Below are 119,813 nucleotides of genomic sequence, written 5' to 3'. Positions count from 1 at the left end.
TTTTTATTGACATGGCGTCAAATTTTTGTTAGGCAAAACAGGCAAAGGGTTCGAGCCCATACAGCCAGTACTATAAGTAAAACCACAGAGTAGGGAAGGATATTTACGTATTAAGTTAAACACATAAAACAAAAAAAAAATGGAACCGTTGTACATTTCCAACACAATTTAAAATTATTCAAAATTTATAATTTCCATAAAAAAACAAAAGTGGACAACAGAGAAACGCTGAAAGGGTAAAACACTAGTTAAAAAACAATCCCTTGAGGTAACGTTAAGGCAGAATAGAAAAATGGCAAAATCTGACAGAAAATTTATGAAAAAACAATTTCGACACTCGTTATCATATTAATAATTGTGTTATACCAATAAATAAATCCTGTTGCTTAACACCACAGATAACCTAGACCTCTATTTTATTTTTATGGAAAAGGAGGACAAACGAGCGCACAGGTCACCTGGTGTTAAGTGATCACCACCGCCCAGGAATCACAGGAGCGTTGCCGGCCTTTAAGGAAAGTGTACGCACATTTTTTGGAGGTACCGATGTCATATCTTCCCGGAAATACCGTAAAAGTAAGCTCATTCCACAGCTTTGTAGTACGTGGAAGAAAGTTCCTTCAAAACCGCAGTCTGTGGTTGTGTCGACGACAGAGTGCGGTGCAACCAAGAGAAAAAACTGATAAATATGTGGACAGCGATCATTTGTGGTAGTTTGTGCTTAGTATATTAATGGTATTTTCAATTAAGTCTGTTATTTTAACAAATAATATATAGCCATGACAATTATTCTCCAAGCCTTGCTCTCAAATATAGATCATAATATGTACCTGTATATTATTTAAGATAACTACGACGAACTAAAATTAAACTCATATTTTTATCTTCGAGCAACATTAGCGATAGCAAGCAAATGTTCTTGACACAAATTTTCCAAATTTTATTCTGACATTAATCGAGGCTGCATCGATGCAGCAATACAATTTGAATTCGGATATTTTTATTCAAAAAAAAGGGTTTAAAAGCACTTATTGACCGTCAGAAACTACTACCCCACTATTTGTAATAGTATATCTCAGATGTAACGGGCGCAATAAACTCAGCGGGCTTTTTTAAAATATAATTTCGTTATAATATAAATTCGTACGATGAAATTTAGTATTAATTTGCCTGTGGGCGGTCGCTACATTCCCAATCTGTGGTATCATTTAAAGAGGTTGTAAATACTACGTAATAAGAGGTGGGACTGCCTGAGTTTAAATTTAGTTTGGTATGAAACGTGCAGTGATTTGACATAAGTTTGAAATAGTAGTAGTAATTATTATTACAGTATGGCGACTGGCGACGAAGTATTATCCGGCTAAGTTTGGAAGCGAAAAAATGCTTAAAACATAGTGGATTTCATCTGTCAATCTATCAATGACTGGCCGTTTCATACAATCGAGTGAATCGCTTTTTTCTTAGAGAGTTTCGCTAGGCTGATATCATTAAAAAAGTCATTTAAGTTATAGTATCCTTCAGTGCTGGATAACGCAAGCGCGGGGCCCGTAGCCAATTAATTCAAAGAGCCCTCAGCTTCGGAGTGTCCGAAGTGGATTGTCTTGGTCGGAAAAGTTCTAACGTTTTTGTGACATCAAGTAAATTCAATGTAGCACATCTTCATAAGACCCACTGAAAAAATTACGCTCAGTCTGAGATTAGTGAGTTTACCCTTTACCTACCTTTCGCTCAGGGATTAAAGGAACATATTGCCGCATTTAGGAATAATCATCCCGAAAAATCACACTTCGCGAAACATTTAATTGATACAGGTCACTCACTCGGAAACAATAATAATTTTAATATTTTACATACATGTGAAAAAGGATTTCGCTTAAATGTGTTAGAGCAATTAGAAATAATAAAACACAAAAATAACATGTTTACATTGTTGAATGAACAAACAAATTTAGTCCCATCACCTTTGTTACGTGTCTCTTCCGGGGGTAATACGTCACAACAGCCGACCAATCACAGCGCGTCATGTCATGGGACGAGGGTATAAAAGAGCGGCTTCCGGCTCATTTGATCACCACCGTCATTCTCGTCTCGGCCCCCGCGCCGAGCAGACAACTACACGCGCCTGTGCTCACGCTCCGCTACGCCACCACGCTACGCCCAGTGCTACGCTACGCAGCTCCGCTGCGTGTGGTATTCGTTCCGGCCCGCAGCTTGCTTACAGCAATTTTTGTTGTAGTAAGTGAGTTGCGTGCGATCGCGGTTGAGCTGAAGGATACCTAACGGTGACAACTAACTCGGCTAACGTTGACCCGGTGCGTTTCTCAGGCCTCCTGACCTGAGAGAAACCGGACGACCCGATCCCATTGCACTTGGGCTTTCCCAAGGGTGACGGTTCGCGGCTATAACCATTAGGGATAGCCGCGCCACTTCTTACCCCCATTGCTCCCTGCCCTCGGCGGGGAGGCTTCTCCATCAGTATGGCTCCATCAGCGGACCCTCGCAACGCCCTTTTAATCCAGATTGCGGCTTTACTTAAAGCTGCAAATATCCACGTCGACCAGACGTTTCTCGATATCTTCATCTCCACCGCGATTAACTCTCAAAGTCAGCCCCTTGCTGACTCTCCCGTGTCCCCCGATGAGCCCTCCGCTCACAAACCCGCGTCCGAGGACATGGAGTTCTCCGACTCCGCCTCCTGCGGCCGCAAGCGGCCAGTCCATTCCTCCTCGGAGGAATCAGATAACGGAACTCTCACTGGTTCCGTACGCGACACCTCTCTCCGTCCCTATCGTCCCTCAGACGATTCATTCCAACTGGTTCAGTCCAGAAAGAAGCGTCAGGCCAAGCGCGTCGCGTCTGACAAGGTTTCAACCTCCTCTTCCCACCCAGTTCCATTAATGTCCCTCGACATTAGTTTACCACCGGACTCGGTCCCCTCCTCTTGCCAACCGGCGACACGCTCGCCCGTCCACCCTAGCAACAAGCCTCCACCGCCTATCTTTCTCCGTGATAAGGCAAAGTGGACTTATGTAGCCCAACTTTGCACCGATCACAAGGTGCGATACACCCGTGCCTCAAACACAGGTGAGGCAATACGCATAGTCGTACCGACCACGGACGACTTCCGCAACCTCACCCTCCTCCTCTCGCGTAACAACGTGCCTTACCACACCTATGCGCTCCCGGAAGAGCGCAAGGTCAAGGCTGTCCTCCGAGGCCTCCCGTACGAGCTCTCTAATGAGCTCATACAGGAGGACCTTGTCAAGAAAGGCTTTCCGGTCGAGGCTGCACATAAAATGTACAGCCGTACCGGAAAGAAATATCCGTTAGCGTTAGTCATTCAAACTAACGTCCCTGAAGCCAGGGAACTTTTCAAAGGAGAGTTCACCATATGTGGGCTCTCCAACATACGTGTGGAAGCCCCACACAAGCGGGGGTTCCCCGGCCAATGTCACCGCTGCCAGATGTATGGCCACGCAGCGGCAAACTGCTCTGCTCCTCCCAGGTGCGTAAAGTGCCTCGAACCCCACAGCACCAAAGAGTGCAAACGCACTCGCGACGAGGTAACACCTCCCGCATGCGTGCTCTGCGGGCAGGAGGGCCATACCGCGAATTATCGCGGATGCCCTTGTGCCCCTCGTTCCGCCCCGAAGGCTGCTAATAAGCAAACTTCCAGGCCGCCAAAACAAAGGCCACCTCTGGCCTCTAACCTCACCCAATCCCACTTTCCTCATATGAGGAATATAACTGTCGGGCCCCAACTCTCCACCTCATGGAGACAACCAGCCCCTCCCTCTCAGGCATTCAATGTCTACTCCCGCCCCGCCCCGGCCACCTTCAGTGGCCCCAGGCGGGCAGTACCTCCCCAGGCTCAATCACAGGTGCAAAGCACCCTGAAAGACCTGGAAGAGATTTACGCCTCACTAGGCGAAGTCGACATTAAAGAAATATCCGTCCTGGCACGGAAACTCAGGACGGCTAAGTCCTCCAAGGAGCGCCTCTTTGCGCTGGCGGAGCACCACCATTTGGTGGCCTCCTTGTAATTCCTAAAGCGCTTAACGCTTACCACATAGTGCGGTACGAGTGAAGCCTAGGAGCGTATCACTCGATCTAACCAAATCACTATTTTTAAATTTCTCCTCTCTCAATCTTTCGTCTGACCTGGATTGACAGGTACCAGATACATGTAGACTCACCTCCCGTTTGTGATCATCCTTCTGATGTCGCCAAGTCTCTATTAGACAGCACCTTCTGTGCATTCCCAGCGAACACTCCCTAGGGAGTGCCGCTTGCGCCTCTCTTCCCCGAGAGATGGTCGCCTACGATGAAGGCTTAGAGGGCACACTGCCCAAAGCCAACCTCAGGTGGTGTTTAGTGGGTAGGCACTTAGGTTCTTACGTGAGTCCCACATAACCAACGCAGCCTTAGGCTGCGTTGGTATGCATGAGCATTCACCACCTCCCTCCCTTCGTAATCCCGGAGGGTAGCCCTTTCCCTTTGTCTGGGCGCAAAAAAAAAAAAAAAAAACTCATTTGATTCAGTCTCGTGCCAGATTTTGGCGAGACAACACGTCCTGAGGATGCCTCGTGTAGAGGCGAAACACGTGTCGAATTGTTTTAAAAACAAATATTGGCGGAATTAACACTAAAGAAAACTTAAATCATTTGTACGGCTTGTTATAGTTAATAAATCATTGTATATCTTGTTGGATGCAATATCTAATTGTTACAGTAATCACGACCATCATGTTGACGAAGCGTCCTTACACAAACAAGAATTCAAGCTCTATAGGGGATGCATCCAATATACGATAATTTTTATTTATACGGAGTATTCTTTACAACTTTTTCTGAAATAATTTATTTAAACACGATTCATATGTTGGAAGCAGCACCTTACAAAGTAATTTGTTTTGTATATATTGGACAATTGCTGTCCAGAATGTGCATCATTCTGATAAATGATTTGGCAGCGAATTCTCGACGTTACGTTACAGAAAACACGTGTTTACTGCACTTAAATTTTTATTCATTTTAATATGAATACATGGGGAACACGTAAAGTTTTGCAATTCTAGCTAATCGGAACAATTTGAATTTCGAATATTATATTTTTTGAAACGTTGCAACCTTCTTAGTATTAAAAAAACAATTGGCGGAAAATCATTTGTCAATTGTTTCTTATCACACATCAAAGTTCTACGTACGCAAAAAAAATTGAATTAAGTTATTAAGATTTTAGGGCGATGATTTTTTTATGATTTTATAAGCTCTCTCTCTCCGCAAGACTGTGCCGCTCGTCTTCAAAATACTTTTGGGAGAGAAACACCTTGCTTGAGCATCGTGTGGCGATGGTTTGCTGAATTTGAGAGAGGTCGGGTTTCTTTACATGAGGAATTTCGTGAAGGGCGGCCTTCAACTGGCGTCAAAGAAAATTATGTGGCTACTGTTAAGCGGCTAATTGAAGAAAACACGCGGATTACCTATGAGACAATTCGAGGGCTATTGGCTATTGGTATGAGACAAATTCAGATAATTTTACACGAAGAATTGAATGTACGGAAACTTTGTTGTCGTTGGATCCCCCATGAACTGACAGCGGAGCAGTGGGCTCGCGTGGAATGGTGCTCACATATTTTAATGAAGTACGACCACAGACGTTCCAATGCTGTTTAAGACATTGTCACAGGAGTCGAAACGTGGAAAGTGGATTATTTTGAACTCAAAAAAAAACAGCAACCTTGTAAAACCTATTCACGTTTGAAAATGAGAACAGGCCAACAAAAGTGAGGCAGGCGAGAAACGTTGATAAAAAATGATCGCATTTATTGTCTCAGCTACGGGTCCCATCTGCACAATTCCACTTGATGATCAAAAGAGCGTTAAAAAAGGCGAAAGACGACCAATAAGCTGCGATCTCCTACATCATGACAACGCTTCTTCACACACGGCCAACAAAACTAAGTCATTTTTAGCTTCCGAAAAAGTACAACTCATCACCCATCCTATACATAGCCCCGACTTAACCTGTGATGTATTTCCCCAAAATTAAAGATTTGATGAGAGGTTTCACTTTTACCAATTCCGAAGAGGCAGTGACGTTCAATCAGCACGTAGAAAACATGCCTTCAGATCTGTGGTCCTCCTGTTTTAAAAAAATATTTCGATCGCATGAAAAAAAAAAAAATTAAAATGTAAAGGAGAGTATTTTGAAAAGCAATAAACATAATATTTATTTATTTATTTATTTATTATATACAGACACTTTATCACATAATATTACATTATATTTGGTCCCTACACTAGGCGTATAGCCTGTCCTGTAGGCAACCAATTTACATTCAAGGTTAAGAAATATGAACCGAAAGGTCAAAAAGTGCACTCTGTGTATCTCTGTGTGTGTATGTGCGCGTGTGTGTGTGTGAGGGTGAGTGTGAGTGAGTATCTGATTAGTCATGTTACAAAGTATTAACATTATATGAATGCTAAGATATCACTTTAAGAATAGCTTCCATGTCTGCATAAGTGAGTGTGTGTAACCATCTCTGTATTTTAAATTTGACCTGATGGACCGAGCAATTTTAAATAGAACATTTTAAATTTTATCTTGTTGTATATACATATATGTATGTAAGAATGGGCTAAATCTACTTGCAAATGTTGTATTTATTATTGGTGTTGGAATCTTGTACGAACGGCTATCTTGTAGGTTTTTATAATTAGGCAAATTCAAGACCTCCTTATGCATGCTTGTCATAACACGCAAGATAAATATACCTCGGACAGAAAGAAGTTCTAAGTCTTTGTATAGTTTATGTGTTGGGTATCTAATAGGTTTTTAAAAATCACTTTAAGGACAGCTCTCTGTGCTCTTTCTAAGAGTATCATGTGTGAAGTAGCCGCCCCTCCCCATACGGTCATACAATAAGATAATACAGATTAACCGATTGCAAAATAAATGGTTTTTAGCAGATTTAAAGATGCCGAAGCGCGTAAGTTCTTAAAAATATAGATCAGCTTGCGGACTCATTTCGCTGTTGTATTAAGATGTGGCTTAAAGTTTAAGTTTTCGTCCATGACGACTCCTAAGTATTTTATATGAGTAGTTCTACTTATACTATTGCAAGAGCAAGGGCCAGATAGAGCAACAGGACATGTGTGGACTATAATGTCAAAAATGTGGCAAGGGGATGAAGTTTTCGTTTTATGGAAACAGATTTACTGTGTTTTGGTGAGATTTAAGGTGAGAAGATTATTTTGTAGCCAAGTTGAAATATTCCTCATTCCTTGTTCCGCTGTGTGTAGTGCAGTATCCCAGTTTTTCCCGTAAAATAAAAGAGCTGTATCATCGGCATAACAGATGACGTCAGAGCTGGATACTTTAGTTTTGATGTCATTTATATACAAAAGGAATAACGTGGGGCCTAATATACTTCCTTGGGGGACGCCAAAATCTATTGTACTTGGATTGCTTTTCTTATGATCATGATAACACACTGAGTTCGGCATATTAAATAGCTTTTGAACCAGTTCAGGCAATTACCTCGAATACCTAGGAGCTCAAGTTTTCGTAAAAGTAAAGGAATACAGACTGTATCAAAAGCCTTCGCGAGGTCTAAAAATACACCGATACATGCTTGCTGCTTATCTAGTTTGGAAGAAATAATTTTTGTTACTAAGTCTACAGCGTTTTCCATTGATTTTTTAGTGCGAAACCCGAATTGTCTGTCAGATATTATTTTATGTGCGTCAAGAAAACTTGTGAATCGCTTGTGTACTAGTTTTTCCAAAATTTTTGAGAATGATCCTAATAAAAAAATCGATCTATAGTTCGTAGGATTCAATTTGTTATCCGACTTATGAATAGGAACAATTGCAGCCATTTTCCAGGCAGTAGGAAAAATGCCTTGAGATAAACTTAGATTACATATGCTCGTCAGGGGGGAGTAATATATTTTTTGCTAATATTCAAAAGGCTATTTTGGTTATAAAATGTTGTTTTTTTAAGTTACGCAAAATTTTTGACCTACGTATTACATCCATTGTAAAATACTCTATTTTATTGAAAAGAGTGGCTAAAGTTAAATGAAGTTAATTCTCACGAGCTCATATTTTTACGAAGATATTATGGAAAATTCAGTAATTTAAAAGAAATATTTGTGGTGACGATTCAAAAGCGCTAAGCTTAAGCCTAATTGAATAAAGAGAAAATATTTGACTTTGACTGTGACTTCCTGGTGTTAACATTATGATTATCACAGATTTTAGCAAATTTAAAGTAAGGTAACACTGAAAATGTTTAGAAAATCAAAAACGGCTTAATGTAGAAAGTTTAGAATTTAGAACTCTTTGGTAACCTACTATAGTGTATTGCAATCATTTGTCATATTTTGTTTTTGTGAATTGGCGGCAAATCTAAAACTCTTGTTACACGTGAAAATGAACCTATCGCGAGAAAATTTTCGGTCAATGATTTATTATGACTTTTGTTGTGGGCTTACTCAACAACAAAGCTATGATAGGCTGCGATAAGTATTTCTTTATGAAGCCCCATCTCGTGCCACTAATTACAATTGGTTTAACGAGTTTAAGCGTGGACGTACCAATCGCAATGATGATCCGCGTGAGGGACATCCTTTAACAGCGACTACTGAAGATAACATCAGTGCTGTGCGACGCAGGATAGAGAAAGATAAGAGAGTGACCTATCAGAAGATACGGGCATGCCTAGGCATTGGTATGAGTCAAGTTTAAAAAATATTACACGAGAATTTAGGCGTCAGGAAGCTTTGTACCTAGGTAACACTGAAAATGTTTAGAAAATGGAAAACGGCTTAATCTAGAAAGTTGCCAATACTTTTATTGTTTTTTGAAGTAATCTCCGTTCCCCTCTACACATCGTCGCATTCGATGGAACCATTGAGAAAAGTAGTGGGCCCAAAAGTCACAAATCATATCATCATATTTCCAAACGTTCTGCATCGGAAGTGGATGCACCCTCGCTTTCCAGCGATTTCTCCGCCCATACGGTCGCTTCGCCTAAGCGCAATCTAAGGCAGCATCCAAAAATATGAAACTCTAAGATGAAACCTTCCTCCACTTGGAAGGGTGACAGTGGGGAATTGTCAGGGACCTACTGCTCTGTGAACGGCTGGATCACTTGGCGCTGCGTAGAGACATCGCTTCATTGTATGTCCTCTACCGCATTTATCATGGGGAATGTTCCGAAGAGCTGCTTCACCTGATTCCTGCCGCCGAATTCCACCTTCGCACGACATGCCACAAGCTTGGATATCATCCCCACCATTTGGATGTACACACATCACATTACATGTATCACACATCGCGCCCATGGCAATGCTCCATGCCTTTTCGGTATCTGCTGCACATTATGCCAGACAAAGCGGCAAATGCAGGTGACACTTTGTAACACCACTAGTCAGTGTCACGCAGTTGGATCCATTGAACAATGAAAATAACAAAAAAATCATTAAAGATATTTCATAAAATTCTAAACTCCTTACGGTTCAATACTCGTATAATTTATTAAAATATTTATAGTCTTGATTATTCCATTAATTCACTATCTTTTTACAAATTTTACGGGCTTATCATCAACAGACTAAACTAATCGCTCGTTCGGTCAATCCTGACCGAAATAAGGAACCCCACTGGACAATGATCACTTAATGCCTCATCCCTGTCCATTTCTCAAATATGAATAAAATTTTCAATAGGTTGATATGAAAAGATTTCAACTACATCACTAACACATAGTCTAACTGCTCAGGGGCAGTCTACCATTGCATAAGCCTCATTGTCACACGGGCTCCTATGCTAATAAAATTATTTAAAACTATTAATTATTAGAACTGTAACATCAACTTAAAGCTTCCCACATGCTCAGTAGGTATAACGAGACTCATTACGTTTGAGATAGGAATAAATCTCACCTTAACGTAACTATAGTCCTGTCGTAATATTTTATAGAATCTATCAAATTAAGATCAAAAAATAAAAATAAGAAAAGATAATATAAGCCTGTTACGATCTTAATTCGTAATATCGTTTCGTTAATTATTCGTTAGAACCGAAATATTTACAACACCTTAATTCTACTTTGGTAATGTAGATGTTGCTATAAGTAATTGTTCAACACTTGCAGCAAAGCAAACCATACAGATTTAACTTAGCTATATTTTACACGGTATCTGTATTAAATTTACAAAGGTTAACTCTTTTTAATATTGACGGTAGTATTAAATTATTTTCACACATTAAAATTTGAATTCTAACCACGAACAATTACGTAAACTTAAATTTATACGCTATTGAGGGTGGCGAGAAATAATGTTACTCACTGTTGAAACATAAAAGTTAATATCTCAAAACTCCTCAAAATACTACTAGATACTTAACACGATTTTTATGAGCGTTACTCTTCTTATGAGCAGTATATTTTCACTAAACCTTTAAGCACGGTTATTACCGTGCTACGTGAAATTGAACACAAAAATCCATTAAGGTTAACTATAATTAGGGTACTGTTAGCGGATTACTTTATTCCAATATTAGGTATAATTTTAATTTCTTCTTTAGGTTTTCTAAAAAACAGCTCACCTACTCACAGAAAACCAATGAAAGAGAACAAATACCACACAAGAAATCTATATTAGGATTTACATTGAAAATTATTTTTGATTTATTTAACTGATCTCTTGTTCGTCATCATCAAAAGCTGTACACAGCGTAGCAACATTTTATATCACGAAACTGACCTTCAAAATCATTCAAGGAATTAAATCACGGAAATAACAGGGTGTGGAATGCTGCGCATGTTTTTCACTTCAATCCGGATAAAAACAAATGAGGCTTTTAATGGTCACGAAGGTCGTGAGACGATATCACACAGCTTGGTTAACCAAGCCGTGTGATATACTGTTAACAGTAGCAATGAATCTATTTAATTTAAAAAGATTAAATCTTCACTTAAATTCGTTGTAGTTTCAATTTAAATCGGCTCGAATCTTAAGCTTTGCCTAATCTATCACTTTGGTATGTTATAAGGGGTGAAGGATAAATTGTCTCTAACGGTGTTTGAATTAAACTTTCGGAAATCAACGCAAAGTCGGTCCGTGCCATCATTATTCTTATCTAGTAAAGTAACGGGGAAGAGCTATCTCTTATTATGCCATCTTCTTTTGAGTCTAAAATTATATCCCGGATTATCTCACGTTCCACAGGGAACAAACGATATGGTCAGCGTTGCACGATCTCATTGGGATTTTTAATCTAATTTTTAGCTCACCTGATGGACGCGATTTTTCAGATGAAAAAATATCTTGAACTCATTGATAATACGATAGATATCTGTTATTTGTGTTGGGTTGACCCATTTCTTTCTATTATTCATATTGATACGGTCGGTATCTCATTCAAAAGCGGAGGTCACATTCAAACATTCATTGAGAAAAACTCGCGATTAATTAATTGTACTCGCGATGTTCCCATCGCCAGTACGCTAAGGTGGGGTATTTTTAATAGTTATTTATGCAACTGTTGTGTAATAAGGGGCATTAAAACACGAATGTAGGTTTATCATACGAGGCGAAGCCGAGTGTGATAATAGTATCACATGAGTGTTTTAATACCTAATTATCAACAGTTGCATACAAGACTTTATCTACACCCAGAATATGAATCTTCTAAAAGATTCTGAAACAGCTTACTGCTAACATTAAAGCAGCCAGTCCTAGTAGTAACCTAATATCATTCATTGCTGATTATATACAAATAAACTAAGTATTAATGAAAAAAATATTTATTTTAGTAGTAATTTACATTTTGTATAGTGCAATAATTAAAATTCACTTGAATATTATGTTCTTTTGGAAATTAATCGCTCATTTTTTGTAAACAAAACAATGAAAATATCGAAGAAAAATGGCGGGGATAAGCTAATAATATACTTTTTTTTACGGCGCGCGACGTTCTGGTGGTGTGGAACGGGCGTAAACCAAAATTTTCTTTTTTTGAAATTCATACAGATGCCACGCATCGAGCAATACGAATGTGGCTGTCTGTTAAAACTCTTTGAGCATGAAGGGAATGAAAAAAAAATAGGAGTGTTGTTATGAAATTCAGTACAACATTACAGCACTCTTTTGGATGATGTATTGGTTATTAGAACATTGGTTGTTTTAATGTTGGCAATAAGCTAACTGTTTCAGAATCTTTAATAGAGGATTTAAAGCATGGGTGTAGATAAAAGATATGACTTGATCCTTAGGGTTATTCTCAACAACTCAGAACAAATAAAAACAGAATAAATACCTGTTAACAGTGCCACTACCATCCACTACCTCGGCATCGGCAGATTCTAGTCGAATCCTCCAGAAGAAAGCCCAAGCCTTTGACCGGAACTCGTTGCCAAACGTGTCTGATCTTCCTACAATTATTCCCACGTGACCAGCTGTCGGCTAACGTCATTGCTTGTCTTCTCAACTGCTTCTCAACGTCCTTGCAAATCGCTTTCATTCGAACTTCATATAGCTAAATATTCAATTTCTTAATGGTTTCGTCCTAATAGAACAGCAGTCCCTAATGGCATATGACTTCACATCGGGGTTGAACAGCGGTAGGTTAAAGTCATGGTGCCTCTGTAAGGGTGTAGTCTCTGTACATAACGTTGCTCTCGCAGCGCTTATCGCTTTTCGTTATAGAGATCAGGAGACCTATCACTTGATCCATGGTTCGGTCTTTCTCACAGTCCACGAATGCCAAACATAGTGGATGGTGACCTAGTACAACGTCATTTGTATATTTTCACTTAACAGCTGACCATTTACAAGTATTTGCTTTTCTTTCCTAGGTTTAACGTTTCCTTTGTCTATAAGCAAAGGTGGAGACTTAGTAGCTTCACTAGATCAACCTTATTTGTATCTGTAACCACTAATAATAATTGGACCGGTATTTGTAACAGTTAAAAGGTAATGGGATTATATTTTGGTGCTCGTAAATTTGTCCTGCGCATTCATCTACGTTTCGAGGTATGTCAGTTATTCCAATTGAGAGCATTTTCTTTGGATAGAATATAAAATATCTGTTGAGGGTTACAATGGTCTTACTCCTTTGATAATATTATTATAATTTACTTGATACTTTAAATCAATATCATTAGCTGATAATACCATCAATAGTGTTCTTATTTGGGCAAATAACTAAAGGTTATGCAATGAAATCTGCAACGACACCGGTCCCGCACTGAAATCGTATTTGGACATAGCTCGGATTCCTTACAGGCAATTCTTAAGTATGCAAGCTTACTTGAATTAAACATTTTTATTTTTTGGGGAACAAAGCCGTTATCTATATTACGCTTAAAATGTAGTAAAGTTTCCATCACATTGAGTGATAATCGCGATAGTTTGTGGGGAACAATAATTTCGAACAAGGTAAAGTGTTGTTATAATGTTTAATTAAACTACAACATCAAAAATTTTATGACAAAAAAAGCTTTTATAGGTTTACTAAAATTAATAAAAACACTTCTTTAGGTATAAAAAGTTGTCAAACTATTATCGTGGATATTAGCAATTTTTTCCGTGTAATCCATAAAACTACTTTTTAAGTCAAAATATTTTTGTCATACGTAGAAATACACAAATAACAAATTTTAACACTTCTCCCTTACGAAAGTACTTGTAAGAAAAATCTGAAAAAAATTGAGCTAATGTAAGTGTTGCTCTTTACGATGACGTAAAAATCAAGAAATCGACATAAACCACTTATGCTTTTGTTCATCTCAAGTATCGTACGGCACGCACATACATATCGATGTATGTCACGTCACTCAACGTTCAAGAAGCCTCTCAAAGATAAAACAGATAAATGTGCAAAATATGTTAAATCGAATCTGCTTCTGTAGAACAAAGTCCGAAGCCGCGCTTGTTTATAAAAAATTACTAGCAGTTGCCCGCGACTTCGTCCGTGTATAATTTCCGACTTCCTATGAGATTATTTTCCTGCTGGAAGGGCATTAAACTTAACTATAATTACAACTTTTCTATACAAACTTTAGCCCCCCTACCCTATTTTGCCACCCTTAAAAGGGGATTTTCCAAAATGACTTATACAGATTATTATTATTTAATGCTAATAACCTTAATGTCGATTTTCACGTCTCTAACTTTAAAAACATAGGACTTTCTTTCACGCCGCCATCTTTCACCCCCTCAGGGGAGGATTTTCTCAAATCTGTTTCTTAGCTGACACCTACGTCCTAACAGAACCTACTTTCCAAATTTCAAGTTTGTAGGCTTTGTAGTTTCTGAGATTTCGTGATTAGTCAGTGAGTGAGTCAGTGGTATTTCGCTTTTACGAGATATATAACTAGCTGACCCAGCAAACGTATTGCTGATATTAAAATCGCGATAAAAAAGTAACTGTTGATCGTAGATGGGTGAAAATTTGAAGTTGTATCTATTTTTAATGCTGACTCATAATCTAACAAATTTAAATAAAAAATGTCAAAAAAAAAATTAAAAAAAAATCGTGTGGACCATATCCGTGTGGATATGCACTCAAAATTTAATGAGAATCGGTCCAGCCGGTTCGGAGGAGTTCAAAGTTTAACACCATGAAACGAGAATTTTATATATTAGAGATATCGATTTACCTCTAAATATAGGCACCAAAACGGATCATCATGCATTTTCCATCTTGACGGGAGTGGTCATGGTATGAATTTTTTTGGAGTATCTATTATAGAATAAAGTTTATTGTAAATGTTAGCTCTATTAACATGACGTTCGTTACAATTCGAGGACTTTGGGTTTTCAGTAATTGTTATTAAGATACTCATACTAATAATTTTCAATCATCTTTAGCGACTTACCTGCACACTACAACCTTATTATTATTTGTAATTCGATAAAAAGATACTTAGGTTTGATTCAGTGTTATTATTTACATAATAATAATATAAGTACTTATAAATTATTTACTGGAACGCGTACAAATATGAAAGCACTCAACAATCAAGGTAAGTAATTAAAAATATATTTATATAGTTTATAAAACTAGGATAATAAGTTAATTTTTTTATACGCTCTTTGTACAGCAATGGTTAAACTGGATTGATATTTGGACAATACTGACGCGAAGAGGAGTGCCCCAGGGTAACCTTTTATGTCCAAAGATTTGGCCTTTGTATGTCTAGCAAGACTGCACTTGGGCACACGGTAGGCACTAACAGCGCTTTGCTGAAAGTAACCCTTCGGTACTTTAAAAGAGTTGAAAGTTAGCTCACGTCTAGCCTAGAAATCTGGGCAAGACGGTCTAGCCCAGATTTCTTGGGCTACAATGGATTATTGTCAGTTGAATACATGACCTGTCCTAAACGACATACCAATAGCGAGAAATAATCTAGTAAGAAATCTCTATAAAAAGCAGTGACTAAATTTCCCATAGAAACAGTGCGTTAATCTATAGATTCGTGGTTAGATAGATTAAAGGCTGCCAAAGATAGTAATTTCGAGCCGAATTATTATTTATAAGGGTACATAAACGATTAAATTTCGCCCTAAAAAATAATGAATTTTTATCTACAACATAAATCATGGCCTCATATTATATTAATTATATTATTATAACCATAGATTTAGAATGGAAGGAAGAAGCTGTAACTGGAAGATTTCGCAGTAATAAGGACTCCTCCACCGTTAGTTTTGCGGCTGCGTACATAATCACAGCCACGGCGCCATACAATGTACCGACTATCAAAAAATTCACAATCCTCAATTATGTCCAATAACCACGTTTCAGTAATAATTACAATATCATAATTATTAAAGAGATTTAAACATTTATTATTCAAACAAAACAAATCTTATAACTATATTTACAATACTACGGCTACATAAAATTAAAACTATCATTACGTGGAAGCGTACCAAGAATACTAGCAGCATCACCGCGTTGGATAGCTAGGCTGATCCGTTGACCGAAATAGCTGCCAGCGCTTGGGTTTCCAGTAGCCTTATTGAGGCGCGAAGATAGTATTTTGAATATTCTCCGCGCCTCTGGGCCCCACGGGCCAAGTGTCTCGACACCAAACGCCACAAAGATGTATGATTCACTGAGACCAACATATTTGCGACGCTTGCTGTCTTCGGCAGTCGAAGCAGCAGCCCCAGCACCAACTGACGTAACTTGGACATGAGAAGGAGCCAGATTGTCGACGCAAGTAGCGTACCACATATCATAATTATTTCAGAGATATTATATTAAAGTAGAAAGTGGAAGTTTTTATGCAGAACTCCAGCATTCTGATATAAAATTTGACATTACGAAATTTAATTAATTGTAACTTATTAAGTCGATGTAGATTGAGAAGCAATGAGAGCGTAGTATATGATACAAATAAAAAAATTGAGTCCATTGATACAAAGATGTAACTAATATTAATTTTTAGCATGCAATTGACAGAGTCAAACAGTGAGGTTACTCTAATGAGCGTAGGTATTCGGAGAGCAGGTAAAACAAGAGAACAAAAGAAACCGGTCCATAAGCCACATTGCAAAGCAGAAGCCCACAACCTTTTTGTAATAACTAGCTGACCCAGCAAACGTTGTATTGCCGATATTAAAATCGCGATACAAAAGTATCTGTTGATCGTAGATGGGTCAAAATTTGAAGTTGTATGTATTTTTTAATGCTGATACATAATCAAACAATTAAAAAAAAATAAAAAAAAAATTCGTGTGGACCACCCTTAACATTTAGGGGGATGAAAATAGATGTTGTCCGATTCTCAGACCAACCCAATATGCACTCAAAATTCCATGACACGAGAATTTTATACATTAGAGATAATTAGTGACAGATGAACATTTATCAGAAAAATTTATATAGTTGGTACTCACCAAAATTATAAGAATAAATTACAAATAGTGTTACTCAGTAATTAACGGTAACTCTAACCAATCTTATTTAAATCAGTGAATTTGAATATTATAAAAACTTTAGATTTGTTGTTCTTTCTTACATTAGGTATTATTTTTTTGCTTAATCCAAACGTTACTACATATAAACGGTATTACATATTTATATTCTTTAAACAGGAAAGCATAAAAACTTTGGGAGATCCTACCGCCACAATGATATCTTCCGTCACATATAAGTCAGTAAAACTTATTAAAAGTTATTTATCTAAAGAATTATGAGTAAGAATCCTTGAAATATACTTAAATATGACTTGGGAATATTGTATTTCACAGCTTTGAATACAGAATCTAATACTTATAGGTAAACATTTTTATCGTCTTACAAGGCACTCCTTTTATCTCAATATTATTGTAATCTTTATCTCTGTTCATTGTTTGCAAGGTTTTGTAGGCTTTATATAATCGATTTTGGACGTCAGTGATAACTTGACTTTTAAATTTACAAGAGGATTTGAGGTTAAGTGTTATTTTCATAATTTTGATACCTTCAATGAGTGTCGGAATCCCGATAGCATCTGTTTCACATCAAGAAACTCTTTCATTGGATGTAGGTGGGTCAGACGAAGGCCTGACTGAAGGCTGACTTGGTGGATTATGACAACGTTGACACTTCCAAGCTGCCCTTCTTTCAGCACCTACAAAAATTAAAAAGCAGCGTTTGCAAGTACCACATTGGACCGACACCATCAGTAAAATTTATTTTGCAAGATGCATAACATGTGTCGAAATGTGTTCACAGAATACATTTAACATAAAATGAACCAATGGTTGTTAAACTATGAGACTTGTTTATTGCACATATTACTCTTTTGAATTACAATGAAATATGCTAGTATTGTAAATGAAGCGCGCGTGACAAACTGTGATACGTCATTTCTCTGAAAGCGCTCAGCACGGAATGATAAATGTGTTATCAAATTTCGTAGTCAATGTGTTAGTATTCAAAATACAAGGCCATGCGTGGCTGACTGTTTACTACTTGTCATCAAAATTGGTAACAGAAACAACATACTCGCATTCCTTTTCTATCTTGCTGTATCTCCGTTTAAGATTTTCGTCTCTTTTGCACGGTTTGTCAGCTAGAATACTGTGTCATTATTATTCTATACTAGCTGACCCAACAGACGTTTTTTGAAAATTCTCATGTCGCGGTGTTTGTAGGTAAACTCCTTCGAAACGGCTTGACCGATTCTCATGAAATGTTGAGTGCATATTGGGTAGGTCTGAGAATCGGACAACATCTATTTTTCATCCCCCTAAATGTTAAGGGTGGTCCACGCCAATTTTTTATTTTATTTTTTTGAATTTTTTTTAAATTAAAAATTCATACAACTTCAAATTTTCACCCATCTACGATCAACAGTTACTTTTTTATCGCGATTTTAATATCGGCAATACAACGTTTGCTCGGTCAGCTAATCTTATATATAAAATTCTCGTGTCACAATGTTAGTTACCTTACTCCTCCGAAACGGCTTTACTGATTTTTACCAAATTTTATATGCATATTCAGTAGGTCTGAGAATCGACTACTATCTATTTTTCATCCTCCTAAATGTTAAGGGTAATCCACCCCAATTTTTTTTTTGAATTTTTGGATTTTTTTTTTATTTTATTATAATTCAACATTGAAAAACACATACAAATTTAAATTTTCGCCTTTCTACGATCTACAACTATTTTTGTATCACAATTTTTATATTATTCTGTTCCATCCACCTAACTGATATAGGGTTGCAAGATGGCAATCGAATACAATTATTATAGTACGATAAATTTGGCAGGTCTGACAATCGGTTGCATCAAAATTTTAATGATTGATTTTTTTCAATATGTTATATGGCAATACGACGTTTGCTGGGTCAGCTAGTAATAAATAAAATCATGTTGTTTATGAATTTGTCAATAATATATCATAATATCATGAATTATTTCGAAAAATATGCACCCTATTGTTGAGGTAGCTCTTCGCACGTTTGATTGAATGAGACGACCAAAGTCAGGTCGTTTTCTCCTCGGCATAGTTATTGTAATTATTTAATTAATTAAAGTGAGAAAAGTTCTCGCACACTTAGCAGTAAAGTGTCACCATCACAAAAGATCAACAAAATAAATAGTAGTTAAAAAAAAAACTAAAAAACACGCTTTTTAGTACAATCGTAATAATAAATCGGTTAAAGACAATGGTTGTAATTTAAAATTAACATCAATTCCTGCCTCATAGACGACAGATGAAAATTATATAAATTGACAAAAATCTTATTCTGCAAATTGAAAAATGGAATAATTTTATCAAATTAACGTATTGTCATCGGTCCTGGATAAATCTAAGATGTACGAAGTTTGAACGAAACCTAGCTGTTTAAATTGGGTCAAAATCGCGCCCAAATGTGTCGGATACATACAGGCGAAGCTAATAAAAAGCGTGTAAAACAGATCTAAAGAGAATTTAAACACTACTTTCATACAGAGCACAATCTACACCAAGGGTGGGACGGACGCCTTAAAGTGACGTTTTCAGAAGACTGTAGTGCCATCTGTTAGTTGGCCCGAAAATGAAAGCTTCGTCAGCTGTCACTCGCTTTGAAACCCTTCAACTTTTCTTTATTTGTGTCACTGCCCACTGGTCATAAAATGGCGGCTACTTCTAGCGTTTGCGCATGTATGTAGCTCTCGTGTTCCATTTTGCATATTTACACTACTAAATCTATCCTTTATGTTCTATGTTGTAGCAAAATTAAATAACTACTCTACGCGCAATTTCAACATGGTAAAAAATTGCAATACCTACATTAAAAAGTAGAGTTAGTTATTCAATTGCGTCACAACATTAAAAATGGATTTTATAATTTCGACCCTATCTATAGTTATTTTCGGGGCCAATCTCCAGATGGCGCTAGTGTTCAAATAGACAGCTCATAACGCGTTGAAAGTGCTCTCTTTTCCCTATATATTATTATACTCTTTGATCTACACTCACAAAGATAGAAGGATGCTTTCTTTGTCTAAGGTATCGTCTAAATATGTCAATACATAGAAGATGGATCAACATATTGGTTGTCAAATGTCAAAAATTTTGGTTGAGAAATTCAATTTGTGACGAAACTTAGATTTAATCAATCGATATAAAAATGATCTGATAGATAGTTAACAAGTGTAGTTAATCTACCAACTATAGTTTGCTGAAATCAAGTTTAAGTTTATTTTTTACCTACTGAGAAAGTAAGAAAAATTCTAATTAGTCATTTGAAAACTATTCTTTCAATTTGATTTCTGAACGACGGGGGTTGTTTTTATTATACTCCGAGCATTTTCATATTTATTCACTTTTTAAACCTTCTCTGGTCTTCAAAAAATAATTCAAGACCAAAATTAGCGGGGGGCTAGAGGGATGAAGGGCGAGCTTGCGTAGTGCCGATTGGCTCACCACTTCGCCAATCGTATTCAATCCCTCGTACCGATACGGCACCTCGGACACTTTCACTGTACAATCACGTTCTGAATTGTATTGTTATTTGCCGTTATTTTTTGTCGTTTATTTTTAAGTTTGAGTTGGTCTGTTGAATACATACACTCACGCACTCACGCACACACAAACACACATATTCTATTTTTTGACTACATTGTCACGTTATAATTAACTTTGTACAGAAGTATTTAACACTTTAACATTAAATATTTTTGAAAAATTCTCCACGTTTCGCTCTCTGCGCTAGATTTGTCATTACATTAAAATAATGTCATTAATATTATAGTATATATAGAGTACGCGACAGAACCCATGCGCAGATATCCCCTCCACGTTACGTTCAGCGCTAGACTAGGTCTATGATTATAACTAGAGACCAGATTTTAAGCTACAAAAAATGCCCAAAATATGCAAGTAAAATAGCTAAAATATGCACGCAAATCCATAAAAAAGGGCCAAAATATGCATACAATTAAACAGGAAAAAATAAAAAGTCATTTTTTTTTGATATTTTTATTTTATTTTATAAAGGCTTGTACCGACATTCGTATTTGTGAAAAAACTATTACAAGATATACCTACATAGGTAACAATGAAATTAAAGATTTACTTTTAAAAATATGTACATCTAAGTACTGTTCTAAATGTTCTGTAGACAATTTGTGTCTACGATCCCTTAGTAAATTTTTGTAAGCGGAAAAGGAGCGTTCTCCGTCTACTGAGGTTACTGTGCAGGATTTAAATTTGGGTGCAATGTTTGGGCTTACTATGAAAAGTATCGAACGATGAGCGAGATCGAGCGTATATGCATAATTATTTTTTTATCTAAAATATGCAACTACCGCCGAAAAGGTACTAAATATGCAAAAGCATATGCAGTATGCATTTGCATATAATCCGGTCTCTAATTATAACAGTCATTCAAATAATCACATTGTCACTATCCATTTTTTTGTTGAGATACGTTGCTACAGGATAGACTGAATGTAGTGTTTACATTCTCTTTGTGAGAGACGTTTTGACAAAAGATGACAATATATAGTTTGAAGCATACACCTACCTAAAAATAAAATAAATAATAATGTATAAATTGTTTATATCTTCTGTTTGAAGCAGTTATGTTACTGAGATATTTTTGATTAATAAGTTGATGACTATTAATATGTTGTGATGCCTAAGCGAAATACTAAGACATTACTGAACCTGGATAAGATACTGCGGGATGTGGGCCAGTTTGGAAAATACCAGTGCCGCAAATATATCTGGATAATGCCGGCCATCGTGTGCGCTGCCATACACAATGGTCAGTACGTCTTCACGGCGGCAGCTATCGCTTACAGGTGAGTTAATACGAGACTTCGGCTAGCCTGTCTCATTCCCCGTGTAGGTATCGAAATCGTAACTACATGCGGCGGCCTCTACAGAGAGGCTATCCAGTAAGGACTCATGAGCGAACAGTGACGCACGCTCGAATTTCGTTCGTCACCTACTTCACCGGTCTGACCGATCATTTAAAAATGGAGTAATCCAGCGATCTAAAATTATTTTTTTAAGCTTTCTTTCTTAAGATTTTGTCTTCGCTGAAACTATTTAATTTCAGTTGATTATTATTTTATAGAAATTACCATTCATGATAGCTATTATTTCCTATTGTAACTAGGTTTCACTATGTCGTGCTCTTCCAACGCATAATATCTGCAACTAATGTAGGTTTGACAACGTAAGAATATTAATTTAAAAATTACGATTACGTACCTATTTATATTATAGAATACTAAGCTATTTTCATAAGTTTTCCTATTCTTGGTAGGTACAGTTTTAGGTAAAAAAGACAACCCTAATGTCACCAGAAGAGGTGAGAATCACGCGATAGAAAGAGACAACTTCTAGTTGAATAAAAATGAAGGTTAATAGCGCTGTGCGATCTGAATTACACCTTATTCCTTAGTCCTTATTTCTATAACTAATTTTGCGGAGTGAAACTTCTGCACTTGTACTATAACATATTCTTTGTTTTTTTCTTGACCCCACTATCTATCTAACTCAAAGACAACGGGATTGTATCCAAATGGATAGACGTAATATTTTAACCATGTTCCCGTAACGGTCCCGCCACGTGAAAACGCAAATGCTCTACACAGATAGAAGACAAGAAAAACGCGCTAACGCGCCATCCGAGAGGAAAAATCGTGGAGCAAAGCTCATAGATACGCCACGCCATAGCACCTCAACGTGAATGCATCCGCTCCGCCGGGCGCCAATCGCGCCGTTTAGCGCTTAGCCTGCTCCGAGACGTCACGCTATAAAGTTACCAGTGGCTCCTTTGCACAGGATGCCGGCTAGATTATGGGTACCACGACGGCGCCTATTTCTTCCGTGAAGCAGTAATGTGTAAGCATTATTGTGTTTCGGTCTGAAGGGCGCCTTAGCTAGTGAAATTACTTGACAAACGAGACTTAACAAATTACGTCTCAAGCAGACGAACGCAATTGTAGTGCCGCTCTCAATTTTCAAGAATCCTGAACGGCAATGGGCAGGGCGTATCAATTACCATACGCTTCCTGCTCGTCTCATCCCTTTTTGTCATAAAAAAAGCTAAAAAGGAATGAAAGTCCTTCAAAATAATTTGAGCGTCCGCGTCATACATATAAAATCAACAATTGACGTTTACTGTTTCTTCTTGTTAATAATGCAAAGCAATGGCATTCATTAATATGCATATGACAGCTGTACCAACATCTCTAGGGATAGAATAAAAATAAAACTACGTTTAAAAAAACCGACTTCAAAAACTGAAAAGTTTCAAATAACTAAATATTTAATTTAATACAACTCTTATTACCTTTACCTTTAATATTAATAAAATACTTTCATTTGTATGTGCTACATATTGATAGCGTTGAAGTCAGTGCATCAAATGGCATCTATTTCGCATTGAACAAAATAAGAATTACGTAAATCGGATTATAAATCTCAGAGTAATCGGTGTACATACATAAAAAATGCCGATCGAATTGATAACCTCCTCCTTTGTGAAGTCGGTTAGAGAAAGAGAAATCGAGAATTTGCTCTGTATAATCACGAAATTCGACCGGAAAGGTTCAGTTTAGCCCAAAGAAGGTATAAGTTTGTTTGTTCAAAGTCTGCCTTTGTCGTATCCCCTCTATATATTTGGTTTAGTCTTTGGCGTTGCGTAAAGATGTGGGTCCTCTCTACACCTTCGTATATATCAGAGGAGTTGTTGGGGTTGATACCAGCAGATACTTTTCAATTGGGTCATTTTTTAGTATTATACATTTGAAATATCACTTTTTAATCTTAAATAGTTCTGGGCGATAGGTGGTATAAAAGGCATAAAAGGCAAATATTTTCTCAAAAAAAAAAAAATTTACGAATGACGCAAACTTTAATATTTCACTCTCATCATTTTTTTCATAACGCGCCTAAAGAAGTATAACTTCAAAAATCATTAGCGTTGAGTAACCATTGGAAAATTTTCCACAATGTAGTCGTAAACAAAAATAGATCCTAAGACTATTTATTGTATCTCATAATACTATTGTACTATATTATTGGCCATACTATATATAGTATTGGCCGTCACGGCGATATGGCGATATATTACCCATTGTATTAAAATAATCATTATTATTCTTTGTTTGAGACATTAAATATATTAGTCGTGTTTAGCATAATTTGCCTAAAACAGTCACTAATTATTAACACAATATGCAGTTGTGTCATTCGCATTTTTGCTGAGTCGACCAATGGGTCGTTATTGGACGTCGTTGGTGAATGTTATAATTAAAACTATTAAATGCAGATGTTCTGGAGGGCTGCGAAGAAACCTACGCTATTTTAAATAAACAAATAAAAAAATACGTAATGAAAAGGGTTTAACTCGATTTAATTGACGTGTTTTACTCGTTCGTGTTACGGAACGTAAGTAGGAGTACCTAATTCCTTTGAGTGAGGCTGTTTTTTCTAAATGTGAGGCGTTTGATAGTCATAGAAACTAGCAGAGCTTTATGAGGGCCCTTCCTGGTCCTGTCTATCTGTCCTGTCAACGCGAACATGGTCGAAATGCATACTGACGACAAGCAAGAAAAAGTGCTAACATTGGACGAAAAATAGTATGCAGAAATTCCATAAAACTTCTTCCAAGAAATACGTGTTTTTGAGTAATCCTTATAGATTTGTGAAATAAATGTGTATCATATAAAATCTATATTACATGTACGAGGTTTCTATCGCAATGTTTTTTTAACCTTTACAAATTATTATTCCATTATGAACGGCCATAGGTAAAATTTGAGAAAGCGGATATTTGCATAGTTTTACTGAATTTGTTTCTTGAAATCTGTGTTTTTTGCGTCAATAGAAACCTAGATACAATACACAAGATAACTATCAGTATTTTTTTAAGAAAGATGGATTAAAACGCCATAATCACTTACGAGCGCTTGTTATAAGGATTAACTTGGCTACGTTTATTTAAGAAAAATTAAGTAATGTTGCAATGTCCAAGAAACGGTCTAACTCTAAAAATATTTAAATGGCAAGACAACGTTTGCTGCGTCAGTGAGTTTGAAAAATATGACGGGTTGGTCGCTCTTAAGACACGAATTCCTTGATGTGACTTATTATGGTCGTTTTCTTGTCTGATAATTGCAATGTTTTGTATGTGGTTCATGATAACATTAATAATTTCGATATGTACAAATTAGTCTATGGGTTGTCTGAGTAAGTTTTATCACTGCCAACCTGTATGTATTCAGTGGCATTAGCTCAGGTTTGAGAAAATAACTCATTAGATTCGACGCAATAAAATTTCGACTCTCCATCTAGACATGATATAGATTACTAATCAAAGATTAATAATTGCCTTATCGAATACACTCTTTCAATGTTAAGACTCCTCAAATCTCATAAAACACAAGCTATCGACCGCCATAAATCATCGCAACGCCCACAAATACTCAATATATGTGAAACAGTAATCGCGCGATCTGATAATGTTTCAATAAATACGCGACACGTGACGTGGCTCTCATGGATTTGGGGATATCTTGATATCGGTGCGTAGCGGCTGACGAGTCTCCATCGGTGGCTCTGCCCGCGCAGTTGTCGTGTCAGTGAGCCAGTCGCGATGGTTCAGTGACGGTTGAAGATCGCAGTTAAAGCTAAGTGCAGACATGAGTCAGAAGGAAGTCTTGAACTTGGATTCGGTTCTGCTGGAGCTGGGTCAGTTCGGCCGCTACCAGATCCGAACCTATTGTTTCATCCTGGTGCCAATACTGTTCAGTGCGATTTACAACGCCCAGTATATCTTCGCAGCTGCCGATTTGGACTACCGGTAAGTGCTGCTGACATACTTGCAGATCGAATGCAGATACTTCTAGTGTTAATCATTATGAATCTAATTTAGAGATTTTTAAAAATATAGTTTTATCCGTGTTTTGATGAGAAACTGCTACAATAACATTAGAATACAAAGGTAAATTTCGCCACTATATACAATATTATAATAGCTCAGATGGGACATTGGTCGATCCGGAAACCAGAAGACCCCGGTTTGAACTCAGATGTCCTATTAGTTTTTTTTTTGTTCATGTTTTGTACCTTCTTAAAAATCCGAGCAAGGCTTGGTCGTCCAGGTACTGATACTAAAAACTGCTAATATAATATGTTTATTTGTTTTAATTTATTGGCATTTACAATTAAATGTGGAGTGTTTATATATATTGTAATATATTCGATTTGAGTGCATTAGATAAAAGTTGTGTTATCTACTTGAAATATTTTCAATATTTTATTTATCCTTTGCACCTTAGACGCAAGATAAGTAGCTACTATCAAGATGAGACGTTTTCGTGTCAGCTGAACACGAAAAGAGAATTCATAATATATTAGCAAGTATAATTCGTTGTTGTACAGAACTCTAAGTAATATTTTGCGTAATATGCAATACCCGCGGCCCTCCCTGTATATTAACATTTTATGTTTTTATGGAACCCTACCTATCCCTACTAATATTATAAATGTTAATGTAAGTTTTTTTTGTTACACTTTTACACCGGAGAATATTGGTACAGCGATAGGATAGAGCTTGGGAAACGACATAGGCTACAATTTATCACGGAAAAATCCATGGTTCCCGCGGGATTTATGAAAAACTGAAAGTCACTATGGGCTACACTACGATGGGCTATAACTATACCATTATTAGGTTTAGTTTGCCATAGCAATCTTCCTCGAAATAAGACTCATATAATATGATGGGAACGGGAGCGAAAACGGGAACTGGAACAGGAATAGGACTTGAGATAATCTTCAATTACAACCTTGCTTATTATTTTTAAAAACCTTTCATCTACGCGGACGAAGTCACGGGCATCAGCTAGTATCATATAAATCGTTGTAGAAACCGCCGAAGTTCTACCATGTCACAATTTTACAGAAATTCAATCATCTGGGATTGCCACAAAAAAAAACAATTGATACGTGCTATAAGTACTCTTTGCACAATATGATAATACCTTAGGGGCTAGATGAAGAAAAATGAGTAGTAATCAGTCATAATACCCAAATGAACTGGTTGGGAACGCCTAGAGATGTTCCAGTTTCCCACTTAAAACGGACGTAAAGTAGGCTTAGTTGCCGTGTTGTTTTCGATCTATGAGCCATACCCTGTCCCCCAAAGATGTGAATTTCACTACTTTAAGATTCTTGGATGATGGCAGCTGAAATGGTTCCCAAGAATCAGTCCCCGGACGTCCACAACTAGGTCCTGTACCAGATGCTGCATGCTAGAGCACTCGCGTACTTTGTAGGGGAAAAACTGTGCTGACTCGGGGTAAACTGAGCAAGAGGCTCAAAACACACCCCTCCACATTTGTGGTGTACTTTTGCAATATAGTTTGACGCCGTACGTAGAGGGGCCTTTTTGAGTCATCATTATCATTCACCATTTCAGCCGGAAGACGTCCACTGCTGGACAGAGGCCTCCCCCAAAGATGGCCATTACAATGGGTCCTGCGGTGCGCTCATCTAACCTATTTCGGCAATTTTTACCAGATCGTTGGTCCATCTTGATCACCAGCCTTTATGACTGGGATACAGATATTCTATTTGGCTGTTATTCTTAAAACAAATAATATTTGAAAACATTTTTTTTAATGAACGGGGCGGGGCTCGAACCCATGAACTCCCAACTGAGCTAACCGTTCGAGTGACGTATCGTCATAAAATCTTGTATGCTTTGTTCAATTCTCAGGTTGTGGCTTCATCTACAGGATCTACTTTACAGTTGATAACCTGCTCAACCCCAATATTTGCATATTAGGAAATAGACTTGAGATGTCGCTCTTGTAAATCTAAACAATTTGTTGTTTGAGTCCCGCATCGTTCATAAAATTTTATTTGTGCATTAATCCTAGATAACTTCTAAGAGGTTTTCTGGTTCAGGCGCTTAGTATTCTTAAAGCACAGGAATCATACGTCCTTTTGCGACGCAAACAATGCGATGATCAGTCGCAAATCTACGCGGGTCTAATAAGTTATGGCGAATATAAATAGCAAGGTTCAATGGGGGCAACGCACATCGATAAGAAGCAGAATCATGTAATGATTCATTTAAAATCTACGTTCATATTTATTATGGCACAAAAAGTAATCAGTTTATTTTATAAATTTATGCATCGTTCATAAATTTTGGTTACAAATTTAATTTAATTAATACCAGACGTTCAATATCACTTTAAAAATAACAAATTGTTCAAAGTGAAAAAAAAAACGATTAATGTAAGAAGTAAGTAAATATACTACAAAAACCCTCAAAAGAGTTGCGTAGAATAGATGCATCAATTCTCACAAGCTTTAAATAAATGATGGTATTAAGCGAGAAACATGCAAAAAAATGCACGAACAGCTATCATGTTACCCGACTAGAATACGCAAGTTTTGGACGTTGTGAAAAGATCTTGGAAACTTCATCCAGCCGGCCCTGTCGGTAGGATGATGATGCTATACATGAAGATGGACATTCTGACCCAAATGGCAAAAAGGGCATTATTTTTGCCTCTAAATCAACTGTGTCAAAGGTCTAGGCCTGAAGTGCGCTGTGTTTTCTCTTCTGATATGGAGTCAAGCAAGCTGGATGGCCTTTCTGCCCGAGTTGACTCTGGTGCTTGTGCGTTATTGATGCAATTATAATGAAACAGCGTAGTCCCCATCTCGTAAAAGTTGACCTTTGTTAACACCATAAAAGGCGACAGCTCAGACCGGGCTATCTATGAGTCTATTGCCATTATCTCCCTGCTCTGCTGTTTCTTTTGCATTTCAATGATATGCTAAGAAATCAGCGGCAATCATTGCAGACGACAACACAGAGTGTCCTCATGCCGGCCGTGCCAACGTCTTTCGGAAATGCGTCGATGTGAACCAGATCAAATTTTTTAAAATCGAGATGGGACTGTGAATGTGACTGTGCTATGTAAAGGGCCGGCTAAACTTAGTTCAGCTTAACCGTAAGATGAACGAAAATATGTACGTTCACTGCTAAAGTCTCCTTTTATTGATTCTTTTCGATTTAAAAGTATTTCCCCAATTACCACAACCTGTTTTGACATAGTTGGCGTTGACATATGGAGCGATATTTCTGCGCCATGGGTCGGGTACCAGAGGGGACAAAATTGGTCTCAAAACAGCTCGATGTGCGTAGTAAGGCGAGAATGTTATTTACTGCAAGGTGCATATTCGGGCCCACATGAACTACTGTTCTCACCTCTTTTCTCAGTAGCAGCTTTTTGCAGCTCATATTACAAAGAGTGGTTAAAATTATGAACGAGCAAATCACCTCTGATCGGCTTCACTATTTTGCACTGCGGTATGATGTGGACTCTATCTGCAACTTTTACCGCATTTATCACGGGGGGCGCTCATAGGAGGTGTTTAGGATTTGTTAGAATTTGCCAACCCGCTTAGCATTAAGTAACTTTTAGCCTCGCACAGCCACTTTGCGGAATCTTTTGCCGGGTGCTGTATTCCTGAACTCATATGACATAGGACCTTCAAGTCTGTAGTATACTCAAAAGCCGGCAACGAATCTCTCGACCTGTGGTGTTGCTATGTCCATGTAATGTACTTTTATCAGATATCAGGATACTTGCGCGTTCTTCCCCTCTAATATATAAAAATAAGGTACTTAAAATATTTATTAAAATAAAATTTATTTTAGCAAATTGAAATACGTGTAATTGGAACTAAAACACGAGTCAATACACGTCAAAGTCACGAAAAATACATTTACACGAGTTTAGATCAGTTAAAAAGGTTTTTATTTAAATAAATGTCTCATACACTCGCAGTAATAAAAAAACGAATACAAATATGCTCAAATCAAGAAGTTATTTGCTCGATTCCAGTAACTGTGAATTTCTAGGAACAAATTTTTCTAATCTAAAATCCTTACTAATACCTAGTCTTGCCATAAATACAAAGAAAAAAAATTATATTGCAAATAACACTTATTACTTTTACAGTGTGTTAGTTTAATATATAAATATAAAATAATTGAAAATATAAAAAGCTTATTCGAAGTGGTCTCCATTGGCTGCGAGGACTGTATCCTTTAAACGTTGAGGCAAGTTATCAATAGAAAGATCTCAAATCTCAAAGATCAATCTCTTTCCATGGGAAAATTCTTCACTACGAATCGTACGGATTGTTTTAGATACCTACTCCAAATTAGTAAGCTGTACACTCTAAAACTGACCATAAATCAAAATCCAGCGGTTTAAGATCTTTGCTTTAGAGCTTTGAGCATAAATATGGTCATTTGATTTGTTAGAATGTTGCTTAATTGTACATAATTTCTCATCCGTAAACAATTTTTTTCGTGACCTTCCTTTGCTTACCACTTCAGTAGTTATTTCGATTTTACCAGCCTATTCTTTATTAAATTGTCAATTAAGAAATGACCAGAACGTGTCTAGGCTGCAAGTCCTAAGTCATCTTTTAAAATACGCGACATGGTTGTAGGCCTTCATCTCCCGAGATAAAATCTTTTGCTTTCAGACAGAGTTTCTTAGAATTCTATCCCTTACTGCTTTGACCATATTTTTGTACGAAGATTACGTGGACGGCCAGTTCTATTTCTGTCACAAACGGAGGAGGTCTCATTGTACCTATACATAGTCCGATACATAATCATTTTTCTAATACCAAGCATATGGAGAGTTTTAAAAATTGCATTTGGCTCCATACCTACTGTGTGTAATGCAATCACAGCGATTCGGTTCTCTTTATCACCCCACTTCATTTTAATATCGCAAAATATTCTACAATGTATTGGTATCCATGGTTCCTTCGGAAGTTGTATAGATCTGCAATTCACGTTGATGAGCTGATGATATATTTATCAATAGTAGTATAGGTTTTGTTTGCCATATCAATCTTTCCTTGAAATAAGATTCATATAATATGTTAGGAACGAGAGCGAAAACGGGAACGGGAACAGGAATAGTACATGAGATAATCTTCAATTCTAAAAACCCTTTATCTACGCGGACGAACTCGCAGGCATCAGCTAGTAATAGATAATTTTGTCATAAAAAAACGTTGTAGTATCGTAATCTTATTATAGCTGTACGGTTTGCTACATTTGTTAAAAAACTGCTAGCGATTACGGTATATTTTGCAAGTTGCCCGCAATCGATATACTTATTCTTATCAATCAGTACATACTATTTACGGTCAAAGTGTGTTAATCTCGTCTTAGTTCTAAATTGAAGTGATGTCAGATTGCTAGTGTAGTGAATGACCCAGCCATAAGTATCAATGTATATCTCCGGCTTCATCTTGCATAACAGGAAATTCAATGTCTGGAGGACGATTTCATTAATGTCAACACATTGTGTTATCTTCTTAATCCATTATCATTTCCCAGTAAACATATAATATAGTACCTATACCTGTATCTGCTAACAAAACATATTATTTATTATTTACCACATTGTATCAACACTCAGTATGTACATCTCATCTCCGAAGAGGTTTTACGTTTCCGTTAGAGCCCTATCAATATCCTCCATTTTAATCAATAGGTGTTTGTACCTTCGTCGCTATCAAGAGTATTCATTAAATTTGGATTTTCATTATTATAACACTAGAAATAAGGGATTGCTTGTAAGTTGTAACTTATTCAAGTAGGCTTCATAAAATACATAATAGCTTTAAGGGTAAATGTATACACTTTTATAATAAAGTCCCAGGCACTGTTCAGGCATTATCTATAAATAAATTTAAATGTTTTATAAAAAAAAATGGCTCTGTCGTACATCCTATTACTCTACTGCTGAATATCTAAATGATCGGACAGCCTGGGACTAGATTGTGATTAGTTTATAGCGATAGAAATGACTGTACAATATTGTATATTTTTATTGAAATGAGCGCAAAAAAAGAATGCTGGGAGAGTTTCTTGCGCCGCTTCTTCTCTCTCAGAGCGCCATTTGTATCCGAAGCGGTGGAAGTATCTAGTAGTTATTAGAAATGACATCAAAAAGAATTCTAAAGGAATCAATTTTGAGAAAATAAATGCCTTTGAGGACGAAGAAAGAGCCTCCGTATTGTTTTTAAAGGTGTGACGTCACAATTGTCAACTTGCTGGTGTTTACGCACAATGGATCATCGAAACAAAACTGCAAGAGTATTTGACCACCTTCGTATATTCTATAGGAAAAGTTATGACGACCCAGAGAGGCACATACCGTACGACAGCCCAATCATGAATGCCTCGAGTACACGTGATGACATCTCACGCACGCCCGAAGGGCGCGTGGGGGATGATGATCGAGGCGATAGCCTCCTGCATCAGGTATCAGCGCTGGACATGACTATGACATGTCCAGGTCATTGGGGTGGGGTTCTTACGTCCCCCATGACGTTTTTCCTTCCGTTTTTCATCTTTTCTTCCTTCATTTGGCTTCTTGGTTGGCGCCCCCGCTTGTCCCGGGCGATCGAGCCCCGTAGGAAGGATACACGGGGCGATCAGCTGGTCGGCGAGGATTTTCGGCTTCAAGACTTCCGGGACTAAGTGTTCTAGTTGGAATGCTTTTATGAAGGTGCCCAACATTCCAAATGCCTCGTCACTTATGCCCTCACTTCGCAATGGTGGTTTTTCCTTTATGCGGGTACTCTTCTTTTTTCCTTTGGCCTCTCGAGGCAGGGCTTGATTTGTCGAGGCCATGGGTTTGGGTTCGTCTGCCGCCACGTCTTCTGGTCGTGGGGTTGGTTCTGGGCGCAACAACTCTTCATGGTTGTTGCGGGTATCTACAAAAAACTCACTGCGGGTAGTTTCATATTCTTCATCTTTTTCCTCGACTTGTGAGAGGGGCGGCGTGGGGGAGGCAACAGGCTTTCTGGAGCCGGTGCGCGTAATCGTGCTTGCGCGTCTGTTGCGAGCCTCTTCTTTGTAGACCCGGCAGCTTGTGTTGCTTGCCGGGTGGGGTCCACCGCCTCGAGTATCGACAATGTGGCCATATTTATAGGGCTCGGCGCACGTGCACGTGTTTTCGATTAATTATTTTTAAAAATAATTTTACATCAAACCGTAATAAAATGATGATTTATATCGTAAAATTATTAAAATGATTATTCTCGTTTTTATAATAGGTGTGTTGTAGTATTTGCACCGATATACATTATAATATGTATTTTTGTAACTCCAACGGGCTTTACACGGCAAACATGAATTGCTCGCAGATTGCAGTAGTGTTTGTGTGAAGAAGTAACAAACATACACACACACTCACAAACTTTCGCATTCTCATCGAACTATTCACAATGAAATTTACTATATAAATATCAAAAGAAAACCAAATACTAACCTATCTAATTTATTATATAAATATAAAAAAAACAACTACTAACCTATGTATTTAAAATAAAAACGAAGTAATCCCTTATAATTAACTATTCAAACAAACAATATTCGCTTTCGTGGTCTTATTATAAGTAGTAATATCCATCCATAAAAATCAAATACCAACCTAAGTAATTAAAATAACAATCCTAGCTCCTTATAAGTAACAACCACAAACATTTAAGATGTCTATACGTGTCTCCTAACCACAAAAATCCCTTTAAAACTATTGCAATACATACAATACAAAATAGAGATTGAAACGCTTCCATACATTCCTGGGCCCAGGTGATAACAATTTGAAAGTAGTACCATTTAAAAGATAACATTTAAATAATCCATAATTGAAAATTTTACAAGATTTGTCAATCTGGGCGCTGAGTAATCAAGATATAAAATTGAGGTTATGTCTTAAACTATATGTTGACAGCGCATCTATAGTAGGTTTATTAAATGCCTACCTGCTGAGGATATATCACATACTTATATTAGATGGGTACCACTTGTTTTTTTTTAGATAAAGAATACCTACCTATCTACTACTTTAACGACATTTTTTTGCATTATAATATAAGACAATTGGTAATTATATATAGTATAGTATACCTCAATTAAAAGATAGTTTTAATTGCTCAGATAAGAATAGTATAAATTATACTCATTAGCTCATACATGAACAGTAAAACAGACTGCTAGAGACAACTTTCCTTGGAATTCAATTGGGTAGGTAGTTAACAAGTCGGTAACTCAACGAATTCAATTCAATTAAATTTTTGAGATATGGCGTGTGGCTGCACCAGTCGGGCGCGAATTATTTCGCCAATGTCGAGTGTAATTGAAGAGACACGTTATGAATGGAAATTTTGTATTAATTTAATTTGGATAATTTATAAGTGGCAATTTTTTTAGTATAGCGATATTTTATATGGCTAGTTTCTAGCCTGGAACAACACAATATTATACAAAATATACTCTACATTACATATTTACATCTTTACACGTTAAACGTTAAACGTTTACTGGACGGGGAAATTTCGGTGGAAGAACGTCATAAAGGGGATGAAGATGTTTTGGACAGGAAAATACTATATGAGATACAGTACCGTCGTCCAAGCCACATTCACACAAGGAGTGATCTCTAACTCTGATCTTGTGCAGGTGGACAGGTGTGCTGGAATGACCAAGACTTAAGCGACATATTGTGAAGGTAACCCATCTGTCTGCATATCTATGAGAAAAAAACCATGGATGCCTTGGTATATCCGGTTGGACCGAGGCATAGAATTTACCTTTAACCAATTTTGATTCATTCCAGTATGTATTCCAGGACTTTTCGAGATAAGTTTTAGAAAGTGCACTCAGATCTTGGGAATTATTTTTAAAATGTTCATAAGAACCCATTTGCATAGCAGATTTAGCACAAGAGTCTGCTGTTTCATTGCCTGCAATGCCAGAATGACCCGGAATCCAGACAAGTGTTAAGTCTATTCCATTTTGATAACAGGAAAATAGAGCCTCCCTAATCTGAAGAATAATTGGATGTCTTGACTTACTCCGGAATGGGTTTTCCTTGATGGATGATAAACAACTAAGGGAGTCAGTAAAAATAACAGTTTGATTCAGGTTATTGGAGCGGGTAAACAGGTTTGCTTCTAATAAGGCAACGGCCTCCCCTGTAAACACTGAAGACTCAGGAGGACCAAGATTAAGATAATATCTACTTTATATTCTTCTTCTCCAGTGCGCGTTTTTACTATTTCTATTTACATTATGAGAAAAAATTAAAGAAATAACCATTTTGACTGTTGCATCTCATGTTGTGTATGTTCATATGCACATTAAGGAATTTGCTACAAACTGTGACAATCATAATGTTAACACGAGGAACAAACATAAGCTTGTTATGTATGATGCAGATAATGTACAAAACAAATGTGTTACGAAATTTAAAATAAATATTCGTTTGTGTGGGGAAGGTTATTATAACATAAATGATTTTCTTAATGATACCACAGACTAGGAATGAAGCGGTCACCCTCAGGCTTGTTCTTCTCAGGTCTGAGGCAGTATTTTGAAAGGGTTGGTAGTATTTCACGTTTAATAAGTGATTCTGAATCCTATTTTAAATAAAAATATTTTAATTTGAATATATAATTAAATGAATTTCATCAATCTATGCTACGTCCCATACAAGCAAGCTTGATGTTATTATGAATAAGAATAAGAATTTATTCCGTGCTACACACATAATAATACAATCTATAAACATAATAATATATACCTAATCCTAATTTAACTAAATTTGCTGTGTGGCAAAAGAATAGGCCGATGCTTGTGCCGTATACTGTCGGAGTGCCAGTAAACCAGTCGGAGGCTCCTTTGCACAGGATGCCAGCTTGATTATGGGTACCACAACGGCATTTCTGCCGTGAAGTTGTAATGTGTAAGCATTACTTTGTTTATTTATTATAATTTAAATTTTACACTTACATTACAGGATGAACCTAATGCGCTAGTGTAGTTGTCCGTTGTTTAGTTAGTTGTGTTTGTAACACCTGTAGTTAATCTACTAACTATAGGTAGCTAAAATTAAGCTTGTTTTTTTACCTCTTGAGAAAGTTAGAAAGATTCTAATTAGTTATTCATTTTAAACTATTAACTACTTTAAATTTGAACTTTTTCTGAACGACGGCGGACACATCAAAGGAAAAACAAAATTGTTGTCTTTATTTAATTCCGAACATTTTCATATTTATTCACCTTTCAAACCTTCTCTGGACTTCCACAAATAATTCAGACCAAAATTAGCCAAATCGGTCCAGCCGTTATATCGAGTTTTATCGAGACTAGAGAGAACGAACAGCAATTCATTTTTTATATTGTACATAGATATGTCAAATTAATAGGTACAATTTAAATTCATATAGATTGTAGCTGACCCGACAGACGTTGTACTGTAGATAATAAAAAAATACTATTTTATAGGAAATTGCCAATAATATTTCAAAACATCAAGAATTATTTCGTAAAAAATGCTCCCTGTTATACTGAAATTGTTTCAAACCGTGCGTCACTAAATTCTCTCATAGAAAATATGTCCATACAAAACAAATATTGAAAATAAGAATAATTATGGGTCTCAAATTGAAATAAAAACTATCCTATCTCACAAGTTGGACAAAATTGCACTCCATGGAGTAATCCCCATTTAAATCCGTTCATAAGTTTAGGAGTCCATCGCGGACAAACACCGTGTCACGTAATTTATATATATTAGATAGGTACTAGTCACACAATAGTTATAATAATAAATAGATATTAGTCACACAATATCTAATGCTGTAGACATATATACGTAAAATACTATATATATATATATAGTATTTTTTAAAGAGATTTCCACGTATATAGATCCACTCATCACGATATCTTGGGAACTATTAGGCGTAGAGACTTGAAATTTGGTAGGAATATTCCTTTCGCCGAGTAGAGGTCAGCTAAGAAATTATCAGCTGATTTTTCAAAATGACATCCGCAAGAGTTTTTTTTTAATATGAACAGAACAATGTCTGTCGGGGCAGCTAGTATTAGATATAATGAAAGTGTACAGTGTATCTGCGATTAAGGTTGGTTCTTGTACTCGGTATATATAAGTTTTTTATAAGATTGTTTAAATAAAAATACTGTTTTCGAGTTTCTTATAGGTGGTGGTATATTGTTACAACACTTAGTCGCATTATATTTAAAACTACCTCTAAAAACCGCCGTGAAGTGCTTTGGAAAGCTTAACATGACCTGTGAAGCCCTGGTATTATAAACAGAATTATCTATCCAAGTCAGCTTATTAACGGGATATATTGGAGACTTATTATTATGTTATTATTACTTATTATATTAGTCACTGGTCCTCGGTACCAGGCCATCGGCAAGCTAAGCTGCTCGTAGGCACAATGCAGAAGCTTGGACAGGAGACAACTGAGAGCGCTCACGGAGTTCCTCTCAGACCTCTGCAAGCTGAATGGGCACCTAGCTAGAATGGGTCTCAGTGAGTTAAACCTGTGCAGATTCTGCTGCGAAGCCGTTGAAACCCCATACACATCCTTCTGGAATGCGAGGCCATTGCCAGAATCAGGCTGGGGTGTCTTAAAACATCTTCACTCAAAGCAGAGGAAGTGCCCTGCCTGGACCTTGGAGGAGCCTACTCTTCTTAAAAGTAATAGGTCTTGAGAATATAATTTAAATGCCAACACACGTTTCCTAGTCAGTAGCCTCTATTTATCCACAGCTCATTTGTTTTTAGACATAGGAAGTCAAAGGTAGGCGCATTAGTGCAATTAGGGGGCACAATAGATTTAAGTGCATCTAAATCCCGTACTCATAATATAATCTAATATATAAAATTCTCATGTCGCGGTGTTTGTAGTTAAACTCCTTCGAAACGGCTTGACCGATTCTCATGAAATTTTGAGTGCATATTGGGTAGGTCTGAGAATCGGACAACATCTATTTTTCATCCCCATAAATGTTAAGGGCGGACCTTGAAATTAATTTTAAAATTTGGCGTGGACCACGCCAAATTTTTTTTTGTTTTTTTTTTTTAAATTTGTTTGATTATGAGTCAGCATTAAAAAATACATACAACTTCAAATTTTCACCCATCTACGATGAACAGTTACTTTTGTATCGCGATTTTAATATCGGCAATACAACGTTTGCTGGGTCAGCTAGTAATAATATAATAATATTGGAGTCTTGGTCGGCATAACTCCAAAGAGAAGAGCAGCTAGGTCTAGCTTCGTGTAATAACGCAATATTCATTTAATAAAATAAAATAATATAAGAACGTAAGCGTTGTCAGATAATAATAACGGAAATACATGTGGACATAATCAACAATAATTAATCCGATACTGACAGATAAGGGAAGTTTAATATAAATATGTATTAGCGAATATTGGCGAGGTTGCTACTGGCTATATTGGCAATAAATGAGTCAACATTAACCTTTGTTATGGATTGGAACGATGTGTGTTTGTGCAGCCTGATAGCTTCCCATGGTACTTTGTCACTAAGCCTTATAAGTTCTTTTATCTATTTGTCAGTATCAACTATTATACCAATGAATTATGATAGTCATATACCAAATAATGATTACGTAACTGAAGGGCAGCTAAAATAGAAATACCTAAACGTTTTTTTGAAGTTATACTTCTTTAGGCGCGTTATGAAAAAATTATGAGAGTGAAATTTTAAGATGCACGCGCATCACTGTAGCACAAAAGTAACAGGTTGAAGTTAGTTCCTAAAATTTACTGACGTTTGCGTCATTCGTTATTTTTTTTTGGTTTCTTCGTCCATTATTAGAACAGGCAAAGGGTTCAAGCCCATGAAGCCGTATTTATTATTTAATTATTAATCGTCAAAGCCATCGTTGCAAGATTTTTACAAAATTGTTCTTTCTAAAAACGTAGAATACCACGAGGAATAAATCATTTTAATGATTTTTGCTTCGTTAGGCCAAAGAAGTATAACTTCTTGCGTGGACATAAGTACACACACACACACATTTTTTTTTAATTATTTTATTAAAATACTTTTTAAAAGTGGCAGTAATGTTCAAGTCACGTCACGTGCGAGACTCTACGCCAGACGCGAACACGAGGCAAATACATTTTGTTTTAGAAACTGAAATGTAATTATTTAGCACAAAGTTTAAAAAAAGTTACACATTTTTCTTAATTTAAATGGGCACTTCCGCCTTTTAAATTTGGATATGCTGGTAATTTGACTTTCACCGAACACTTTGTCATTGCGTGGCGTTGTATTCAAAGCGCGGTCGAAACACAACTGAACGAAAACTCTGCCTAATAAACGCCTAGGCAGAGTTTTGCTTCAGATAGTTTTTAAGTGTGATTGGGAGTCTAATAGTTTATTGTACGTCAATGTGTGTAAGTTTAATCGGATATAGCTTCAGCGAGCCAAATAAATATTTTCCGAATCATTCGTGTACCACTTGTTACTGTGACCAGCTCTGGAATTTATTTTATCATCACAGTTTTTAGCAATTGTTATCAAATTATGAAATGTATCTCTACATTTATCTTAATCCCACCATTATCAACTTATTCATTATCGCTCCAAAACGATTTGTGAGTAATTGATTGAGACTGGTATGTCATTTTAATGAATGGTATGTATAGTGTGACAGGGGGCCACCGGAGGTTTGGCGGGGGAAGCTAGAGGATCAAGTACCTCAATACAATCTAGCCTCATGTATGTTCAGCGTTGAAGTCTCTATGTTGAAGTGTGCCTTATAAGTGTGAATGGATGTTGAGAAAACTGAATCATCCACCTCCTCATCGGAGTGTGTAGAAGTCAGAGCGAAAGCCTGAATGACCTCCAAAGATTACTGTTCAGTAATTCTGCGTATTAGGTACGCTTTCCTAGTCAACACACTCCCGACCTCGCTAGCTGACTAGAGACTTGTGGACGAGGAAGCCGACACTATCTTGGGACAATTGGTCACTCTCCCGGAAGAAGAAAAGCTATCCGGAATTTATTATAGGATCCAATAATCTAGAATACATTATAGATTATTGGGTCTCACTTCACACTGCCTTCGGCCTATAGACAACACTACGACATCCCATCCAACTTCTCGCCAGTCCGTAGTGAGTCAGTATATGTGGCCAGGGATAGTGGTCTTCGTTTGTGGTAACCTTGACTAACCCAGGGATTCTTAGCACCTTCTGCTTCGTTGCTTATGTGGCTGCTACCGCAGTCACCACAAACAGGGCCGTCAGGTTCTGGGGGCCGGGCCTTATAGCGTTAATCATGTTTTCGATGGTGATGCTTTCCTTTCAAGATGCCGTTGCCCATCCTCCGTCCTTTGTGTGCTATTGAAGGACGATAGTGTGGTTCTATTCTGGTGTGCACCACACGCACAAGTGCCCGACTGGTGAAGTCTACGTTACGACCTGCACCCATCTATATCCAAAACCTGACAAACTTTCAACTCGAATTTCAATACCGCTTCGAATGCCTGCGTTGACGTGGACGAGTATAATAACAAGTTTGTGGAAGTTGTTCAAACGGCTGGGTCTAAGTTATTCAAGGCTAGGGCTTCGAAAGTACCGAAAAAATCCCAGGTTCTACCCTAAAATTGATGCATGTAAGACATCAAATTACCCTTCAGTCCCTGCACGATGCTTCTCAGTATACTCAAATAAATAGACATGTCTTTGACTCTCGATATATGACGCCATAACACAAATTGTGTAAAGTCGGCTATAGAGCGTAACAAGGACTCTAGAGTATATGCACAACACTAATTGTCTATGGCGCAGAGCCAACAGACGAAGCTGAAGACTTGTGACGGCAGGGTTGTTTCATCCCAGCCCATACATTTGGAGGAAGTCGAGAAGCTCTACAGACAGGCATAACACGACCTCTCGGGCACTTGCTACCAACACGGCTGAGATAGACAGAGACAGAGAAAGAGATAGTATAAAACACGATATCCCAGGCGTCAGCCTGTATGAGATTAGTATGGCCCTAAACCAGCATAAAAACAACAAGGTGCTGCGTGATGATGGAGTTAAAGCCAAGCTCCTCAGAGCCTGTGATCCTTAAGATCCTCCAGTAGCATTTCAATTCCGCCATCCTCAAGGCAAAATGCCGTAAGCATCGTACATGAGTATTGTGGTGCTGTTCTTGAAAAGGGTGATACAACCTAGAGCAATGTAAATATTAGGAGTAGGTAATAATAAATAGATCTTCGAGAACACTTGTCACACTAGTTCGGAATTCTGCATCTCGAAATCGAAATGAACTGAACTCCGCGGTCATTTGGTAGGTAAAGTCTAACTGGCTTCGAGGAAGCTGGGCGTCATAAATAGAGTATGGCAAAACTTCAAACCGGCCCATATTCTAGCGCTGTATAAAGTGCAGGTCCGCCCACATGTGGAGTATTTCTGTCATTTCTGGTCTGATGCACTCCAGTATCAGCACGCACCATTTGACCGCGTGCAACGCAGAGCTGCTCGAATAGACAGGGACCCAGTGTTGTGTGAACGGCTAGATAATTTGACGTTGCGTAGAGACGTCGCCTTATTTTTTTTCAAAGTCAAAGTCTTTATTTGCATAAACATGTTAGATTGATGTTACATAAATATTATTAAGTACATGTTTGCCACGCCATTTAATTAGTTGCGATGTGAGTCTTAAGCACTGTTTCCCACCTATTATTAAAATTTCACCATTCTTGATTGTACCAACATCTTTAGTGTGAGTAGCGCCATCTGTGGCTTTTTGTGAGCACTGTGTATTGGACATAGTACAAATCTGTTTCGGAGTTCGTAATTTGCCGCTGTTGTTATTTTTGAGACTACCCTCAGATCGTATATCGTCGTCACATTGTAGATTCAAGTCAATGCAGCTATTGTTTATATTGTCATTAATTGTCTTTTTGCGCAATAATGTGACTATTGGTGTATTTATCAGATTTTTTACTAAGCAATTTTTTTGTGGAACTTCTTGGATGACCTTCGCAGATTTTTTTAAGATTGTAATTTGTTGTTCTATAGATAATTTTTTTAACGTACTTATTTCTAAAAGTAGACTCTCTATCTCTCCATGAGCTGATGTTAACTGTTCTTTACTACTGTACCATCTACCTCTTCTTTTAATTCCATAAACTCATATGAATTACCCTTTGATAAGTCGGGAAGACTTCTCGATAAATACTCTGAGTTTGTAGATAAAATTGAAGAATTCATTGATTCACTGTACCTAATGGCGGTTTTTTTCCTAATTGTCACAAATTCATTCATCATTATTATTTAGGAATCATTTAAATATTGAATTTTAACTAGTGTATTTATGTGGTAAATAATAAAGTGATATAAGAATGATAACAATTTCAAAACTTCGTGTTGTAAATTGTACTACAGGTAAAATTTGTTTATAAACTCATGAGTCATGTTTTGTTTTCAACTCAGTTTAAGTTAAGTTTTATTTTATGTACACTTTTACTTTACTATCGCACTTATCATTCACAGTACAGCTTGTTAATTGCTGTGTTAGCCAATCGGATTTCCTTCGTTTTGATCATTTGTCACAATATGATAAAATAATCGCTGTTTTGCTCCAATTTAGTTGTTAATGTATTATGTTTTTCACTACTTTTTACACATTCCTATATATTAATCTTGTAGTTTAAGCACTATTATACTTATTAATTTACTTTTTAATGCTAAAACGCTATTATTTATTTTATTTCACTTTCAACACTGACTCGATGTGTCTACGTCACCACTTCCACATGAACAACTAAATTATGTCTTCTACCACATTTATCACGGGGAGTGTTCCGAAGACCTGTTTCACCTGATTACTGCTACCAAATTCCACCTTCACACGACATGCCACAAATTAAGATATCATCCCCATCATCTGCTCGTTTGGCGTTCTTCCACAGTGCGATTTTCAAGGAACTTTCTTCAACGTACGACCAAATTGTGGAATGAGTTTACTTGTGCGGTGTTTCCAGCACGATACGACATGGGTACCTTCAAAAAAAGCGCGTACACTTCTTTAAAGGGCCGCAACGCTCTTGTGATTCCTCAGCTCTGGTGTTGCAAGAGAATGTGGGTGGCGGTGATTACTTAACATCAGGTGACCCGTACGCTCGTTTGTCCTATCTCCCATAAAAAACAAAATAGCATAAGTATTGTATTTTGATAATTAGAGTGGCCAAAAACAGTAAAATGTTTTCAGATGCAAGGTGCCAGAATGTGAGTCGTCTCCGCCCCAGTTTGAGACTGACGTCTGGGGGAGCTGGGCTCTGCCCGACGGCGCAGGCCAGTGCGAGCGTTACGTGCCGATCTCCAGCACCTGCTCAGCTGACTCCTTCCACCCAACTGACAAAAAGAGATGCACCAGTTGGGTCTATCAAAACGAAGACACTATTGTTGCTACAGTAAGTTAATTTAAATGTTTCAGTTTTTTATGACAGTAAGGGACGAAACGAGCAGGACGTTCACCAAATGGTAATTGATACGCCCTGCCCATTACAATGCAGTGCCGCTCAGGATTCTTGAAAATCCCCAAAAATTCTGAGCAGCACTACTACTGCGCTCGTCACCTTGACACATAAGATGTTAAGTCTCATTGGCCCAGTAACTTCACTAGCTACGGCGCCCTTCAGACCAAAACAAAAAAATGCTTACACATTACTCCTTCACGGCAGAAATAGGCGCCGTTGTAGTACCAATAATCTAGCCGGCATCATGTGCAAATGCCTCAAATGTAACCATCATTACTTTTAAAGCCGAAAAAAATTTTTTTAAGCCGAATAAAAACTACTTTAAAGTGTCTACGACGTGTTAATTAATGCATATCTAACGTAAATATTGGCAATGTGCCGAAAAATACATGAATTTCCACATACAGACTGTCTTTTTCCCGCCGGTGCAGGCAGAGACGTCACTTGTTTCTATCGTTACAGACCTCACGCGCTTTCTCAACATCTTTTCATACATTCTTGCCGGTTTCGGGTGCTTCGGACCTTTTCTTTTCTGGACCTTGCCTGGTCAACGAAAGTCGTACAAGGTCTTCCGCGACTTGCCCACACACATTTGCCTTATATATTTGATTCTTCAGTCTTTCTTCACTCATTCGCTTCACGTTTCCAAACCATTTCAGCATTCCTTTCTCAATCCTAGTCTTCTGACTACTTCGCATCGACATCTCCCACACCACGCATGCAATGCAATAATCGCATCTCTACTGCGTTAATTCTGCTGTCATGATTTTTCTGCCATACCCAACTGCCACTTCAATACATCAACGTGGGAACAAGAACCGCCAGTCGCACCACTTTTGGCACTGTCTGGCCGTTTTTTTGAGCATGCAGCACTAAATTCACACAGTTTCCGTTTCACTCTCCTTTCAATATCACCTTCACCATTAATTTCCAGTTTAAAAAAAAAAAAAAATATAAGTAATGCAAATGAAATTCAATAATATTACATTCTAGAGTCGTATAATTTATCTGCACTTCCGCACGAACAATGTGATGTTGCAGATTGCAAAAAAAGTTGTAAATATGTGGATCTAAATAACTCTTGGGACTGAGCTGCTGAGCTGTTACATGTCTGTCTCAGATAGATAAATGTAATTAAAGTTAAATAATAACTTGTAATAATCTGTTTTGAAAAGAGCAACCGAACGATGATATTATTTACGAAATAAAATATTTTTGGTTTAATCGTATTTGCCAAGTGGCAATGAGTCCGTGAATGTTGTCACGTCGTGTGCTATGTTGTGTTCCAGTTCGATCTTGCGTGTGAAGAATGGAAGCGCACCCTGGTGGGGACACTCCACAGTGTCGGGATATTCTTTGCACTCCCCCTTACTGCCTACATATCGGACAGGTATGTCAACATTGAAATAATAACATAACGAATCAGTTTGATATTTCTTAGCTTAGCGTCCATGAAAATAATAGTATGTTACGCAACTAGGGAGAAAACTAGGACATTGCCACCCGCGGAATATTAACCTGCATAAGCAATGTCCTACTTATCTCACTTGGTGCGTATACGATTTTTTCCCTACCTCGATAAAAAGCTGTCTTTTAGTCCCTGGTACGAATCTAGTCGTCTTGACGGGAGAGACCCTCGTACCAGGGACTTAAGGACAGCTTTTCATCGAGTTGGGAAAAAAACATTTTTTATTTACAAAAGTACATTGTTTTAATTATTTTTGAAATCATCACTCATCAGTCACACCAACTTAGCCTTAACCAATGGTTGAAAGTTTTGCTACCAGAAATCTGTGATTAGCTTTGTCGAAAGCCTTTGAATAATTTGTATAAATCGCATTAACTTTGCTACGAGATTCGAATGAGTCTAAACTAATGAATAAATTAAACTAATAATATTCGACTGGCCTGTGCTAGTTGATCTAGAATGGACGAATCCATGCTACGCTTCCGAGAGCGGGTGAAGAACATGGCGTTACAACAGAGACTCAAATAAATTTTAACAAAGTCGAAAGAATCGAGATTTGTCTGTGATTGATAATATTTTCCCGACCACCGTTATTATTGATTGGATAATAGTATTTTTATAGTTTAACGCGAGTGTTACACATTTAAATAAAATTATAACTGTTTTAACATTCGATTTTGAGTAAAAGTTACATTATTATTATTATTTTCGCTAACCCCACGTTTCAAGACCTTTCCAGGTCTCGTTTTCAGGGGGACAGTAGATGGAGAAAGATGCTTTTTTTTAAAGCGATCTGTCTACATCAAATACCACCTCCGTGGCAGTAAATGGCGCTAAACTTAATAATAACAACTATGACAAATACTATCTTGAATCATTTCATCTGCAGTCCCCCGAAGTAGAAGTGCGTTTCTATAAGTTAGAGTCGTTTTGGCAAAGAGTATAATAATATATAGGGAAAAGAGAGCCCTCTCTACGCATTATGAGCTGTCTATTTGAAAGCTGGCGCCATCTGGAGATTGGCCCCGAAAATTACTATATGTAAGCTCGAAATTATAAAATTCATTTTTAATGTTCTGACGCAATTAAATAACTAACTCTACTTTTTAATGTAGGTATTGCAATTTTTTACCATGTTGAAATTGCGCGTAGAATTAGTTATCTAATTTTGTCACAACATAGAACATAAAGTATAGATTTAATAGTGTAAATATGCAAAATGGAACACGAGAGTTACATACATGTGCAAACGCTAGGCGTAGCCGACATTTTATGACCATTGGGCAGTGACACAAATAAAGAAAAGTTGAAAGGTTTCAAAGCGAGTGACAGCTGACAAAGCTTTCATTTTCGGGGCAACTAACAGACGGCACTACAGTCTTCTGAAAACGTCACTTTAAGGCGTCTGTCCCACCCCTGCGTTTTGGACATAACCACATGAACTACTCTTTCATTATAGAGTATGTAATGTTTTGGGTATGGCATTAAATTGTTTTAGTTCGTGATCTTGAATGAAGTCAATAACGGTGGAATCCAGACTGCAACAACACGATGGTAGTAAGTTAAGACCATGTCAAATTACCCATATTAAAGTCCCCTACTACAAGGATCTGTTCGTTTTCATAAATTAATTTTGAAGTTTTTGTCAAGAAATTTCAAGAAAGTTAAAAGAAAGTGCAAATAGCCTTGGTTTGTTTTTTATTACCTCTACTATTACCTACCTCACAGGTTTTCGCAGTTGCTCTCAGACTACTGTATTTGATTAGATTTAAGCAGATTTAACTGTTTTTGTTTTGTTTTATATTTCTTTGCTATCTATGTCTACGATAAACTATGTTACGACTATCGATAAACTCTTCATCGAAAACATCGTCATTGAGCTATGTCCCAGTGAATTTAAGGATCATTCGATAAGATATTCGGTCTTACATACCGTGTTTTTCTTTATCTTTCTTACATTCTGCTAATATATATTTAGATAAGCCAGCTTTTAACGAGATCTAAACAAAAGACCCTTACTTTTCAATATTCCTCACTACAATAAATTCAGCCATGTCTGATTTTCAAAGAAATACACGCTCATTCTTTAACCAGACATATTTATAGGTTAAGCTCGTAGCTGTTATCCTGGTAAAAGCGTGTATTTTCCTTAGTTCCGTTGTCAAGTAATCGACAACATAGATTGACTTTTTATCGCCTCCTATTCTGAAATCAATCGTTTTAAGTTTATTCTCCTTATTCTTATTATTGAATTTAATAACTCCCATCTTTAAAAGATTTAAGAAGAGTGGAGTCAAAAATTCTTAATCTCCTTGTGGTTGCTCAAGCAGATATGTGATTGTGTGTTATTGCCATTATTTTTTCTGTAGGGGCCTAGTTGGTGCAGGTGAGATCTATTTATTATTGCTCCCAAAGGGAAAACTTTTGTATAAAAATGTCTCTTCTGTGGAAGACAATTTATAGAAAAAATTAACTAAAATTGAGTCTCGTGCATATATATTACGACGTTTATAGTTCACTTAAGCATAATAATTTCCAAGGTTTTACTGTGTGAAATTGAATTATTTAGATTCAGCAGATATTTAATAATCTAATTTATTTTAAAGCTTTGGTCGGCGAGTTGCGTTCATCTTGACGGCTGTGGCGCCGGCTGTCGTGGGGCTGGCCAGGTCTTTCTCCACCTCCTACATTATGTACATCATACTCGAAACCCTTGAGGCCATCGTGGGCTCAGGAGTCTACAGCTCCGGTTTCATTCTAGGTAACTTTGTAGTTCTCCTTTCTTATAAATTAAGCTTGATTCAGCATCCTTGTTAAATCAAATTAAATATATAACACTGCGAATCTCCTCTCGTTCTTAGATTACTTTTTATGTATCACCTTATAAAACAAATTATACAGGAATACTACATTACGATATAAGTGCGGAAAGTAGGTCGTTCCCGCACGAGCGAAGAGAGTGCAGGATGATCTACGTGCGCACGAGTATCGTTTACTATTTTTACTATTAAGTTGCGCAAAGTTCGACCACTATAATAATTTTCAAACATTCCCGCACGCTCAGCTACATTCCCACATGATCAGCTACATTCCCGCACGCTCTTGTCAACGTGTGGGAAAGTAGTACTTTGCGAACGTATATGTATGCGCAAAATCGAACTTTGCGCACGATAATAGGAAATTACATTTGTGAGGCGCTCTTGTAGTTTTTACAATTTACATCTTACTGAAATTGATATATTTTCATTATCTCTAAATAATAATATCATTGTTATTGTATCTGTAATGTATAACTGTTTAAACTTTCGTTTTGTTTGTTATTATTTTGTAGTTTTCATATTTGGTTTAAAACATCGTTGTTTTTTTTTCATTATTGTCCATTGTGAACATAATTAGCATTAATTTATGGAACTGTTTTGTCTTCTACTTTATCTATATTTGTAACCTTACTATTATAAAGGACTGTTTTGTTTCTGAATAAATAAATAAAATAAATTACGGTGTATATACATAAATATATATACTCAGGTATGAAATGTTTATTATTTCAGCTTTGGAAATGGTCGGAATCAACCGTCGAGTGCTTGGCGGTAATATTATCTCATGCACTTTCGCAGTTGGCCAGGCTATCCTAGCTTTGGTCGCCTGGGGAATTCCGGAATGGAGGACACTTACCAGAGTCCTTTATGCGCCATCGTTCATATTTCTATTGTATTACTTCGTAATTGAGGAGAGTGTCCGATGGCTGCTCAGCAAAGGGCGGAAGGCTGAGGCGGCAAAGATAATATTCAAAGCTGCTGCAGTAAATAAAAAAAAACTCTCACCTGAAACAATCAGGCAGCTCACAGATGAGACAGTACAAGTGGAAGAGCTGAATTCAACGTCAGCTGCTGAAGGAAAAAAGGAATCTGTCTTCTGGCAAGTAATAAAGTCAAAAGTGCTGGTGTCAAGGCTGTTCATATGTTCTTTTTGGTGGATAACAGTGACATTTATATACTATGGACTGTCAATAAACTCGGTGTCTTTGGGAGGCAATAGATACGTGAACTACATCCTGACTGCGCTGGTCGAGATACCTGGATATGGTCTGAGTGTGCTGACTTTGGATCGATTCGGGAGGAAAGGATCTATCATGACAGCATTCTTCGTTTGCTCCGTATCCTTATTCGGACTACCGTTCATACCATCTGGTAGGTTTCTTGTTTTATTCAATTAACATTTCACATCTTACATTTTCGTTCAATTGAGTATATTAGTATTTCATTAGATTTCAATAATTTCTTGTGATATCAATCTTTACGATTATAACTAATGCGATTGGCACTCATTAATTATTGATAAGTACTAATTTAAGATTATTATATCAATTAAATATCTAAAGAATTAGAATCTGAATCGTATATATTTATGTTTAGTACTACTAGCTACGTAGGTATGTGATTTTCTATAATTATTATCAGAATAAAACTAGAACATCCTGTGAAGATTGCTTTGAAAACAGTATTTTCATTTCTTGTCAACGTGATATGATACTTTGTAAACAATAGCTGCATAGTATTTATTTATTTATTATTATATAAACTTGTAAACTTACAGTTTTTCCCAAATATATATATATATATAAATATATATAAACGTGATATGATACTTTGTAAACAATAGCTGCATAGTATTTATTTATTTATTATATAAACTTGTAAACTTACAGTTTTACCCAGAGCATTCACAGGCTAGTCCCAGAAATACAAATAAAATAACGAAATTGGGTTTTATATTAAAGGTAAAAAACAATGGTGAAATAATACAAAATTGTCAAGTTATATAAAATCAAATTATGTCCATAGCGCCAAATAATCAAATAAAATAAGTCCAAAGTTTTAAGTCAAGAAAAAAAATTAACATTAATAAATAATACGAGTACCATCTAATATAATATTATGCATGTCATTAACAATCGTTTGAAATTTGTCAAATATGTGTAGTACAAGTATTGTAGTACAAGTATTGTAGTACAAGTGTTGTAGTACAAGTGTTGTAGTACAAGTATTTGTAGTACAAGTATGTGTAGTACGTAGGTGTTGATCGACTATTTCAGATTATCAATGGCTCCAGACGAGCCTTAACTTGCTCGGCAAGCTGTGTATCAGCATGGCGTTTAGCAGCATCTATATTTACACGTCGGAGCTGTACCCCACGTCCGTGCGACATTCGATGGTGGCCATGTGCTCGATGGCAGGCAGGGTTGGTCAGGTGATCGCACCACAGACACCGCTCCTGGTAAGTCATCGTGTTGCCTTAGTGGGTTTTACGTATTACCCGCCATTTACATCAACTAATTTATTAAATTATATTGTTAAGTTAAGAACAGAAGATTGAGCGCAGTTGCTTTTATGTCATAGTAACATCCTGACCAGCGTAGAATATACATCAAAAATATTCTTGATTAGCTCAATTTCTCCCTCCGTAGCTGAACTTCGCCTAAAAAAGGCAAACTATGATGATATGAAGTAACATATGAGAGTTAAAGGAAGTAAGCGTAATTAGAATTATTTTCTCAAAAAAAAATTCTATGGGCATTGAAGCAGGACGATAGTTATTAGGGTCCGAAGTGTGTGCCGACTTAAATATGAGTGTATTATTAAACACGCCATATTTAACACAAATATTGAAAACCATATGCATGGTATGGTGTTATAATATTATTGTAATTATTATTATTACAGAAAAGCCTTTTACATTCAGCAGTTTTTTTATGCCTAGAGACTTAAAAGATTTTTTTTCGGCAGGGCTAACAAAACTGAAATTGAAATTTGGTTTTCATTCATTAACATTTTCCAGTAGAACTGACGCAAATGTTGGTGAAGGAGAGAAGTGTGTTTGTGATAGAAAAGTAATTCTCAAAAACCTCCGCTCCTGCTCAGAGCTGTAATTGCAACTGCATCAGCTCAATTTCCAATTCTTTGCCAGATCAACTTTGAATGTTATAATAACAGGCGGATTCACTTGATGTCTCATTATCCGGTTTAAATAATATAACTATTGCTTAACAGTCTTGCAGTAAAAAAACTTACTCACGGCTTAAAAATGTTTTTCTACAATTAATGTTACTTGTGCTGATATAAAAGTATATTGTGCAAGTGGGTAATCGACAACGTCACACGAGTTGCACATAGTTTTTTATATTACAATTATTATTGTATTATTTCCGACTCCATATTCGTTTTTAAACATTATATTTATATTTATTAAATTAAATTGTCAGACGCGTCAACCTCAATTCAGTTTCGATAGTGTTTTTTTTGTTATTATTTTATTTATTTTAGCAATTTTATCTAAATTTGTGTGTGCCAAGTATAATTTGCGTGCGACAAGTAATCTTTTCGCACTCAGACAATAGTTTCATTTACGAAAAAACTCACGCGTATTTTTAAAATGGGCAAACGGCTCTTTTTCAACCGCAACAGCGAGCGCCATGATACTACTTTTCCCGCATGAGTAATACAAAATTTATTAGAAGTTGACATTAATATTCAGAATTGTTTTATAGATTCTGCCAAGTCCCTAACCATGGTCGGCAAGGCAATGATCGCCATGTCATTCGCCTCTGTCTATATCTACACCATTGAATTGTTCCCGACTAAGGCCAGGCACTCCACGATGGGTGCTTGCTCCACCGTTGGTCGCATGGGCTCAAGCCTGGCACCTATGACTCCCTTACTGGTTGGGAAATTTCCCATTACATGTTTTGTAGCAAGTAGTCTATTAGCAGTATCATCATCATCATCAGCCGGAAGACGTCCACTGCTGGAGAAAGGCCTCCTCCAAAGATCTACATGACGATCGGTTCTGGGCTGCCAATGTTTTCCGGCGATCTTGACCAAATCGTCGGCCTACTGTTGGTGACGTCTTCCAAGACATCGTCGATATTAGCAGTATTCTGATCATAAAATAATCATTTTGAAGTTTTTTCCGTCCTAGAGACCAGAATTAATAATTCAGTAAAATTTAAAACTGTGCTACTAAAGTATTCGTATTTTTTAAATAGATTTGTATGTAATCTTAATTAATTTAGTAATACTACTAAATAGTCTCATTGCCACTTTAATTTTTTTTATGAATATGACCATATGATAAATGGAGAATAACCCATCATATTATTTGCACACTAAGTATTATTTAGATAGAGTATCTAGTGGCAGTATACGACTGTAGAGTTTCCAATATAAATAAATTAATTGATAATAATAAAAACTAAAAAAAACATTGATGTTGTATATTATTGTGGGATTTATTTTTCACAATAGAGAAAGTTCTTGAAGTGGCACAAGAAAGAATCTTTAGTGTATGTACGGTATGCCTCAGATCGGCATGATTTTAGCGCAGCGTTCTGTCAATTCTTTAAAAGGCAAAAAGGCATTTATTTTCTCAAAATTGATTCCTTTAGAATTCTTTTTGATGTCATTTCTAATATACTAGATACTACTACCGCTTCGGAAAGAAATGGCGCTCTGAGAGAGAAGAAGCGGCGCAAGAAACTATCCTAGAATTCTTTATTTGCGCTCTTTTCAATAAAAATATACAATATTGTACAGTCATTTCTATCGCTATAAAATAATCATAATCTAGTCCCAGGCTGTCCGATCACTTAGATATTGAGCTGTGGAGTAATAGGATTTACGACTGAGCCATTTTTTTTATAAAACATTTAAATTTATTTATAGATAATGCCTGAACAGTGGCTGGGTCTTTATTATATAAGTGTATACATTTACTATTAAGGCTATTATGTATCTTATGCGTATTATTTCACTTGTATTAATAGATTGCTTATAATTATAATGATTTGAGTGAATGTATCTGAAAGCTATTGAAACAAGCTACGAGTATAAGGCCACGCAAAATGAACCATCTTATAAACAAAGTAAGGGTCCGAACTTGGTGAGGGAATAGTGTGCCGTACGGCACTTTAAATTTTGCTGTATCGGAAAAATAGAGTGCCCTGGCACTTGGCGATTTCGGAAGGTTAGGCATACGGACTTTATACACAGCTACACACAATATAAAAAAAATGCATTATCGTATCTAATTAAATATGAACAGCGTATGTTGTGGTAAAGGTACAGAACAGTACTGATGAAAATAGATTTTGAAATGTACATTTGTATAAAGAATGGATAAAACAGTTTTAAAGGATTAAAACGGGTGTAATTGTTTTTAAATATGCGCCTTTTTCTACCGTGAAACAGTAATGTAAGCTTTGTTGTGTTACGGTCTGAAGTGCTCCGTAACTAGTGAAACTACTGGGCATTTTTTTTTTATTAAAATTACTGGCAAAAGACTTAACATCTTATGCCTCAAGGTGTATTTCAAGAATCCTGAGTGGCACTGCATTGTAATGGCACGGCACATTAATTACCATCAGTTGAACATTCTGATTGTCTCGTCCCTTATTTTAATAAAAAAAACATTACATTTTTATTATTATTTAAGTTAACCCGACGTTTCCAAGACCTTTCCAGCTCTCGTTTTCAGGGCGACCGTTAAACAAAGTTACAATTGCACGCGTTTTCATCCTTTAAAGTGTTTTATTTAAATGTGTAACACACGTGATAATCAAAGAAAATACTAAAGAAATGGGGGCATTAATCTTCTAAATAATAAGTAACCAACACAAAATGAATTATTGTCTCCAGATGAACTACATGGCATCATTGCCGTATCTGATCTTCGGTGTGATGGCAGCGATAGCTGGTCTGCTGATGCTGCTCACTCCAGAAACCTTGCACATCCAGCTTCCAGATACTGTGAAGCAGGCGGAAGCCATAGCAGTGGCACCCCGGACTAAGAAGCGGACTGACATTATTGTGGACTAGACGAGATAGACTTCACCAAAACACTCCAGGGCCGTACTAGCATACAGCATATTAGTTGTAATTAAAACTTCTTATGCAGGCTTCCATGATAATAGTTCCTATTAAATTTGAAAACAAAATTTATGAACATTACGGGACTCGAACCCGCGACCTCTCGGGTTCCGTGCGAGCGTTCTTCTGAGCCAACCGTTCGAGTGACGTATTATTGATAAATATTGTAAAAAAGGCATAAAAGGCATTTATTTTCTCAAAATTGATTCCCTTAGAATCCTTTTTGATGTCATTTCTAATATACTAGATACTACTACCGCTTCGAAAACAAATGGCGCTCTGAGAGAGAAGAAGCGGCGCAAGAAACTCTCCCAGCATTCTTTTTTTGCGCTTTGCGCTGTTTGGTTTGTTCAACTCTCAGGTTGTAGCTTCATCTACAGGATCTACTTTACAGCGGTAAGCTGCTCAACCCCAATGTTAGCATATTAGGAAATTAATGTAAGATGTCGCTTTTTCCAATCTAAACAACTTGTAATTTTTTAAAGGTATAACCTTCACTTCTGGGACAATTACACAAATTGGTCCCAGATCGTTCAAAAATTTTGTTTACAAATTTAATTTATGTATTTGTGAGGATAAACACTTTACAAAATAACAAACTGAATAGTTCGTTTATTATAATTTCAGAATGAATATCCCTTGAAACTCTTCATAATGTTATAATTTTAATTAAAATGAAGTGAATCCATCACTGTATTGATATGCCTTAGATGTAAACCTTGTTTTTATATCGAAATGACCTGCACTTTGGTTCCATTAAAGGCATAAAAGGCATTTATTTACTCAAATTGATTAATTTAGAATTCTTTTTGATGTCATTTCTAATATACTAGACACTACTACCGCTTCGGAAACAAAAGGCGCTCTGAGAAAGAAGAAGCCGCGCAAGAAACTCTCCCAGCATACCTTTTTGAACTGTTCTGTGTGTGTTGTACTTTTACCTAGTCATTTATAATAATGAAATCGTGTCCGGGTAAATATTATGCAGAATTATATTATGAAAATATAGGTAATTCCGCCTATAACGTGTGGTGGTTACGTGTTTTAAGAAACGACGTTATAGGGGTGTTCCCGTATAACGCGTTATATCACCTCGTAGTTTGTAATAACAATAATTATTAATCACAATTCGTAACAAGTATTTCCTATTGTTTGCCTAATTTTACTATTTTATAAGGGTTTTAAATCCATAAAATTAATTAATAGTTTAATTTTGTAATAACACAATTGACACAAGTGCAAAGCTACGCGAAGCTAATTATGAAATGTATATGTGGGAAATCCCCGCGTCCGTGTTATATAAATGATTTAAATCTCGTAATATGAACATGTGTTATAATGACACCTCGTTATTGGTGGGATTACTGTATATGTTTTTCATTTCTGCATTTTGTTTTAGAGTCCGACTTCTTCTGCGTTATATTATTAATATTATAGAATAAGTAGGCAATAGTTTTATTAATAATTATTATCGTTTAGTCAAATGTGGTACAAATTATTGTTTAGATTTACTTTCGTGTTATGATGAAAATAATTTAGTTAAGTTATTGATATATTGCACTGGTAAGGTATATGAAGTTATATGATTAATGATTGCAGTATTTTATACCAATTGCTCACTGAGGGATGCCAAAAAATGGGGTTTTTCTTTAAAATCTTTAAATCTTTGGGGACGGGCTGATGTTAAAATAATAATAAAATATTTTATTAACTGATAAAAAAAAGTTAGGACAATATATAGTATCTTAAACATAATAAAATAAAAGTAGCTCAAACATCAGCCGCAAATAGACACAAGCTCAGCATATGCTGACACACATATTATGTATGTCCAGCGCCGATCTTCCGCTTGAGCCATTTTGATTCATTTGAGCCATTTGATTAATTTGAGCCATTTGATTAATTTGAGCCATTTGATTAATTTGAGCCATTTGATTAATTTGAGCAATTTGTTAATGTTATTTGTATTATTTGTCAGATATATAGCCTAAAATGCCACCGCTTGAGTCTGTAGGTACGTGTTTTTGTGATAAAACCAATTTTAAATGAACTTTTAGGGAGTATGCAATGTATTAGCGACAGATTGCCTATAAAAAATAGTAATTGCACCATATTATTCCATTTTTCAATTCTTAACAAAATTTCCTTTAAAATGACTTACAATTTAGTAAAAAACATACAGGTGTAATTTAAATCAGAAAATAAATTTTACTAAAATAATATACAGGTAAGGTAATATGAATTTTACTAAAGTACTTGCCGTCAATTATTTATAGGCATTTAGCAATTAGTTTCATCAAAAAAACACGTAGGTACCTACAGAATCAAGCAGTGGGATCTTGTACTAATCATGCTAAGTACTCACTAATTAAATTAATTAAATGAGAGAAAATGTGGTGACTGAGTGAGATAATAGAGAACTAAAAGAGAAATTATTGTGGAGTTCTGAAAACTTGTTATAGTTGTATCTTGTATGTTAAAGTACCGAGTCGATTTAATATGAACTTCCTTGTTACTTTTTATAGTTATAATGTATTTTAATCTTTTTTAAGGTCTGTTACAGATATCGAACCTACTTTTGAAACTGTGGTACCTACTTAAAGGAAAGCTCATTCAATTTTTGTAATCTAATTCTTAGTCCTAAATACGTATGAGTAAAAAAAGGAAGGACTCCGCCCCGTGATATTATCAAGTGAAGCACCTTTATGATAGTATGTGTTTTGTTACGGGGGATACCAGATAACACAAATTTTGTCCCGTTATTAGTCAATACATAGCCATATTACTTTTAACTCCGATTTTTTTATTTTTGACAGTCACATTATTTCCTAAATTGATTACTCTATTTTTCGGGTAACGTTCCCGTAAATTTTCCGGTTACACCGGATGTTACTATAACGCGTAGAGAAGGTTTTGTGTCCCAAAAATCGAATTAATTTGTATTATGGAAAGAACATAAAATAGTATGATAAAAACTATTCTATCTGTGAAAGGTAATTCCTTGACACTTTTAATGTTCCCTAGCATTGTTTTAACCCAATTTCACAATACACGACAGCATTTAAAAAATATTTTATTGCGATGTAAACTGATCTGTGACAGACGATGGCAGATGGCGCCTGATCGGCTTATGTATTTTAATCTTTTTTTTAAGTGTATGCGTGGGGCTATGTATTTACACGTAAACTGGCTTGTTTTGATGCTTCACTGTTACGTTAGGTGACACGGAGTCCTAATTTTTTTACTCGTCCGTGGTCCTAAAATAATAATTTGTCATATTACAATTGTAGTTTTTGAGCACCAGTGAAATTTTTGTCATTATTTACTGTTACTAACTTAGATTATTTATATGTCTAGATAAGCCGTGACAGCCTTGAACTCGTCGAAAAAAGTAGCGACAAACTGCTAACGTCTATTTTCAGGAATGTACGCACACTAAAACAATAGTAGATTGTTAATTAGGAATTTTTTGTAGGAATTGATTCTTTTACCTGTGTTAAACACTTTACTTTTCATTTCGAATATGAGGAAAATAAAACTAATTATCTAAACCATACATTGCTAATATATCATAATATAAGTAGTACATATTTAAAATTAATTGTCAAATTAGGACAATTTATGACGACTCACCGCGTAATTGTTGCGGCTTATTCCGCTCAAAGAAGTTTGCGCTAAGTTCACACTGGCTGTTTAGAAAGTCACATGGCCACAGCTTTTTTTTTAATTAGTTTTTTTTACTTAAAACTCTGCACAGCTGAAAGCAGTTCTATTTTTGAAGTTCATTCCGGCCCTTAGGTGGAAAGTAATTTGCATGAGTTTTTCCCTCTCCATGGAGGAAAGCAGCATTTTCCACCCAATAATCAGATCAAGACAACATTACTTTCCGAGTATGAGAAATGAAAAGTAACTTACGTTTCCCGAGTGAGACGTAGCTTGTCACGCACACTAAAGTAATAAACCTGACCTGTTGTCATATTGAGTTGCCTTACAGCAATAGGCTCTGTCTAGAAGTATATTATATCTAAGGTTACTATTATATAGTAGGTATATGGAATGCATATGCTAATGGGTCGATATTAGGGTTTTAAACTTTAATGAGCTAAAAAGAAATCTGTATCTCTTATTGATAAAGTATTTACAATTTACCGAAATGATGAATGGGATTGGGAATTCTATTATGAGAAGAAAAATGTGAAAAATTATGTTTTTATTAAAATATATGTGTTATAATAATATGTTATTTTTCTTGTAGAGTAATGACCCTTGAAATAGTAACAAACCTTGTTCAAATATTTCCTGGTCACCTATATAATAGGAATATGATTAAGGAGTACCTTTTTATAATTTTTTTATTAAATAATAGGACAAACGAGCATACGGGTCTTCTTATGTTCCGCCGCCACCATTCGTCTGCAACAATAGAGGAATCTCAGGAGCATTGCCGGCCTTTAAGAAAGGTGTACGCACTTTTTTACCAATGTCGTATCGTCCCGGAAACACCGCATAAGGAAGCTCATTCCACAGCTTTGTAGTACGTGGAAGAAATTTCCTTGAAAACTGTGGAGATCCAGATCCAGATGGCAGATTAATTTGTGGAGTGTCTATTTATGATGCCCAACATAATCGAATCCAAATGATCGCGGAATTGGCGATCGCTCGAGAATTCGAGACCCAGTATTCCGATACTAGGTTTGGCTTTAAGGAAGGTGTCGAAGAGAGGTGATACGACATATCGGTTTTTTTTAGAGGTAAACGCGCAAACTTGAGCCTTCGGGGGGTTAAATTGGACAAGGTTCAATTTACCCCATTTCGCGACTTTCTCAAGAGAGGAATCGATTGAAGACACAAATATCTCCCGACATTGGTCAACGATTTCCCGAGAGAGACCTACATTACCCGTGTATAGGGCATCAACAGTGCTATCGTCTGTATAGCAATGTATGTTGGAGGTGTCCAACATATCATTGATATGCAGAAGAAACAGTGTAGAAGATAGCAAACAGCCTTGGGGCACTCGAACCGTCGACAACGACCTGTATGCTGCGCCCAGTGAGGTAGCTGGATGTCCACTTGCAAAAGCTCTCGAGAAGCCCAAATGATGGAAGTTTTGAGAGAAGCGTCTTATGTCATACACGAAAGGCCTTCGCTATATCTAGGCTGACTGCCCGGCCATCTCCCTTACTTTCGATAGCCGCCAGCCATCTATGTATCAGGTGTACCAGATCGCCTGCCGAAGGACCATGGCGAATATACCGTACTGTCGGTTGTTGATAAACTGGTGACCCTCTAGGTACACCAAGATCTGGTGACTACTTATGCTCTGCATTATTTTGGAGAACAGGGAGGTAATAGCTGGAGGAGTTTGCCGGACACAAAATGTCTCCTTTTTTTTGGATCGGATGGACTAAGGCTGGTCAGCGAACACGCCTTTTGAGTATGAGTGCCGGAATAAATCCACACACTCCGTGGGATGGTCAGGCCTGTTTTCCCGTTGTCGTCAGGAGTCGTGTTAGAGGTAAAAAGTGAAAGTGCACCGAAGATCGGCTTTCTTTTTTGCCGTATTAACCAGGGTGTCATTCCTCATGTGCAGCAGGGACGCCTGTTTTAAGTTACCAAGAGCAGCTTTCGATAACGACCAGAACTTGTTCCAGTAGGGTACCTAAATAAAAAGGTGCTCGCCGATTTTGACGATATGCTTCGATTTTGCAAGGACGATTTTCCGTTAAAAAATCTGGAGGCACGGTTATATTTCCTCTATAGAACTTTGCAGATAATATCCTTTGAGCCCAGTGCAGCAACCCAAGTGCGATACGCCTGTTTTTGCAGTCAGATGCTGCTTTGACGCTTTGCCACTGATCGGTACTACAGAGCTTGGTTTAAAATATTCATGCCCTGTAGTACCACATCGGCTGCTATCTACTGCAACGGCGCAGGTACTGGGACCTACTAAAACTAAATCTAATATTATAATATTATATATAAAACTGATACTGACTGTGACGGGAAACAAACTTTGCCTCAAGGGTAGGATGCAAAAAAATAACGCATCTTAACCCAATCTGCTGACGCCCAAACCCGGCGGGTCGCTGGTTGTCTGCGACGTGGCTATAGACTAAATACCATCAGGCCAAAAGTCATGTTTATGGATGCGGTGTAACATATTTTGCTACAGTTACGGGGGGGTTTAAAGGAAACTACCCGTACCGGCCTTTAAAGGATGTTTATTATGAAACAATAATAAAAAAAAATACGAGCTTGGGGTGTATTGTTGGTTGATCTAGTTCGCCTTCGTAGTCCGGTACTCCCCTGACGTTGAAGACGCCGGTGCAGGCCCCTTAGCTGGAGGTTATGACTCGACGTGTCACAGGGATATCCGATGCTCGGTATCCGGGTAACTAATCACCGGAACTTGGTGGAATTATATGATTCAACGTCCAAAAACCGTATCCGTGACTTCGTCGCCAGCTCATTCTCAACGGCAAAAGTAAACCTGCAATTTAAAACGATACGTTGTTTCAGCTAGTCAATTATTTACATTTTGTCTAGATTCTGTGGCATCATCATCATTACAGCCGGAAGACGTCCACTGCTGGACAAAAACCCCCAAAATTAACCATGACGATCAGTCCTACGGTGCCCTCATCCAAACTATTCCGGCAATCTTGACCAGATCGTCGGTCCATCTTGTGGGGGGTCTACCAACACTACGTCTTCCAATACGTGGTCGCTATTTGAGGACTTTACTGCCCCAACGGCCATCTGTCCGTCGAGCTTTGTGCCCTGCTCACTGCTACTTCGGTTTCGCAACCACCTGGGCTATGTTGGTGACCTTCTTCTACGGATCTCCACATGCATCTAATCTAATCTCTCTATTATTATTGCAATATTTCATCTTCAATTCTCCACGGACGACGCAAATTCGGGTAATTTATGTCCTTAATATAATTGCTAATCATTAATGTTGCTTATCACGGAAGTCGGCCATTTTAAATATTTACATGTATTATCAGTTAGATAATACATCGGCCTTGCTTTAATCTCCAGACGAGGGTTCACAGAAGTTGACTAATATGAAGTAAAATTCAAATTCAAATACTTAGATTCAGATACTAGATACCGTACTAACTAATAATTACTGGGCAAAGGAGACATAACATCTTATGTCTCAAGGTGAGGAGCGCAGTTGTAGTGCCGCTCAGAATTTTTGTTTTTTTTTTTAATCATTCTGAGAAGCACTGCATTACCATCAGCTGAACATCCTGCTCGTCTCGTCCCTTATTTACATAAAAAGAACTAAGAACAATAGTTTTTTTTTACTAACTAACTATTAGATGCTTGTGTGCGTGGCATCTTGACACTCAATGGTATCTTTCAAATTTTGTAACAAACGCTTCGTTTTACATTGAAATTTATAAATAACAAAATACTTACTGATGATAATATGTGATCCCTGTGTCTTTCTTATTTCTTGTGGTATTATTTTTACAAAGTTTTACTACGCACCCGGCATATTAGTTTCAATTAATATCAAAGATCAACAGAACATGTGGCACGTCAACGTCACATATTGTTCGAGACTGGCTTGAGTACGCTCACTTGGGCGTAGCATTAGTTTCCGCACTTTACGACTACGCCTGCAGTATCTTGTTGGAGCGCAGCGGAGACCAGTCACTAATCTAAGTTCAAATATTTCATCCTAAATACGATTTAAAATCCCACATTTAACGTCAAAACCTACTCATTACCCATTCGAAAAAGTTTGCCTCAGGCCTGAGAAGAACGGGTGCAACAAACACAGCGGGCTTCTTTTTTCATAAAAAGCGTTATAAAGTAATATAAATGTAATATCGTTGAATATTTTTAGCCAGAGAGGGCGGTCGTGCCATTCCCAATCTATGAAAGTCATTAATGTTAATAGCCTACACCACACACACGCTTTTTTGGATTCCGTAGCGAAATGGCAAAAAACGAAACCCCTATAGATTCGACATTTCTGTCTGTCTGTCTGTTTTAGCCACTTTTTTTCCGAAACTATAAGAACTGTTCTGATGAAACTTGGTAAGTAGATGTGTTCTAATCTGTAGCTTCTGTGATCCGCATTAACATTTTCACACAAAAATATAAAAAAAACAATGAATTTTGGGGGTTACCGATACTTAGAACAGAACCTCAAATTTTTTTAATTTTTAAACCCATACCTATGGATGTTTGATATTGAGGTTTCTAATATGAATAGTTTGCGCGAGAGACACTTCCAAAGTGATAAAATGTGTCCCCCCCACGTAACTTCTGAAGGTGATAAAATTAAAAATATATGATGTACACTTTAACCGAAAATTTACACCGTAACTTGGACGAGATCTACTAGATCTCAAAAAGTAGTTTTATTTTAATACGTATAAATTATGAGAGCTCATTTGCACTGTATGATTTTTATCTAAGATTTTTTGCCTTTTCCATTTAAACAATTTAATATCATTTTCCGTTCTATATAACTTTTCTATTTATGTTACTTGCTGCTTTTTACCAATTCTTTTTAATGTCGTAACACAGCTTTAAGCTGTAAGTGTCGTATCATCATAATAATCAATTATTATTATTCATTCATTCGGTTATTTTGATTTTAAAAACAGCATCAATTATATTTATGTTTGATCTATGTCAACCGCACCGCATGCAATATGTTTCAGCGATGGCTTTCTATCAGAATGTTGTTTGCTATCACAAGAAACCCTTGCTTTAATTTGAATTTTAGTAATCTGGATGCACCACTGACCTGTATAAATTGTTCCTTAAGTTTGACAGCAAATTTTTTGTGCCTATTTGAAGCGCCACTCGCGAACGTCCAGAGAACTAATTTTGACGTATAATACAAAATGGCTGCGAGAGAAGCGTACAGTATCGTTCGTTTTCCGTGTTATTTATACTTCAAGAATCAACGTAATATATATATATATATATATATATATATATATATATATATATATAGTTCTATCTTTAACGTATAGAGTGGTGTAAATTAAATGCCCAGATACTCAATAAATTAATGTAATTCAAAAAATGATGTGAATTGTACAACGATAGTAGGTCAAGTGACATGAGTACAGATTGAGATTGACAGATTACATGATAGATTGTATGAAGAATTTTCAAGCGCCTGATGCGGGTGCTTTGGCGTAATATTTGTGCAGGCGTTAAGTCTGAACATCCTCCCGGAAAGATCACTTTCAACCTTGAAGTTCCTCGGCTGTCGGCAGCTTGCACAGCCTTACTAGAGATCGGTGAACACAGCCTTTATTAGTGGTGATGTTTGCCACTCTCGCTGTTCCATCAGCTCCCGTGATGAGGCGTAGTACTCTCCCGAGCTTCCAAGAGAGTGGAGGAGCATTAACATCTGCCAAGAGTACCATATCTCCTATGTCCAGCTTTGATGTACTGCTTTTCCATTTTGTTCTCTGCTGCATCTCAGACAGATATTCACGCTGCCACCTTTGCCAGAAGTGTTGCTGCATTTTTTCTAAGCGCTCATAGCGTTGAAGTTTATTTTCCTTAGAATCACCCAGATGTTGCGACAGTTAACGGTCTCCCGATCAGGAAGTGTCCTGGGGAAAGGGAAAGGAGGTCATTAGGAGATGATAGGGGGCACAAGGGACGGCTGTTCAAAATCGCCTCCACTTGTGTAAACAAAGTATTAAGTTCCTCAAAAGTGAGGTGGCTATTGCCAACGAAGCGTTTTAAGTGGAATTTTGCCGATTTAACGCCGGCTTCCCATATACCACCAAAATGAGGAGAGTAAGCCGGAATAAACTTAAACTGGATAGAATTTTGACTTGCAAAATCAAATAGAGGGTTTTGATTTTGCTTGATAAATGATCCTAACTCCCATGCGGCTGCTATAAGTTAGTTCCGTTATCACAAAATATTTCCGTTGGTCTGCCTCTGCGCGCTACAAAACGCCGAAGTGTCATTATGAATGCATCCTTAGTTAAATCACTCACAGCTTCGAGATGGATGCATTTATAACGCAGACAAACGAACAAACACGTGTAGCATTTTATTAAACGACTTCCACGGCCCTTATGATTGACGATCGTGAACGGTCCCGCGAATTCCAGACCCACTGACAAAAACGGATGACCTGGGGTTATACGTTGGAGTGGTAGATTACCCATTTTAGGTTGCAACGTTTCACCGCGTACACGTCTACACCGAACACAGTTATTAACTGTCCGCCATGCGAGATGTCGTCCGTTTACTGGCCACACTGTTTCCCTCACAATAGATAGTAACAGTAAAGGACCCGCGTGAGTTAAGAGTGACAGCCCTACCCAAATTAGCTTTAGGTGCAATTCCACCTCAGCACTTTAAGTAAAACATTAGAGTGGGGAATATTTAGTTATACGCATAAAATAAGTATATATGGATTGTAATTAGTCAGTAGAGAGATTATTGTATAATAGTCTTGCAATGTAATTTTTGAAATAAATATATTTTTTTAAATAAACCTTTTTTAAATTTTGATTTTAAAAAATCAAAATTTTATAATTAAACTCTATTAATATTTTCAATATAATTTTAAAATCATTTTATAGATTTTTTTTGCATAATAATAACTTATAATTTCGTTTAAAATGGAAAATATTGTTAGAATACCAGTAGAACTAATTAACATTATTCCAATTTTCGATGGTGATGCAAGGCTATTGTCCTTATTCTTAAAAAATTGTGAGTATATTCCTAATATGTATAGAGGAAGCCAGGTACAAAATGAATATTTATATCATGTGATTACCGGTAGATTAACGGGTAATGCCGCGAATTTAGTAGGTGAAAGAGACCAAATTAATTCCTGGGCAGATTTAAAAAGTCTATTAATTCAACATTTTGGAAACGCTAGGTCTGAGGATAGTTTAGCTAATGAATTAGAATCAATAAAAATTAGCAAAAATGAGAGTTATTTAGAATTCTGTCATAGAATTCAGCACTTACGTAGTATATTATTTTCAAAGATTAATGAACAAATAGAAGATGCTAACTTGAGGCAATGTAAACAAGCTATTTATAATAATATGTCACTTAATGTTTTTATTTTAAATTTACCACCTTATTAAGTAAAAACTGTTCGTTTACGTAACGCTACTTCATTAGAAGATTCTCTAAAAATAGTATTGGACGAACAGAATTTTCAAAATTTATATAATTTAAAAAATAATTCGTTCAGAAATTCTGGTAATAATATATTTAACAGAAATTTCAATAATCAATCAAATTATCATAATCAAAATAGGTCAAACTATCATAATCATAATAATTCATATCAATCTAGAAGTAATAGGTCTATGGACAATTTAAACAATTTTAATCGTCATACGTTTAGCAACAAGTCGTCAATGCACCGAACAATGCAAATGCAGAATCAGCATCGTTCGGACAAATCCTCCGCCTCATGTTACTGACGGTGGAACTAGGTCAAAGACTGATGTCACTATGCGAACGGTGAATTCTCGACGAATAAACTTTGCAGAAAACGATAACAATTGTAATCAGCTTAATAATGATAGTTATTCTTCTAACGATCAGTCGGGAAATTTTCTCATACTGGCCTCTCCAATAAAGATAATATTTCTCCAGAAAAGATAATATTAAATTGTACGAAAAGATTAAATTTACCACACATACGGATACCAGAACTACGGTCAATTTTTATGATACATACCGGCAGTACTAGGTCATTTATTATTCCATTTACAGCTGAATCATACTTTTCAGAAATTAAGCAATATGAACCTTTTGAAGTTGTGAGTACACATTCTTCAAGCAAGCATAATGAAGTGGTTCATATTGGATTACCGGGTATTTTTAATTGCGACGAAAGTCATAAGTTTTACATAGTGTCGATGATCGATTCGATGGTCTGATAGGTAGTGATTTATTAAAACAATTAGGTGCGACAATAGATATGAAGTCGCAAACACTTTTTACGAATTATGCTAGTATACCCATAATTTATTCACCTCCAGCTAGGGAAAAGTTTATATTACCACCTCGCTGTGAGTTGCGGGTCAAAATCCCCGTCAATTTACTTGAAGGTGATGCCGTTTTAGAATTTAAGGAATTTGCGGAAGGTGTTAGGATGCCAACGGCATTAGTGAGTTGCAGTAATGGTTTTGCTTCTACAGTAATTCAAAATTGTACTGATCTAGAACAAACCTTACTAGTAACATCACCGTTTTATTACCATACCATTTTTTAGAACCATATAACGAGAATAAGTATAGAAAAAATACAGTAAATTTCACTGGAAATAATGGAAAATATGAAAAACTTTTAAATAATAATTTAAATAAAATTCATTTAGAGCATATGAATGAGGCAGAAAGAATCAGCATAGAAAAGATTTGTAGGGAATATAAAGATATATTTTATTGTGAAGATATTCCATTATCTTTCACTAATCAAGTGAAACATAAAATTAGAACAATTAATGAAGATCCTATCAATATAAAAGCTCATCGGTTGACTCCCGTTCAAACTAAAGAAATAAAAATCAAGTTGCAAAAATGTCAAAAGATAATATTATACAAGAGTCATACTCACCTTGAAGTGCCCCAGTTCACCTCGTACCAAAAAAGATGGATTCTTCAGGAGAACGTAAATGGAGGATGGTAATTGATTACCGAAGGCTCAATGATATTACAATAGATGATAAATATCCACTTCCAAACATTACGGATTTATTTGACATGTTAGGAAAAAGTACAAAAAGTACTACTCTCGATTTAGCTAGTGGTTACCATCAAATAGAGGTAGAAAAAGAAGATATACCAAAAACAGCATTTAGTACACCTTTTGGGCATTATGAATTTCATAGGATGCCATTTGGTTTGAAAACAGCTCCTGCAACTTTTCAATGAACAATGGATAATGTGCTAAGAGGGTTGCAAGGAATATACTGTTTAGCATATTTGGATGACGTAGTCATCTTTTCTAAAAGTTTAGAGGAACACATTTGTAAATTAAGAGCCGTTTTTGATAGATTTCGGCAAACAAATCTAAAAATACAGTTAGATAAGTCACATTTTTTAAGAAAGGAAGTATTTTACTTAGGTCACACTATAACAAGTGAAGGTCTCAAACCTAATAATGATAAAATCTAAGCAGTTTTAAATTATCCTTTACCTAAGACTGTTACTGAAATTAAAAGTTTTTTGGGTTTGATCGGATATTATAGAAAGTTCATTAAAGATTTTGCAAAAATAGCAATAGCTTTAACTAATTGTTTAAAGAAGGGGAATGGTATAATAATTAACAACGAATATAGGGAATGTTTTGAGACTTGCAAAAATCTGCTTACTAATGCTCCACTATTAGTTTCCAGATTTTGAGAAACCTTTTATTTTAACCACCGATGCATCCAACTATGCAATCGGTGCGGTTTTATCACAAGGATCAGTAGGATCAGATAAAGCAACAGCTTATGCTAGTAGAGTCTTAAGTGATACTGAAAGTAAATAAAGTACTACAGAGAAAGAATTATTAGCCATTGTTTGGGCAGTTAAGCATTTTAGACCGTACTTATACGGAAATAAATTCGTTATATATACGGATTATAGGGCTTTAGCATGACTCTGACTTCCTAAACCTGGAACTTCAGGATATGAACAACAGTCCAGGTATAGCAGCATTGAAAGTGGGAACAGCAGTGATGAAGAGTAATCATTGGACAATATTTAAAAGCTTTGATTTAGGTAATTTAGCTTCGGAAATATATAAAAATAAGCAACAATTTAATACACTGGCCTGCAAAAGTAAGTATCACACTTTTCAAATTATTTTTTTTTTTCTTAACTATAGAAGGTAGAGATTTAAGATTAAAAACGTATTGTTGCAAACTTTATAGGCTTTAATTCTTAGAAACTTAAATTATACATTAGTGACATTTTTACCTTAAAAAAGATAAAACAATGAAAATAGACATTCTTAGTTTAGTGTAAAAAAAAATCAACTAAAATGTATTACATGTTATTTTATTTTTAATAACTGGTATTGCCTCCTCGAGCTCTGATTACAGCTTCGAGCCGGTTTGGCATACTGAACACTAGGTTTCGGAGCCGATGTTGGGGAATATTCTCCCATTCTTCTACCAGGGCCTGCTTTAGTGCCCTGAGGGTAGTAGGTGGTTGTCTGCGATTTCTGACTAGCCTCCCAAGCTCATCCCAGGCGTGTTCAATCGGGTTGAGATCAGGACTTCTTGATGGCCAAGCCATCACGCTGATACCGACCTCCTGAATATACTCTTGTACGATATGAGCCGTGTGTGGCCGGGTATTATCATGCATTAGCATCGATCCATCACCCATATTTGCTAAATACGGCCCTGCATACTCATTGAGAATCTCTTGAGCATATCTTTGCCCAGTGAGGGTGCCATTTTCTAAGCTCTGTGCGACCTTCTGAAGATATGCCAGCCCATACATGTACACTGCCTCCACCGTATTGGACTCTTTCTGAGATGCAAGCTTGAAGGTATCGCTCACCAGGTCGCCTGTAAACACTTCGCCTTCTTGAGAATCGAGACTCATCTGCAAACAAAATTCTTGACCATTCTTATATAACGATCTTCTCGGGCACTGGTACACCTGGGTCTGCCATTACAAGGTCTCCTCAGATGGTGTCCAGTCTCTTCGTACCTTCGCTTTACCTTCTGGACCGTTCGTACCGTCACAGCCACCATTCTTGCAGTGCGACGCATATTGATGCTTAGTTCCAGAAAAGCCATGATCGTAGCACATTCTTCAACTGAAAGAGGCATGATAAATAAATGTTATGTTCTTTTTAGCATAAATTTTTAAAACAAGACTCATCGATCTTGAAAAAAATTTAAAACAGAAAGAAAAATGTGAATGGTAAAATTGTAATTCGGAAACGTCCACTTTGAAAAAGCAATGGTTTTGTTTTTGAAGTTTTTTTTCAGCCAATTCTTAAAAGAAGGTTACCGACTATAAAGTTTTTGTGTACAAAATTAAATTCTCTTTGGAGTCCTTTTTATTTCGAAAGTATATCTTGTGAACTTAAAACGTTATCCCAATTTTAAAAGTGTGATACTTACTTTTGAAGGCCAGTGTAGTTTAATCAATGTTTTAAATTAAGAAGAGTATTTAAAGAATGATTTATTAGGATTAGACGAGCAAACGTTAGAATTGATACATTTAACAGAGGATAGATTAAATCAAATTTTACCATACAAAAGGGTAAAAAGAGCTATTTTTAGTCCTTTAGGATCCTTAGTTAAAGTTATTTCAGGCAATTTGGATGAGCAGGATGCTAAATATTACAATTTTGAAAAAAGCAAATTAAAAAATGAAGAACATTTAGTGGAACAACGAGTATCATTAATGCAAAAAGCTTTTACTTAACTTGTCAATGTTTCAGAAGGTCTCAATTCAAATATTGAACTTCTTAAGTCACAAAGCAACAGGTTAGCATCAGATATGCGAAGTAAAATTAGTTACAATATTCTATTAATGAATAAATTTTACAGTATTCTAAATAACTTTCGAACTATATTTGATATCATTCAAGAGGTAGAAACTGCTATTGCATTTAGTAAACTATATACCTTGCATCATTCAATTCAACAGAATTACTAGATATTTTTACAAAAGAAAGAAGCACTTTAAATTAATTTATCCAGCTAGAATAGAAAATTTAATGAAGTTAGAACATAATCTTATACTAAAGTCGTATTTTAATGGTGATAGGTTAATTTTTGTAATAGAAATTCCTCTTATAGATAACGATAATTATATGTTTTAAATAAATAAAATAATAAATAAATATATTTTATAAAATAATTCCTATTCTCATTTTTGATTCCAAAACACATGAAACCCTTACAATAATTCCTAAGTATCCATTCATAATGGTGAATCGTTTGAAGTTAAGACCTGTCGTAAAACCATGCGAGGAAATAGAAGACTCCAAATATCTATGCATGGAAGATAATATGTTTCCATATCCTGAGGAAACTTGTATAGAAGAAATTATGATGCTAAAGAAATACAATCACTGTTCTCATCATTTAATTAAAATCGAGAGTACCAAATTACAAAAGGTATACAGCCATCATTGGTTACTCTATACAGAAGAAAATTTAGTAATTACAGAGTATTGTGGTGAAGAAGTACAGCGACATGAATTACAAGGAACGATTATATGTTATTATTTTCTTATTTGTCATTTTTGTTTTATATAAATTCAATTTTTTTCGAAATTATCGTGAGCCTAAGAAGTCTTCCGATAATTTCTCGCTTAAGGAGGGGGGAGTTAAGAGTGACAGCCCTACCCAAATTAGCTTTAGGTGCAATTCCACCTCAGCACTTTAAGTAGAACATTAGAGTGGGGAATATTTAGTTGTAAGCATAAAATAAGTAAATATGGATTGTAATTAGTCAGTAGAGAGATTATTGTTTAATAGACTTGCAATGTAATTTTTGAAATAAATATATTTTTTTAAATAAAACTTGGCTCAACAACTTAATTCGTGCATATTGTTGACGTGTTCTCTTTCAAAGTGCAGTCTTGTTAACCTGTGCGAGGCATGAAGTAAAATGGGGTGCCTTTTCTCATATGAATAATAATTAGCCGCATCCAACCGACCTCCATCTCGAATTATTTTATTATTTAAGAACGGAGACAAACTTAAAATTCTGCTTTTATTACTTAAAGGTTTATTTTTAGTTAGCAGGTCGTATTCAGTAGTGAAGGATTGAGTTTGAGCGATAATACATAATGAATGCCATAAATCACGTAATTCCTCAACTGTTAATAAACCTGCGCGTTTCGCATTGCTATTTCTAGTGTTAAATATGAATCTTTGCACGTAAATAAACTTGTAATTTATTTAGAGAAGAATATCTCTATATTATATATACTTTATAGTATTAGCGAGAAAGTGCCTTTCGCACTCGCTTTCATCTTCACTTATGATTAACTTTTTCGGAACTTCTTCTAACTCCCAAAATTTTGAAACTAACTGTTCTATATTTTCATTTTGCGATGAAGAGACAATGGCGTGATTACAGTGTATCCTTTTGCTAGATACTGCGTTCACGGCATGGACCCATGCGACACTCGCTTTCGGGGTGACCTTGTCTCAAACAATTAACAGACAATTTATACTTCGTCAGGTCCATCATTCGCTCGTCAACCCCCTTCGCTTTAAACGTTGGACAATCATATATCCTATGACGCTCATTGCAAATAATACACATAAATGTAGTATTTGGTTCTTGCTATAATTATTGCTGGTGCTGGCAAACAATTTTACGACACTGTTTTGATTTTGACCTTGAATTTGAATATAATTATTATTAGCTATAGAACGCACAGGGGCACTGGTCACCTTTGACACGCTAGTAACGTCAGACCGATTATTACGATTCAATGACTCGAGCACATCAGCACGGTCTATCATAAATTTATAAAATTGTTCGAGGGTAGGTACGTCGCCTTCCAAATTGTTGCGATATTCCTCCCATTTTAACAACGTATTGATATCTAACTTAGATGATAACATAAATATTATTAGTACATCCCATTTGTCAGTGGGTTGTCCTAGGCTTGTTAAGGCGCGCAAATTTTTGGTCACGTGGTCAACCAAAAATCGTAGAGATCGCTCTGATTCCCGTGGAAGCTGTTTAATATTAAATAATGATGTTAAATGATGATTAATCAATATTCTTTTATTGTCGTATCTATTGCAAATCATCTTCCATGCTTCAGCATAATTGTTGGTTGACACCTCCAAATTGGAAATAATCCTGGCCGCGTCGCCTTGCAAATAAGATAAGAGGTAATGGAATTTCTGGATGTGTGATATGCGATCATTCTTATGTATCAGATTTTCAAAAGTATCCCGAAACTCCAACCAACGGAAATACGCGCCATCAAATTTGGCTATTTGAATTTGAGGGAGGTTCAACCCTAATTCGTGGGGGTGATTAGGATCATCTATGCAACATGACGCGTTGTGACCCGAATTGCGCCTCTTTTAGTTTTGGCCTTTGCTGTATTCACAATTATATCTTGCTCAATTTTATCGCGTTCCTCAATTTCAGCCGAAATATTTTCATAATTTAAAACCTCTATTTCACTCTGCAAATCATCAACCTTCATAGACAAAGCTTCAAATTTGGTGAGTTTTAAATCTAACTCCGTTAATTGAACGTTGTTTGGTTCCATTAAACAGGCAATACTATTTAAATAATTTTTAAATTTTGTAATTTGTCCCTTGGCGGATGTTCTTCTAGTGATTAAGTCACGTAAGCTTTGTTTATTCATTTCTTCTGTCATTAAATATAACACTTACGAACAAACAACAACAAAACAATATAATTTAAATTTTTTTTTTTTTGGTAGTAATTTAACTAAATATAGATTCTCTTTATTTAAATAGCAATGCAATTCTTGTGTAATTAAATTGAAATGGCTCACCTTCCTCGTTCTGGTGGTACTTGCCGCTCAATGAACCCGGCTGCGCACGCTCAACAGTTCGCTCCCGGCAGGTGCAGGAGACGCGGCCGGCCAATGTAATCCAACGGGATAAGTATGTTCTTGCAAACGGCGCACGGCGATGATAAATATTAACCTGGAATATTCGGCAAATACGCTAAATATTGTATGTATAAACAATACGAAACGAGTAAACCTAAAATACATGATTTGTGTATTAATTTAGATAATATTGCGATAAATAGCTAAAAGTTAATTCCTTTGTTCACTTTTTTATACATGTGGGTAGGTAAAAAAGATGATGCAATTTTGCACTAAATAACAAATTTACGTGCATAAAACGCTGTAAAACTTGTTTAAAAACACTTAATTTACACAAATGACTAACGATTTTGAATATTATTTTGTTAGTTATTAGGTTTTTTAGGAATTAGTTAAGGAAGGACACTTATCTTAGCGGACGAACTCGTAACTGCTCGATGTGAAACTTTAGCTGATTCACTGCTCGAATCTTCTTTGTTTTTCTGCTTTCCAATACAGCCCGTGATTTTAGAAATATCCACTGCAAGGCTCCATCCACAGGAATAATTTGATGTGATGTTGAAGGTGCCTCGTCGTATTTACGTATTAATTGTTATTATTTCGCGGATTCTTCTTTGTTCCCCTCATGGCCACCATGTTCTATCTTTAGCGTATAGAATGGTGTAAATTAAATTTATTTATTCATTTATTTATTTATTTATTTATTTATAGGACAACTAGTAGTTGTTACATTCGGATATGCTTAAAATATATCAAATATTAACCAATAATGAGTTGAATGTACAACAAATTAAGGTGTCCCAACATGCACCAGAACCAGAAAGGGTATAACATCCTTTCAATGGTACGTTATTTGGGTCATATGCAATAGTATGGTGATGTTTAAGTTTTAATAAATAAATAAAAAAAAAAGAAAAAGACTTCCCTACGAAATAAAAATATCATTTTTCAATTTCTTTTCTTAGACAACCCTAAATTTAAAGAGACTGCCAGTTTTAGGCGGGGCCTTTGTTTATAAACAGAATGAGGTCACCTACCTATGGACTTAAACATAAACAATAATCTATGATTAAGGAGTATGCACACTACATGAAATGTGGCTTGTGTCTATGTTATTATACATTCATTTTTTACTTCCTGTTATTGAAACAAATAAACAAAATAAGAAATTACATAACATTACACAGTTTCACGTCTGTATTCCTGAAGGATTAGAGGTGTATTTTTTCCACCCACGTTTCACTATGTTTAATTCCCACGTAATAGGGGGCGAGCATCTACATTTCTGAACTATGGGCTGCTAGTGAGAAATTTCCTACGAAAAACTCAATAACTGCCCCATTCCATACCCAGGCCGGGTACAAAACCGGTCCGGGAATGGAGTACATATTATTAATACGAGGATGGTCAAAGATATCCATATTTGACAAAAAAATTCCGTGAAGAACAATTTCTTAATAGGAGTCTATTAGAATTATCTTTATTGGATAAAACATTTTTGAATTAAAATGTCAAGACTCATTTTCCCAGTAATAAGAACAGCTACAGCGCCATTCAGACCAAACCATAATAATGCTTACACATTTTTGCTTCACGGCAGAAAAACGTGCCGTTGTGGTACCCATAATCTACAATTACAAATTTGGAATTATTTTCAATGTAACTTGAAGAAAACTTCAAATAATTCTACATTGAAGTATGTGTATATGCCTTTAGAATAGACATTTACACACACACAAAGCAGTAAATATCGTGTTTCAAAGCACAATTCAAAGAGTATTAACGCAGACAGGCCGATCTTTTCAACTTAACATATTTAAAAAAACACAGTTACAATTACACTAGTTGTTATCTTTTAAACGTGTTTTATTTAAATTTGTAACACTCGCGGAAATCAGAGTAAATACTTACATAATATAGTTTCATAATAAGATTAGAATTAAAAAAATCTTTATTGGAGACCAAACCATAATAATGCTTACACATTTTTGCTTCACGGCAGAAAAACGTGCCGTTGTGGTACCCATAATCTACAATTACAAAATTGGAATTATTTTCAATGTAACTTGAAGAAAACTTCAAATAATTCTACATTGAAGTATGTGTATATGCCTTTAGAATAGACATTTACACACACACAAAGCAGTAAATATCGTGTTTCAAAGCACAATTCAAAGAGTATTAACGCAGACAGGCCGATCTTTTCAACATAACGTATTTAAAAAACCACAGTTACAATTACACTAGTTTTTATCTTTTAAACGTGTTTTATTTAAATTTGTAACACTCGCGGAAATCAGAGTAAATACTTACATAATATAGTTTCATAATAAGATTAGAATTAAAAAAATCTTTATTGGGTAATACATAACTACAGTAAATACAAATTTAGAAGTATTTTCAATGTCAGCTAAAGCAAATGCACATACAAAATAACTTTGTCTTCATGGCAAAATGAGAACACAAATTGCTTCACAGCTGCAATGAATCGTAGGCATTTTACTATTATCTGATATTATGTCACATCTACGTTTTTCATCTGTTTAAGGTCAAAGAGAGTTCAAAAAAACAGCTGATTAGGGTTGAGGGAATCATAGTTTTTGCGAAAACTAAGCACTTTAAATATTGTATTAAATTATAATGCTAATTCATTTCTGACTTCACATAGTCATTAGAGTTGACCTAAGGAATGTCTGGTTCAAAGCATAGTATACCCATTTAGTTTCACCTTGTATACAAGACTATAATAGCTCAGATGGGACGTTGGGTGATCCGGAAAGCAGAAAACCCCGGTTTGAATCCAGATGTTCTATTAGTTTTTTTTGTTCAAGATTTGTACCTTCTTAAAAATCCGAGCAAGGCTCGTTCGTCCAGATATAATAAAGTCCGGATATTAAGAATCTTCATCACGGAGTGTATATTTACACGCTTTCTGTAATAGAGACCTTAATTTTATGTACAATGAACAACCTATAGTGCGGAAAATTACATTTAATAACCTGACATAGTAGTGGCTAATAGTGGAAGAAAAATATAATAAATGTCTATATGTATTTATGTTTTAGCAACGCCAATACAATAATCACTAACTACATTAAATATTATTATAAATAAATATTACATACCTATCAATAAATTTCAAATGTGTTTACATAAGAAGTAACACCAAGATATAAAATACTTTTACATTTATTTAAACAAAACAGATCTTATAACTATATTTACAATACCATAGTATTGTAAATATATTAATCATAATTAAGTACATTAAAATTATATAAATAAAAATTTTTGCAAAAAAAACTGACACTATTCCAAAACAATAGATATAATATGCACTAAAAAGTATAAAAATAATTGCCTATTTTTATACAATATAATTCTAGTTAAATGTCAAGACTCATTTTCCCAGTAATAAGAACAGCTACAGCGCCATTCATACCAAACCATAATAATGCTTACACATTTTTGCTTCACGGCAGAAAAACGTGCCGTTGTGGTACCCATAATCTACAATTACAAATTTGGAATTATTTTCAATGTAACTTGAAGAAAACTTCAAATAATTCTACATTGAAGTATGTGTATATGCCTTTAGAATAGACATTTACACACACACAAAGCAGTAATGCTATACGTATGTATAGCAAATTTAAGACGTCTATGATTTTTTTCATGGATGCCATTGTCAGTTCTTGACCAAATTACAATGGGACCACACGGGAAGCACCAGCTTTCAAATAAAAAAAGAATTATCAAAATCGGTTCACCCAGTCGAAAGTTTTGTGCAAACAAACATAAAAAAAATACCGACCAATTGAGAAACTCCTCCTTTTTTGAAGTCGGTTAAAAATTACTTGATATAATTAGCTTCTATAAAATAAAGTGAGAACTAATTAAAAATGAACAAAACTTTTTTCTTACTAATGGTAGAACTAATATAATATATCAAAGAGGTAAGAAGACTTTATTTTGAAACAGAGGAAGAAGCTTCACACAAAATAACAAAAGAAGTATAGTTTGAAATAGTATGAAAAACAAAAAAAAAACAAGATAACAAGACACAGGATCAAAATTCGTTGCTCAATCAAGCAATAAAATACTCACGAAAAATTTATAAGCAAAACAACAAAATAGCAAAAGGAGTTGATTCTGAAATAGTAAGATTAACAAAAAAAAACAACAACAAACAAACATGTATTACACAGGACAAAAGAATAAGCGACAAAATACTCACAAAAAATTTACAAGAAAAACAGGGGCGCTACTAAAAAATTATAAAGATTTGAGCGTATAATTAAAATGGCTGCCAAATATTCTTGAATGTGAAGTTGAATTTTGAACAGAAGTTACACGCGAACAATAGTCAAATTCCACAATCTTACTACTACACAAAATGAGGAACAGATAATTACCCTTTGCACAAGATGCCTGCTCGATTATGGGTACCACAACGGCTAGCTACCGTAGCTAATGAAATTACTGAGCAAATGACACTTAACGTCTTATGTCTCAAGGTGACGAGCGCAGTTATAGCGCCGTTCAGAATTTTTGAGTTTTGCAAGAATCCTGAGTGGCACTGCATTGTTATGTGCAAGGCGTATCAAATACCATCAGCTGAACATCCTGGTCGTCTCGTCCCTTAATGTCATAAAAAAGCTTGTATGTTTTTATTTATTGAAGTCACCAATAAATAAAAAAGAATTCTATTCAATATGTCAACCAAATTTATTTTAATATATCTGGCATAAAATCTATGGATTTACGTATTATTTACATGGAAAATTTATTTACTGCTGTCTCCAGAGATTCTTAACCCACAAAATGTCGGCATGTTGTTAAGTGCGGGCCATGTGTGTAAAACTGATCAAAATTTGCAATGCAACGGGTTGAAATTTGAACTAGACGAGAGGCTCTCTCCAACCAAGCTTGGGTATGCAGTGAAAAATCGAACAGGAAATTTTAAGGTAGAACTTCGAAAAGCGTATTGCTAAGAGGTTCTACAACACGATCTAAGACAGGTATGGGATTGTATGGTAAAGGGGCTCCTGTTTCCGCAAATAAGCCACTAGTATGGGTCCATTTTGCGTGCAGTATTGGCCAGTTACTCCAACCAGCCTAGCTCCTTCTAGAAGTTCAGAACATTCCTGGGGTGTTCGCAAACTTCCTGGAGCGACCTCGTATTGGTTAAGGTTATTGGCCACCCCCGCACATTCCAGGATTACGTGAGTGACCGTTTCGTCCTCGGCTAGACAGCCTCTGCACTGTCGTTACGGCGATTGTGAAAAGGTTCTTGTTTAGTGATGTGTGACCCGTTAGGGTGCCCACCATTATACGGATGTCATGTCTGTTGAGGCTGATAAGTTCTACGTGTCAGTTTGGGCGACAGTGCAGGTATCGCTTCTATCGACTGTCTACAGCTTGAGACATTCATCCATCGGGTGTTGTGTAGGTTGATCTAAGACAGTCTAAGTAAAGTATTTACTTGAAGTTTTCGCTCCTTTTCACATGTACATCTACTCTAAGCACTCCCGTGATATATGCGGTAGAAGATGCGACATAATTATGAAGAAAACAATTTTAATTGCCTATCTACATAATAAAAATAATATTTTCTAGATTACAATAAGATTCACATGTTACCTGTTATGCATAAGAAAACAATGCCTACCATTTTATAATTTAATACACCTGATAAAACAAATAATTTCAAAGATATAACACCTAATCAACAATTAAATCATTCAACAATTACATCTGATAATATGGTATCGTATCGCACGCTTTCGGGAATTCTTAAGTATTTGGGGAGTAAAAGTACTCTGTGTCATTTACTGTACAGGGATACATACCTTGTTAGGGGACAACGTATGTTTTCATGAGTTTCGATTGAGTCGTTAAGGCTTGACAGATTAACAGTAAAACAAACGCACACTTTCATTTATATTGTTAATAGGATTAACAATAATCAACATTGATAATCACTCTGCTGCAATAAAGATAATGTTCAAGAGGACCGAATAAATTCAATCAAATAACAAATTAAGTTCATAGTCGGCAGTCTGCCAAGTAGTCAAGATGGAGGACGGTAAGGAAGCCAAGGATACGGAGAGGAAGGGACCATTGGACCTTGATGATGTGCTGGTGAATGAGTTGGGACAGTTCGGTAGATTTCAGTTCAGATACATCTGTTTGGTTGCGATACCTATTGCTACCTCAGCGTTCTTCAGTGAATATATCTTCTCAGCAGCTGCTATTCCTCACAGGTATGTCTCTCTCCCAATTTTTAATCCTCATTAGCACTGAACTTGAAACTCCAAAAGAAAAGTAGTACCAAAGCAGTGGAGCCCAGTAAAACAAAAACAATTATGTGATACAATTTCTTATTATGCTACGATTTTGAACTGAAAACTTCATTAGCAGCGTTGAGAACCTATCTCTAAAATGTTAAATTCGTGTCATGACACGTGTCCTGATCGAAAATTCGTAAGACATTCGTCGAATTCGATTGACTGAAATGAAAGTTGATTTTTCTGAGAGATGTAAGAATGTAAAATAACTGTAATAGTTCTGAACTGTTAAGTATTTTATGTTATATAAATTGTAATTTTTGTGTACGATAGCGCAATAAATGAATATTGTATTTAGCCACATAAATGCTAGTACTTTAAAACTGATAAATAAAGTAATTCATGCGAAATTATTCCCTAACCATTCCAAAATATTTTAAAATTCTCAACATTAAATCAAATCAAAATAACTTTATTCATGTAGGTCACGGAAATGACACTTATGAATGTCAAAAAAAAATATTTTTTCTTATTCGCTACCGCTACGTAAAGGGTTGAGCTAATGAGAAGTCACAAGAAACGCAATGCCACTCGAATTAATGTTCAAGTTTTTACTTCTGCCGGTACTCCCAGAGTGCAACCCATTTTTTTTCATTTGATACTTTGTCTGTATAAAGGCATAAAAGGCATTTATTTCTCATAATTGATTCCTTTAGAATTCTTTTTGATGTCAATATATCATGATATTGATGAGAATTGGTGTGTAGAATGATTAAATAATAACCAGGTGAATAGGAAGGTATTAATTATATTTACATTCTGGTTGGGGCTTTGTCGGAGTTTTTCTTAAAGTCAATTATTAAGGTAGGTTTATATTATATATTTTCATTTTCGCATAATCGCGAACTTTCGAGAAGTCTAAAAATTTCGAAATGTAATGTACGAGAAGTCTGAAAAATTTCGAAATATAATTAATGTACCTAAGTACTTACCTATTTATTTAAAATTCAAGATTGGGTGTGAAGTTAAATCGTGAAAACATAACAAATAAATTCAGAACAAAACTCTTGTAGGATCAAATATTTCGGGTTGTCTTTTGCACTTTTATAGCTTTTAAATTTAAAAAGAAAAGAAAACTTGACATTCGTTAGTGTAATTTAGAATCAGTGTATATGAAAAAGTGTCCGTCAAAATGCATTAAATTAGCGTGGCGCTGCAGTAGCATCAGGGTAAATCTGAAAAGTAGCGCCACATTTAAAATAATACTAATCAGTCTAGCTACACGTTTTCTCATAATAACTCTTCAAGGTTATTACTTTATTATTTTGTACAACAAAAATTGAAGAAATTTTCACTATTTAACTACTTTAGTCGACAATAATATTAAATATTTTAACTCGGCGTACTTCACTTCGTTTACAATTGCTACATTCACCATACTTCATACCATACCCTGTGCCTACACCAGCGCCATTGTGGAAGCATTTTGAACTATTATTTACAGTATAAACTGGATACTTTTTCAACTCCCTTAAGAGATGATACTCCTTGCCTGTAACCTCCAACATGAATAAAGCAATTTCGCATGAATTGATTTGTACGTTTAGTTATTCTATGCTCGACAATAAAACTAAAACAGTGCCCGCTTTTTATAATTAATCATAAGAAATATAATCCAATGTTTTAGATTTTAAAATTAGAAATTGGTGTATTTAGTGAGATCATGTTATTCGTAAATGATGGACTTTTTTATAAGACGTATATTTTGAATTCTGTGATTCTTCCGTTGTTCCAGTATTCAGCTGAGAAGTTTCGCTTAATTGTCCATCTTTTAACAAAAAAAGATATATCTGCTAAAGATAGTGATTAAATTTTGAAAATATTTAAATAATTAGATTATTTTAATCCATGTCACGTACTTTTAAAATTACTACCAGTTTCTAAAAACCAGTTCAAAATGTTTACGTAAACGCGTATAATTATTACTATTATTTTTACATAAAATATTATTTTTTTCACCTCACCACCTCAGGATGTATCTCATAGGGGTAAACCCCATAAGCATTATATTGTAATATGTACATGTGTAGTTTGGGAAATAATAAAGAGAAGGTGAATCGGGGGTGGGGTATCGATGTTCTAGAACATTCTATGAGAAATGATATAAATATAGGGCTATGACGCTAGGCAATTCTTGGAGTGGAAACCGTACTGCTATATTAACTCGTGCTCGTTGTCAACCTTGCCCTCTGAGTCGCTTTATTTTTAAAGCTACCCTCAGAAAGCGCCGCGCCATCATCCGTAGTGCGAGGAGGCCGTCACCAGTTCCAATCTCCGGCTACGTAGCTGCCCTCCAGGTTCAGTACCTACTACCCGGCCTCCCACTTTATAATTTATTTATTTAATCCGACGATTCGTGACCTTTTCAGGAGCATGTCTTCATGGGCACTCACTACTAACTTTTGCGCAAATATCTTAATACCTACATAAAATAGTACAGATTATCAAATAAAATACGATTCAAAATGCCCAATCAGTTATTCATTCATATCTAATAATTACTGACTAAATGTCTTTAATTTTAATCCAAGTATGACAACAAAGTAAATCTGACTACAGGTGTCGTATCGAAGAATGCGGCGAGTTCAGCAAGAGCGTGACCTTCGAGCCAAGTTGGATCCTCAACGCGATCCCCTCAACAGATTCGGGGTTCGCAAGCTGCCAGCGCTACGCGGCGCGTGCCGCGGCAGGCAACGGAACTCTAGACACGTGCCCGGCTTATCTGTTTGATACCTCGACCACTATCGACTGCGACGGTTTCGTTTATGGCAGAGATAACTCAATAGTGTATGACGTAAGTAGAAATATTGTAATTATTGTGACGGGTACTCACGATATATATTTAAGTAGATAAAGCTGTTTAACCTGATTCCTGCAGCTGAATTCTACCTTCGCACGAAACGCCACAAGTTAGGATATCATCCCCACCATCTGGATGTGTGGCGGTCCTCCACAGTGCGGTTTTCAAGGAGCTTTCTTCCTCGTACTACAAAGCTGTGGAATGAGCTTCCTTGTGCGGTGTTTCCGGGACGATACGACATGGGTACCTTCAAAAAAAGCGCGTACACCTTCCTTAAAGGCCGGCAACGCTCTTGTGATTCCTCTGGTGTTGCAAGAGAATGTGGGCGGCGGTGATCACTTAACACCAGGTGACCAGTACGCTCGTTTGTCCTCCTATTACATAAAAAAAAAAGTTTGAGCAAAGTCTTTGATTAAGCTCTATAGATCTCAGCCTAAGTTTTATTGTTTTCTTGAGCACGTTCTTATACAGTGCGCGAAAAACTTCTATTCGCATATTCTTAGAAATTCGATTGTTATTGGAGAGGTACAATATCATAATATTACGACCAATATAGCCGAATGGTTAGTGACCCTGACTACTAAGCTAGAGGTCCCGGGTTCGAATCCCAGTAGGTGCATTCATTTATACTATGGTGAATATGGATGATTGTTACCGATTCATGGATGTTTATTTGTATTTAAGTAAGTATTAAATACATCGTTGTCTTGTACCCATAATATAGGCTATGCCTAGTTTGGGGAAAGATAATTTGAGTAAGTGTGTCAATATTATATTATTATACACAAATAAAATTTGAAAACAACATTTTATAAACGATGCGGGATTCGAACCCATGTGTTCCGTGCCAGTGCTTTTCTTACTGAGCTAACCGTTCGAGTGACGTATCGTCATAAAATCTTGTGTGCCTTATTCAACTCTCAGGTTGTGGCTTCATCTACATGATCCACTTTACAATTGATAACCTGGTCAACCTCAATTATTTCAATTTAATTTGCATATTAGGAAATTGACTTGAAATGTCGCTCTTGCAAATCTAAAGAATTTGTTATGTTTTCAAAGCGATAATCCTCACTTCTGGGATTAATGCACAAATAGAATTTGAAAGCAAAACTTTATAAACGATGCGGGACTCAAACCCACGACCGTGAAGACACACCTATGCCACACTCGCTTCACATACAGCTTGACAAACACCGAAACTATGATCTAAATTACCAATCTTAGGAACAAAAAAGGACATATTATTTATACTGTGTTATAAGAAAACGCGAAGTAAAGTTATTCCAAATTTAAAAATTTTTGTCTGTGCCTTTGTCACTACAGAATTACATGACAGGGAGAAGTGATTTTAAACTTGCAGTAATTTTCCATTTGATTTGATTGATTTGACATTTCTTTATTATCATAATTTTTACAATTGTATGTTTCCACTGTACATTAAAACCTAGAAATACAGTAGCAACACGCTTTTAACAGATATCGCCTGTATTGCAAAGACATTTTAAAGTTAATTTAAAATTACAAATACTTAATTTATGATTACTTCATTATTCTAAATAATAGATAGGTAACTTTTATAATTATATGTATGCTTCAGTACCTGAGTAGCATTATATTTCCTACAATACAGGTAAATAATCCAAATTATACATTTGTCCATAAATAACAGCAAGAAAGAACGGCGAGAGGCCGTCTCGGTCGTTTTGAGTGAGAACTGAGAATCAGGTTTGTAAACAGATCAAATCAGTACGCAAGAGTGGACGATCCGTCGTTGTCTCTCACATGCCACCAATTATCACAATTATTAATAATACAGTGAGTGCTTATCTTATATCAACAAGTCGAGATAGACTTGTTGATATAAAACAGTGGGAACAGCTAGTATATGATATAATACATCGATATAACAGATCTTCATGAGCAAATTAATCTCTAATCCAAATTCAATTATCTTCGCCCACGAAAAAATAAACTTTTACTCGTCCCGCGTTTATTGGCATCTTTCAACGCGCTTTTAGACAAGAATGCTCAATGGGATCCATTCAAAGAATACCATATCTGCTTAATACTTTGCCAGAGGACATCCGACGGGAAATTGAATTATTATTAATTGTTCTAGAAACATTTGTAAAATAAGTTTTAAGATTTATTGTACGAGTATGAGACTCGCTCCATCCTGTAGACAATCTGTGTGAACAGTTTTACAGGACTTTGTATTATTTTAAGAAGAAAATGGTGGGTGGACTTTCCTAATTAGTGTTTCGTCTAATTAGTGTAAGTGGCACTGCCTTGCTAATTGGACAATAAATAAATTAATAATCCTTTTTCTTTATGAAAATAAGGGACGAGACGAACAGGACATGCAGCTGTTGGTAATTGATATGCCTTGCCCATAACAATGCAGTTCCGCTCAGTATTACTAAAAAACCAAAAAATTCTGAGCGGTACTACAACTGGGCTCGTCACCTTGAGACATAAGTTGTCAATTCTCATGTCCAGTAATTTCAATAGCTACGGCGCCCTTCTGACCGAAACACAGTAATGCTTACACATTACTGCTTCACGGCAGAAATAGGCGCCGTTGTGGTACCCATAATCTAGCCGGCTTCCGGTGCATAGGAGTCTCCCACTGGTAAAAATATCCTTGTTTGTATAGACCAAGACTGTTTCACGCCTTTTAATAAAGTGTTTCTTTATTTCAGTTCGACCTAGGGTGTCAGGAATGGCTCCGGGCACTCCCCGGGACTCTCAACAGCGTCGGCACGCTCCTGGTCCTGCCCATAACCGGGTACATCTCTGATCGCTTCGGGCGTCGTGTTGCTCTGTTAATCAACGTGTTCAATATGTCACTCATCGGTCTCCTCAAAGCCTTCAGCGTTAACTACTACATGTACATGACGCTGCAGATTCTACATACAACACTTGGAGCCGGCATATTTAGTTCAGCCTACATCTTTGGTAATTTATCATGTTTACTACACACCATCTTCTATACAGGGTGTCCCAAAGTTATGGGACATGAAGGGAAAGTACCTTAAATATTTTACTGAAAGAAGACTTTATGTTATTCTTAAAAGTAAGTAATTCTGCATTCAAAGATTTTCTAAAAAATACCTGCCTCGTCTGGGAATCGAACCGACTTAAATGTAAAAAAAACACCCCTACTCTTATGATATGTGGATATGAGAAAGTAGTCAGTTAAGTGGGTATTTTTTTGTAAATTAATTAATTAAATGCTCAAAATGTGATCTGTCTTAAGCAAATCGCCAATCTTTTAATGAGTCCGTTGCCTTTTGATTTTATTATCATTTTATGGTAAACACTCGATATGATATGGCACAATTCTGTTTGTAACTCGCCCACATTCTCGTATCGCTTTTAAACTAAAAAAACTATGCTCTAAAGTATTTTAATTATGAAGTGGGTACTTATGAACGAATAGTAGTTCGAACGTCGTAGTCGGCACTAAATAACTTTCTTGAAATTTGACTCAAACATTTTACGTTACTCCTTGCTTTTAAAATACTATGTTACTTAAGAAGAGTTATTAGTTTTTAGCCATTAATTTACAAAAAAATACCCACTTAACTGACTACTTTCTCATATCCACATATCATAAGAGTAGGGGTGTTTTTTTTACATTTAAGTCGTTTCGAGTCCCAGACGAAGAAAATTTAGAAAATCTTTGAATGCAGAATTACTAACTTTTAATAATAACATAAAGTCTTCTTTCAGTAAAATACCCTATCTTCGATATTTAAGGTACTTTCTATTCATGTCCCATAACTTTGGGACACCTTGTATATATAATGAAAATGGTATTTGAGGCTCTTTGACGCCTAATCCACTGATCATGTCGACATGAAACTACCACCATTCGAAGCAAAATTTATCCTAGATGGTTTATGACTACTTATTTTTTTTATTGCATAATTTATTTACTTTTAAAATTCGCCCAGGAAAATATACTTTAGTCAAAACTGCTTATATTCATTAGACGAATATTTTCTATTAAAAATATTTACAATTTTTTTAAGATGACTTAGAAATGTATTTTGTATTTGCATGGCATAAATGTAGCAAACATGTACTTTATAATATTTATGTAGTTAACGTTAATCCAATATGTTTATGTAAATAAAAACTTTGACTTTGAAAGTTTTAATAACCGTAAACGATGATTTCTTAAAACAGTACATAAAATACTAAAGGAATGTATAAATTAAAAGTAAATTGTACTGCACACACACACACTCACACACAGGCGAGTACGCACACACAAACACACTCGCACAAATACCACCTTAATAGTATTATTATAGCCTAATTTAAATTTTGTGGAGTTTGTGATGAAATAAATAAATATTTATTCGGAGTTTCCCTGCGAGATCGAATCGGAAATGAGGAGATCCGTAGGAGAACCAAAGTTACCGACATAGTCCAAATTACTCGAAACTGAAATGACAGTGGACACATAGTTCGACGGACAGATGGCCGTTGGGGCAGTAAAGTCCTCGAATGTCGACCACGTACCGGAAGACGCCGCGCAGTGTTGGTAGGTCAAGATCGCCGGAATACGTTGGATGAGGGCAGCGCAGGACCGATCGTCGAAATCTTTGGGGGAGGCCTTTGTCGAGCAGTGGACGTCTTCCGGCTGATGATGATGATACTATTGGTTCATTATGTAAGCTTTGTTAGATCTCTCTATTTGAATGTATCTTTTTATTCGAGCATATTTTCGTAGAGAAACAAAAATACATTAATAAAACCGAAATAGTACGTGATCAAGTACAAGATGTCAACTCTGCTGGCGCACCCCAGTATCAGCTCGAACCATTTGACCGAGTGCAATACAAACCTGCTGAAAATATCGGAAATCCAGTGTTCTGTGGATGGCGAGATCACTTGATGCTTCATTGCGTCTCTCCTACCGCATTTATCACGGGGAGTGTTCCGAAGTTCTGTTTGACCTAATTCCTGAAATCAAATTCCACCTCTCAATATTATGGAAAGCGATGCAACAAAAGTACTCAAATGTCAAATAGTCAATGTCTTATACGTGTAAGGAAAAAAAAAATGTAAATTATTATAAAAATACAAGAGTTGTTTAGTACAGTATATATGCATCAATTCACACATACTGTGAGTAAATAAAGGTATTATATGCGAGCATTTTATTACAGACTAGCTGACCCGGCAAAGTTTGTTTTGTCATATAAATTATTTTTAGAGTTAGACCGCTTCTTAGACATTGCAACATTACTTTATTTTTTTTTAAATAAAATTTTTTCTTACATAAACGTAGCCTAAGTTACACCTACCTATTACATCAGCTACTTGCCAATAAAAGTCCCGTCAAAATCGGTCCAGCCATTTCACCACATCGCTTGACACGCCACAAATAAGAATATCATTCGCGGCGCTTTTTTTCACATACAATCAAGCTGTGGAATGCGCTTCCTTGTGCGGTGTTTCCAAGGCGATACGACATGGGTACCTTCAAAAAAAATCTCGTACACTTTTCTAAAGGGCATGCAACGCTCCTGTGATTCCTTCTGTATTGCAAGAGAATCTGGGCGGTGGTGATCATCAGGTGACCGACGCTTTGTCCTCTCTTCTATAAAAAAAATTGTTTCATAGTTTCATAAACTGATGATGGTATTAATAATAAAATCCGGACGACCGAGCCTTGCTCGGATTTTTAAGAATGTACAAAACTTGAAAAAAAAATCTAATAGGACATCTGGATTCGAACCGGGGTCTTCTTCTTCCCGGATCGCCCAATGTCCTATCTGAGCTATTATAGTCTTATATGTAGTGGCGAAATTTACCTTTGTATTCTAATGTTACTGTAGCTGTTTCCAATTAAAACAGGGATAAAACTACATTTTTTAAATTGAAGCCTAGCTAGATCAATTTATCGCCCCCGAAATCCCCCGTATACTAAATTTTATGAAAATCGTAGGAGCCGTTTCCGAGATTCAGATTTTATATATATATATAATATACAAGATTTGCTCGTTTAAAGATATAAGATAAATGATTTTTTCTCTATAAATGTGTCTATTATTTCTTTAATAAGAAAGTAGCAGTGATTCACAATAAAAAAAACTCTTGCTTGTTTATTTGTTTCTTTTTAATTATATTAATTTTTAACTGTATTATATTTTCAGCTGCTGAAGTGGTCGGCCCCAAGTACCGCGTTGTGACTAGTGCGATCTCCTCATCCATGTTCGCAGTAGGTCAAGTAATCCTTGGAGCCGTCGCCTGGGGGGTGCAACCCTGGAGATACTTCATCATGACTCTGTTCATACCGTGCTTCTTAATGATATCCTACTACTGGATCCTATCAGAGAGTATCAGGTGGCTTCTATCGAAACAAAAGTTCGATGAAGCACGGGCACTCCTAGAGAAAATAGCTAGAGTTAACAGAAAAGTTATAAGTGAGAAAAGTATGGAAGGGCTATTAACACCACCAACGGAAACTGAGCCAAAGGTAAAACTTGTATTTTATTTATATATCTATCGGCGCATCACACCTATTATAAAAACGAGAATAATTCAGTTTAACAATTTTAGTTGAAATTAGTTCATAAATCATCTATTGTGATGTGAAATTATTGTAAAAAAACATGAATTGAAAACACGTGCACGTGCACCGAGCCCTATAAATACGGCCTCACGGTCGGTAATAAAGGCATTCCCCCACCCGACGACCTGGGCATATTCATGCCCAGCGCCTGAATCCTGATTCAGGGGGCAAATTAGCCCCGAAAATCATGCCCCACGCGCCCTTCGGGCGCGCATGAGATGACATCACGTGTGTAATAAAGGCAGTCCTGCTCGGGCTGTCGTATGGTACGGATCTATCTAGGACGACGTAACGCTGCCCGTGGAATATACGAAGGTGATCAAACACTCGAGTAGTTTCCTTTCGATGATTCCAATTAGGAGTGATCACCAGCAAATCACCAATTGTGACGTCAACAGTAGTGACGTCACACCTTTTAAAAACAATACAGGTTCTATCCTCGTCATATCTTAAGTGTATAAGAAAATACACGTCACTACCTAATGATAAACGAAATTACTACATCCCTATAATATTAATATATCAATAATACACTAATCAAACAAAGCCTTTTTTATGCCAACAATAAGGGACTATAAGAGAAATGCACTGCATTGAGTAATAATAATTAATATTAGTTATTGCTGTTCATTTCTCTTAAAGGTGTGCATATTAGAATTGTAAATAATGTTAAGTTTATATTTGTAAAGGTATTAATATGTATTCTGTTGAAGTGCCTAATAAATAAATTAAATTAAATTGAGAGACGAGACGAGCAGGACGTTCAACTGATGGTAATTGATACGCCCTGCCCATTACATTGCTGTGTCGCTCAAGATTCTAGAAAAACCCAAAAACTGAGCGGCACTACGGCGTAGCTAATGAAATTACTGGGCAAATTAGACTTAACATCTAATGTCTCAGGGTGACGAGCGCAATTATAGTACCATTTAAAATTTTTGGGTTTTAAAGAATCCTGAGCGGCACTGTAGGCATTATACCACGCCTTCATTTAACCCTCGATGTAATATAACGTACTGTGGGTATGCTTGAAGCTAGTTGAACATGACGTGATCTTGCAGTAACCGTCCAGTCCAATCACTCTGTTATCTTGAACAACGATTCGGCTCCTAACTACATCGTGGTAGATATCGGATAACTACAGAAATACAAGACTGTTTTATAAGGAACATTGCCAAAAAAAAAAACTACGCAACGTAAGCCAACGTAAGGTAACACCAGATGTTTATCAGCACTCATTGCTATACACTGCTAGTAGGAGACTTCACGAGGCTTCGTACATACTCGTTACCTATTGCGCGCCGTAGCTCTTCAGTGGTTGGTCACTTACAATGGTTGGAACATCGGTGGACTCGTGTCTTATTTTGGGTAAATCCAAGTTTGGTTTACACCCTGATACAAGCAGACTAAATGTGTGGCGTACTTTAGATTTAATGAATGGCTGCGCTATTCTTAGGAAGTTCAAATTCAATTCAAATTCAAAATATATTTATTTTCTCTCACAATAAAAACTTCGTGTACACATTTTGTTAAAATCTATATTTCAACATTGTTTTAATTGTGAGAGACCGGTAAATAAACCAAATGGCGCTCTGAGAGAGAAGAAGGGCGCAAGAAACTCTCCTAGCATTTTTTGCGCTCTTTTTAATCAAATATACAATATTGTATTGTCATTACTATTGCTATAATATCATAATCTAGCCCCAGGCTGTTGGATCACTTAGATATTCAGCTGTGGAGTAGTATGATTTACGACAGAGCCATTTTTTAATAAAACTTTTAAATTTATTTATAGATAATGCCTGAACAGTGGCTGGGACTTTATTATAAAAGTGTAAACATTTACTCTTAAAGGTATAATGTATCTTATGAAGCCTACTAGAATAGTTACAAGCAATCCCTTATTTCCAGTGTTATACTAATGAAAATCACTATTAAAAGCAAAAAGGTGACGATTTTTGTCAACGTATATTAAATCTTTAAATTGTTCTATGAGAGACATGTAAGAGAGACGTTAAGTGCATCTTAATCCCCGAATTGTAATAATATAATAATTATTGCTCTCCCATAAATCATAGATGAGTTTTTTCCAACTTCTTCTTTCTATCGAACTCTCCGACCAGTCTTTGGTGCTCCATTGATTATTTATTATGAATATTTTCAGGTGGAGAAACGCAATCCTGTTAAACTTATCCTCCGTTCTCCGACCATGCTACGGCGGGTCTGCACCACGCCAATCTGGTGGGTGACAACTACCTTTGTATACTACGGCCTGTCCATCAACTCCACGAGTCTCTCAGACACAATGTACCTGAACTTTATCCTGACCTGCGCCATTGAAATACCTGGCTACTTCACTGCTGTACTGGTTCTGGACAGAATCGGAAGAAAAGCTGTACTGTCTGCAGGATTCTTGTTTAGTGCAGCGTGTAATATAGCCTTTATTTTTATATCTGCAGGTGAGTTTGATTTTATTTATGAAATACTGAATTAACCAAAAGCGTTACATTTATAATACTGGTTGTAACCGGTATTCGTTACAATTCCAGATATAAATTAATAGAGAGTCGGTTTTTTTCTGCTAGCATGCATTTTACCACGTCATAGGGCAATTTGTCAAACGCATCATGTTGATTCTGTCGTGGAACGGTCAAAATAACTTGCCACTGTCTTAGGATAGCAGCGCGTCTAATGAGAGGATGGACAACTGCCAATGGAGTTGATCAAGCCATGAGGCTTCTAAGAAGCAGCTGTTAGCCTTTAATTTATATCCTCTTTTGATTTACGTCTAAATCACCCATTTGTTAAGATATGCATCAGGGCCAGAGAAGAAGGTGCGCAAAAAACTTAGCAGTCCCATTTTTATTTAAAAAAAATTTTAGTATAAAAAATTATGCATTTAATAGTTTTGGGGCGATCAGTCATCAATCCTCAGGCCCTGACTGCATTCAACTCGCGTGCGTGGATTGTTACAGATAGTTTGTTCAACAACAGCTCCTTTTTTGTCGTCTAGTAGTAGTTTGCAAGGATTATTGTACTTAGTTTTGTAGTACACCATATCTTGTAAAATTACTGGGCTATTAAACTTAACATCTTATGATCGTATGTTTTAAAGTTACCGCATTTCTGATACTGCTAAGAAGTTTATAAAGGGTGTTCAATTTTACCTACGTAGGGATCCGCACTCACTCATTAAAACACTATATTCACTTCGATAAAGGCCTACAACAACAATATAAAACAACTAATTGATACGGCAAAACGTTACATATCGTGTTAGCGCGAAGTAAACAACTACTAGCGCCATCTATCAATTTTTCTACAAACTTTATATGAGTAACATCGAAAATCGGCAAACGCAATTAGACAAGGGTTTTTCAAGAATCCTGAACGGCATTGCAGTACAGGGTGCATTATTTACCAATAACATAAGGTAACCTCATGCTCGCCTCGCCCCTTATTTTCAAAAAAAACAATTATAATTAAGACACATCACTATCGGATTCCTGAACATCTGTATTCAACTTGTGCGTTATCTGTGCGTAACACCAATCCATTGTGTTGCCAGAAAATGTCTAACTGAATTTTTTCAACAGATCTGACCGTGTTCCGGCTGATCGTCTACCTGGCGGGCAAGTTCGGCATATCGCTAGTGTTCACGTCATTGTATCTCTACACATCGGAACTCTACCCTACGGAGTTCCGTCACAGCCTGCTCGCCTTCTCCTCCATGATCGGTAGGATCGGTTCCATCACTGCGCCCCTGACACCTGTTCTCGTGAGTATCTTAACTACCCGCCATTTTAGGCTTCTGCCTAGTGTAATATCAGATTATGTTGAAGATTAGTTGTTAATAAGTTTTAAATTAATTAGTATAACTGTGTCTGTCATATGTTTGGAGGGTTTTTTGCCATAATCGCCACGCTTGGCAGGTGTGTGCTGCCCATCTTCCGTTGTGTTTACCCCTTAGTCGCCTCTTACGACACCCACGGAAGGAGATGAGGTGGTGCTATTCTGGTGCGACACCACCCGCACAAGGTCTTCGGTTATGGTCTGGTCAAGATCGCCAGAATACGTTGGATGACGGCAGCGCAGGACCGATCGTCGTGGAAATCTTTGGGGGAGACCTTTGTCCAGCAGTGGACGTCTGCCGGCTGATGATGAATGGTGAATGATGAGTATAACTGGTTTTCTATTACCTCCAGCAACTAACGCTATGTTCAAGTACTCATGTGTAATTTTCGGGTCTGATAAAAATGTCAGCCCAGAATCGCATGTTATAAAGGCGTGCTGGAAGTTGCCTTGCGTTCGCGAAGCCCTGTAAAATCTTCTCGACCCAAATACCACAGTGTCTGAAGACGAAGGTTTTCAACCAGTGTGTGTTACCAATGATGACGATGTACGGTTACTGATAGATACAGACCACGTTTGATCGCTAACTATGGGCATGATGAAAAAGCTCATTGATGCTCTGAGTCTATGTTCGGAGTCTCCATTCGAGGTCAAATAAGAAATAAGGAGATCCGTAGGAGAATCAAAGTCACCCACATAGCCTAGATGATTGCGAAACTAAATTAGTAATGGGCAAGGCACAGCTCGACGGAAGTGTGATGGCCGTTAGGTCAGTAAAGTCCACGAATGGCGACCACGTAGCGGAAGACGTAGTGTTTATGGGCCCCACAAGACGGACTGATCATCTGGCCATGATCGCCGGAATAGGTTGGATAGTTTACCAGTGGGAGGCTCCTTTGCACAGGATGCCGGCTAGATTTTGGGTACCACAACGGCGCCTATTTCTGCCGTGAAGCAGTAACATATAAACATTATTCAGTTTCGGTCAGTAGGGCGTTAGTGATATTACTGGTCAAATGAGACTTAATATCCTATGTCTCATGGAGACAAGCGCAATTTGAGTGCCATTGAGCGTCACTGCATTGTAATGGGCAGGGCGTATCGATAAACTAAAGCTGAATGTCCTGCTCGTCATGTCCATTGCCATAAAAAAAAAATAGGGCAGCGCAAGACCAATCTTCGTGGAGAACTTTGGGAAAGGCTTTTATCCAGTAGTGGATGCCTTCCGGCAGACAGTTCATGACATGATGATGAGGATGATGATGAAAGGCGAGCTATGTCATGGTAATATGATGTTGAAGGTGTATTATATATTAGTATGATAAACAAGCAACGCTATAGCATACCAATAAATAATATTCCGTTATTATCTTATAAACAGTGATAATTTGAAAGTTATAATAACATGTTTATCAATTGCTATCCGATATGTACATTCTGATAAATGATTTGGCAGCGAATTCTCTACGTTCCGTTACAGAGAACACGTGTTTCTTGCACTTAAATTTTTATTCATTTTAATATGAATACATGGATCACACTACACAACACTACACAACTATTTGAATTTAGAATGTTATATTTTTTGAAACGTTGCAACCTTCTTAGTAATCAAAAAAGCAATTGGCGGGAAATCATTTGTCAATTGTATTTTTTATCACACATGTAAGTTCTACGTACGCAACGAAAATGGAATTAAGTCGAAAAGATTTTAGAGCGATGATTTTTTATGATTTTAAGAGTTCTCTCTCTCTGCAAGACTGTGCCACTCGTTTTCAAAATGCTTCTGGGAGAGAAGCACCTTGCTTGAGCACCGCGAGGCGATGGTTTGGTGAATTTGAGAGAGATCAGGTTTCTTTACATGACAAATTTAATGAAGGGCGGCCTTCAACTGCCGCCAAGGAAAGTAAAGCGGCTAATTGAAGAAAACCCGAGAATTACCTATGAGACAAGTCGAGGACTATTGGGGATTACTATGAGCCAAATTCAGAAAATTTTACACGAAGAATTGAAAGTTCGGAAACTTTGTTGTCGTTGGATCCTTTATGAACTGACAGCGGAGCAGAAGCGAGGCTCGCGTGGAATGATGCTCACAGATGCTAATGAAGTACGACACGGAAATTCTAATCCTGTTTATGACATTGTCACAGGAGACGAAACGTAATCTACGTTATTGTTTTGAACCCGAAAAAAACAGCAAATTGTGAATGGGTGTTTGAAAATGAGAACAGGCCAACAAAAGGGAGGCAGGCGAGAAACGTTGATAAAAAATAATCGCATTTTTTTTCATCTACGGGTCCCATCTGCACAACTCCACTTGAAGATCAAAAGAGTATTAATGCTGAGTGGTATTCTACCATTTCTTTAACCAGGGTGTTAAAAAAGTTCGCGAAAGACGACCAAAAAGCCGCGTTCTAATCCTACATCATGAAAACGCTTCTTCACACACGGCCAATAAAACTAAAGCTTCCGAAAAAGTATAACTCGTCACCCAACCTGCACATAGCCCCGCCCCGGGTGCTAGCCCTGTGATTTCTGTATTTTCCCCAAAATCAAAGAATTGATGAGAGGTTTCACTTTTACCAATTTCGAAGAGGTAGTGATAGCGTTCAATCAGCACGTAGAAAACATGCCTTCAGATCTGTGGTCCTGCTGTTTTAAAAAATGGTTCGATCGCATGAAAAAATGTTTAAAATGTTGATGAATTTAGTTTTTTTGATCTTGAACCTAGGTTGGTCGTTATACCTACAACGCTTAAAATAATAACAGGAAAACAGAACTCAAAAGATTATTTGTTACTTTAATGTACGCCATTCACGAAATTTTACACACAGCTTGGGTAGGAAAGGACGTAATTTTTAACATTTCTTCAAGATGCGTGATCATAAATGCAGACGAAGTCACGGGCAGTATATAACTTATCCATTAGCCGTTTTACGTTCTAACTACACTTTTCATGGAGGTCACGCAATCTGTTATTGACTTATAAAGACACGACAGAGACAGATAAACATTTCAAAATTAGTATAATTGATGTCAGTCAGTCAGTTGTAAAACGTCAATTTATTATAATTTTCAATAAAACTTAATTACAATACGATTTATACAGATTTAAAGTGCTACCCATTAAAGGTTGTTTTGCCATATAATTAGTACCTACCTACTACCTACCCTAATTGTATAAATTGTCATTTGTTGTGAAATGTCGTGGACTGAATTTTTGTATTGCAAATAAATAGGTATTTCTTAGTCAAAAAATGTAGGTTCCAGATATGTAATCACCAACATTTCATATACTAAAGAACGCTGGTATAAGTATTATTCCGACCGGTTCAGTAGTTTTCGCAGTATAAGGCCCGGTACTACCGCTACCAATCTGATTTCGTTATTTCCACATCTCCTATTCGCTAGTTCAGTGGAAATGGATCAATAAGAGTGGAGAGGAGATGCCTCATTTTTCTATAGAATTTTGTACGGCAGGCCCCCCCACTGCCTTCCGCCGCGCTTCCCACACCCGAAAGCGTTGTGATAAGCACAGCTCATATCTCCTCTCCGCTTTGGTGGATACCGGGCCTAACAGAACAAAAAAACGGCCCATATTTATAAGTATAAATGATAACGTCAATGAAAACGGCAAAGTCAAATAGATATAAGTAATCAAGGATTCTGAATAGATTAACCTAATTAAATATTATTATCAATGAAGTCTTCAATTTGATAAAAAATATCAACAAGTTTGTCCGAACACACAATGTCTTTATTTCTACTTCATCAAAAGACGTCGGACCTATCTTTATATAAAGATATCTGTATATACAGGATGTCCTAAAATTTAACGTCACGTCAAGCTGAAACGGGTTGATAGGCTAGATGGTAAACATTATCAGAAAAAGTCAGAAAAAAATCCATCCCAAATTTCTTAGAAATTGTGGGTATTAAACAAAAAAAGCAGATTTTCTCAATTTTTTTGTTTTTGCGGTAAATGTTTTTTATTTTTGCCAATTTAAGGTTATGGTGACACGTTTAAAATTGCCAAAAATAAAAAAAACATTTTCCACAATAACCAAAAAATGGTAAAAAAAATGGAGAAAATCTGCTTTTTTGTATAAAACCCATGATTTCTAAGCATGTTTTTTATGGATGAATTTTTTTCTGATGAGGTTTACCATCTAGGCTATCGTCTGGTTTCATCTTGATGTTGAAATTTGGGATATCCTGTATATAAATCCAGTGTTCTGATGTTTGTTTCCAGTGAACTCCTAAACTAATGAATGGATTTTAATGGGGCTTACTTCATGGAGTGCAGTTTACTCGAACTTGAGAGATCGGATAGTTTTAATTTAGATTTGAGACCCATAATTATTTTTATTTTCAATATTTGTTTTGTATCGACATATTTTCTATATACAGTATCATCTATTCAGCCTAGAAGTTCCAGGCCTTCACCACATATTATTATCTCGCAACTTTCGCAACATTCACTAGAAAAAGGTGTTTGCAAAAGGTATGGCATGAATAAGGGATTTACTTTCAAAGCTCGAATTAGAGCGACAAAACTATATCAACAGTGCAAGACCTGCAAAAAAGGGTTTTGTTATGAATATTTTGAAAGTTGCCATAAGTAAATGATGTTAAAATTTATGGTTATAATATAATAATACTGTTGTTATCATTCTGATTTTTTTGCAAGTTTAGAGTACGTTAGTAGAGGTACGTATCTCAAAAGGAAAAAATGGAACCCCCATAGAATTATATTGTTGTCCGTCTACCCGTCTGTCTCTCAGTCAAGACCCTTTATCTCGGGAACGAGTAGAGGTATTGAGTTGAAATTAAAATAATGTACTCAAGACTACAGTCTCTTGAAGAAAATTTCAAACCTCTATGATAACTTTAAAAAGATACGGTCATTTATGCCACAGTAAAGGTGTGTTTTGACACTCTCAAGGTAATCAAAATTTATGGGGCATTTAGTTTCCGAACTATCTCTTCGAATCGAAATTTGGCTAGTAATATCGTTTTAAAGTACAAGTATTGGGAAAAGTCTGAAAACCATACATTTGTGTTTAAATCATAAAATAATAGGGTCTTTATGCAAGGAACGGCCGGCGGTCCAAATTTTTTATTAAGTTAACCGTGCCATGTGCGGTAACATATGAAAGAGGTTCATTGGCACAAGTCAAAATGTAAAATGAAAAAAAAAACACCATTTCTTTTTTATAAGTATAATTAGATACCTACATGTAACCTCGTTGAGCAAGTCGCCTCACGCTCGTCCGGTTCTTTTTCTATTAATAAGTCAAAAATATTACAACAACCTACTCACAAGTCCAAGCTTAATAACAATTTCAAAGTTGAACGCTCTTCATGGTCCAAATGGTATCTCACGGACTTTTCATCAAAATCTGTGTGAGCCAACATAATATGGGACACTGGACCGTGAACGATTTATAATACTACTTGCAACCCCAGGCCTGAACAAAACTAACTTCATTGTTATCTTAATTCTAAATGATTGACATTAATCTATACTAATATTATAAAGCTGCAGTGTTTGTTTGTTTGTTTGAACGCGCTAATCTCTGGTACTACTGGTCCGATTTGAATGATTCTTTCAATGTTGGGTAGTCCATTTATCGAGGAAGGCTATAGGCTATGTTTTTTTTCAAACTTAGGGATCCGTAATAAAATTGCTATTTTGTAACACAAGGTGTAAAATCGAAAACCTATTTTTGAGTGCGCTGCAAAATCTATTGACAATAGAACAAAATGATGTACAGGCTATAATATAGGCAATATTTTATTACTTATAAAACTATCGCGTGAATTATACTTTATATGGCAAAACAACGTTTGCCGGGTCAGCTAGTGATTGATATAACATATAAATGTTATATGTTAAAACGTCAAAGATGCTACTTATATAATATAATGTTCATTATAAATACATACTCCGTTGAACAGATAACAGAAATAAATCCATCACTCATGATTGCATTGTTGACGATAAAGCTAAATGTACAATGTTTAGAATTTATTTTGCAATAATATAATATTATTACTGATTCACTTATTTAATTATTATTTATGTTTAGGACAACGAGTAATTGTTACATTCTAATATGCTTAAATATATTGAATATTGACAAAATCTGAGTTGAATGTACAACAAATAAAGGTGTCACAGCATGCGCAGTCTTTACTTTCGTGACACCAAGAATGCAATTATTATGTAAAATAAAACAAAATTTAAAAAATCAAGATACATGCGAATTTGAAATGAAAAAAAAACGGAAAAGAACATAGTCATATGGTACCTAACAATCTCGTAACATTTTTTTAAACGCAGGTAACGAATCTTTAAAAATATGTACCTCACCACAGATAGAACTATAAAGTCTTGATAGACGTGGTATGGGAGAAGATTGCTTATGGTTAGTTTTAGCAAATGGCTGATGGAACATGCCAGCTCTGACCTGCGCACGCCTTGGTACTCGGTGGGGAACTCGTAAGTTGATGGAATAGACGAGTGATGGAAAGTCCCGCAGATTTCTTATTACTAAGTACTACCTCTTTGGCAGGATTTCAGCAATATAACTTTTTAACTAACTGTGCAGGAAAAGCGCTTGACCTAGTGTTTAGTAACCTTAATATATCCTTATCAAAGACAGTCACACCTCTTACCAAAGAGGATAATATGCATCCAGTTTTGCAATTCTACGTTTTAGACATTAATATTTTTATTTCTAAACCTAAAATCACCAAATACCTTTTTAGAAAGGCTAATTTTGACCAAATTAATTTAGAACTTATTAATAAAGACTGGTCCGTTCTGAATCATGGTTCCCTTGACGAATGCACATCAGCATTTTATAAAATGTTATATGAAGTTATTGATAAATATGTGCCAATGTCGACTGTCAGCCATAAAGAAAATTATCCTACGTGGTACAGGCGTGCCCTTATCAAAACAATTAGAGATAAAAAAAATTCATAAATTCTGGAAAAAATACGGAAATCCAATAGACTATTTACTATTTATTTATTTATTTAAGACAACAAAACGTCCATATATAAATGTTAGTGAAATAGTCTTAACCTATGTTAGGAAATACAATAATAAATTACATATATGTTAGTAACAAACTTATTTTATATAAGTTGATATAATTAATAAACTTACAAACTAGAGCATACATCCAGTGCGCTTTGAATGCGCTGTCCTGTCTGTCGGCTATCACCTTCAAAATAATATTGGGACTCCTCTCCAACCTATTTTTGACGGAGGCGATTCTTTTCCGTATGATTGCGGAAAAACCATCGACACGGTTCTCCACAAACATACCGGACGCGCTACAATACCGAGGCAGTCCCAACATTATCCTGAAGATGTTATTATATTGCACACGGAGAGCATTAATACATTTTTGGGTATAGTCAACCCAAAGACTACACGTGTAAAAGCTCTGACAGAATTACTTGAATAGCGTGATATTTACATCTTTTGTGCAACGTGCAAATCTGCGAGCCAACATATTCCCTCTAACCGCCAACGCTCTCCGCTCCCTATCAATGTCACAATTATCCTTCATGGCTGCTGTAACCACATGACCCAGGTATGTGAACTTGTGCACCCTCACCAGCTCTGCACCGTACAACCTCACTGGAGGTACATAGCTCGGAGAAATTCCGCCTGCCGTAAAGACCATGAGCATGCTTTTTTTACATTATATTTAAGTCCATGCTTTTCTACATAGTCTTCACACACGTGTGTGTGAAGACTATCAAATCTCCCAGCGCGCAGACCGATGGGCTCAGCAGCACCATGTCATCCGCGTAACTGATGTTATTAATCATTTGATTATCAATCGAACATCCCGCATGCATGCTGCTGAGCCCCCCGATCAGCTCGTTCACGTAGAGGCTGAAAAGCTTCGGTGAGCTCCGCCCACCTTGCCTGACTCCGCATTCCAGCCTATACGTGTCCGAGTAAGGTGGGCGGGGGTAACCAGATATGGTTATCCTGATTTGTATACCAGTGCCTGAATATTTCTATGAGTTCCTGAGGCAAGCCGTGACATATGACACGTTTTCTTACGCAAAAGGCCAAAACAGATTCAAGACGAATGTCACCAGTCCTTTATCACAAAATCAGAAAATAAAATAAAACATAACCCTAAGATGATACGGACTTACATAAAATCAAAACACAAAAACTGCTCTAATTACCCCAGTATTATGACATATGAATCAAATTCACTTACAAACGAACTTAAAATATAAATACGTATTTTGAAAAAATGTTTCAAGAACCAGATCAGTCTAAACCTAAGTCACATTTACCACTCAATGGCTATTCTACATCAACCAATTTGTCCTAAACTAATTAGATAAAAAAGCCCTATTAAAACTATTATCTACTCTCGATGACTCTAAAGGAGCTGGTAGCGACGATATCGCCTTTCTTCATAAAATCATGTGCTAAAACTCTGCTCTAACCAATATCTATTTATTATATTTACTAGATCTTTCAATGAAGTAACAGTACCATCTATATGAAAAACAGCTCACATAGTACCATTGCACAAAAAAGGTAGCAAAGTCCTAATTGAAAATTATAGACCTATCTCAATTCTGAACACTTTAGGCAAAGTGTTGGAAAAAATTGTGCATTCAATTGTTTATCCGTATAAAGCAGCTACTGTTCCACATCAACAGCATGGATATATCAAGGGTCGCTCTACTGTCACCAACTTAGCAGTGTTTACAGACCATATATTAACAGCAATGGATTACAACAGTCAGGTAGACACCATATACATAGACTTTGAAAAGGCCTTCGATTGCGTTGATCATGAAATCTTACTCATAAAGTTAGAATCTTTGGGCATTCACGGTGACCTTCTCCGATGGTTCAGCTCCTATATATCCAACAGGAATCAAGCTGGTCCTAAATGGACTTAGATCTGACTTTATTGCGATACCTTCTGGTGTACCACAAAGCTTCTTGCTAGATCCTTTATTGTATGTTGCGTATATCTATGACATAACAGACTGCTTTCACAATGCGAAATTTCTACTATATGCTGATGAAAAAAAGAAAACTAAATGACAATAAAGACTGTTAACGATTGCAAATTGCTTCAGGATGATCTAAATAGACTTGTGAATTATTACAGGGAAAATAGAATTACAGTAAACACCACAAAATATAACCACATTCTTAAGAAAAGTAAATACAATTAAATACAATTATAAAATCGGCAGGCCGTATCAGTCGTCACGCCAGCATTAATGAAGTCATCCACAGGGCATTTGCCGCTCTAAATATACCAGCTGTTTTAGAGCCAAATGGTACACCTGCCGCGATGGTAAGCGTCTTGATGGAATGACGCTGGTGGCTTGGGCACGGGGAAGGGCGCTGGTGTGGGACGCGACTTGCGTCGACACTCTGGCTCTTTCTCATGTCCAAGTTACGTCAGTTGGTGCTGGGGCTGCTGCTTCGACTGCCGAAGACAGCAAGCGTCGCAAATATGTTGGCCTCAGTGAGTCATACATATTTGTGCCGTTTGGTGTCGAGACACTTGGCCCGTGGGGCCCAGAGGCGCGGAGAATGTTCAAAATACTATCTTCGCGCCTCAATAAGGCTACTGGAAACCCAAGCGCTGGCAGCTATTTCGGTCAACGGATCAGCCTTGCTATCCGACGCGGTAATGCTGCCAGTATTCTTGGTACGCTTCCACGTAATGATAGTTTTAATTTTATGTAGTCGTAGTATTGTAAATATAGTTATAAGATTTTTTTCGTTTGAATAATAAATTCATTATAAAATGAACAACTCTATAATTCCCAGCACTGACACAGTTAAGGACCTTGGGGTCCTCTTAGATTCCAAGCTGTCATACGTACAACACATCAATGCTTCAATAATCAAGGCTTATAAAAATTTTGGTTTTATCATCCGAATTAGTCAACCATTTTCAGATATTGCATGCATCACACTCTTATATAACGCATATGTGCGCAATCATCTAGAGTACTGTTGCTCCATCTTGCATTTGCACATCACCTAGAATATCGCACAAAGTACAAATCCATAGACTACCTAAATTCGTGTAAGCATTTCAAATAAGTTACTCTCAAAATAGGAGAATATTGTCAGATATGTCCTTACTATATGATATCTGTAACAGCAACTTAGATAGCCCAGAACTAATGAATGCTACTCTTAAGCTTCAAGCACCAATCCGTCGCACCCGCCATACTCCCATGTTTTTCATACCGCGCTGTCACTCGACATATTCTCAAAATCCCAACGTGCCGCATTCCATACCTTTTTTTTTTTTTTTTTTTCTTTTTATGGAATAGGAGGACAAACGAGCGTACGGGTCACCTGGTGTTAAGTGATCACCGCCGCCCACACTCTCCTGCAACACCAGAGGAATCACAAGAGCGTTGCCGGCCTTTAAGGAAGGTGTACGCGCTTTTCTTGAAGATACCCATGTCGTATCGTCCCGGAAACACCGCACAAGGAAGCTCATTCCACAGCTTCGTGGTACGAGGAAGAAAGCTCCTTGAAAACCGCACTGTGGAGGACCGCCACACATCCAGATGGTGGGGATGATATCGTAACTTGTGGCGTGTCGTGCGAAGGTGAAATTCGGCGGCAGGATTCAGTTTGAACAGCTCTTCGGAACACTCCCCGTGATAAATGCGGTAGAAGACACACAATGAAGCGACGTCTCTACGCAACGCCAAGTGATCCAGCCGTTAACAGAGTACTGGGTCCCCGACAATTCGAGCTGCTCTGCGTTGCACGCGGTCAAATGGATCGAGCTGATACTGGGGTGCGCCAGACCAGAGATGACAGCAATACTCCATGTGAGGCCGGACCTGCGCTTTGTAGAGCGCTAGAATGTGGGCCGGCTTGAAGTATTGCCGTGCTCTATTTATGACGCCCAGTTTCTTTGAAGCCAGTTTGGCTTTGCCCTCCAGATGGCCACGGAATTGGCAATTGCTCGAGATTTCGAGACCCAGTATTCCGATACTAGGCGAGGCTTTAAGGGAAGTGTTCTCGAAGAGCGGTGATACGGCAAATGGGGTTTTTTTAGTGGTAAACGCGCAAACTTGAGTCTTCTGGGGGTTAAATTGGACAAGGTTCAACTTACCCCATTCCGCGACCTTCTCGAGAGAGGACTCGATAGAAGACACAAGTTTCTCCCGGCACTGGTCGACGTTTTCCCGAGAGAGACTTGCATGGCCCGTGTATACGGCATCACCAGTGCTGTCGTCTGCATAGCAATGCATGTTGGCGGTGTCCAACATATCATTGATATGTAGAAGAAACAGCGTGGGAGATAGTACACAGCCTTGGGGCACTCCAGCGTTCACGGGCTTGGGATTCGAGCAATAACCGTCGATAACAACCTGTATGCTGCGCCCAGTGAGGAAGCTGGAGGTCCACTTGCATAAGCTCTCGGGAAGCCCAAATGATGGAAGTTTTGCGAGGAGCGCCTTGTGCCATACACGATCAAAGGCCTTCGCTATATCCAGACCAACTGCCAGGCCTTCCCCCTTGCTTTCAATAGCCACCGCCCATCTATGTGTTAGGTATACCAGAAGATCGCCAGTCGACCGACCATGGCGAAAGCCGTACTGCCGGTCGTTGATCAACTGGTGACCCTCAAGGTATACCAGGAGCTGGCGGTTAATTATGCTCTCCATGATTTTGGAGAGTAGGGAGGTAATAGCAATAGGCCTGTAGTTTGCCGGATCCGAACTGTCTCCTTATTTTGGGATCGGATGGACAAGGGCTGACTTCCATGAATCAGGGACTACGCCTTTTGAATAAGAGTGCCGGAATAAACGCGTTAGCACCGGCGTCAACTCAGGGGCACACATTCTAAGCACGATTGGAGAAATGCCATCCGGCCCGCTCGACTTCCTGACGTCCAACGAAAACAGAGCTCGCCTAACAGTTTTCTGTCGGAACTGTACTTCAGGCATGGAGCTCTGACACCGCGGGATGGTCGGCGGTGTTTTTCCGTTGTCGTCAAGAGTCGAGTTGGAGGCAAAAAGAGTGCACAGGAGATCGGCTTTCTCTTTTGCCGTATGGGCCAGGGTGTCATTCCTCATGTGCAACGGCGGCATGGACGGCTGGTTGAAGTTACCAAGAGCAGCTTTCGACAACGACCAGAACTTGCGTGTTCCGGTCGGGTAACTGGAAAGCTGCTCGCCAATTTTGACGACGTGCTTCGATTTCGCACGGGCGATTTGCCGCTTAAAAAATCTGGAGGCACGGTTATATTTCCTCTTCAGAACTTTGCAGTTCGGATCCTTTGAGCCCAGCGCCGCAACCCAAGTTCGATACGCCTGTTTTTTGCAGTCAGATGCTGCTTTAACTGACGCATCGAACCAGGGCTGTGATCTGCCACCGATCGGTACTACAGAGCTTGGTATAAAAATATCCATGCCCTGCAGTATCACATCGGCTACTGCAACAGCGCAGGCACTAGGATCATCTGAAAGGAAACAAACCCTGCCCCAAGGGTAGGATGCAAAAAAGGAACGCATCCTATCCCAATCTGCTGACTTGTAGTGCCAAACGCGGCGGGTCGCTGGTGGTCTGCGACGTTGGCGTCGGATAGGCACTACACTCCTGACCAGGCAATGGTCGGACGTTCCGAGAGGGGCGTCGACAGAGACCTGGTAACCATCGGGATGTGTAGTCAGCAGAAGATCTAATAAGGACGGCATGTGGCTATCCACATCCGGGAGCCGCGTCGGCGACTCAACCAATTGGGACAGACCATACGCCAATGCAAAATTATGCACAGATCGCCCTGCGTAGTCTGTGGTACGTGATCCAAGCCATTCGGCATTGTGCCCGTTGAAATCACCCAAAACTACGATTTCAGCGGAGGGGATCTGAGCAAGCACGTCATCAAATGCCGCTTGAACGCAGCCCATGAGGTGATCCGTTTCTGCGTTACCACTATGGGACCTGTAGACACACGCATAGATGCGGACGCGGTCCTCTAAATCTACGCGGAGCCAGAGAGTAGACAGGCCCCTACCCTCAAAATTGCCGAGACGGCGACAGCAGATATCCTCCCTAACGTACACACATACCCCGGCATGAGGCATGAAATTATGCTCAATTTTGTACCCGGGGTACGTTAAATATGACGTATCGCTAGGTCGAGATATCTGCGTCTCCGTAAGGAAACACAAGGCCGGCTGCGCCGTCTCAAGGTGGTGGTGAACGGCGTTTAAGTTGGAGTGAATTCCCCGGATGTTACAAAAGTCCACATTTAGCGTGGAGCGGGGTGCCGTGGTGTTGCTGCCCTGTTGGTCCTGTGACATACGCGGTACTGTGCCCTCCCCAGAATACGAGGGGCAGCCCGAGCGCGAATGCTCGGGGAGGGATTCTCCGGCTCTACAAGAGCCGGTACCCTCCTGGGGTAATTTATTTTTTAGGACCGCTCTCATATTTTGTTGGGGGGGGGGGGAAAGGACGGGGGGGAATGGCCTCCGGTCCTCGACACTAACCTATGCGAAACATAGCGGCACTAGGCCGCTACTTCACGCCGGTATTCTGTGCGAGTGTGGTAAGTAACCCGGACGAGTCTGGCCCGATTGTGCTGACGTCATAAGGCAGCAGCGTGACTCTCCCACTTTCAAAAAGCCCGTAGTCGCCTCTTACGACCTCTTACCTTTATAATACATCATTTCCAGGATTAGATATTTTCTGTCTAAACAAAAATAAATTCATCCAAAATGTTAAATATATCATATCAAACAATTACGACAGTCAAAATAACTAATGTTGTGCTTACATTTACATTTCCGTCTATAAAACTCTCATCATAATACCCAAATGCCCCACATAAGATATACACATACCCCACACACACACATGGAAGTAAGCTGAATGTTATACGTACTCACTTTTTTTTCTTGTGTCAGTTTACCTTTAGGAAGCTACATTTAAGAATTTTGTCTTGCCTAAATAATATAAAATCTCTGTTGGCCCATGTTTTGCTATACAATACTTTAGCAAATAAGTGATGTAATGTGCTGTAGATTTTATGAAATAAATAAATAAAAAAAGATAAAAAATAATTTTGTATAAAAATATTAAATCTAGCACTTATCGTTGAATAGAAAGACTTTTCATGTTAAATTGTCTGAACTTATCACAGTACGATGGCAATTGCTTAAATACTCGTACCCCACAAGAAAGAGCAAGCAAGGTGCCATAAGAACAGTTTCTGAATGCGTTCAACTCTGAATTGATGAATGTTGAATGTTGATGAGGTGACCAAACAATGCTACAGTATTCTAGATTACTGCGAACATAAGCATTGTACTGAGTTATTTTAGTTGTTCGATTGCGGAATTACTTACAGTTTCGGATGATAAAGCCTAGCATTTTTAAGGATTTATTAATAACATTATCGATATATCAGTTTTTTCCTCTAAAACTAAACCGTTAATACTTTGTTGAGTTCTGAGTATATCACGGTTGCGAGTGAATGTGATGGAGTAACATTTACTTGAATTCAATATCATTTTATTATAAGCACACCTTTTGTATATTGCACTAAGATCTTCTTGTATTAAATCGCAATGCAAAGGGCTTGAGTTCTGCATAACTTCAGGTAATCTGCGAAGATATAAGTGCTACTGTGTTGTATGTGAGAATCATTATCATTAATAAATATGCTGAACAGCCATGGCCCTAAATGAGAACCCTGAGGTATTCCTGAGATCACTGCCTAATTGTCTGATTTGAAGCTCTGTACCGCTACGTATTAAGTTCTGTTTGACAAGTAGGAATTAAACCATTTCAAAACCGAACTGCCTATTCCATATTACTTTAATTTTCTTAATAAAATAATGTGACTAACTCTATCGAAGGCTTTTGCAAAGTCCATGTAAATTGCGCTTACTTGTACACCAGCATCAAATGCATTTACTAATTCACATGTTTTTAGTTTTAGAAGTGTTCCATTGAAAAAATGTATAGTTATTAAATTACTTTATTACTTTTAGAGTTCAGATTTCACAATTGCACTATTTAAAAGAACACGTTACAAGCTTTATGACAATGTATAATATATGTAGTTTTGTAAGTTATTTAACGGAAATGGATTAAAAATTAACGGAACAAACAAATACAGTGTCACTCTAAGTGTGGCACTTGACAATTGCACTTATGGTTATGAAGTTTCTCAAATAACTCTGATTTATTGATTGAAAGTTTTGAGTTATTTTGGCGCGATAGGAAAAAAATATTAGACTGGATTTTTACGTTTTGACACCCTGACGTTAGCTGGTCAACTAGACCATTTGTATCATACTTCAGCTACCATAAGCCTCTTGTAACTCATATGTCTACTGAACCACAACCAATGGACGAGAATTAAATAAATTTGAGAGAATTGAATAAAATATTTTAATTTATTAAAAAAAAGTTATAATATTATTTTTTCTACAAATGTAACCCTAGCACGAGGAATAGTTTCTTTTATGGATTTTTTTAGTTACGCCAAAGAAGAATTATATTATATGTGCTTACGTAAGTATTATAGACACACTTTTTTCTTTTTTTATAGGCGGACTACTGGCACGGTACTCCGTCAGCAATGTTTGGTGCTATGGGGCTGCTCTCTGGATTGCTGGTTCTTACGCAGCCGGAGACTCTTGGCACCAAGCTGCCAGATACTCTGGAGGAAGCTGAGGTTATTGGCTCACCACAATCGAAGATAGTTAATACATAATATGCAACTATGGATGATACGACGTATGGAGTTACATTTAATAATAAGTGTTAGGTTACTTTAAGTTTTATTTAGTTGTATAGTCTAATATTGATAATAATTATAAATTGCGTGGTGATTCTTATAACTGAAAACTTAGTTTAATTTACGTATTATATGTTATTTTTGTTTTATTTTCTTTTTATTTTATTTTCATAGGGTGGCTGACAGCCATCAATACATATATGTACATCTTTACATATGGGCCAATTAAAAGCCTCCATAAATAGCTATTAAATAGTTTAACGTTTTAACAAATTACTTACAGCTTAAACTAATTAAAGGCATTACTGTGTCTAGGTTTTGCAATTTAAATAGACTTAAAGTATACACTTCTATTGTCATTATATTAGTTTTCTGTAACCTGCAAATAGTCTTGGATAATATGTTTTTTAACACTACGTAAACTGGAACAAAAATGATCTATTTCGGATAATTTTAGTTTGTTAGAATTATTCGAAGTACGTGGTAAATAGGAGTGTGATCTATAGTTTGTGTGCATGAGTGGAATATGGAGGAGATTCTTTTTTCTAGAATGTTGGTATATATTGTTATACTTTAGCTTTCTACAGTAAAATGTACAGGCGGTTTTGCTTTGACTTTGTTTTGACAAACATGTTTATTGATGGCATGAAAGCATAGCACTAACTAGTTTAGCTGGGTTAATTTCGCACTTAGTCTCTTGATTAGACCATTGTACGTGTCCGTTTGTCTTCTTACTCCAACCATCTGGGGATTTGTACCCATTGTTCGGCCACACTCCTGCACTCTATACGCACGTGTTATGGCCTTTCTTCTGCCTTCATGCATTCTCTGCATAAAGGACAGTGACCGGTGACAAACCTTCTATTTTGCTTATCTTGTCCCTGAGTAGTACGATGAGGTTGCCGGCAAACCGCTCTGATGACGCCGGACCGCATTCTTTGTTTGCCAGCATCCTTTGCTGTTTCTCCGTTCTTTTAGGTGGAAGTGTTCCATTTTTCTCGCAGTAATAATTCTGAAGTTTTCCAAATGTCAAGCAGCCTTGCAAATAAACGTGGAAACGTTATTATGTCCGAATAAACCGATCAGAAGCAAATTGTCTATTTGTTAACAATTTGCTCTTAGATTATTAGGTTGCGCTAAAGATATTTATTTCTCATTAAACTCATAATATTGTCACTTACATGAGAACATAAAATGATGTTATAATTTATCCGCCGTTCTTTACATGTTTTAGTTCATACATATCTTTTATATATACTATATACTAGCTAAACCGACAGACGTTGACGTTCATAATAAAAAAAAAACTCTTTCGGATGGAATTATGGAAAATCCGTTCTTAGCTGACCTCTATTTGGTGAAAAGAATATTCCTACCAAATTTCAAGTCTTTAGCTCTTGTGGTTCCAGAGATATCGTGATGAGTGACTATATACGTGGAAATCTCTTATATATATATATAGATTGAACTTCGGAAATGCATTGTCTTGATTCATACCACAAACTTTCAAGTCTTGGCCTTAAGATTTGAATGGTCAGGGCGAATGCGAGACGGATCGGAAATTAAAGATTTGCGGGCTAACTCGCAAAATGTTCATTAAGTAGTTGCTGCAGTTCTGAAGAATTGCTATTATCATTGCTGCATTGATCTATTGACATCGATCAAGTTATTTGTCCATGTTGCCCATGAAGTATAATTGTAAAAATTTAAGCTGTGCATCTTCGAGAGGTTGCAGTGATCCAATACGATGGTGAATCTGTCCTTATATCTACAATATCAAAAGCAAAAATACATAGGAATAAGTATAGTACGTATGTTATTCTTTTACTGTATTGTGTGTAAGTATGTAAATAAATAAATACCTTGAATGTCGGATTAAATCCTCATTCTTAGATGTCTGCCCCAAATGAGGTCATTTGGAAACAAACATTGTATTTTTTAGTGTTTTCTACAACATGGCAGCACAATTATTGCGTTTCTCCGCAGAATACTCGCAAACAACGTCCATCGGCCCAATGCGAAAGCTAGTATGCAAGCAGTACTACAGTACAGTATAAGTACTGCAATCGTATCGAAACGCTGCTCGATTCAAATCAGTACTTCATAAACTTCTTCTTGTGCGTCGAAAATTATCTATAAGTTGTTGATCTCTGAGGTTTTACTGGACGATTTCGTATTGCCAGCCGATCCGTTTTACGGGCTGCTACGTTTTGCTCTTGTGATTCATAGCACGAAGACGATCCATACAAACGCGGTTCTTTTCACCTGCAATTTCTTGTTCTTCTTCAGTCATTTCATTCGCAATTTTTCGAATCCTAGTTGCATTACGTCTTTGTCGGGAATAATTTGATCGTCTTGGTCGTGACATTGTTAATAATAATATCGGCACAATAAGCTAATAGAAACTCGAAACAAACACACCAACCGGTCAACTTGAATAATATGACGTGCACTGTCATTTGTATTTGTTGTACTCATGTAGCGTGAAACTAACAAAAAACTTTATTGAAGTCTTTCTGTTCTCGAGATGTCATCAAAATGTCAATCCATACAAAATGTATCAGAAAATAAATTTTTTTATACTAATATTTTTTCGTAATTTTTTTGATATTTAATGACTTATTATATCCTATGTCCGTCTTCTGGCTCTAAGCTACCTCCTCACCAATTTTCAGCCATATCGGTAAAGCCGTTCTTGAGTTATAAATAGTGTAACTAACACGACTTTCTTTTATATATATAGATTACATATCCTAATTTATAATTACACACTTTTACAGGTCAACAAACTATTTCAGACATGTTTTTTATAAAAACTTTGAAATAATGAAGTCTCTCTCACGTTTAAATGTTTTTAACGACTTAAAAACATTTTTGAGAGATGAAGGTAGACTATTAAAAATTATTCTCAGATATAACTTTATTCCAAGGTTATTTGTAAGGCTTTTTAAGGCCATTTAGGTTTGCTTTTGATCATGCTATGATCGGACTATATAGTATTCTACGAAGCAAGAGAAATTACCAAAATCTTAGAATTATTTTCAGTTTGCCATCATAAGTCATTTATTTATCACAAAATTGCAATCACAGACAGTGGCTATACTTTTATACAGTAGTATAGATATAAATTTTATAAAATTTCACTGCTCTTCTTAATTTAAGTCTTATATTATTTTACATATAACCTTATCGTATATTATATGTTATCAATAGTTATCTATACAGAAATAAATAAAATATATACTAGAACAGTCATCCTAAAACTATAATAACCTTAAAAAATATAATGTTATAACTAAAATTATTAAATATTCAAAGGAGTCCCTTTAGGCAAAGTTCCGAAGATACTGGCAGCGTTCCCCGTTTGAAAAGATAGACTAATTCTTTGTCCGAGGTAGCTGCTAGCTCTTCGGTCTCCTGTGATGTCGACTAACCTTTTTGGTATTTCCTTAAAAACCCGAATGGGACACAATTATATATCGGAGTCTAGATACCCTTTATTATTATTTGCATACTTTAGATTTTTCAGCTACTTCATAAGCTGCACCAGCTCTGTTGTTGGTTCCATGTAGATGGGAAGAGGCCAGCGTGTGTTAACAGGTTGCACTCCACACCAGCATACGACCGATCTTCCATGGAATCAAAACTCATACCGTTCGGACTCATCGTCTCTTGCAATACCAGTCGGCTCATGTAGACTTGGCACATTGACGGTGGCAAGGGACCGGCGTATGATATCGTTAAGTATATGTTATTTGTATACCTTGTATATCATATTTTACTGTTTAACACGACTTATGTAGTATATTATACCTACTGATTAGAATGAAATTATACCCGTCTTTACAATTTAATTAAATATTACCCGTGTATTTGACTCTTCATAAAATAATTACAGTCATTTTGTTAATATTTGATAATACTTACTATCTTGTATTTACTGAAAATATATATGTTGATCAGTTATCACGCATGTTACATTGCTTTATAGATATAGTAATATCCCTAATAATAATAATAAAAATATGAATGTATGTTTGTTACGCTTTCATGCCTAAACCACCGAACCGATTTGGATAAAATTTAGTACAAAGATATATCTCTGTCTATCTCTACAGTCTACTAGAGGACTAAAGGTCATAGGCTACCTTTAGGTTAGGTGGAAATAGGGGATAGCAGTTTGTATGGAAATTCGTCATTATCGAGGATAAAACCATAAAACTTTGTATTTTGGCACTTGATAAGAAATGATTTATAAATATTTGTTCGGGCATTTTTGAATCTGCATGGGGATGAAATAGGAGATTAAAGTTCGCAAGGAAATACTATTAATGAGACTGTCTACAATGACAAGGGATATCCGCTGTATCTTAGAAGAGCGCTGCCAAACACGCATGCAGCGTAAAGAGCAGTTTGTATGTGTATCATTTGAAAAGTATGCTTAAAGATAAAAAAAATTGCCCATAGTAACTATTCAACGCAGACGAGGTCGCGGGTAGAATCTAGTATTTTATAAAAATGCTGTCAATATTAGATAACATTATAAGTGACACATTATTTTGTTATTGATCAGATTTGAATCAATCAATCTAAACAATTTGTTATTTTTAAAGTGATATCTCTCACTTCTAGGATTAAATATACAAATTATATTTGTAGTCAAAATTAATGAACAAGTAAATACTGTTGTTTTGTATCGAACTTAATTTTAAATTGAACATATCTTGATAAAATATAATTTACTTACATTATTAACTACTATAATCAAGTTGTATATTATGGTAAGGAAGGTAAGCTACTGGTCCTCGTTACCAGGCCATCGTCAAGCTAAGCTGCTCCTAGGCAACTATCAACGTAAGCGTGCCAAAAAATGCATAGGCTTGGACAGGACACAACTGAGGGCCCTCACGGGGTTCCTATCCGGCCATTGCAAGCTGAATGGGCACCTAGCCAGAACGGGTCTCAGTGAATCAAACCTGTGCAGATTCTGCTGCGAAGCCACTGAAGACCCCATACACATTCTTCTGGAATGCGACGCCATTGCCAGAATTAGGATGGGGTGTCTTAAAACACCTTCGCTCAAAGCAGAGGACGTGCTCTGCCTGGACCCTCTGAGGATCCTACGATTTCTAAAAGCAATAGGTCTCGAGGTTATAATTTAAATCTCGGCACAGTGACACGCATCCTAGTAAGTAGCCTCGATTCTCCACCATAACTTTTAAGTTTGAGAGCAGGCGCGCTAGCGCAAGAATAGTGCACAATAGATCCTAGGATTTAAGTGCATTGAAATCCTCAAATCATAATAATAATAAAATAATAATAAGGAAGGTTAATGAATGATATGTAATCCTGTAATTTATCTGTACACTTAGATATATTATTTAAATTTTTCATATAATGTAGTTTATATATTAGTGTGCGATTGTTGGGTTTACAAATAAATAAATAATACAATAAACTTACTTAATTATACATAAATACTTAAACATCCATGACTCGGAAACAAATATTCATATTCATCATGTATATGTGTGCCATCTAGCGGGATTCGAACCCGAGACCTCTAGCTTAGTGGGCAGGGTCACTAATCCAGTGATTAGCCCAGTGGCTATATGGGTCGACAATATCATATGTATATATCATCATCATCATCAGCAGGAAGACGGTCCTGCACTGCCCTCATCCAACCTACCGGCGATCTTGACCAGATCGTCGGTCCATCTTGTGAGGGGCCTACCAACACTACGTCTTCCGGTACGTGGTCGCTATTCGAGGACTTTATTGCCTCAACAGCCCTCTGTCCATCGAACTATGTGCCTTGCCCACTGCCACTTCGGTTTCGCAATCCTTTGGGCTATCTCGGTAACATTGGTTCTCCTACGGATCTCCTCATTTCTGATTCGATCTTGCAGGGAAACTCAGAGCATAGCCCTCTCCATTGCCCCCTGAGCGACCATGAGCTTTCTCATAAGGCCCATAGTATATATAATGAATATATTTTAACAATGAGATTAAAATAATTGAAGGATAAAATAAAATTGTCATATTATGTATATTCATTGTTATCAATTAATCGTTTATTCCTATCAGCGTAATCCAGTAACAACTTTTATAATAACGCACAAGGAGATTTATTATTCAGTGTGTGGTGAGATTTATTACGATGGAGAACAGTTCGGAGGGTAAGGCCAGTGACGTCACGGAAACGAAGAGGATCGACCTCGACGATGTCCTGGTCAACGAGCTGGGACAGTTCGGCCCCTTCCAGCTCCGGTACATGGTGCTTGTAGCAATCCCCATCATCATGTCTGCTTTTATGAGCGAGTTCATCTTCTCAGCGGCTGCTATACCACACAGGTATGTAAAACATGGACATTTAAACGAATCTGTAGCTTATAATCTTTTTTTCTTATGAAAACAAGGTACGATTACAATGCAATGCCGCTCAGGATTCTTCAAAAACCCAAAAATTCTGAGCGGCACTTCATCAAGAGACGTAAGATGTTAAGTCTCATTTGCCCAGTAATTTCACTAGCTAAGGCACCCTTCAGACCGATAGACAATAATGTTTACACATTACTGTTTCACGGCAGAAATAGGCGCCATGGTACCCATAATCTAGCCGGCATCCTGTGCAAAGGAGCCTCTCTGTTATACAATAATTCTATTGTAAGGTTTTCATATTTTATCTTAACCAGTTCTAATTAAACATTGTATACAATGGTGAATATAATATTTAAACAAAACAAATCTTATAACTATATTTACAATTCTATGATAACATTAAATGATTACCTGGAAGCGTACCAAGAATATTGGCAGGTATTTCCGCGTTGGATACCTAGGCTCATCCGTTGACTCAAATAGCTGCCAGCACTTGGGTTACCTTGGTAAACATTCGAATTTCGTTAAATATTCATATTGTATTGGTGCAAAATGATTATGCATACCTTTCATTGACGTTTTCATTCATTCGTGTTTCGACCGCGCTTTGAATACGACGCCACGTAATGACAAACTGTTAAATGAAAAACTTAAAAAGGATGGGGTGTTGTATTTCAGGCAACTGCTTTCTTAAATGAACAATATTGTGTAACAAACTTTATTTTTTCAATCATTTTACTAAATAATTACATTTCAATCGCTAAAACAGCATGTTCTTGCCTCGTGTTCGCGTTCGTCCAGCGCTTGACGTAGTGTTACTACTTCTAATGAGCATACAATAGACTTTCAATATATTTTCATACTTAATCATAATCTTAGAGAAATTTTATTTTATCGTTTTAAGATTAAACCCATTTTGTTATGCGGATTAGCGTACCAAACTGTTGAATGAAATTCGCTTTAAATCTTATCTTATATCTTTAAACGAGCATTTTTGAGCATAAATAAATATATAGATAGTGAAATTGAGTACAGGTAGTTTCGGGGGCGTGAAATCGATCTAGCTAGGTTTCAATTTTAAAAAATTTAGTTTTATCCGTGTTTTATTTAGAAACTGCTACTTGATGCTACATTTGGGCTTTTCAAGAATCTTGAGCGGCACTGTATTGTAATGGACATATAAATAACCATTACCTGAACGTCCGTTTTGTACCGTATTTTCATTAAAAATCCGGGTCAATTACTTGTAAATCTGTCATTGATATGACATCTACGTGATTAATAATATGTGATCGATTCTTCATCATAATCTATTATAAGATCTAAATTTAACGTTTTAAGATTAAACTCATATTAAAATACGGATCACCGTACCAATCTGTTGAATGAAATTAAATTTAAATTATTATTAACTGCAAATTAATGTAGTTTTTAAAAAGGCTCTTCTAAAAATTTACTACTTCTCAACTGCAGAATATCTAATGAGACAGCTATTCGATCCAAAAGCTATTCCATAGTAAAATATTGTATCGATTGTATAGTGTTTGAAGCCATGGTATTTCTACAGGTTGGTTTTTTGAGAAGGGCGGTGATGGCCAAGTCGGAAACTATGAGACTTAGAGAAAAGTCGTGAAAGGAGTCATTCCCTCAATTTATAAGAAACCAAGTTAAGTTAAGTTAGTTAAGTAAAAGTGAGATATGAAAAGCAATTTGTAAAATTTTTCTATTTGCTTTCATTTTTAGTAATACATATCTTTATAAAGTTTGATACTTATCAGCAACCGAGTCCATTGGTTCAAGGCTGTTATGAATTAGAAAAATCATTTGGGTCTATTTCCGTCAAAAGTACAAGAAATTTTAAAATACTAAATAATATGTAGTTATTGGTTTCCTATAAATCGAGGGCATGAGTACATCCACGACTTTCCTCTGAGTCTCGTAGTTTTCGACTTGGCCTTTCTCAAAAAAGAAACCTGTTTAAAAATAATTTCAATAGAGTCAATATTGAGATAATAAATTATTGATATAAACATTGTTTCCCATCTTAGGTGCCAAATACCAGAATGCGGGGAAGATAGAAAACTGGTGTCAACATTTGAGCCAGAATGGATTCTCAACGCTGTCCCGGAGACTGATTCAGGGTTCTCCAGCTGCGAGCGCTACCGACCTGGCGGCGTGCTCAACGGAACCCTTGCCTATTGTCCAGCTTCCATCTTCGACCAGTCTGCCACCATCGACTGCGATCGATTCGTTTACGCGAGAGACAACTCTATTGTGTACGATGTAAGAAGCCTTTACTCTCTTGGATTGATCGATGTCACCAGATCTCCCAGCTGATGAGTTTCTTGCCACTTCTCCTCATTAAAGCTCATCCTTTTTCGAAGTGGTGGTAAATGTAAAAAGAAAAGAAACATTTTCACATTCATAAGTGTCATTTCCTTAACCTACATGAATCGACCTAAATAATAATAATAATCGACTTTAATAGCTAATTTGAGACTTGTTCTTCTATGCTATTGTCACTTCTGCATCAAATATCAAATGAAAAAGTACCAGCTTTCAATTAAAAAAATAATTATCAAAATCGGTTAACCCAGTCGAAAGTTCTGAGATAACAAACATATCGACGAATTGAGACCCTCCTCCTTTTTTGAAGTTGGTTAAAAAACGTTTTGAAACCTAGTAGTAATATAAGATGAAGCCTGAGACAGAAAGTGTCTGAAACGAATGGAGGAGGTCTACTCCAAGTAGGTTATTTACTTCACATTTATTTTTTAACATAACTGTTCATTGTATCTTTCTATTCTTTCTTATCAATAAGACCATTAAAATACCTTTTGTATTAATATGTAAATGAAAACATATAGGTATATCCTAATATATATAAATCCAGGGTCCTGATGTTTGTTTCCAATGAACTCCTAAAGTAATGAATGGATTTTAATAGGGATTACTTCATGGAGTGCAGTTTAGTCCAACCTGAGAGATTGAATAGTTTTTATTTCGATTTGGGACCTATAATTAATTTTATTTCCAATATTTGTTTTGTGTGGACATATTTTCTATAAGAGCATTTAATGACGCATGGTTTGACAGTTCTGTTGTGATACAATTTCATTATAATAGGGAGCATATTTTACGAAATAATTCTTGATGTTATGAAATACTAGCTGATCCGGCAAACGTTGTTTTGCCATATATAAATTGTATTGATCTTATCCTTGCTAGTTGATAAGAGATGGCGCTAGTTGTATTCATTAGTAACAATCACACTTCTTTTATATTTTGTATAATTCACACTATAGTTTTATAAATTATAGTCTATTTGTTATTCTGTTGTGTAAGCTATAGTATTGTAAAGTTTCATCAAAATCTATTCAGTAGATTTTGCGTTAAAGAAGTTCAAACATACATCCAGACATACAAACTTTCACATTTATAATATTAGTAGGATTATTGATAAATTCTTAAAAAAAACTGTTTTTATTTACTCTGTACAGAACAACGTCTGTCGGGTCAGCTAGTTATGTATATGTTTTAAATTTTCAGTTTGATCTCGGTTGTCAAGAATGGCTTCGAGCACTGGCCGGAACTTTGAACAGTGTGGGAACATTACTGGTTCTCCCAATCACTGGATACATATCGGATAAGTTCGGTAGGAGGATCGCTTTGGTGATCAGCGTGTTTAACCTAGCGTTGATAGGACTGATACGGGCTTTCTCCGTGAACTACGCTATGTACGTCTCCTTACAACTGCTGCAAACGACACTTGGTGCTGGAACATTCAGTTCTGCTTATATATTTGGTAAGTCCATATCTTCATTATACGCTTTAACAATACAGCGCTCTTCGAGTCCAGTATAATAATGCATTTAGATTGCTTTTGCGGTTGAATTGCTTTTCTTCTATCATGCGAAAACCTTAGATTAAGGATTGGTCTCCACTACGCTACAACAAGACTATTAGATGCTTGTGTGCGTGGCATCTTGACACTCAATGGCATCTTTCAAATTGTAACATACGCTTCGTGTTACTTTACATTGAAATTAATAAATACAAAATACTTTCTGATGATATGTGACCCCAGTGTCTTTCTTATTTATAGTAGTTATATTTTTACTACGCAAACTGGAATTTTAGTTTCAATTATTAGCAAAGTTTAACATCACTATCAGTTTTCATCAGCCCAAACCAAAGAGTATGTAAATACTATATAATAAGAGGCGGGACTGCCTAAGTAAAAATTGAAATTTAGTTTTGTATGAAACATGCAGTCATTTGACATAAGTTTGAAATAGTAATAACAATAAGGTGACGAAGTATAATCCGGCTACGTTTGAAAGCGACGTTTTTTACAAGATTATACTTAGCGGTCATCTGTTAATCTTTCATAGTAACTGCACGTTGCATACAATCGCTTTTTTCTTAGAGTTTCGCTAGCCTTGCCTCAAACAATTGGACAAGCCTCGCTTGCCGGTGACTACTATGAGAATACCAGTGGGAGGCCAGTATTTCTGCCGTGAAGAAATAATGTGTAAGCATGTGCAACTGTGTTTCGGTCTAAAAGGCGCCGTAACTGAAATTACTGAGCAAATGAGACTTAACATCTTATGTCTCAAGGTGACGAGCGCAGTTGTAGTTTCGCTCAGAATTTTTGTTGTTTTTCAAGAATCCTGAGCGGCACGGCAATGTAATCATCAGGGCCTATCAATTACCATCAGCTGAACGTCCTGCTAGTCTCATCCCTAATTTTCATAAAAAAAACTTCCTTGGAAACCTGATCCCAATCAAGAGCCAATTACAACCACGAATTCACTTGTCAAATACAGATGGCTGATTTGTACTGAAAAGCCCAAATTGCCAATAGTTTCTTATATCATTTAGTCATTTACATACATACATATATTTTTGTATGTATATTTATATACATACATATTTTTGTACCGATTCAGCTGCCGAGCTCGTTGGACCAAAGTACAGAGTAGTAGCGAGTGCTACGTCTACATCAATGTTTGCGGTTGGCCAAGTGGTCCTGGGTGGTGTGGCCTGGCTGGTCCAACCGTGGAGATACATGATATTGGTCCTCCACATACCATGCTTCCTCATTATCTCTTATTATTGGATACTCTCCGAGAGCATAAGATGGTTACTGTCAAAGCAGAAGTATGTGGAGGCGAGACAAGTGTTGGAGAAGATCGCAAGAGTGAATAAGAAAGAGATAAGTGAGAAGTCAATGGAGGGATTATTGACTCCACCACCCAGCGCCACTACTTCTGATAATTTGAAGGTGAGTTTTTTCTTCTAGTATTTGCCCTGTGATTCCCTGGGCATAAAATGAATAGGGAAGTCCCAGACCCAAGGGTGTCGTAAGAGGCTACTAAGGGTATTTACCAGTGGGAGGCTTCTTTGCACAGAATTCCGACTAGATTATGGGTACCACAACAGTGCCTTTTTGTGCCGTGAAGCATTAATTGTGTAAGCATTATTGTGTTTTGTTGTGAAGGGCGCCATAGCTAGTGTAATTACTGCTACTGCAAAAGATACTTTGCATCTTAAGTCTCAAGTTCTTTTTTGTTTTTCGAATCGAGAGCGTCACTGTATTGTAATGGGCAGTGTGTATCATTACTAGAAG

General features: G+C 36.7%; 3 protein-coding genes and 1 long non-coding RNA gene across 4 annotated transcripts in view; 3 read left to right on the top strand and 1 right to left on the bottom strand.

Moving 5' to 3' along the window:
- Positions 1-25,586: 25,586 nt before the first annotated feature.
- On the top strand, positions 25,587-58,072 carry LOC126974433 (organic cation transporter protein-like). The gene is made up of 7 exons (XM_050821924.1): positions 25,587-25,830; positions 43,177-43,378; positions 44,734-44,834; positions 47,519-47,673; positions 48,464-49,102; positions 50,008-50,189; positions 53,606-58,072. The coding sequence occupies exons 1-7, from the start codon at positions 25,670-25,672 to the stop codon at positions 53,783-53,785; spliced, it is 1,620 nt and encodes a 539-aa protein (XP_050677881.1). The 5' UTR covers positions 25,587-25,669; the 3' UTR covers positions 53,786-58,072.
- A 4,799-nt stretch (positions 58,073-62,871) lies between these two features.
- On the bottom strand, positions 62,872-72,485 carry LOC126974515 (uncharacterized). The gene is made up of 2 exons (XR_007731535.1): positions 72,335-72,485; positions 62,872-63,441 (listed from the first exon to the last, which is right to left on the bottom strand). It is a non-coding gene; the product is annotated as an uncharacterized LOC126974515 (long non-coding RNA).
- Positions 72,486-78,454: 5,969 nt separating this feature from the next.
- Positions 78,455-107,946, top strand: LOC126974429 (solute carrier family 22 member 7-like). Its single transcript, XM_050821919.1, has 7 exons — positions 78,455-78,660; positions 81,304-81,538; positions 84,250-84,505; positions 87,721-88,043; positions 90,304-90,598; positions 91,736-91,917; positions 107,609-107,946. Exons 1-7 carry the CDS (start codon positions 78,473-78,475, stop codon positions 107,771-107,773), a joined length of 1,644 nt encoding a protein of 547 aa, XP_050677876.1. The 5' UTR covers positions 78,455-78,472; the 3' UTR covers positions 107,774-107,946.
- A 5,554-nt stretch (positions 107,947-113,500) lies between these two features.
- LOC126974430 (organic cation transporter protein-like) overlaps positions 113,501-119,813 on the top strand; it is a 13,673-nt gene continuing 7,360 nt past the window's right edge. The window contains exons 1-4 of the mRNA XM_050821920.1: positions 113,501-114,154; positions 116,230-116,464; positions 117,731-117,986; positions 119,134-119,468. Coding sequence (XP_050677877.1) covers positions 113,961-114,154; positions 116,230-116,464; positions 117,731-117,986; positions 119,134-119,468 — 1,020 coding nt within the window. The 5' untranslated portion in view covers positions 113,501-113,960. The remainder of the gene's footprint in view (positions 114,155-116,229; positions 116,465-117,730; positions 117,987-119,133; positions 119,469-119,813) is intronic.

Source organism: Leptidea sinapis, chromosome 32 (assembly GCF_905404315.1).
Source record: "Leptidea sinapis chromosome 32, ilLepSina1.1, whole genome shotgun sequence".
Taxonomy (NCBI): domain Eukaryota; kingdom Metazoa; phylum Arthropoda; class Insecta; order Lepidoptera; family Pieridae; genus Leptidea; species Leptidea sinapis.
The sequence above is the reverse complement of the archived record's forward strand: the minus strand, read 5'-3'. Positions and strand labels throughout refer to the sequence as shown.

Excerpts from the sequence above, each read along its gene's own strand:
- LOC126974433 (XM_050821924.1), top strand. The coding sequence starts at position 25,670 with ATGAGTCAGAAGGAAGTCTTGAACTTGGATTCGGTTCTGCTGGAGCTG. Across the intron at positions 43,379-44,733 it reads AAGACACTATTGTTGCTACA|TTCGATCTTGCGTGTGAAGA; the intron begins GTAAGTTAATTT and ends GTTGTGTTCCAG. Across the intron at positions 49,103-50,007 it reads ACTACCGTTCATACCATCTG|ATTATCAATGGCTCCAGACG; the intron begins GTAGGTTTCTTG and ends CGACTATTTCAG.
- LOC126974429 (XM_050821919.1), top strand. The coding sequence starts at position 78,473 with ATGGAGGACGGTAAGGAAGCCAAGGATACGGAGAGGAAGGGACCATTG. Across the intron at positions 78,661-81,303 it reads GCAGCTGCTATTCCTCACAG|GTGTCGTATCGAAGAATGCG; the intron begins GTATGTCTCTCT and ends ATCTGACTACAG. Across the intron at positions 88,044-90,303 it reads CAACGGAAACTGAGCCAAAG|GTGGAGAAACGCAATCCTGT; the intron begins GTAAAACTTGTA and ends GAATATTTTCAG.